Source organism: Hyla sarda, unplaced genomic scaffold (genome assembly GCF_029499605.1).
Source record: "Hyla sarda isolate aHylSar1 unplaced genomic scaffold, aHylSar1.hap1 scaffold_211, whole genome shotgun sequence".
In the NCBI taxonomy this organism is placed as follows: domain Eukaryota; kingdom Metazoa; phylum Chordata; class Amphibia; order Anura; family Hylidae; genus Hyla; species Hyla sarda.
The window spans coordinates 37,186-181,364 of record NW_026608774.1 but is presented as its reverse complement, the minus strand read 5'-3'; the positions used below and the strand labels follow the sequence as shown (position 1 = coordinate 181,364).

At 46.7% G+C, this 144,179-nt stretch overlaps 3 protein-coding genes across 3 annotated transcripts; 1 reads left to right on the top strand and 2 right to left on the bottom strand.

Annotated features, from left to right (window-relative positions):
* Positions 1-15,220: 15,220 nt before the first annotated feature.
* Positions 15,221-16,153, bottom strand: LOC130319341 (olfactory receptor 2D3-like). Its single transcript, XM_056552923.1, has one exon. It carries the CDS (start codon positions 16,151-16,153, stop codon positions 15,221-15,223), a length of 933 nt encoding a protein of 310 aa, XP_056408898.1.
* Positions 16,154-40,235: 24,082 nt separating this feature from the next.
* LOC130319340 (olfactory receptor 2D3-like) lies at positions 40,236-41,216 on the top strand. The gene has a single exon (XM_056552922.1). The coding sequence runs from the start codon at positions 40,236-40,238 to the stop codon at positions 41,214-41,216; it is 981 nt and encodes a 326-aa protein (XP_056408897.1).
* A 6,446-nt stretch (positions 41,217-47,662) lies between these two features.
* On the bottom strand, positions 47,663-140,950 carry ASXL2 (ASXL transcriptional regulator 2). Its single transcript, XM_056552921.1, has 10 exons — positions 140,873-140,950; positions 133,992-134,100; positions 108,816-108,972; positions 89,682-89,797; positions 89,186-89,324; positions 64,378-64,541; positions 57,907-58,003; positions 56,715-56,820; positions 55,795-56,383; positions 47,663-50,854 (listed from the first exon to the last, which is right to left on the bottom strand). The coding sequence occupies exons 1-10, from the start codon at positions 140,926-140,928 to the stop codon at positions 48,710-48,712; spliced, it is 3,678 nt and encodes a 1,225-aa protein (XP_056408896.1). The 5' UTR covers positions 140,929-140,950; the 3' UTR covers positions 47,663-48,709.
* Positions 140,951-144,179: the final 3,229 nt, after the last annotated feature.

Here is a 144,179-nt window from a genome sequence, read left to right as displayed (position 1 = left end):
ATTCATTTATACATTTATAAATTGACTAATTCATTTATTTACTTTTCTATTTTTTTTATTTGCTATTTTTAATTGAATTATTTATTTAGTTTTTTATTAATGTTTTTGCTCTATATTACTGTGGTAGTTGCTCTGTATTATTGTGGTGTTATTAATGTGTTTTTCATGCAGTTTTTTTTGTTTACTGTATTAATTTATTACTTTATTAATTCATTTATTTATTTATTTTATTCATGTTTATTCATGTTTTTGCTCTGTCCTGTGGTGGAGCCACTTTATAATGCTTAAATCTTAGACATTTTTTGGCTGATTATTATATTATATAATATTATTGTGGCTGTTGCTCTGTATTATTGTGGTGTAATTAATGCGTTTTTCATGCAGTTTTTAATTTATTTATTAATTTGTTTATAATTTTTTTTATTTATTCATGTTTTTGCTCTATTTTATTGTGGTAGTTGCACTTTATAATGCTTAAATCTAAAAAAAATGTTGCCTGATTATTTTGCATTATTTATATGCAGTTAGAAGTGTTTAGTAGTATGGGATAGAAGGTGTCCCAGGGGATCATTTCTGATTTACGGCTGATCGGTGTCTGTTACACTTTGACCTTTCCTATTTTCTTCCTAAATCAGTGGTCTCAAACTGTGGCCCTCCAATTGTTGCAAAACTTCAACAAGTTGAAGTTTTGCAACTACTGGAGGGTCACAGTTTGAGACCACTGCACAAAGGGATGACGTGAGAGGGAAGCCTTGATTTACCTTTCAGGGACAGTGTGGATCCTTTGGAGAAGGCAGACAGGCTTTTGGCTGTCCAGGCATGCTGGGAGTTGAAGTTTTGCAACATCTGGAGGGCCACAGTTTGAGACCACTGCACAAAGGGATGACGTGAGAGGGAAGCCTTGATTTACCTTTCAGGTACAGTGTGGATACTTTGGAGAAGGCAGACAGACTTTTGGCTTTCCGGGCATGCTGGGAGTTGAAGTTTTGCAACATCTGAAAGGACCACTGTCCTAAATGTTACGATTTGTTCCTATATGGAATACACTCACTTTAAAATGATCAGAAAAATAACATTTGGCTCCTTTCCTTGTCGTCATCTCCCCCCGGGCCTTACCTGAGCGCGGCCCCCCACACTGTAGATCAGCCTGAGCTATAAAAGATGGTCCCATCTTTTATAGACATTATCTCTACTCCCATTATTATGTCTCAACCCCCCCCCCCCCCCCAGAGACCGATCTTCTACCCCAGAGACGTTACACAGGAAAACACATCCAGAAAAGCTCCGACAATTCAATTCCTGCTGGAATCAAAGTCTATTGCTGTCAAGTGTAACAAAAATGTATTATAAATGATCCTTGTATACAGAGAGGTTTAATAAGCAGGATGTGCCAAATTATGGTAGAGATTGCACCAAAAAAGTGGAGTGTAGGCACCATGGCCGGCATTTATCATTGTAGGTGTGTCAGGATCCGGGTTGGCGGAGGGTGTGGACACTGGAAGTGGATCCTCTGTACCAGAGAGGTGATGGCGTGGGCCGTACCAGGGGAACGGAGTGTAAGGGGTTACTGGTATTCACCAGAGCCCGCCGCAAAGCAGGATGGACTTGCTGCGGCAGGTAACCCCCAGGTCGTTCCTCCCAGTAGCGACTCAACCTCTCTGGCGGCTGAGATGGCGCGGTACAAAAGGACAAGGCAAGGCAAGGTCAGACATAGCAGAAAGGTCAGGGCAGGCGGCAAGGTTCGTAGTCAGGGGCAACAGCAGAGATTCTGGAAACACAGGCAAGGACACACTGGAACGCTTTCACTAGGCACTAGGCAACAAGATCCGGCAGGGACAGGAAGGGGAATTGATGTTTTATAGGGGAAACAGTGATTGGACTAGATTGGGCCAGGCACTAATTAGTGGTGCACTGGCCCTTTAAATTTCAGAGAGCCGGCGCGCATGCGCCCTAGAGAGTGGGGCCGCGCGCGCCGGGCAGGGACAGAGGAAGGACGGAGCGGGTGAGAAGGGACATGGGATGCGATCCGTGAACGGGCACGTCCCGTCCCACGGATCGCATCCCCTCCGGTGACAGGGTAGCAGCGCTCTCGGTCAGCAGCGCCAACCGGAGCGCTGCAAGCAGAGTAACACCGCGAGCGCTCCGGGGAAGCAGCGGGACCCGGAGCGCTCGGCGTTACAGTACCCCCCCCCTTGGGTCTCCCCTTCTTTTTGGAACCCAGAAATCTACGAATGAGTTCCTTGTCAAGGATATTGATCTCGGGTTCCCAGGACCTCTCTTCGGGGCCACAATTCTCCCAATCAACGAGAAAAAATCTTTTACCTCGGACAACCCTGGAGGCGAGGATCTCTTTCACAGAGAAGATATCAGAGGATCCAGAGACAGGAGCAGGAAGAATGACTTTGGGAGAATAGCGGTTAAGAACAGGTTTGAGTAGAGAGACATGGAAGGAGTTAGGAATACGGAGAGAGGGGGGCAGATGAAGTTGGTAAGAGACAGGGTTGATTTGTTTTTTGACTTTGAAAGGCCCTAAAAATCGGGGGCCCAACTTGTAACTGGGTACACGGAATCGAATATACTTAGCAGAAAGCCATACCTTGTCACCAGGGGGAAATACCGGAGGAACCCTTCTCTTTTTATCAGCATGCGCCTTCATTCGAGATGAGGCCAGTAGAAGCGACTTTTGAGTCTCACGCCAAATGGAAGAAAAATCTTGCGTCAATTCATCAACGGCAGGAACCCCAGAGGAAGTGGGGATAGGGAGGGGGAGAAGCGGGTGACGGCCGTACACCACAAAAAATGGGGATTTGGAAGAAGACTCAGAGTTTTTAAAATTGTACGAAAATTCAGCCCAGGGCAAGAGGTCCACCCAATCGTCTTGGCGAGAGGAGACAAAATGTCGCAGGTAGTCACCAAGTATCTGATTTACTCTTTCCACTTGACCGTTGGATTGAGGGTGGTAAGCAGAAGAAACATTTAGTTTGATTTTTAATTGAGTGCAGAGTGTCCTCCAAAATTTAGAAACAAACTGGACGCCTCTGTCTGAGACGATATGCGTGGGAAGCCTGTGGAATCGAAAAATATGAAGAAAAAATTGTTCCGCCAATTGAGGCGCAGAAGGAAGACCCGGCAGAGGAACAAAATGAGCCATTTTAGAAAAACGATCAACGACCACCCAGATGACTGTATTATTGCGGGAAGGTGGCAGATCGGTGATGAAGTCCATACCAATATGGGACCATGACTGTTCAGGTACAGGTAAAGGAAGGAGGAGACCTGCCGGCTTCTGGCGTGGAGTCTTGTCACGGGCACAGGTAGTACAAGCCTGAACAAAATCAGTCACATCCTTCTGCAAGGTGGGCCACCAATAGTGTCTGGAAATCAACTGCTCCGACTTCTTGACACCAGCATGTCCGGCCAAATGAGAAAAATGACCCCATTTAAGAATTTTGTGGCAAAGGCGTGGAGGTACAAAGGTCTTTCCTGGAGGAACTTGCACAAGAGTGGTAGGAGCGGAGGAGATGAGACACTCAGGAGGTATGATGTGCTGTGGAGGGGCTTCAGATTCGGAAACATCGGTGGAAGGTGATAGTGCGTCAGCTCTAACGTTCTTGTCGGCTGGCCGAAAATGAATTTCAAAATTGAAGCGGGCAAAAAACAATGTCCATCTAGCTTGGCGAGGATTTAATCGCTGGGCAGTCTGGAGACACGATAAATTTTTATGGTCCGTGTAAATGATGATGGGATGCAGGGACCCTTCTAAAAGATGTCTCCACTCCTCGAGTTCCAATTTAATAGCTAAAAGCTCACGATCTCCAATCGAATAATTTTTTTCTGCTGGAGAGAAGGTCTTGGAGAAAAAGCCACACGTGCGATTTTTCCCAGTAGTGGTCTTTTGAGTTAAAACGGCACCGGCACCAACAGAAGAAGCATCTACTTCAAGGATAAAAGGCTTCGAGGGGTCAGGCCTGGACAGGACAGGTGCAGAAGCGAAGGCAGCCTTGAGCAGATTAAAGGACTCCTCCGCCCTAGATGGCCAGGACCTCGGGTTCGCGTCTTTTTTGGTCAAGGCTACAATAGGTGCAACGATGGTGGAGAAGTGGGGAATAAATTGACGATAGTAATTAGCGAACCCGAGGAAGCGTTGGATAGCTCGCAATCCAGAGGGGCGTGGCCAATCCAGAACCGCAGAGAGTTTGACAGGATCCATTTGAAGGCCTTGGCTGGACACAATGTAACCCAAGAAAGGTAGACTACTGCGTTCAAAGAGACACTTTTCAATCTTAGCGTAAAGGTGATTTTTGCGTAGGCGCTGTAACACCTGACGGACATGGAGGCGATGTTCCTCAGGGTTAGAAGAAAAAATAAGAATGTCATCCAGGTAGACCACTACACAAGTATATAGCAAGTCACAAAAAATCTCATTGACAAAGTCCTGGAAAACTGCTGGGGCGTTGCAAAGGCCGAAAGGCATGACAAGATACTCAAAATGTCCGTCACGGGTGTTGAATGCAGTTTTCCACTCGTCTCCTTCACGTATACGGATAAGATTATAAGCCCCTCTTAGATCGAGTTTGGTAAAAATTTTCGCTCCCCGCAGACGGTCAAACAATTCAGAGATAAGGGGGAGTGGGTAACGGTTCTTAACGGTAATTTTATTTAAACCGCGGTAATCGATGCATGGGCGTAGGGTTCCATCTTTCTTAGCAACGAAGAAGAATCCTGCTCCAGCAGGAGACGAAGATTTTCTGATAAATCCTTTTTTTAGATTTTCTTGAATATACTCGGACATGGCTTGGGTCTCTTGGGCAGAGAGCGGATAAATCCTGCCACGTGGTGGAGAAGTACCAGGAAGCAAGTCAATAGGGCAGTCAAAGGGTCTGTGTGGAGGTAAGACCTCTGCTTGCTTTTTACAAAAAACATAGGAAAAGTCCTGGTAGGCCTTAGGCAGGCCTGGCAGAGAAGAAGCGATGGTTACTTGACTGATGGGTAAGGTCTAAAGGCATCGCTGGTGACAGGTAGGACCCCAACTTCTAATGTCCCCAGAAGACCAGTCGAGAGTAGGAGAGTGGAGCTGGAGCCAAGGCAAGCCTAGTAAAACTTGAGAAGTACAGTTGGGAAGCACAAAAAATTCAATCTCCTCATGATGGAGGACACCTACGTTCATGCGCAAGGGCACAGTGCGATAGCACACGGTACAGTCCAGATTCTCCGGTCGGCGCTGCAAGCAGAGTAACGCCGCGAGCGCTCCGGGGAAGCAGCGGGACCCGGAGCGCTCGGAGTTACAAGGTGTAAGAGAAGCATTTTTCTACACCTTTTTTTTGTGTGCTGGTAATGTGTAGGAGCGCTAAATTTATTAAAGGGATACTCCGCTTCTCAGCGTTTGGAACAAACGTCATAGCCCCGCCCCCTCATAATGTCACGCCCCACCCCCTCAATGCAAGTCTATGGGAGGGGGTGTCGGCCGCAGCTTCGTGCAGTGGTCAACACACCCCAGGAGGAGTTCTCTTTTAAAGGACATCTGCAGTGTGATTAACACAGGATAGGGGATAAGTGTTTGATCGCGGGGGGTCCAACCACTGGGACCCCCTGTGATCTCCTGTACGGGGCCACGGCTGTCCCGTGCAGGGGGCGTGCCGGCTGCAGCATGACGTTGCAGCCAGCACGCCTCCTCCATACATCTCTATGGGAGAGGCGGGGAGGCAGCGTTCGTGCCTCCCCCATAGAACTGTATGGGGGACAGGGAGGAGACGGGGCCTCACCGTCGACCTCTAGGTGGACGCTATGCGCCTTAGCGCTCACCATGAGCGCTAATGGCGGCGCCCCGTACAAGAGATCACAGGGGGTCCCAGCGGTCGGACCCCCCCGCAATCAAACACTTATCCCCTATCCTGTGGATAGGGGATAAGTGTCATACTGCTGCAGTTGTCCTTTAAGTTTTGACCATGCATCCAAAAAGTTGAGATCAGTCGGGGTTTTAGTGCTAAGAACTCCTTCATTGATAAGAGATAACCAGGAGAGTGTGCTTCACTCCCCGGCTCTCCATTTGCTGTCTGACTTATTTCCAGTAAATAGCTCAATTATAGTCTATGGAGCCTGTCTCCTGCATTGAGTGTTGAGCCGGGGAGTGAAGCGTATATCCATGCCAAAAGTTATCATCAGGTGGGGTTGCTGAGACCCCCTCAGATCATTGGGTATAGCGGAGTTCTTCACCCAGCTGGGTTCTTTATCTGAAAGAAATCTCAGCACTATGGCCCCCGACTGATCTTGACTTTAGGCATGGCAGTCATATTTACTCCCCGACTCAACACTCAATGCAGGAGACGGCTCCATAGACTGTAATGGAGTTAATTTCCTGTAATTAGGGTGGGTTCACACTACGTTTTCTCCCATACGGGAGCGCATACGGCAGGGGGGAGCTAAAACCTCGCGCTCCCGTATGCCTTCGTATGCGCTCCCGTGTGTCATTCATTTCAATGAGCCGGCCGGAGTGAAATGTTCGGTCCGGTCGGCTCATTTTTGCGCCGTTTGCGCTTTTTTTTACGACCGGACCTCAAACCGTGGTTGACCACAGTTTTAGGTCCGGCTGTAAAAGCGCATACGGCGCAAAAATGAGCCGACCGGACCGAACGTTTCACTCCGGCCGGCTCATTGAAATGAATGACACACGGGAGCGCATACGAAGGCATACGGGAGCGCGAGGTTTTAGCTCCCCCCTGCCGTATGCGCTCCCGTATGGGAGAAAACGTAGTGTGAACTCAGCCTTAGTCAGACTGCGTGAAGAGCTGAGGAGTCAAGGGCGCTGCCTCATGCTTCACACAGCTATAAACGGAGGGGGTCTTAGCACAGAGACCCATACCGATCTTAGCCTTTGGCATGTCTATGCAACTTTTCAAAGCCTATTTTAAATAATAGTAACACGATGATGGACGTATAGCAGATGTCCAGGAAGGACGGACTGGACGGGAAATAATACATGTGGAGGCGAGCGTCTGTTCTCACCGCAACTAGAACGTTACCCACCAAAGTGGACATGGAAATTATCAGGAAGATCTGGAAAAGTGAGACTTGTGTTGAGGGGTCGGTGGAGAGGCCGAAAAGGACTGAGCTGTAGTCCCTAGTAGACATGGTGGATATCACCAAATTCCCTTTCTTACTCTGTATATATTCCTGCAATATTCACGGAGTTTGAGAGTTACTTAGCAGCTAATACCTTATATCTAAGGTGGTCTAAGGTGATAAAGGGGTTAATACTGAGGGGAGGGGTTAATCTATTTTTACTCTAGTATTTAAAACCTCTCAGAAAATGGTCCAATTCCCAATATTCCCATTACCGGAGGAGCAGCGCAGCATCTTCACGTCTGGGACATAATTACCGGAGGTCCCAACCTCAGGGTCATTACGTCTTTTAGGGCCTGAGAGGATTTATTTGTTTATTATTAATGATTAATTTTAAGTGAGGTGGGAAATATGGGATGTGAGGACGTCATAGACCAAAGCTTCTGCTCATCAGCCAAAATATCAGGTCATATCTGGGCCTCACTATTGGACAAGTTTTTTTTTTTTATTACTTAATTTTATAATAAAGGGGTACTCTGCCAATAGACATCTTATCCCCTCTACAAAGGATAGGGGGGATAAGATGTCTGATCACGGGGGTCCCGCCGATGGGGACCCACGCAATCTCAGCTGCGGCACCCCAGACATCCGATGCACAGAACGAACTTCACTCTGTGCCGGATGGCTGGCGATGTGGGGCGGAGGGTTGTGACGTCACAGTCACGCCCCGCTTGTGATGTCACGGACATGCCCCCTCAATGCAAGTCTATGGGACTATGGGCCATCATGCCCCCTTCCATAGACTTGCATTGAGGGGGCGTGGCCGTGACGTCACAAGCCTCTGGCGCTGAACCCGGTGCTCTAAACGGACCCCCCATGATCAGATGGGGGGGGGGGGATAAGATGTCTAGGGGATAGGGGATAAGCTGACAGGAGTCGTGGTAGATAGTCCAAGATCATACATTGGAGATGCGGGTCAAAGGGATGAGGCAAAGTCCAGAATACAGGTAGGGATCAGCAACACAGGATCAGCAGACAGAGAGGCTTCAGAGACCTAGCAATGCAGAGTACACAACCTTCCTGAGGCCATGCAGGGGTGGCAGACTTATGTAGGCAGTGCCTGGCTGAGATTGGAAGAGGATCCATTAGGGAGCGCATGCTGGCTTTATTAAACTCAGCCAGAGCTCGTGTACGGCCCCTAGTGTACAGAGCGGAAACTGCAGAAAGAGACACATCAAAGCAGGAAGCCCAGGGAATACAGCAGACACGTGACACAGAGAATGTCGCCCGAGGCTGGTAAGAACCAGGGGGGAGATTTATCAGATAGCTTCTTTCATTTTTCAGAGGGCTTTTCAAAAATGAAAGAAGTAATCGGATTGGTTGCTATGGGCAACTGAGCAACTTTTTCTCTGGGCCCGTTTATGATAACATGGTACGCTGGTGGTATACATTGGAGGTCTTACTGCTATTGGTCCTCGTGGTTACACGTTGTCCTGTTACTTAAGTCCTAGCAGTTGCTATGGGTCATGGAGGTGCATGGACTCCCAAATGTATGTTAGAGAACAGTCAGCTGGTTCCACCAATTTTTAACACATTAAGGACCAAGGGCGTACCTGTTTCGCTCCCGTGCTATAATGAGGGGTCACTGGCTGACCCCACATCATAGCCGGGTGGTCCAGGCGGCTATCAGTGGCCAGAACCCGTGTCTCATGCCGGACATCACCGATCGCGGTGATGCCTGGCATTAACCTCTTAGTTGATCATCGCATCTAAAACTAAAGTAAACCGTTCCCGGCAGCTCAGTCGGACTATTTGGGACTACCGCAGTAAAATTGTGGCATTCCCAACAGCTGAGAGGTACCCCACCTATAACACATGTAGGGGGTATTCTAGGGACATCTTATACATGTGTAAGATTACAATATTCCCTTAAAGACATTATTTGGCACAAAACATTGGTGTAAATATATATAAAGTGAATTTGGAAAGTCTTCAGACCAGGTGATTTTTTCCCATCCTGTTCTGTTGCTCCTTGTGTCCTGATCCTTCTCTCCTCAATCCCCCATAATTATAAAGTGATCACAGAACGTCTACATATCTATAAACCTGCCGTGACATAAGTATTCATACCCTTTACTATGACATGTAACATAAGTATTCAGACCCTTTACTATAATTGCAAACACAGGTAGCACTGTCCGCTCTCACCAATAACCTCTTGTGCACACCTGTTCTGTCTGACCCACCGGTCCCTCCCCGGCTTCACCAAAGTAATCCAAGAAAGAAGGAATGTCCGGCGCTGGAAATGCACTTAAAACTTATTTTTATTGCTTGACAGGAGTCACCGTACAGGTAGGAACATCTGACACGTTTCGCACTCGCAGGTGCTTAATCGTAGGCCACAATTTAAGGTCCACGATTAAGCACCTGCGAGTGCGAAAAGCGTCAGACATTCCTACCCATGCTGTGACTCCTGTCAAGCAATAAAAGCAAGTTTTAAGTGAATTTCCAGTGCCGGACATTCCTTCTTCCTTTACTATAATGTGTGACATAAGTATTCATACCCTTTACTATAACATGCACATCCACACATGCGCTCACTTGCTCCACCATGTTACTCCTCTCTGCGTCTTCCGGTATACTGTACAGCTCTGGCAACGTGGTCCCATTTATATTGGGCTCCAAGAAAATGGCCGCCGGCCGGAAGGACGTCAGTGGTGCAGCGCTGACTTCCGCTCCCCTGGCAACAAGGGGCAGATCTTCACAGTTCCACTTCGGCATGGAGACAGCGACATGATTTCCACGCCCAGGGGTGGGATGTTGACCAGCGCAGGACATTTTCGCGCACTTCTCCGGGGCATCTTTAACCCATTCAGGTACATACAATGCTGGATAACGTAACATAGCTTCTGTTCTAATTTTGCACATAGTTTTTGCGACTTTAGCAGTTTTCCAAATAACAGGCAGCAAACAGGCACCTCCCCCTCTATTTCACAAGCGCCACGGTTAAAACACATATCTATGACAAAGTCCCGTACACTTTCTGGCGCAAACTTCTGTTGCATCGGCCTGCGATTTTTGCAAATAGTATTGGGCAAGTTCAGACTTGTGGCAAATGGTGGACATCCGTATCCTGTTCGTGATGCCAAAAAGGTGTGGTGTCGGGGTGTGAGGTGCAGGGTAGATGTTATAACCCAAGGGGCAGATGTTATTAACCTATTCTTGTTGTGACGTCAGGGTTTGGTTTAGCCTTAACCACCCAAAGGTAATACCGCTGGTCCTGGGCTAGGCCCGGGGCAATGAAGAAACCGATGCCAAGTTATGGACAAGCGGTAGCCATGCCATACTGGGCCACCGCATGTATACAGCGTGGGCCATTTATATGGATACACCTTAATAAAATGGGAATGGTTGGTGATATTAACTTCCTGTTTGTGACACATTAGTATATGTCAGGGGGGAAACTTTTCAAGATGGGTGGTGACCATGGCGGCCATTTTGAAGTCAGCCATTTTAAATCCAACTTTTGTTTTTTCAATAGGAAGAGGGTCATGTAACCTTATTCTTTCATGAGTTATTTACAAGTTTCTGACCACTCATAAAATGTGTTCAATGTGCTAGCTTCAATACATAAAGAGGGAAACACATCATCATGTAGGCCACTGGATATGCGAAATTGCTACATGATGATGTGTTTCCCTCTTTATGCACTGAAGCTGCACGTTCCCTGAGTTTTTCCAGCAAGATGGTGACCACCACATTATGGTGTCAGGTCCGAGCATTCCTAGATGAACAGTTTTCTGGAAAGTGGATTGGTCATCGTGGGCCAGTTGAATGGCCCCAAAGGTCTCCCGATCTGACCCCCTTAGACTTTTATCTCTGGGGTCATCTGAAGGCAATTGTCTATGCTCTGAAGATACGAGATGTGCAGCACCTGAAACTATGGATACTGGAAGCCTGTGCTAGCATTTCTCCTGCGGTGTATATAGTAGTATATAGCAGTGTATACGGATACTGGAAGCCTGTGCTAGCATTTCTCCTGCGGTGTATATAGTAGTATATAGCAGTGTATACGGATACTGGAAGCCTGTGCTAGCATTTCTCCTGTGGTGTATATAGTAGTGTATAGCAGTGTATACGGATACTGGAAGCCTGTGGTAGCATTTCTCCTGCGGTGTATATAGTAGTATATAGCAGTGTATACAGATACTAGAAGCCTGTGCAAGCATTTCTCCTGTGGTGTCTATAGTAGTATATAGCAGTGTATACGGATACTGGAAGCCTGTGCTAGCATTTCTCCTGCGGTGTATATAGTAGTATATAGTAGTATATAGAGAAGAGGGTTGCATTGACAATCCAACACAATGGGCAGCACATTGAACACATTTTATAAGTGGTCAGAAACTTGTAAATAACTCATAAAAGAATAAAGTTACATTAAAACCAAGCACATCATTGTTTTTCTTGTGAAATTCCCAATAAGTTTATTGTGTCACATGAGCCTCTTCCTATTGAAAAAACAAAAGTTGGATTCAAAATGGCCGACTTCAAAATGGCCGCCATGGTCACCACCCATCTTGAAAAGTTTCCCCCCTCACATATACTAATGTGCCACAAACTTAATAGTTAATATCACCAACCATTCCCATTTTATTAAGGTGTATCCATATATATGGCCCACCCTGTATATTAGCACAATGAGCAACATAACAAAATGGAAACAAAGTGAAAGGGTCTGAAAACTTTCCGGATATATTGTTTATGGCTATATGTATATTTCATTGCCCCAAACAATATATGTAACGTAAATAGCAGCAAACCAAAATAATATGACTTAGAATACTTTTTTTTTTTGTTGGATCACAACCAAATGCATGATAAGAAAAGCAATTTTTTCACATACGCTTGGATAATGAAGTCAATAGATACGTTGGCACATTGGTTGGAAAGAATTCCCAGTTTATAGCGGTCTGGATTGTAAAAAGAGGGGAGACCCTCAACTCCTGTCGCTTTAGCCAACCAGAAGTAGCAAAGTCTACCAGAGAAGGGCCAAGACCACCAATGGCTCCAGACTGGTCTCTACGGTTCTCAGCTAAAGAGTGAAGTTCTTGTGCACAGAAAACAAAAGAGCAGACAGGATCCAACCCCCCCATTTGGATTGGGGTGTCAAATTTTACAGGATTAAAGGGGTACTCGGCCTCTAGACATCTTATCCCCTATCGAAAGGATAGGGTATAAGATGTTTGATCGCTGGGGTCCTGTGAGGACGATTGGAGCGGGCGGCAGGGGTTGTGAAATCATGGCCATGACCCTTGTGACATCACACCACACCCCCTAAATGCAAGTCTATGGGAGGGGGCACGGCTGAGGCCACACCCCATCCCATATACTTGCATTGAGGAGGCGTGGTGTCACGAGGGGCGTGGCCGTGATGTCACAACCCCCAGGACATTTTCGCGCACTTCTCCGGGGCATCTTTAACCCATTCAGGTACATACAATGCTGGATAACGTAACATAGCTTCTGTTCTAATTTTGCACATAGTTTTTGCGACTTTAGCAGTTTTCCAAATAACAGGCAGCAAACAGGCACCTCCCCCTCTATTTCACAAGCGCCACGGTTAAAACACATATCTATGACAAAGTCCCGTACACTTTCTGGCGCAAACTTCTGTTGCATCGGCCTGCGATTTTTGCAAATAGTATTGGGCAAGTTCAGACTTGTGGCAAATGGTGGACATCCGTATCCTGTTCGTGATGCCAAAAAGGTGTGGTGTCGGGGTGTGAGGTGCAGGGTAGATGTTATAACCCAAGGGGCAGATGTTATTAACCTATTCTTGTTGTGACGTCAGGGTTTGGTTTAGCCTTAACCACCCAAAGGTAATACCGCTGGTCCTGGGCTAGGCCCGGGGCAATGAAGAAACCGATGCCAAGTTATGGACAAGCGGTAGCCATGCCATACTGGGCCACCGCATGTATACAGCGTGGGCCATTTATATGGATACACCTTAATAAAATGGGAATGGTTGGTGATATTAACTTCCTGTTTGTGACACATTAGTATATGTCAGGGGGGAAACTTTTCAAGATGGGTGGTGACCATGGCGGCCATTTTGAAGTCAGCCATTTTAAATCCAACTTTTGTTTTTTCAATAGGAAGAGGGTCATGTAACCTTATTCTTTCATGAGTTATTTACAAGTTTCTGACCACTCATAAAATGTGTTCAATGTGCTAGCTTCAATACATAAAGAGGGAAACACATCATCATGTAGGCCACTGGATATGCGAAATTGCTACATGATGATGTGTTTCCCTCTTTATGCACTGAAGCTGCACGTTCCCTGAGTTTTTCCAGCAAGATGGTGACCACCACATTATGGTGTCAGGTCCGAGCATTCCTAGATGAACAGTTTTCTGGAAAGTGGATTGGTCATCGTGGGCCAGTTGAATGGCCCCAAAGGTCTCCCGATCTGACCCCCTTAGACTTTTATCTCTGGGGTCATCTGAAGGCAATTGTCTATGCTCTGAAGATACGAGATGTGCAGCACCTGAAACTATGGATACTGGAAGCCTGTGCTAGCATTTCTCCTGCGGTGTATATAGTAGTATATAGCAGTGTATACGGATACTGGAAGCCTGTGCTAGCATTTCTCCTGCGGTGTATATAGTAGTATATAGCAGTGTATACGGATACTGGAAGCCTGTGCTAGCATTTCTCCTGTGGTGTATATAGTAGTGTATAGCAGTGTATACGGATACTGGAAGCCTGTGGTAGCATTTCTCCTGCGGTGTATATAGTAGTATATAGCAGTGTATACAGATACTAGAAGCCTGTGCAAGCATTTCTCCTGTGGTGTCTATAGTAGTATATAGCAGTGTATACGGATACTGGAAGCCTGTGCTAGCATTTCTCCTGCGGTGTATATAGTAGTATATAGTAGTATATAGAGAAGAGGGTTGCATTGACAATCCAACACAATGGGCAGCACATTGAACACATTTTATAAGTGGTCAGAAACTTGTAAATAACTCATAAAAGAATAAAGTTACATTAAAACCAAGCACATCATTGTTTTTCTTGTGAAATTCCCAATAAGTTTATTGTGTCACATGAGCCTCTTCCTATTGAAAAAACAAAAGTTGGATTCAAAATGGCCGACTTCAAAATGGCCGCCATGGTCACCACCCATCTTGAAAAGTTTCCCCCCTCACATATACTAATGTGCCACAAACTTAATAGTTAATATCACCAACCATTCCCATTTTATTAAGGTGTATCCATATATATGGCCCACCCTGTATATTAGCACAATGAGCAACATAACAAAATGGAAACAAAGTGAAAGGGTCTGAAAACTTTCCGGATATATTGTTTATGGCTATATGTATATTTCATTGCCCCAAACAATATATGTAACGTAAATAGCAGCAAACCAAAATAATATGACTTAGAATACTTTTTTTTTTTGTTGGATCACAACCAAATGCATGATAAGAAAAGCAATTTTTTCACATACGCTTGGATAATGAAGTCAATAGATACGTTGGCACATTGGTTGGAAAGAATTCCCAGTTTATAGCGGTCTGGATTGTAAAAAGAGGGGAGACCCTCAACTCCTGTCGCTTTAGCCAACCAGAAGTAGCAAAGTCTACCAGAGAAGGGCCAAGACCACCAATGGCTCCAGACTGGTCTCTACGGTTCTCAGCTAAAGAGTGAAGTTCTTGTGCACAGAAAACAAAAGAGCAGACAGGATCCAACCCCCCCATTTGGATTGGGGTGTCAAATTTTACAGGATTAAAGGGGTACTCGGCCTCTAGACATCTTATCCCCTATCGAAAGGATAGGGTATAAGATGTTTGATCGCTGGGGTCCTGTGAGGACGATTGGAGCGGGCGGCAGGGGTTGTGAAATCATGGCCATGACCCTTGTGACATCACACCACACCCCCTAAATGCAAGTCTATGGGAGGGGGCACACCCCATCCCATATACTTGCATTGAGGAGGCGTGGTGTCACGAGGGGCGTGGCCGTGATGTCACAACCCCCGCCGCCCGCTCCAAGCGTTCGGAACAAAATGTTCTGAACGCTGGGGCAGCAGAGTACCCCTTTAACATGAGTAATGCACCAGTAACATTGAGTAGAAGACTGTAACTCATGAAGTTACGATGTAGAAGTGATGCATCTCTTCACCCGTCTTAGGGCCCGCCGTACATCCTTATTTCTCAGGCTGTAGATCATAGGGTTTAACATGGGGGTAATGACTGTGTAAAATACAGACACCATCTTGTCGGTGACCTCCGTAGATGAGGACCTTGGCTTCATATACATGAATGTAGCTGTCCCATAGAAGATGATGACCACAATGAGATGTGACATACACGTAGAGAAGGCCTTGTATCTACCGGAGCCGATTTTAACAATAATTAAAAATATCTGAAAGTAAGAAAAAAGAATGAGACATACGGGAATAATGAGTAAAATAGAGCTCCCGACTACTGTCAGAATGTTATTGGCCGAGATATCACTGCAGGCCAGTTGTATCAATGACGGGGCTTCACAGAAGAAGTGGTCGATGGTGGTGGCTCCACAGAACCTCAGCTGGTACGTGAAGTATATGTCAACAGAGGAGATGATACAACCGGTGACCCAGGAGACGCCGATCATCCCGACACAAGACGCCGAGTTCATGATGACATTATAATGTAAGGGCTTACAGATGGCCACGTATCGGTCGTAAGCCATGAAAGCCAACAGGATACATTCTGTCTCCCCCATGAAAAGGTAGAAATAAACCTGAAGAAGACAACCGGAGAAGGATATGGTCCTGGAAGATACGGCAATATTCACCAACATCTTGGGTATAATGATTGAGGTGTAACAGATGTCCAGGATGGAGAGGTTGGAGAGGAAAAAGTACATAGAGTGGTGCAGACGATTGTCTATCCTCACGGCAACAATGAGCAAGAAATTCCCAAAAACTGCCAACATGTAGAATAACAAAAATATCTGGAATAAAATGACTTGTATCTGTGGATTCTCCGAGAGGCCAAGGAGGATGAATTCATTGATTTTGGTCTCATTGACGAGTTTCATGTCCATTATGACCAGTAAGAGTCTCTGTGGCAAAACATTGAAGAAAAAATCTCGAGGCTGCAATTATTTTTTTAAAGAACATCCATTTTTATTGCTTTAATAGTTCATGATCCACAGTAGAACAACAAATGCAGTGGTCTTCCAAGTCTAATTGGGTTTATGTCAATCAAGTCAATATAGTTATTTTTCCTCCTAAAACTCAATTCCAGACATTTCCACCAAGACATTTTTGCACATATTTTTGAACCATCGAACTACGAAGACAAGATAACACAATATAGAGTATACGGGAGTATATGGATGCACATTGTACACTGCAATTTAAAAATAAAGAGAGTTTTTTGTTGTTACTTTTTTAATTATTTTTGATCAGTCAAGAAGTGTTGTTTTTGGCTTTTTTCCATTTGTTATTTCCATTTTTACACCTTTTTGGGTCAATGTGTTAAAGGGGTATTCTGGGCAAAAATATTTTATCCCCTTTCCAAAGAATAGGGGATAAGATGTCTGATCGCAGGAGGCCCGCTGCTGAAACCCCCCGCGATCTCCCTGCAGCACCCGCATTCTATGCGGGTGCTGCAGGGAGATCGCGGGGGGTCTCAGCAGTGGGCCCCCCGCGATCAGACATCTTATCCCCTATCCTTTGGATAGGGGATAAAATGTTTTTTCCCGGAATACCCCTTTAAGGGGAATGTATTGTTTAAATTAAGCTTTTATCTTAAACCATTTTTTTTTTTTGATGTTTTTTTTTGTTTGTTTTGTTTATTTCATTTTCCATTTTACTATCTTCAATTATAAAATAATTTCAAATTAAAATCCTGTAATCTTGCAGTTTCCATTATGGCCTCTAGGGCTAAGACTACAGGTGCAGGTCCCTTCCCAGCTGTCTCCTCCTTATCATCAACGGCGGGAGTACAGTGAGAGGTGACATTAATAGATGGTGCTCACAGATCAGCCTCCCCTCCCTGTACAATGACCTCTGGAAAAGGTCATAGAGCATGCTTACTGACAGGGGGAATTCCATTTTCTTTTATTATTACTATTATTATAAATCCTACTACTACTTCTAATAATAATAATAAAATGATATTTTATTTTTTTCTCCTGTTTACTAAGATTTAATTTCAGAATAGGTTTTTTTTTTTAAATGAATTAACTGATACAATACGAGACAATATTTCTGTATGAATTCCCCCATTCCCTCAAAAATTATTTTGGCTAAAATAAATGTAATTGTTTTTTAATAAAAAAAAAAAAAAAAGACATACATATATTTTTGAGAAAGTAAGATAAACTGTTATGTTATAAAGTAAACAAATAGAAAACAATGTAATCTCCTTGTTAATTAAGTTTGCAATAAAATGTTTACACTTTATACTTTTATTGAACAACCTTTTATTATTTTATTTTTAACTTTTTACAGGTTGTACTATGCTGCCTCTGGCTGGATCTTAACCCCTTAAGGACCGGAGGTTTTTCCGTTTTTGCATTTTCGTTTTTTGCTCCTTGCCTTTAAAAAATCATAAGTCTTTCAAATTTACACCTAAAAATCCATATGATGGCTTATTTTTTGCGCCACCAATTCTACTTTGTAATGACATCAGTCATTTTGCCCAAAAATCTATGGTGAAGCGGGAAAAAAAATCATTGTGCGACAAAATTGAAAAAAAAACGCTGTTTTGTAACTTTTGGGGGCTTCCGTTTCTACGTAGTACATTTTTCGGTAAAAATGACACCTGATATGTATTCTGTAGGTCCATACGATTAAAATGATACCCTACTTATATAGGTTTGATTTTGTCGGACTTCTGGAAAAAATCATAACTACATGCAGGAAAATTAATACGTTTAAAATTGTCATCTTCTGACCCCTATAACTTTTTTATTTTTCCGTGTATGGGGCGGTATGAGGGCTCATTTTTTGCGCCGTGATCTGAAGTTTTTAACGGTACCATTTTTGCATTGATAGGACTTATTGGAATTTTTTTGCGCGCACGCCATTGACCGAGCGGTTTAATTAATGATATATTTTTATAATTCGGACATTTCCGCACGCGGTGATACCACATGTTTATTTTTTATTTTTATTTACACTGTGTTTTTTTTTTATTGGAAAATGGGGGTGATTCAAACTTTTAATAGGGGAGGAGTTAAATGATCTTTATTCACTTTTTTTTTTCACTTTTTTTTTGCAGTGTTATAGGTCCCATAGGGACCTATAACACTGCACACACTGATCTCTTATACTGATCATTGTTATTCCCATAGGGACCTATAATACTGCACACACTGATCTCTTGTACTGATCATTGTTATCCCATAGGGAGCTATAACACTGCACACACTGATCTCTTATACTGATCATTGTTATTCCCATAGGGACCTATAATACTGCACACACTGATCTCTTGTACTGATCATTGTTATCCCATAGGGAGCTATAACACTGCACACACTGATCTCTTATACTGATCATTGTTATTCCCATAGGGACCTATAATACTGCACACACTGATCTCTTGTACTGATCATTGTTATCCCATAGGGAGCTATAACACTGCACACACTGATCTCTCCCATAGGGACCTATAACTGCACACACTAATCTCTTATACTGATCATTATTATCCCATAGGGACCTATAACACTGCACACACTGATCTCTTATACTGATCTTGTTATCCCATAGGGACCTATAACACTGCACACACTGATCTTCTATGTTGATCACTGGTTTCTCATAAGAAACTAGTGATCAACGATTCTGCCGCATGACTGCTCATGCTTGGATCTCAGGCACTGAGCAGTCATTCGGCGATCGGACAGCGAGGAGGCAGGAAGGGGCCCTCCCGCTGTCCTGTCAGCTGTTCGGGATGCCGCGATTAGCCGCGGCTATCCCGAACAGCCCGACTGAGCTAGCCGGGAACTTTCACTTTCACTTTTAGCCGCGCGGCTCAGCTTTGAGCGCGCGGCTAAAGGGTTAATAGCGCGCGGCGCCGCGATCGGCGCTGCGCGCTATTAGAGGCGGGTCCCGGCTTCACTATGACGCCGGGCCCGCCATGATATGACGTGGGGTTACTGTGTAACCCCGCGTTATATCAGAAGAGCAGGACCAAGGACGTACCGGTACGTCCTTGGTCCTTAAGGGGTTAAAGGCTTCCGCAGCTATCAGACGGGAAGCCATCATCCGACCTCCTGCTGCCATAGAAACCAACAGCGACCCGCAATGGTATTGTGGAGCCGCCATTGGTGAACAGGGGGAGCACGCGCCCCCTGTCAACAACGTATTTTGTCATTTTTTTTTAAATGAATGGCTTTTTCTTTTCTTGTACAGTGTTCAACTTGCGGGATAATTAATAAAATAAATATTTGATTGTTCGGGTTGTTATGGACGCTACGTGTGTTTTTTATGTTTCATGTATAATATGTGTTTTTTTATGTTTCATGTATAAGAAGGGATTTAAATGGAAAATTTCTTCTTTTTTTTTTTTTTTGAAGGGGGGATTTTTTATAACATTTAATTTTTCTGTAAATCTTTATTTACTTTTTTTTTTTTTTTAGTAGTTACAAGGGGACTGACAGCGATCACGGCTGGGTACACAGACAGCAATGGCTAACTTGGGGCCCCTGACAAGACCCCCAGCTTTCATGGAAACAGAAGCTGAAAATAGCACTGATCACATGACGCAGTCATGAAGGTTAAGCTACCCAAAGCAGAGGTTTCTTAGCTCCTGATATTTACAGCAGGAGCCCGGCGATCATACTGACGCCCAAGATCGCGCCATCCCTGCACAGGAGAGCCGCTAAAGCTTATTCTAGCCCCACTGCAAAAATGTTTGGCTAGAAAAAGTACCTTAAATGACCGGAATAAAAAGACATATAATATCTACATAATTGGTCTCGAACTGTGGCCCTCCAGATGTTGCAAAACTTTAACTCCCAGCATTTCCGGACAGCCAACAGAGTTGAATTTTTGCAACAAATGGAAGGCCACAGTTTGAGACCACTGTGGCACTGCATCTGTACAATGAGCTTGGTTATGGTACTGCATCTGTACACTGAGATTATTTATGGTATTGTATCTGTACACTGAGATTATTTATGGTATTGTATCTGTACACTGAGATTATTTATGGTACTGCATCTGTACACAGAGATTAGTTATGGTACTGCATCTGTACACTGAGATTGGTTCTGGTACTGCATCTGTACACTGAGATTGGTTCTGGTACTGCATCTGTACACTGAGATTAGTTCTGGTACTGCATCTGTAGACTGAGATTAGTTATGGTACTGAATCTGTACACTGAGATTGGTTCTGGTACTGCATCTGTACACTGAGGTTGGTTCTAGTACTGCATCTGTACGCTGAGATTAGTTCTGGTATTGCGTCTGTATACTGAGCTTGGTTCTAATACTGCATTTGTACACTGAGCTTGGTTCTAATACTGCATCTGTACTGTAAAATTGGTTCTGGTACTGCATCTGTACACTGAGATTGGTTCAAATACTGCATCTGTACACTGAGATTAGTTACTGTACTGCATCTGTACACTGAGCTTGGTTCTAATACTGCATCTGTATACTGAGCTTGGTTCTGTTACTGCATCTGTACACTGAGCTTGGTTCTGGTACTGCATCTGTACACTGAGCTTGGTTCTGATACTGCATCTGTACACTGAAATTGGTTCTGGTACTGCATCTGTACACTGAGCTTGGTTCTGGTACTGCATCTATACGGTGATATTGGTTCTGGTACTGCATCTGTACACTGAGATAAGTTATGGTACTGCATCCGTACACTGAGCTTGGTTCTGGTACTGCAACTGTACACTGAGCTTGGTTCTGGTACTGCATCTGTACACTGACCTTGGTTCTAATACTGCATCTGTACACTGAAATTGGTTCTGGTACTGCATCTGTACACTGAGCTTGGTTCTGGTACTGCATCTGTACACTGAGCTTGGTTCTGATACTGCATCTGTACACTGAAATTGGTTCTGGTACTGCATCTGTACACTGAGCTTGGTTCTGGTACTGCATCTATACGGTGATATTGGTTCTGGTACTGCATCTGTACACTGAGATAAGTTATGGTACTGCATCCGTACACTGAGCTTGGTTCTGGTACTGCAACTGTACACTGAGCTTGGTTCTGGTACTGCATCTGTACACTGACCTTGGTTCTAATACTGCATCTGTACACTGAAATTGGTTCTGGTACTGCATCTGTACACTGAGATTGGTTCTGGTACTGCATCTGTACACTGAAATTGGTTCTGGTACTTCATCTGTACACTGAGCTTAGTTCTGGTACTGCATCTATACTGTGATATTGGTTCTGGTACTGCATCTGTACACTGAGCTTGGTTCTGGTACTGCATCTGTACACTGAAATTGGTTCTGGTACTGCATCTGTACACTGAGATTGGTTCTGGTACTGCATCTGTACACTGAAATTGGTTCTGGTACTTCATCTGTACACTGAGCTTAGTTCTGGTACTGCATCTATACTGTGATATTGGTCCTGGTACTGCATCTGTACACTGAGCTTGGTTCTGGTACTGCATCTGTACACTGAGATTGGTTCTGGTACTGCATCTGTACACTGAGCTTGGTTCTGGTACTGCATCTGTACACTGAGATTGGTTCTGGTACTGCATCTGTACACTAAGATTGGGTCTGGTACTGCATCTGTACACTAAGATTGGCTCTGGTACTTCATATGTATACTGAGCTTGGTTCTGGTACTGCATCTGTACACTGAGCTTGGTTCTGGTACTGCATCTGTATACTGAGCTTGGTTCTGGTACTGCATCTGTACACAAAGCTTGGTTCTGGTACTGCAGCGGTTTCAAACTATGGCCCTCTAGATGTTGCAAAACTTCTACTCCAAGCAAGCCCGGACAGCCATTTTATACAAAATACTTCTATAGATTACCTCAGATATATTTAAGGTTAATGGAGGGGAGTCTGGTTACATATTGGCCGATTCCATACAGAGGATGACGGAGAATTTGCTGCAACCTTTCAAAATGCAAATGTCTTTATTTAAAAGATGCAACTTATATTGTCTTTACCTGTAGATACAAACATCCAGGTTATTACCGCTATTCCCTGTGCAGAATAAAATGAGTTTCCAGAGATTTCTATTTCCAATATAAGAAATAATCAGCAATAAACAAGATCCTTGGAGGATTCTTACGTTTTTTTTTTTGTAAAGACAAAAGATCTGGGCCGTAACTCCTTATTGTTACCAAATGTTGCTTAAAGGGGTACTCCGCTGCTAGACATCTTATCCCCTATCCAAAGATTAAGGGACAAGATGTCTGATTGTGGGGGTCCCACCGCTGTGGACTCCCATGATCTCCCTGCTACATCCGGCATTTGTTTAGAATGTCGGGTGCAGCACCGGAGGCTCGTGATGTCACGGCCACGCCCCTCAATGCAAGTCTATGGGAGGGGGCATGACAAGGCTCGCCAGTCATCTGGCACGGAGTAAAGTTTGCTCCATGCACCGGATGTCTGGGGTGCTGCAGCTGAGATCGCGGGGTTCCCCAGTGGCAGGACTTCCGTAATCAGACATCTTACCCCCTATCCTTTGGATAGGAGATAAGATGTCAAGGGGCGGAGTACCCCTTTAATGTCTGAAGGGTCTTCAAAGGCGTTTTTGAATTTTTTGCCATTTAAAAAACTGTCAGGATGTCCTTAGCTATGATAATTAACATTGTCCTGATATCCCTTTCTATTTTCGTCCCTTCAGTGCACCCAACGGCTTGGAATTGGCTCCCTAATGATTCTTTAATTCAAGACCGACCTGCATCTTGCGAAGAAACTCACTTGTGATCTTTCCAAATTCTTCTCTCACAACTTCACTCCTGGCAGTAATTCCTTCATGTTATGGAAATCCCATGAATATTCAATGAAAGAACCTCTAATGTAATTGGCTACTGGATAGTTACCTATAGGTGTCACTAAAAACTCTGTTCCCATAACCATTGTCTATGAGTTGAGTATCTTTAAAAGGGGTACTCTGACCCTAGACATCTTATCCCATATCCAAAGGATCTCCCTGCTGCCCCCGGTGTTCGTTGGGTGCAGCGCTGGAGGCTCGTGACATCACGGCCGTGCCCCGCAATGCAAGTCTATGGGATTCCACCTTCCATAGACTTGCATTGAAGGAGCATGGGCGTGATGTCACGAGAGGGGCGTGACCGTGACATCACGAGCTTCCGCATCGCCAGTCATCCGGCTTAGAGCGAAGTTCACTTTCATATTCAGTTGAAGGCACATGCGTGTCTGTAGGGGGCACCATGGAGCAAACACGGTTCTGCTGTCATCTAATGAAATGGGTCATTTTAAAACACTACCACTGCCAGGCTGGAACTACACCCAGGAGTGTCAGCAGGGGCAAGGTTTTTTAGGGTATGGACAGTTGCCTAGAGGTTCTCCTTACCCGCTTGTACACATTTATAGTGGTAATTTTACTTTCCTATAGTAAATTAAGGTCACAACAAATGTTTACAGAACCAAGCAAGTTATAAGAACTTCTAAAGCACAGGCAGAAGAAAAACTAGCTCAGTCTGTGAAAAAAGGGAATAAGACATTCTTCAGATATATAAATGAAAAAAGGAAATTAAAACAAGGAATAACTAAATTAAAAACAAAGGAAGGAAGGTATGTAGAAGAGAATGAAGGGCTTGCAATCCATGGGATTTTAGATGTTCCACAATCCTATCCTTTAGTAGGTGTTCCCATAGGGAGAGGTATAAGCAGTAGAAAGAGAGAAGTGCTCATGGGTGTATAGGGAGAGGTATAAGCAGTAGAGAGAAGTGCTCATGGGTGTATAGGGAGAGGTATAAACAGTAGAGAGAAGTGCTCATGGGTGTATAGGGAGAGGTATAAGCAGTAGAAAGAGAGAAGTGCCCATTGGTGTATAGGGAGAGGTATAAGCAGTCGAGAGAAGTGCTCATGGGTGTATAGGGAGAGGTATAAGCAGTAGAAAGAGAGAAGTGCTCATGGGTGTATAGGGAGAATACTTCTGTTCAGTTTTTACAGAAGAAAAAGAAGGAAAAGGACCTCAATTAGGGAGGAAGACTTATGAATCCTTTGATGCATGTGTCTTTACAGAGGAAGAGGTTCTACATTTGCTGCCTAAAGTGAAGACAAATAAGTAACAGGGGCCTGATGGGATACACCCAAAATTATTAAAAGAGCTTAGTGGTGAGCTAGCAAAACCGTTAGCAGATTTATTTAACCAATCAATGGTAACAGGAGCCGTCCAGGAAGAATGGAAATTAGCAAATGTCTTGCCCATTCACAAGAAAGGTAGTAAGGAGGAATCAAGCAACTATAGGCCAGTAAGTCTGACATCAATAGTGGGGAAAATAATGGAAACCCTACTAAAGAATAGGATTGTGGAACATCTAAAATCCCATGGATTGCAAGATAAAAAACAACATGGGTTTACTTCAGGGAGATCTTGTCAAACAAATATTATTGCTTTTTTTGACTGGGTGAGAAAAATAATAGATGGCGGAGGGGCAGTAGACATTGCATATCTAGATTTTAGTAAGGCTTTTGACACTGTCCCACATAGAAGACTTATCAGTAAACTGCAGTCATTGAGCTTGGACTCCATATTGTTGAGTGGATTAGGCAGTGGCTGAGTGACAGACAACAGAGGGTTGTAGTCAATGGAGAATATTGAGAGCAAGGTCTTGTTACCAGTGGGATACCTCAGGGATCTGTACTGGGACCAATATTGTTTAATATCTTCATTAGTGATATTACAGAAGGTCTCGATGGTTTTGGTATTTTTGCTGATGACACAAAAATATGTAACAGGGTTGATGTTCCTGGAGGATCCGCCAAATGGAAAAGGATTTAGGAAAACTAGAAGAATGGTCAGAACTCTGGACACTGAAATTTAATGTGGATAAGTGCAAGATAATGGACCTGGGGGGTAAAAACCCTCGGGCAGAATATAGAATATGTGACACAGTCCTGACCTCAGTATCTGAGGAGAGGGATTTAGGAGAAATTATTTCAGAAGACTTAAAGGTAGGAAGACAATGTAATAGAGCAGAAGGAAACACTAGCAGAATGCAGAGGGAGAGGTATAAGCAGTAGAAAAAGAGAAGTGCTCATGGGTGTATAGGGAGAGGTATAAGCAGTAGAAAGAGATAAGTATTCATGGGTGTATAGGGAGAGGTATAAGCAGTAGAAAGAGAGAAGTGCTCATGGGTGTATAGGGAGAGGTGTAAGCAGTAGAAAGAGAGAAGTGCTCATGGGTGTATAGCGAGAGGTATAAGCAGTAGAAAGAAAGAAGTGCTCATGGGTGTATAGGGAGAGGTATAAGCAGTAGAAAGAGATAAGTGCTCATGGGTGTATAGGGAGAGGTGTAAGCAGTAGAAAGAGAGAAGTGCTCATGGGTGTATAGGGAGAGGTATAAGCAGTAGAAAGAGAGAAGTGCTCATGGGTGTATAGGGAGAGGTATAAGCAGTAGAAAGAGAGAAGTGCTCATGGATGCATAGGGAGAGGTATAAGCAGTGGAGGGAAGTGCTCATGCCGCTGTACAGAACACTGGTGAGACCTCACTTGGAGAATTGTGCGCAGTACTGGAGGCCGTATCTCCTGAAGGATATAGATACTCTAGAGAGAGTTCAGAGAAGATACTAAACTAGTACATGGATTGCAGGATAAAACTTACCAGGAAAGGTTAAAGGACCTGAACATGTATAGAAGAAAGAAGAGACAGAGGAGATATGATAGAGACTTTTATATACATAAAGGGAATCAACACGGTAAAGGAGGAGAAGATATATAAGAGAAGAAAAACTACCACAAGAGGACATAGTTATAAATTAGAGGGGGAAGGTTTCTGCAGTAATATCGGGAAGTATTACTTTACTGAGAGAGTAGTGGATGCACGGGATAGCCTTCCTGCAGAAGTGGGAGTTTAAGCATGCATGGGATAGGCATAAGGCTATCCTCCATATAAGATAGGGACAGGGACTATTGATAGGATTCAGATATATTGGACAGACTATATGGGAGCCAGCATGCGGCCTGTGGGCTGAATGCTTTTTATTTGATAATGTTGGATTCTGCATGTCCTCTGCCATTGTATTTTGTCATGTAATTGCAAAGTCTACATATTTGTACGTCAAACTAATGGATGACATTTGTAAGATTTTTTCTTTTGGACCAGTATACACTGTGTGTTTGTAGGTTTAAATATGCATTCAAATGGATATATTTATTTATTTATCTAATGGGTTCACTTTGCCTATACATTGACTGGATATTTTATTAGAAACTCCCATCTAGAAGAATGCTGGACTTCCTTATGGTAGAGATTCCACTAGGTGACTGCATTATTGAACAGGATTATAGGCCCATGAGGACATGATAGCTTCTCACAATTCATGATGAACATTAGATAGAGGTCCTGACCTGCTCAGAACAGCCCGTTCTATCTGGTCCTAGAGATGTCTACAGGATTAAGATCTTGCTGTCATGTTTCTGGAGCCAATCCTTGTGAATGTTAGATTGTCCATCTGACAGTCTCCTTCTGCCATAGGGGAAACAGCTGCCAGGAAGGGAGGGATCTGGTCTACCACAATGCAAAGATAGACCATACGGACTAAAGGTCCATTCACAGGTATCAGGGAAGCCAGGGTGTGCCAATAAAACCTTCCCCCCACCATTACACTCCCTCCACCAACATGAACTTTTCAAACCTGACAGGAAGAAATCAGATCGATTCATGCTGCTTGTGCTAAATTGTGACCCCTCCCATCAGCATGGTGCCAAAGAGATCTAGATCCATCTGACCAGGCCATGTTTCACTATAGAGATCTGGATCCATCTGACCAGGCCATGTTTCACTATAGTGATCTGGATCCATCTGACCAGGACATGTTTCTCTATAGAGATCCGGATCCATCTGATCAGGCCATGTTTCACTATAGAGATCTGGATCCATCTGACCAGGACATGTTTCTCTATAGAGATCTGGATCCATCTGACCAGGCCATGTTTCTCTATAGAGATCTGGATCCATCTGATCAGGCCATGTTTCTCTATAGAGATCTGGATCCATCTGACCAGGCCATCTTTCTCTATAGTGATCTGGATCCATCTGACCAGGACATGTTTCTCTATAGAGATCTGGATCCATCTGACCAGGCCATGTTTCTCTATAGAGATCTGGATCCATCTGATCAGGCCATGTTTCTCTATAGAGATCTGGATCCATCTGACCAGGCCATCTTTCTCTATAGTGATCTGGATCCATCTGACCAGGTCATGTTTCTCTATAGAGATCTGGATTCATCTGACCAGGACATGTTTCTCCACAGATCTGGATCCATCTGACCAGGCCACATTGCTTTACAGAGATCTGGATCCATCTGACTAGGTCATTTTTCTCCACAGAGATTTGAATCCATTTGGCTAGGCCATGGTTCTCCATAGATTTGCACCCATTTGAGCTGAACATATTTCTCCACAGAGATCTGGATTCACCTGACCAGGCCATGTTTCTTCACAAAGATCTGGATCGATCTGACCAGGCAAAGTTTCTTCACAAAGATCTGGATCGATCTGACCAGGCAAAGTTTCTACACAGAGATCTGGATTATGCCATGTTTCTCCACTGCTCAACAATACAATGTTTTCTCTTCTTTTCCATGAAGTCTTGCCTGTTTCCCTTAGGCACATGGGCGCTGGAGTTGGTGGTCTGCTGTTATAGCCCATCCATGCCAAGGAGCGATGGTGAGTTGTAGGTTCAAACATGTTAGTTTGACCTCAGCATTGTAGTCAGCTGTAGTTTCCAGACTGTTCTCCGCTGATCCTGACATCCTCCTCTGACCCCTTTTGGTGTCGAGTGGATCACGTCCCCAGGATCCCCTTTTGCTGAATGTTTTACCTCATTCCCACCATTTTCCATATACTCTCCACACCGTTATACAGAAAAACACCACATGGTTGGCAGTGAAATCCTGGCCCCCGCATAGTCTAGTTCCGATGACCAGGCCTCCCTCCAAGCCACCCAGATCACATTTTTCCCATCAATGTGGAATCACACTAAGGACTCTATCACACTGCCATTGTGCTCCGGTGAATGGAGTTTGGTCAGCCAGTCCATCAGAACGAGGGGAGTTGGGCAGAGAAAACAATTGTGCATGCCTGTTTTTTCTTTTCTCAACTCCGGTTAAATACTGGATCCCCAATGGATTCTATTTAAGTCAGTTGGATCCATCAGGACCCGGTGGTGTCAGTTGTGCCTAGACCTGTTCTGGGTCTGTTCGGCACAAAAATAAAAAGCCAAATGGTCCCAAAACGGGTCAATGCACATGGACAGTATAAACTTGGCCTTAAAGTGATCCACAGAAAACTGATCATTGGATGTTATGCCGTGTTTTATCAATTGTGGCATCTGGATACATAAGATTTGTAGTGATTGTTCGATATCTGCACAATATAGAAAACATGTTTGTGTAGAATCCTTTTGGGAGTCTGTATGTTCTCCGGTGTAGACATCTCATTACTTGGATTCTGTGATGGGAATAAAGGAAAGGATTTATAAAAAGGTAGACATTGGAACGTTACAAGATCTGGCAGTCTCAACACTGCAGCCACAATTATACGACCTCTCCCTTCAAGAAGCCAAAAACTCTGTATTCCTAAAATACGTCATCTAAGACACAAATCTGGCCAGACTGAGGTGAGTTCTTCATTGTGCTCCAGCAATCATACAGGTAGGACAAGTCCAGACAAAGGATAACCTGGCGCCGTTATCCGGATGTCTGGGAAAAAATTCTGACTTGTGACTGAAATGGCGCGTTTTTGATAAACCTTAGTATTTGGACACCTTTAACATAAAAAAAAAAATCCCCATTGAAACCAATAGGCTGTGTGTAGCCTATGGTAAGATTGCTGTCATGAGTGTTTGCTGAGGAGGGAGCGTGGCTGGTGGGTTGTGTATGGGGGACAGGTGGCATGAATCAAGTTTGGTGACATTATTTGGGGTGGGCATATGTGGGTCAGAGGGTTAACTCCCCCACAGTGGACCCCAGGGCCAGGTGACATCACTCCTGACCTTGTCACCCGCTCTCCCGCCAATTTTTGAATCTTCTAATGTATATAATAATGGAACTGTGCACTATTTGTTTTGAACCCGATGAAGAAAGTTGAACCTTCGAAACGCGTTGTTCCACACTCAATAAACCCGTTTTTCTTCACTACCTCCGTTGTCACTACTCGGTTGTGCGCCACTACAGTCACAAGTCGGAATTTTTCCAAGACATCCTGCCAGGTTATCCTTTGTCTGCACCAGCACATCCACAACTCCACCGCTCGCACAGCAGGACAGACGGCCTGCTGCCTCCTGACTCTGCTACATATCTCAAGCGCTATCCAGTGTTGTGCCTGCCCGCACAACACTAAATGGTGAGCATAATACAGTTCATTTTCATACAACTCCAGCTCAACCCTCGGTATAATTGCACGATCGGAGCGCCGTCTCTGCCTCTTTTCTTCCTCTCTCATTTCTTATTTCTGTTCTTGTCCTACCTGTATGAGGATCCATTAATAAAGTAAGACGTTTTACCCAACACATTGGTCTGGACAATTGTGCTTTCCTTAATAAAGTGAAACCTATATAAGAATATACATACTGTACACATGCACACGAGCAAATGCATATACATACAAACTTAAAGGGGAACTCCGATGGAAGCCAGAGGAAAACAAATATTTTCAAATCAACTGGATCCAGAAAGTTAAACAGATTTGTAAATTACCGTATTTATCGGCGTATAACGCACTTTTTAGGCAAAATTTTTTAGCCTAAAGTCTACCTGCGTGTTATACGCCGATAAGCCGCTGCAGTTCAATGATTTAAAGTGGGCGCTATAAATCAATGAACTGCAGCGGCTTTGCAGGTGCAGAGACCGCCAGCGCTGCCCGCTTCTCTGCCCCTGCCTGTCCTGGGGTCTAGAGCCCCGCTGCCGGCCCTTCTCTCCCCCTGGCTATCGGCGCCGCTGCCCCTTCTCTCCCCCTGACTATCGGTGCCGGCGCCTCATTGCCGGCGCCGATAGCCAGGGGGAGAGAAGTGGCGCCGGCAATGGGGCAGCGGCGCCGACAGACAGGGGGAGAGAAGGGGCAGCGGCACCCATTGCCGGCGCCGCTGCCCCGTTGCCTCCCCCATCCCCGGTTGCATAATTACCTGTTGCCGGGGTCGGGTCCTCGCTGCTTCAGGCCTCCAGTGTGCGTCCCCTCCATCGTTGCTATGCGCTGCACGGCGCGGGGCAATGACGTCACTCGTCATTGCCCCGCGCCGTGCAGTGCATAGCAACGACGCATGGGACGCACACCAGAGGCCTGAAGCAGCGCGGACCCGACCCCGGCAACAGGTAATTATGCAACCGGGGATGGGGGAGGCAACAGGGCAGTGGCGCCGGCAATCGGCGTCGCTGCCCCATCTCTGACCCTGGCTATCGGCGCCGCTGCCCCATTGCCGGCGCCACTTCTCTTCCCCTGGCGATCGGCGCCGGCAATGGGACGCCGGCACCGATAGTCAGGGTGAGAGAACGGGCAGCGGCGCAGATAGCCAGCGGGAGAGAAGCGGCAGCAGCAGGGCTCTAGACCCCAGGAAAGGCAGGGGGAGAGAAGCGGGCAGCGACGGCCTCTCTCCCACTGCCTTTCCTGGGGGTGTATCGGGGTATGCGCATGCACACAGACGCACCCTCATTTTACCAAGGATATTTGGGTAAAAAACTTTTTTTACCCAAATATCCTTGGTAAAATGAGGGTGCGTGTTATAGGCCGGTGCTTGGTATACCCCAATAAATCCGGTACTTCTATTTAAAAATCTTAATCCTTCCAGTACTTATCAGATGCTGTATACTACAGAGAACATTGTGCAGTTCTTTTCTTTCTGACCACAGTGCTCTCTGCTGACACCTCTGTCTGCGTCAGGAACTGTCCAGATTAGAAGCGTTTCCCCATAGAAAACCTCTTCTCCTCTGGAAAGTTCTTGACACGGACAGAGGTGTCAGCAGAGAGCACTCTGGTCAGATTGGAAAGAACTACACAAATTTCTCTGTAGTATATCTGTAGCATACAACAACTGATAAGTACCGGAAGGAATAAGATTTTTAAATAGAAGTAACTTACGAGTCTGTTCAACTTTCTGGCACCAGTTGGTTTGAACATTTTTTTTTCCCACCGGAGTACCCCTTAGGGAATTAAGGCAGCGCATGTCAGATACTTATGTTGCAAAAATGGGGAAAAGATACATTTCGGAATTCTCCTTAACTTAGGTTTTGTGATACAGTTGTAATAGAAGAACCAGATCAGAAACTGAGTTATTGGTCCGATCCTACATCTCATCCTACTGGGCAGCCAGCATAGGAAATACTGTACTATAACTGTACCATAACGGCCTGAGCCGGCACTGCCTCTATGGATAGCGCAGAAACCACACTGGCATAAATAGATAAGAGAAGGAGAATCGAGTGGCAGAGGACATTTTGCAGATTAAATCCAATAGTAGACAGGGGTGACCGGTTTGAGTCGCATATAGAAACCAAAGTAACGGGCATCAATTGCAGCCAAGTAGGAGCCCATCACAGGCAATGGCTACAGTAGTGTCGGAGTCTATCACAGGCAATGAAAGATAGGGTTTCAAATAGGACGCCGGCTCCACGAGGCGCAGGAGAAACTCAACAGGAGACCAGTTAAAAGGAAGGTGGTTTAATCCCAAGATTCAACGTGTTTCAGTGCAATCGCGCAGCTTCATCAGTCATGACATAGACAGGTAAGGTGCTCATTTATAAGGGCAACAATTAACCCTGAATAATGAATAATATAATAATATAAAAGTGACTTAAAGATGTATATAAAAAAACGAGAAATATATAAAAAAACATCTGCACATATAGAAATATGTACATACATGCGTGTACCCATACAGTAAATGGATTGGGGCCTCCGATGCGGCAGGACTGTAATTATCGCATCCGATGTCTCAGACCTCAGGGAACGTTTTCTATGGTCTCATTCAGACCGTGCGGCACCAATGTGGACAACTGAAATATCCAGAACGACTCACGATTAATGAGTCGTTAGAGACGATTGGGAATATCTTCCGGTATTGTTTCAAGAATGATTAGACGCAAAGATGAAACATCATCGTTATGGATACAAGAAAAATATCTGGAAAGACTATGTAAAGCATAACTATGTATGTAATATTAGATCTGCGGTTACACATCCGCGCACACACGGTCTGAATCGTGCGTCCAACATATTGGAGACGGCAGCTACAAAATAATAAATAAACTGCCGTATTTTTCGCCATATAAGACGCACTTTTTCTTCCCCAAAACTGGGGGGAAAAAGTCAGTGCGTCTTATACAGCGAATGCACCCCTATCGCGGCGGTCCCTGTGGCCATCAACGGCCGGGACCCACGCCTAATACAAGACATCACCGATCGAGGTGATGCTCTGAATTAACCCTTCAGACGCGGCGATCAAAGCTGACCGCCGCGTCTGAAGGGAAAGTGACACTAACCCGGCTGTTCAGCAATTTCACCGCGGCGTCCCGAACAGCCCGACTGAATAGTTGGGTTAGTGCTTACAGGACACCGGGAGGGACCTTACCTGCCTCCTCAGTGTCTTCTCCGTTCAGGGATCCCCTGTATGGCCGGCGCTCTCCTTCCTCGTCATCAAGCGTACGTGCGTCGGCATGCGTAACGACGTGATGGCGGCGACAGAGAGCGAGGATACCCGGCCGGCAGCAGAGACGTTCCGGAGCGACGGGGACACGGCGACAGCGATGGAGCGACATCCAGGGCAGCGGTGACGGGTCCGGAGCGGCGGGGACACGTGAGTATTACCTCCTATGCAGTGGTCTTCAATCTGCGGACCTCCAGATGTTGGAAAACTACAACTCCCAGCATGCCCGGACAGCCAACGGCTGTCCGGGCATGCTGGGAGTTGTAGTTTTGCAACATCTGGAGGTCCGCAGGTTGAAGACCACTATTGGGTTCAAAATCTTTCTTTTTTTTAGATTTTGCACCTATAAATTGGGTGCGTCTTATACGCCGGTGCGTCCTATAGGGCGAAAAATACGGTAGATATCACAATTTACCGAATATGTAATAGAAAACCTTTTCCCTGTCTGGTAGGATTCAAATATGTGACTGTGACTGCCGATCAGGATGCAACATAAACAGCGACTTTTATTGAAAGGAAAACAACCTTTTATTATAGGGGATAAAACTGTAGAATTAGTCTTTTTTTTAATCTATTAGGTGCTAAAATATTTTGAAGATTTTTAGATCTCCTAAAAGTAACTCTCGGAGTATATGGTATTACTGTATATCTTTTAATATTGGATCACTGCGAATAATGCGCCAGTTCCGATTTTAATAAATTTTTATTTATTTTGCTCCAGTTATAATTCCTAATAAAATTATATTTGTACCCGTTCTCATCAACATTCATTATATTTATTTATATTTTTATTCTTATTTCCATTGTGTTTCAATTCTTTGTTTATTTCTTCATCTTTTTTTTTTTTTTTCTAGATTAACTAAATTCTCCTCTTTCGTATTTTTTACCATTTTGATAGGCTTTAGTGAAAAGTCCTGCTGGGTATCCCTTATCAGAGAACCGTCCTCTCAAAATGGCTGCTTGGGTAGAAAAATCGGAATCTAAAGTGCAATTTTTACGTATTCTAAGGTATTGCCCATATGGGACGCCCCTGAGCCCGTTGGGGGTAATGGCCGCTATTAAAGTCCAAGAAACTATTGACATCCACAGATTTAAAGTGAGTTTTGGTGATAATAGAACCTGCTGTATTCCAAATTTCCTGACGTAAAAATTGTATATTTGTTGTAGAGAAATGTAATGTAAATTGGAGACCCCATGTGTTGGAATTCAAATAATCAACAAATTTCTTAGCCCGTAATTCGGTTCCTGTCCAAATAAAAAACAAATCATCAATGAAGCAGCGGAAAAATAAAATATAGGGAGAGAAGTTCAGAGACTGTGCTATGTGGAGGACCTCCAAAGACCCCATAAAAAGGTTTGCATAACTTGGGGGCGAAGCGCGTCCCCATAACACAGCCTCTGATTAGAGATGTCGCGGATTGTTCGCCGGAAAACAGTTCCCGGCGAACTTAGTGTGTTCACCTTCGCATCGCCGGGCGAACATATGTGAAGTTCGATTTGCCCCCTATACTTTAACATTGCGGTAAACTTTGACCCTGTGAGTCAGAGTCAGCAGACACATTACAGCCAATCAGCAGCAGTCCCTCACTTCCAGACCCTCCTACCTCTTGCACGGATGCCATTTTAGCCTCATTCAGCATGCTGCAGGCTTAGGAAGTGGAGGGTCAGAGAAGCTGCTCCTGCTGTATAGGGAAAGTGATAGCTAGGTTGCTGCTAGGTGGTGTATTCAGGGTCCAGTTTACTCCTAAAGCACTAGTGTAACATCTGCTTTAAGGACAGCACCCAAAAAAGCCCTTTTTAGGGCTCAAATATCAGTCCGTGTGTCTTGCAACAGCTGGAGGCACCCTGGTTGGGAGGGAACCACTGGTTAAAAGGGGTACTCCAGTATAAAACTTAAGTTCCTTCAAGCTACTAACTACAGTATTAAAAGGGCTATAAGTTCAGTCCGTGTGTCTTGCAACTGCTGGAGGCACCCTGGTTGGGGACCTCTGCTTAAAAGGGGAACTCCGCTGGCAACCTTTTTTGCTCATTGTCACACTAGTGCAAATCACATTTGGTGTGACAGTTGTTCAAATAAAAATAAAAAAAAATACCTTTTTTTGGCTGTGAAATAAAACCAGTGCTGCCTAAAGGGGGGCTCTAACTATGTGCTGCCTAATATGGGGGAATCTATGTGCTGCCTAAAGGGGAGAATCTAAATATGTGCTGCCTAAAGGGGGCTCTATGTTCTGCCTAAAGGGAGGCTCTAACTATTTGCTGCCCAATATGGGGGAATCTATGTGCTGCCTAAAGGGGGGCTCTAACTATGTGCTGCCTAACATCGGGGAATCTATGTGCTGCCTAAAGGGGGGATCTAACTATGTGCTGCCTAAAAGGGGGCTTTATGTGCTGCCTAAAGGGGGCTAAAGCACGTTATTCCAAAGAATTTAGGAATGTTAGGTGATTTATGCCCTTTATGGATTAAAACCAGACTCTGCATCAACTATGTAATTTTCCATGGGAGTTTTGCCATGGATCCCGCTCCGGCACGCCACAGTCCAGGTGTTAGTCCCCTTGAAACAACTTTTAAATCACTATTGTGGCCAGAAAGAGTCCCTGTGGGTTTTAAAATTCGCCTGCCCATTGAAGTCAATGGCGGTTTACCCGGTTCGCCGGTTCGCTAACATTTGTGGAAGCTCGCAAACCGAAAATTTTATGTTCGCGACATCACTACCTCTGATCTGTTGATATACAGTGTCTGAAAAGGAAAATATATAAGATATATATATATATATAAAATAAATGCAATGGATTGTAAAAGAGAACGAGCCTGGTCCGAATGAAGAGTGAGATCTTTCAGAAAATATTCCCGGATAATTGATAATCCTAGGTCTGTGTTAATATTACAATATAAAGAACAAACATTTAGGGTAAGAAAAGAAAAATAAGGGGGTAAATCAATGGTTTTAAGTTCAGAAATTAATTGGGTAGAATCTTTCAAATAAGAGTGTAACTGTAAGACATATGGTTGTAAAAATAAATCAACGTAATGAGATAAATTAGCTGTGACTTAAAAACATTTAATTTACCCTCTTATTTTTCTTTTCTAACCCTAGATGTTTGTTCTTTATATTCTTTGCGCTTTGTTTTTCCTGCAATAAAAGTCACTGTTTATGTTGCATCATGATCGACAGTAGCTGCCGTCTCCAATATGTTGGACGCACGATTCAGACCGTGTGTGCGCGGATGTGTAACCGCAGATCTAATATTACAAATAGTTATGCTTTACATAGTCTTTCCAGATATTTTTCTTGTATCCATAACGATGATGTTTCATCTTTGCGTCTAATCATTCTTGAAACAATACCGGAAGATATTCCCAATCGTCTCTAACGACTCATTAATCGTGAGTCGTTCTGGATATTTCAGTTGTCCACATTGGTGCCGCACGGTCTGAATGAGACCATAGAAAACGTTCCCTGAGGTCTGAGACATCGGATGCGATAATTACAGTCCTGCCGCATCGGAGGCCCCAATCCATTTACTGTATGGGTACACGCATGTATGTACATATTTCTATATGTGCATATACAGTACGTTGTTTTTTTTAAATATATTTGTCATTTTTATATATATTTTTCTAAATATCTTTATGTCACTTTTATATTATTTATATATCTGATAATTATATTTGCATGTGTTGAAAGTCGTCATTTTTCATTTGTTGAATGTCTAGCTATTTCTATTTATTATTGGATAATACAATTTTATGTGTCTATATGTTTTACTTGCTTTGTTCCCTTCTCGGCGAATGCAGTGTGAGGGTTAATTGTTGCCCTTATAAATGAGCACCTTACCTGTCTATGTCATGACTGATGAAGCTGCGCGATTGCACTGAAACACGTTGCATCTTGGGATTAAACCACCTTCCTTTTACCTGGTCTCCTGTTGAGTTTATCCTACACCTCGTGGAGCCGGCGTCCTATTTGAAGTCCTATCTTTCCTTGGAACTATACCAGCCGGAGGGCAGCGGATCACTCACTTTCTTCACGTGCCTCCCATTGTTGTGAATGTTGTTACACAACATTTTGGTGTGAGCGGCTTTCATGCCTAGCCTATTCATTTATATATATCTCTTTTAATGCACCATGGAGGGCTCTTTTATCTCCCTTTAGAATTTTATCCCAGGCAATGGCTGCTGCCAAGTAGGAGTCCATCACAGGCATCGGCTGCTGCAGAGGAGTCTATCAAAGGATTCAGCTGTATCCAAAGAGAAGTCCATGACGGGCATCACATGCAGCAGAGTAGGAGTCTATCACAAGCATCAATTGCAGCCAAGTAGAAGTCAGTCACAGGCATTAGCTGCAGCTGAGTAGGAGCCTATCAAAGGATTTAGCTGTAGCCAATAAGGAGTCCATCACAGGCATCGGCTGCAGCCCCAGAGTAGTCCATCATAGGCATTGCTGGAGCCAGGTAGGAGTCCATCACAGACATTGGTTGTAGCCAAGTAGGAGTCCATCACAGACATTGGTTGTACCCAAGTAGGAGTCCATCACAGGCATCGGCTGCAGCCAAGTAGAAGTCCATCACAAGCACAGGCTGCGGCCACAGAAAGGTCCATCATAGGCATTGCTGGAGCCAGGTAGGAGTCCATCACAGACATTGGTTGTAGCCAAGTAGGAGTCCATCACAGACATTGGTTGTACCCAAGTAGGAGTCCATCACAGGCATCGGCTGCAGCCAAGTAGAAGTCCATCACAAGCACAGGCTGCGGCCACAGAAAGGTCCATCATAGGCATCGGCTGGAGCCAGGTAGGAGTCCATCACAGACATTGGTTGTAGCCAAGTAGGAGTCCATCACAGACATTGGTTGTACCCAAGTAGGAGTCCATCACAGGCATCGGCTGCAGCCAAGTAGAGTCCATCATGGGGCATTGGCTGTAGTCAAGAGTCCATCACAGACATTAGCATTAGCCAAGTAGTAGTCCATGACAGGCATTGGCTGCAGTCAAGTAAGGAGTCCATCACAGGCTTCACCTAACCTGTAGTTACATAGCCATCTACAGTGTTTTCTAAACTGACAACATCCTTTGTTGGATGTAATACAAGCATAATGGTTCACAAGTTACTTTCCTACCTCCTCCTTCTTGGACTGCCGTAACCAGTATGTTCAGATAACTGTAAAACTGGAATTGATTGGTTTCATAGTAATGGTCCAGTTAAGAGGAACACTAGGAATAACATATATAAGATGGGATGTCTACCCTTGGCTGGAACAATGGTTCTGGTTGGTTTACAAGTAACACTTTAGACAGAATTGATACATTGTATTGACTTTACTGAAAGACTATAGGCGGTACCTTACACAGAGATTCAAAGGACTGCAAAGAGAATCCATGTCAGGCTTCGCTTTCTCAGGGTCCCCATTGTTATACTTGGGGTGCTCACCTCTAATTTGAAGGCATCTACACTCAATTTCTCTTAGTGGCAGAAATAATAGTGGAACTATTGTGAAATTGTTTTGTTTAATTATATATTTTGTTTCCAATGTTCTCAGGAAGCCCCTGGATTACCAGAGAAGATAGAAAGAAGAGTCTGATGTGTTGTATGGGACTTTGTGTAGGACAACATGACAGTAAAAACATCAAACAACAACATTCCTAAAAACCATTCTCAAATCTTTAGTCCTTTGCAGTTCTTATTATAATCTTATATTGACTTTGTATAGTCCTATTTAGTCCTTCTCAAATTACTCTCTTATTACTCTTCAGTCCTTCTTCCAACACATCTTCAGTCCTCATCATAGCTTTTCTATAAAACATTCTTGTAGTGAAACTTTTAGTCCATCCTCAGTCCCCATTATAGTGTATGCAATACAGATATTTAGGTGCACTACTGTGGTAGATGTATACAGTGACATTGGTTAATCCCTCAACACTGATGTTAAAATTGAGACATCCGCCAGTATATCCTTATATGAAGGACACACCAGAGCCCGCACACCAACGCCAAGGTTTCTCAAATGGCGCAGGACCTAACGCTAAACCTACCTGTGTGTAATAAGCAAAAACCAGGGGCCAGTGGGCAATTACAGCAGCACTAGGCCGACATGCAGCCTCCTCCCAGTTTCCCTCCAGCGTGACTGAGCACACATACAATGGAAGGGGGGAGAGAGGCTACAAGCCCCACCCAAGTTGGCTGATATAGGTGCAGGGCCTCACAGGTGCACCCTAATGCTGCCTAGAAAAGGTTCAAGGCGCATTACATATGGAGTTTACACACCTCCACGTATACATTTTTAAACAACAAAAAAACGTGGTCTCAAATGGCTGGAGGTGCTCAACCCCAAATGCGGTTGTGCATTTATAGTGTAATTCCTTTCTAGTCTTTCTCCGTGTATGTTTTAGTGGTCTCGGAGCCCTTCTTATATCCCATTTTATAGTATGCTCTTATTTATTAATTTCAAGTCCTGTTAGTTATAGTTTAGTTTTTTTGTATTCCCTCTCATTGTCCTTCTTCTCATAGCCTTTCAAAGTTAATGTTAAATCAATCTTTCTCATAATCCTTCTTTTAGTCCTTCATACTTAATAGTCCAATTTTTATTCCTTTTTTTAAGTCTTTCTTATAGTCTCATACTTTTCTAGTCCATGTTAGTCCTTTTACATTCAAATTACTGATGCAGACACCATTTTAATAAGCCTGAATAACACAAGAGGTTGTGTCACTGTCAGAGCACATACCGCATTGCATGCGTTTCATGGGTAGCAGTATTGTAGTCTGAAGTCCAAAGATGCCATAAGACTCTTAAGAATTAACTCTTTAGCTATTTATAGTGGTTTCAATATACCTTAGCCAACTCGATATACAGACGAATTAGTTAATATATGAGGTGGTATGACGTAATATAGAAAGATATATTGGGTTAAAAGTTTTTACTATTCTGAATTGTTTTTATAGATTTTTAACCTTTCAAATAACTTAACCCGATTGTATCTCCATGTGGTGGGAACCAAGCATTTTGTAAGACCCTTCCCCTAAGTCTTGGCTAATGGATATATGTAATTTATAGCTTGTGAGCTCAAACCTTGCACCATCCTTTAGCCCTTATTACTTTCTCTTCATACATCTCTTCATGGTTCAATCACTGATGTTAATCTCTTTCGTCTTAACTATTAAAACCAATTAAAGTATCTTCAAGTCATCTCCTCTAACTGTATTTTAGGCTAGTTGAGTTATTTCAGTTTCTAAAACTCTTGCAAGACTTTGGATTCGAAATCCCTGCACACGCCTTTGCTGTCCAGACATTGTCCAGTGTCCTCAGTTGAGAAGAAGTCTTAAAATTAGAGGGTTACTGGAATGGAATTTGAGAACCAGACCTCTATAAACGCATTTATTCTTCTTGGTCTGTCTGACAACTCAGATCTGCAGATTATTTTGTTCCTGTTGTTCTTTATTGTGTACATGGCGACCGTGGCTGGGAACGTCCTGCTCATATTAGCCGTGAGAGTTAACAGTCGTCTGCATGTCTCCATGTACTTCTTTCTCGCGAATCTCTCTTTTCTGGACATCTGCTACACGTCAATAATCCTACCAAAGATGTTGGTGAACATTGCTGCTTCCTCCAAGTGTATTTCATTTTCTGGATGTTTTCTCCAGCTTTACTTCTATCTCTTAATGGGGGAAACGGAGTGTGTTCTATTGGCTTTCATGGCCTATGACCGATTTGTAGCCATATGTAACCCCTTACGTTACAATGTGATCATGAATGCAATGTCCTGTCTTGGGATGATCAGTGTCTCCTGGGTCACTGGTTGTATCATCTCCTCCATTGATCTATATTTTACCTATCAGTTGCAGTTCTGTGGACCGGCCACCATCAACCATTTCTTCTGTGAAGGTCCATCATTGCTACAACTAGCCTGCAGTGATATCTCCGAGAATAACATTGTCATGTTGGTTGGCAGCACCATCCTGCTTCTTGTACCTTTATCTCTCATTTTATATTCTTATGTACACATTTTCCTGGTCATCTTGAAAATCCAGTCTGGAAGATACAAGGCCTTCTCCACCTGTACATCCCACCTCATTGTAGTCATCATCTTCTACGGTACAGGTATATTCATGTACATGCAACCAAGGCACAGATCTTCTGATGTGTCTGGTAAAATTATAGCCATTTTCTATACAATCATCACGCCGATGTTAAACCCTTTAATCTACAGTCTACGAAATAAAGATGTCCACCAAGCTCTAAGACAAGTAGGAAAGTCCATGGTCATTTTACAAGGTTTAACAAGTAAACAGGATGCGATGAATAAAGTATTCCCAAAAAAATAAAAGGAAAAGGGAATCTACGTGTATTAATCATCACTCACGTCTGTCTCTGTTCACAAAAAAAAAAAAAAATGTGCACAAGGATGCGGCCCATTGCAAGCCCTTCTCTCAAGGGAGTGAAGCCCCCCCAACAAACCAAACCCTTCGCCTCCAGGTCAGAAGGCACGTACCAGGTTCCATGTACAATGTCCCCTTTCACCGAAGCTACTCAGGGACCAATAAGCGCTCCTGGGGAACAACTAGGAGTAAAACCACCTAGGAACCAGTTAAACCGGTTTGGCAATCCTGCTGAAGCAGGGATGCCACAGGGTATGGCAGGGATGTGAGAAACTTGATGACCAAACACATCTCCTCTAGACTGGTGTAGTGAAGAATTGTGTGTCTTGAAGCGTTCTGTGTCCCGAACACAGAAGAGTGTAGGGTTTGCAGATATCCGTGTCCAGGCTGAATACATAAGAGTGTAGGGTTTGCAGAAATCTGGAAAAGCTGAGTACACGAGAGTGTAGGGTTTGCAGAAATCGGGAAAAGCTGAGTACACGAGAGTGTAGGTTTTGCAGAAATCTGGAAAAGCTGAGTACATGAGAGTGTAGGGTTTTCAGAAATCTGTGTCCAGGCAGTAAGGATGCAAAACAGTGAGCAGCGCAGTGAGCAGAGCGAGACTGCACCCCCCCCCCCCCCATCAACCAATCACAGCACTTTAATCTGCTGTTTGGGAATCAGAACTCTTCAAGACACACAATTCTTCACTACACCGGCAGGAGGGACACCCCAAAGGGCTACCGCACCCTGACCAAATCCTAGTGAACATAAAAACACAAATGTGAGCACAGTGAAAAAACATAGAAAATAAATAAGTGGATGTGCCCAGTGTAATACTACCCAGACATCCAGCCGGATCTATAAAAATTCCTCTGCTGATCGTTAGGCTCACAAACTCAATTCCCAAATGAACCAGTGTTTTTGGAGTATGAGTGGAGACTGAAATACTCCAAGAAAACCCACACAAACATGGGGAGAACACGCAAACTTCATTGAGATATTTAACCTATTGCAAAAAGGTTTCAGTGCTAAAAATGTGTGTGAGTCCCATATCCTAATATTGTGATCCTTGGATGATAAACTGATCAATCAGTTTCTGTTCTGGTTCATACAGGTGGTTGGGGCCCCCATATGTGCGACAAGGGCAAATGGAAAAGGGCTGTCTTTAATAAAGGGTGTTAAAGGGACTACCAATCAAGATTATCCCTTTCAGCAGTGGGAAATGGAACAGCAGAGGTGAGCAGAGAGCACTGTGGTCATGACAGAAGAGAAATCCAAAAAGAAAAGCATTTCTTCTGTAGTATACAGCTGCTAATAAGTACTGGAAGGTTTACAATTTTTTTAATAGAAGTAATTTACAAATCTGTTTCACTTTCTGGCACCAGTTGATTTAAAAAAAATAAAAAATAAAGTTTTCCACCAGAGTACCCCTTTAATGCTTTGGAGCTAGTCTAAATAAAAATATATTTTTTTAAAAACTTGTAAGAATAAATCACCACAACATGCAGCTCACGACAAGTTAAAACTTTTTATTTTGTAATTCCTTACAAATATCTTCTAAAATAAAGAATATGCCGAGTGTATAAATTTCCATACACATCTATGTACAGAACTCTCCAAAGCCTTACAATGTTTTTTTTTTTTCATTTTTCTTTTTTTACATAAATGATTTTTCTTCTTACAGTCTGAAAAAATAGGATTTCATTTTCAAAAAGGATTTCCTCCCTTCTCCTGCGCTGTACATACCCTATGGTCCGATTATAACAGTCCCTTTATTCAGAAAACGGCGCTTTAAAAAAAAAAAAACATTCACAAAAAGTAAAATAAAATACAATAAAAATCACAGCGGGCTGGATCTTCCCTGATAAATCCAAGTCTTACTGAATTTGAGTAAAATAAAATGTAAATTTTTAAAAAATCTTTATCGTCTTCACTTTGCTAGTGGCGTACACAATACCCTGTATATAAACTCTAGACTCTCTGATATATATATGTATATATACATATATATTATTACTTCATTATATATTATGCTTAATTCATTTTTGTATCCATATACATAGTGCGAATATAAAACAAGTTGGATTACTAAGAGTAATTAAAGAATTTGGGGTTTAACCCATCTGCTTCCATAATAAGCAGAACCGATTCCCCCTCTCCCCGAGCCTACATAGTAATGGGTGGTCTATTCCATAGATGAACGCTAACCCTGAGTATCATCTCCACAGATACAAGGCCCAGTAGTCGCAACTGTGTAAGTTGATGTTAGTCAGTGTCTACATGATATTAAGGACATATTTCTGATTGTTCCCAAAGACATTAACCATCCCATCGGAGGGGTTTCTGACTTTTGATTGATGGAAATTTCTTAATTTTTGTGCGGGATCCCTACGGATGGGAAATATGGTCATGCCATGCATCCTAAAGTGATGGAGGTCAATACCTCACCACCTGTACTTGACTGCTATTTCTTTGCCGTACAAGATAGCCATTACGGACCACCGCAAGGTTTCTGTATGCAATTTAAGAAAACACACTTGGATGAAATGTCTAGTGGTGGCAGCATCAACGAGACAGGATTGTTTTTTATTGTTAAAGGGGTACTCCGCCCCTAGACATCTTATCCCCTATCCAAAGTATAAGGGATGAGATGTCTGATCGCGGTGGGGGGTAACGCGATCGTTTAGAGCACCCGGCGTTCGTTTAGAGCATCGGGTGCAGCTCCGGAGGCTCGTAACGTCACGGTCACGCCCCGCTCGTGACGTCACAGGGCTCCCATAGACTTGCATAGAGGGGACGTGGCCATGACGTCACAAGCGGGACGTGATCGTGACGTCACGAGCCTCTGCATCGCCAGTCACCCGCACCTGTTTCTAAATAAAGCTCACCGTGTATATTGACCCTAACGCATCATTTCAGAGCAGCAATGAAATGGGAAACGGTGGTGTCTACAGATGTCTCATATTTCAATAATCATGCCGGGTGAGCATCCTACAGGTGGCACCTTCTCATTGTCCTGGATGAGCACCGGTTTGAATACTTTTACCCCAAGAAGCACTGCCTGTAGGATTCTCTACACCAGCTCGATCATTAGAACTGGTATCTTCCAAGTGTTGGCATGCCAACGTTGGTCATCCTTCTATACAGTAATCGTAAACGTTCCTGTGTAGTATTTGGTCTGATTTCGTCTATCTCCATTAAGAGACATGATGTACATTGTACTTTTAGAGCTACAGTCTTGCACGTTAATCATTGAGTGCCTCCTACAGTCATCTATGTGTGAAGAACAATCCACCCTCGGAGAGATCTAAAACAAAGCCTCTAGAGCAGCATTGGCAGCATTACTTATACAGAAATGTTTTAGGTCTTTACTTCATCCTGGTTCATGTATCGTTCTAAACGCTGCTAACAATAGGTGAACTATACCAAAATAAAACATAGATAATCTTGACTAAAAATCTAAAGTGCAAAAAGTTTTTTTTTCCCCCAACATGATTGTTTTCAGGATTGTGTAAATTATCTCTGGAAATGTTTTTGTAACATTCGACAGCGATGCGTTGGGCATGTTGGTTATGACCCCATGTTTTTTTTGTAACATTCAACAGCGATGCGTTGGGCATGTTCAAGTTATGACCCCAAGGCAAGGCGACCTTTAGGAAAGCAAAAAATCTCTGAAAAACCAAAGGCTGATAAATTCCCCACCATGTGCCCTCAGCAGCGTTTACGGCCAACAAAATCAATAACTTGAGAATCAATAAACCCTAGAAGTCCAAGACTTCATCTCAGATCCCACAATTCCTTGCACAAATCTCAACCACAAAAGGGTGAAGAATTTTCCTTGTACTTGACCTGACACGCAGCACCTTGGATCACATGACACTTAGTGGATTACAAAGTACCCCCCCCCCCCCCAAATAGGGCCAGGGACTATTGATAGGATTCAGATTATTGGGCAGACTAGATGGGCCAAATGGTTCTTATCTGCTGACACATTCTATGTTTCTGTTATAAGAAAGGTGGTAACACTGGGCCAGAGATTAAGGGGTGAGGTGGAACCCCATTGCGGTTCCTAAATCAAAGCACGGCTTTGCCTAAGTCCTGCAACTGTGCTGGTAGACACATCCCTTGCAGCCTATGTCGAGCCTATGTGCTACAGTGTATTATGGGTTACATAGGAAACATTTTTACAGTGCTCTATACTGACAAGAGGAATGCAAATATTATACTAGCAGTACTTATGGAGTTGGATAATATAGGGTGGCCCAGGTCAAGGTAGTATGAACCTGCAAAGGATATCCTCCTCTTAAAGGACCCACAAAACAGGCTCAGTAGTTACACTTAGATCACAAAGTTGGTTAGTAGAAAGTGGTCCATAACAGCAGACTGGGCCAGATATTAAGCGGTGCGGTAGAACCCTATTACCATTTCTAAAATTCACAAGACATATGTAGAAATCTTTATTCCAGTGGTGAAAAAACACCCATGCAGCAGTAGGGCAAACAAATGGATATTGGAAGCAATAATAAGCGGCTACAGCAGTTTCTTGCGTCAGCGTGCTGACGCAAGAAACAGCTGTGGCCGCTTGGTATCACTCCCGCTGTCCATTTGTTTGTCCTACCGCTGCACATATGTTTTTGCACAATTGAGATAAAGAATTGAAGCTTCCCACATATGGGTGAGTGCCACTATTTCTACTTTATGAACTATAGTTTCTAAATTACACCACTACTTGGGCATATAATGCTAAGGGCCTTCGCAGTCTATACGGAGAATTGTGGTGGATTGTCGTGTGGGAGATGTAGGTTACATTTCTACAATGCTCTTTACTGACAAGGATGTACATACTATAGAAGAGCCCCTATGGAGCTCAGTAAGAGGAGGTCCAGGTTGGGGTAATAGGAAACTGTACAGGGTATCTGGGTCAAGTCCTATGAAAAAAGTGTGGGGACCCACCCAAGTTTTCCACTCAAGAGCTGGTCCTGCAGGACTCCTGCTAATGGGAACGGTGTTCCCGTTTTGGAAAAAGTGTCCATGCATTCCTGCAGGACAGGAGCCCTGGTAGTATGGTTAAAAAAGACACGTCCATCAAGTTCAACCAAGAAGGAGAATGGATAAAGGAGAGGGGATGTGATATTCTATTTCTACAAAATACTCACAGGGCCAACAATGGAGGAAGGAACACACAAAGAGGTTTCCCTGCCCAATGTACCTCAAGGAAACATACTTTCTGGCTGTAGGAGTGAATTGGTTTGCACATGGACCCATTTTTACTACGGGCGCCCACGGGTGCATGTATGGGACTGACAGATGCTCAACAAGAAGCACTATGGAGATGTAGGACCATGCAGCCTGAGCGTTAAAGGGGTACTTCGGTGGAAATTTTTTTTTTTTTTTAAATCAACTGGTGCCAGAAAGTTAAACAGATTTGTAAATGACCTCTATTAAAAAATGTTTACCCTTCCAGCACTTTTTAGCAGCTGTATGCTACATAGGAAAGTCTTTGCTTTTTGAATTTCTTTTTTGTCTTGTCCATAGTGCTCTCTGATGACACCTGATGCCCGTATCAGGAGCTGTCCAGAGCAGGAGAAAATCTCCATTGCAAACCTATGCGGCTCTGGACAGTTCCTGACACGGACAGAGGTGTCAGCAGAGAGCACTGTGGACAAAGACAAAAGAAATTCAAAAAGCAAAGAATTTCCTCGGTAGCATACAGCTGCTAATAAGTACTGGAAGGATAAAGATTTTTTTTAATAGAAGTAATATACAAATCTGTTTAACTTTCTGGCACCAGTTCATTTAAAAAAAAAGTTTTCCACTGGAGTACCCCTTTAAGAGGAACACAGCACAATAAAATAGGATACAAATGTCATCTATGTCATAGTCATGGGGATATCAAACTGAAAGAAGATCATGATCATGTATGTATTGTTAGGGTTTTTTAAGCATTTAGTGTTATTGGTACCTGAAATCTGCTATATCCCCCCTGTGAAGACTACATTAGGTACAGTACATGACAATAGGGATAAAGGTCAAGGGGCGCACATAGAAAACAGCTGGTTACAGCACACACCTCCATCAGATGCCGTAAAAAGACTCACTTAAGGCTCTCTAGGAATTGCCCCTTCACCTCCTGTACATAAGGCCTCGGTCAGTAGGCAGAAGCCCTTGAGGCCTCTAGGATGAGCTGAAAGGGATTATGGCTTTTTATCACATACAAAGCTTAAACGGGAACTCCGCTGCTCAGCATTTGCAACAAACTGTTCCGAACGCTGGAGCCGGGAGCTTGTGACGTCCTAGCCCCGCCCCCTCATGACGTCACCCCACGCCCCCTCAATGCAAGTCTATGGGAGGGGGCGTGGTGGCTGCCACGCCCCCTCCCATAGACTTGCATTGAGAGGGCGTGGCGTGACGTCATGATGGAGCGGGGCTATGACGTCACGAGCTCCCGGTTCCTGGCCCCAGCGTAAGTTTGCTCCAAATGCTAAGCGGCGGAGTACCCCTTTAAGGAAAACAAAACAATCACAGTGTTGTCCATGGACATCTATCGAAGGCTTCACAAAACTTTACCCGCAAGTCGTAAGTGCTTATTCCTTAACCAAAAGTGCTATTTGGACCAAGACTAAAAGACGCACAAGCATCAGTAATGTTTTTTGGATGGTCTGGTCAGCTCCCCCCCACATTGTGCACTTAGTATGGTCAAGCCTTTCCTGATCGTCCTACGTACAGCAGACGCCATCATATGGAGAATGGGGGTCCGGCCGGTCTTGATCACCTTATACACGTGATGCACCTCTATATGGTGACAGTCCTGTTAACCGAAAGCTTTTCTCTCACCGACAATATCTGAACAAACCCACCGAGGTTCCATACGGGGCAGCGATTTTAGGTAGTTTGAAATTATTGCTTAGGTTTGGGATCTCCCATAGTGCATACACTAAAACAAGGGAGTGGACAACGAGTGACCTGGGACATATTGCTTCAGTCTTTGGAAATCGGATCTTACAATTTGTAACAAAAAAATAAAAAAGTATCAACACTCGTGTATTATTTACAATTTTAAGTGCAAACTTATGTCATGATTATTAATGGGGTACTCCACTACCCCAGAGTTTGGAAGATTTTGTTCCAAACTCTGGGTGCGGGCTGCGGACATCCCTCCCATAGACTTGCATTGAGGAGGCGTGGGCGTGACGTCACAAGCGGGGCGTGACCGTGACGTCACGAGCCTCCACCCCGCATTGCCCGTCATCCGGCACGGAGCGAAGTTGTTCCAAACGATGGGGCCGTAGAGTACCCCTTCAAGGGTTGGCATGTACCCTACAACGTACCCGGTAGGATCTTCATCAATAAAACTATCTAAAAAAAAAGGGCTACGCAAGCCATAGAATGACCCACCAGAAGGGTTTACCCTACATCATAAGGTAAAACTTCCATCCATGGATATGACGGAGGGGGGGTCACCGTACCACGAGGCAGGACACGCACAGTTTAGAAGGACCAATGCAATTGTCGTGGCAGAATGCGCCACAGCCCTTACACATGATCATGGCTTTCAGCCGGCAGTAGCATTTGGAAGGAGACATTTCCATAGTGCCGTCATCGGTGTAAGTCTGGACCGAGATGGGTTGTTCACAACCACCGGAGCTTACGATGGAAGGGATTGTTGTCACCGTCACAGAGAAGGACACAACATTGTCTGTATTCGCTGGATTAAAATTCCCCCCTGTGGGGATGGCAGACCTGTTGAGGCCCTCCGGTAGTGTGGAGATGTTGATCGTGCCACTGTAGCCGGCAGGATTCCCACAAGTCCTTGATGCCTGCAGTAACTCTGGATGGGGTGACCCGGATGAAGCATGGATTCCGAACATGTCGGAGGTATTATGTTTCAACCTGACCCCCAATACATTGGCCACTTTGGCCTGGGCAGCTTGTATGAAATCCCGGGCAATATCCGATTCGTTGTAGATGTTGCCCTTCGTGACAATCTGCACAGTCTCCTTCATGTCAAATGTCGATAGAAATTCACTGTTTGCCGTCTTCTGAGGTTCAGATTTTGGAGAAGTTCTCATTCGAGATGTAAGCGATGGAGATGGAGACTCCTCAGACTCAGTGTCCTCCTCTCCACTCTCTGTAATAGACTCTGTTCTACTCTTCTTATTATCCACAACCTCGGGATCAGTCACAGAAGTATCCACTGTGCTGTCTGTAGGAGCTTGTCTACACACTTCTGGAACCCTACCGTAGGTCGAGATGTTGAGCAGATAATGGCCAGACATGGCCGGCTTGGATGTCCTTCTTCCCAGAAAACCGAGCATGAACCTCTGGGAAATGTTTTCCCTTTGGGCAGGACACGGGGCTGCACCGAACTCTGATGGATTCGCATTTTCTTGCCAAACCTTCTTGATGAGAGTCTGTAGCTCCTGCTCCTGGCTCGCGGCACGCTCCTCCGGACCTTGTATCGGAGTCTTACCAGAACCTTTCAAGTCTTTACCTGAAAACAGTTGCCATATCCTTTGACCTGAAGGATGCTGCCGATTGTGGCACAAGAATCTCTCCAGCTGCTGAGCAGCTGTATTGGGAGGTCGCTCTACCTCGTCCCTACCACAAGGTTCCGGCACTTGTGGTCTTTCGGCAGATGCCATCAGCACGGTCTTCATTTCCCCTTTGGTTAGAGGCCGGGGCATGATTTGCTCTAATGGGACGTTCTTTCCTTGAAGGAGCTGTGTAACAAGTGGATTATTGGCGGGTATGCTGAAGCTTGACTTGCTGAGCTGCCCACTACCCAACCGTATAGGCTTAACACTTGGGTTGGGGGTAGACGGTACCTTGTTGATCACATGGGTTGTGGTAGCTGTCCTTGTCTTCACTAAATAAGTTTCTGGTTGTGGTTGACTTGGGGCTATCCTTGCAGCAGAAACAGGCGGTGAGGCAATTCTTAGTTGGCTTGTATTATCAGCTTGTGCTCTCTTTGTGCTTTGTATTGATGGGACACTTGTGCCTTCGTGAGATAAGACCCTGTCGATCTTCTGGAAGCTTCCGCTGGTCGTGGTCTTCACAGTCCCAGATGGTTGTATGGACTTATCTGGTGTCCCTGGTTCCGGAGTCAGCTTCCTTCTACACTCATCTCTTTCTGAGCTTTGGGTGACACTTCTTGGCGTTTCGGCGGGGTTGGGTTGATGGGAAGTAACCGTGAATCGGGGTTGTACACTGGGTTTTTGCAGTAGCTGTGTTCTTGCTGGACTGTCAGCTGGTGCCTGCACTGGTTTCTTGACCTCCCTTTGATTTTGGTGATCTGGTATTGAGGGTGAATTTCCCCTTTCACTTCTCCCGCTTCCAGTATTTCCCATGTCCAGTACTCGGTTCCCAATCTCCCCCTTGGGTCCACCTCCTGGGCCTCCTCCAGGTCCAGGTCCGGGGACGGAGCTTCCATGGGCTGCAACAGCCGCCGCTCTCTGGGCACGGGCCAAGCGAGCCTTCGCCTTGATGTCAGCAAGTGTTCGGGCTCCTGTCCTCCCGGGACTGGTACCAGTGGCTGGAAATGCGGGCCTGGGAGAGACCTGACTGGGGAGAAATGGCTTTGGAGAGAGCCACGCCGCCGGAATCTGGAGCAAAAAAGACAGGACAAGCAATGTATTAGTCATGTGATCCAGGACAAGCAATGTATTAGTCATGTGATGCAGGACAAGCAATGTACTAGTCATGTGATGCAGGACAAGCAATGTATTAGTCATGTGATGCAGGACAAGCAATGTATTAGTCACGTGATGCAGGACAAGCAATGTATTAGTCATGTGATGCAGGACAAGCAATGTATTAGTCATGTGATGCAGGACAAGCAATGTATTAGTCATGTGATGCAGGACAAGCAATGTACTAGTCATGTGATGCAGGACAAGCAATGTATTAGTCATGTGATGCAGGACAAGCAATGTATTAGTCACGTGATGCAGGACAAGCAATGTATTAGTCATGTGATGCAGGACAAGCAATGTATTAGTCACGTGATGCAGGACAAGCAATGTATTAGTCATGTGATCCAGGACAAGCAATGTATTAGTCATGTGATACAGGACAGGCAATGTATTAGTCATGTGATACAGGACAGGCAATGTATTAGTCATGTGATGCAGGACAAGCAATGTATTAGTCATGTGATCCAGGACAAGCAATGTATTAGTCATGTGATGCAGGACAAGCAATGTATTAGTCATGTGATGCAGGACAAGCAATGTATTAGTCATATGATGCAGGACAAGCAATGTATTAGTCATGTGATGCAGGACAAGCAATGTATTAGTCATGTGATACAGGACAAGCAATGTATTAGTCATGTGATAGAGGACAAGCAATGTATTAGTCATGTGATACAGGACAAGCAATGTATTAGTCATGTGATGCAGGACAAGCAATGTATTAGTCATGTGATCCAGGACAAGCAATGTATTAGTCATGTGATACAGGACAAGCAATGTATTAGTCATGTGATCCAGGACAAGCAATGTATTAGTCATGTGATGCAGGACAAGCAATGTATTAGTTATGTGATACAGGACAAGCAATGTATTAGTCATGTGATACAGGACAAGCAATGTATTAGTCATGTGATGCAGGACAAGCAATGTATTAGTCACGTGATACAGGACAAGCAATGTATTAGTCACGTGATGCAGGACAAGCAATGTATTAGTCATGTGATACAGGACAAGCAATGTATTAGTCACGTGATGCAGGACAAGCAATGTATTAGTCATGTGATGCAGGACAAGCAATGTATTAGTCATGTGATGCAGGACAAGCAATGTATTAGTCATGTGATACCGGACAAGCAATGTATTAGTCATGTGATGCAGGACAGGCAATGTATTAGTCATGTGATACAGGACAAGCAATGTATTAGTCATGTGATGCAGGACAAGCAATGTATTAGTCATGTGATACAGGACAAGCAATGTATTAGTCACGTGATGCAGGACAAGCAATGTATTAGTCATGTGATACAGGACAAGCAATGTATTAGTCACGTGATGCAGGACAAGCAATGTATTAGTCATGTGATGCAGGACAAGCAATGTATTATTCATGTGATGCAGGACAAGCAATGTATTAGTCATGTGATACCGGACAAGCAATGTATTAGTCACGTGATGCAGGACAAGCAATGTATTAGTCATGTGATACCGGACAAGCAATGTATTAGTCATGTGATGCAGGACAAGCAATTTATTAGTCACGTGATGCAGGACAAGCAATGTATTAGTCACGTGATGCAGGACAAGCAATGTATTAGTCATGTGATAGAGGACAAGCAATGTATTAGTCATGTGATAGAGGACAAGCAATTTATTAGTCACGTGATGCAGGACAAGCAATGTATTAGTCACGTGATGCAGGACAAGCAATGTATTAGTCATGTGATAGAGGACAAGCAATGTATTAGTCATGTGATAGAGGACAAGCAATGTATTAGTCATGTGATGCAGGACAAGCAATGTATTAGTCATGTGATGCAGGACAAGCAATGTATTAGTCATGTGATGCAGGACAAGCAATGTATTAGTCATGTGATACAGGACAAGCAATGTATTAGTCATGTGATGCAGGACAAGCAATGTATTAGTCATGTGATGCAGGACAAGCAATGTATTAGTCATGTGATACAGGACAAGCAATGTATAAGTCATGTGATAGAGGACAAGCAATGTATTAGTTATGTGATACAGGACAAGCAATGTATTAGTCATGTGATACAGGACAAGCAATGTATTAGTCATGTGATAGAGGACAAGCAATGTATTAGTCATGTGATACAGGACAAGCAATGTATTAGTCATGTGATGCAGGACAAGCAATGTATTAGTAATGTGATGCAGGACAAGCAATGTATTAGTCATGTGATGCAGGACAAGCAATGTATTAGTCACGTGATGCAGGACAAGCAATGTATTAGTCATGTGATGCAGGACAAGCAATGTATTAGTCACGTGATGCAGGACAAGCAATGTATTAGTCATGTGATCCAGGACAAGCAATGTATTAGTCATGTGATACAGGACAGGCAATGTATTAGTCATGTGATACAGGACAGGCAATGTATTAGTCATGTGATGCAGGACAAGCAATGTATTAGTCATGTGATCCAGGACAAGCAATGTATTAGTCATGTGATGCAGGACAAGCAATGTATTAGTCATGTGATGCAGGACAAGCAATGTATTAGTCATATGATGCAGGACAAGCAATGTATTAGTCATGTGATGCAGGACAAGCAATGTATTAGTCATGTGATACAGGACAAGCAATGTATTAGTCATGTGATACAGGACAAGCAATGTATTAGTCATGTGATACAGGACAAGCAATGTATTAGTCACGTGATGCAGGACAAGCAATGTATTAGTCACGTGATACAGGACAAGCAATGTATTAGTCACGTGATGCAGGACAAGCAATGTATTAGTCACGTGATACAGGACAAGCAATGTATTAGTCACGTGATGCAGGACAAGCAATGTATTAGTCATGTGATGCAGGACAAGCAATGTATTAGTCATGTGATGCAGGACAAGCAATGTATTAGTCATGTGATACCGGACAAGCAATGTATTAGTCATGTGATGCAGGACAGGCAATGTATTAGTCATGTGATACAGGACAAGCAATGTATTAGTCATGTGATGCAGGACAAGCAATGTATTAGTCACGTGATACAGGACAAGCAATGTATTAGTCACGTGATGCAGGACAAGCAATGTATTAGTCATGTGATGCAGGACAAGCAATGTATTAGTCATGTGATGCAGGACAAGCAATGTATTAGTCATGTGATACCGGACAAGCAATGTATTAGTCACGTGATGCAGGACAAGCAATGTATTAGTCATGTGATACCGGACAAGCAATGTATTAGTCATGTGATGCAGGACAAGCAATTTATTAGTCACGTGATGCAGGACAAGCAATGTATTAGTCACGTGATGCAGGACAAGCAATGTATTAGTCATGTGATACAGGACAAGCAATGTATTAGTCATGTGATGCAGGACAAGCAATGTATTAGTCATGTGATGCAGGACAAGCAATGTATTCGTCATGTGATGCAGGACAAGCAATGTATTAGTCATGTGATACAGGACAAGCAATGTATTAGTCATGTGATACAGGACAAGCAATGTATTAGTCATGTGATGCAGGACAAGCAATGTATTAGTCATGTGATGCAGGACAAGCAATGTATTAGTCATGTGATGCAGGACAAGCAATGTATTAGTCATGTGATGCAGGACAAGCAATGTATTAGTCATGTGATGCAGGACAAGCAATGTATTAGTCATGTGATACAGGACAAGCAATGTATTAGTCATGTGATGCAGGACAAGCAATGTATTAGTCATGTGATGCAGGACAAGCAATGTATTAGTCATGTGATACAGGACAAGCAATGTATTAGTCATGTGATGCAGGACAAGCAATGTATTAGTCATGTGATACAGGACAAGCAATGTATTAGTCATGTGATGCAGGACAAGCAATGTATTAGTCATGTGATAGAGGACAAGCAATGTATTAGTCATGTGATACAGGACAAGCAATGTATTAGTCATGTGATAGAGGACAAGCAATGTATTAGTCATGTGATAGAGGACAAGCAATGTATTAGTAATGTGATAGAGGACAAGCAATGTATTAGTCATGTGATGGAGGACAAGCAATGTATTAGTCATGTGATCCAGGACAAGCAATGTATTAGTCATGTGATAGAGGACAAGCAATGTATTAGTCATGTGATGGAGGACAAGCAATGTATTAGTCATGTGATCCAGGACAAGCAATGTATTAGTCATGTGATAGAGGACAAGCAATGTATTAGTTATGTGATACAGGACAAGCAATGTATTAGTCATGTGATACAGGACAAGCAATGTATAAGTCATGTGATACCAGTCTTAGGATACATTCCGATTATAAAGGGGTACTCTGCTCCTATAATCTTATCCCCTATCCAAAGAATAGGGGATAAGATGTCTGATAACGGGGTCCCGCCGCTGGGGACCCCCGTTACCTTCCTGCTGCACCTGGCGTTCGTTTAGAGTGTCAGATGCAGCGTCTGAGGCTCGTGACGTCACGGCCGTGCCCCCTCAATGCAAGTCTATGGGAAGGGGCGTGGCCGTGACGTCACGAGCCTCAGACGCTGCATTTCTTTTTGAATTCCCTTTCTGTCTGACCACAGTGCTCTCTGCTGACACCTCTGTCCAGAGCAGGAGAGGTTTGCGGTGGGGATTTGTTCCTGCTCTGGACAGTTCCTGATATAGACAGAGGTGTCAGCAGAGAGCACTGTGGTCAGACAGAAAGGAATTTCAAAAAGAAAAGAACTTCCTGTGGAGCATACAGCAGCTGATAAGTACTGGAAGGATTAAGATTTTTAAATAGAAGTAATTTACAAATCTGTTTAACTTTCTGGAGCCAGTTGATTTACAAGAAAATGTTTTCCAGCGGAGTGCCCCTTTAAGATCACCGTAATGTCGTCCCATCTACAGGTCCTTACCTTGAGCGGTGGCACTTTCTGCTCGGGCCTGTTCTGCGGCGTGTCGGTCGGAGGCTTACATAAGGCACGAAATGACTGCTGGGACTGGTTGAGATCCATCATACGTGGACTCTTCTCCGGAGCAGCCGGATGATCCTCCCCGACCTCCAGGCGCCTCTTGGCCCCGATGCTGGGGCCCTCGGCCTTCTCTGGTGACTCCGACTCACTTGAGCTCTGTGGACGGTGGTGGTCTTTACCGCCTGATGGTGATTCTAGGTGGGTGGGGCTCTTTGGTGTGATGGGGGTGGTACAGGTATGGTCCTCCGGCTCCTCCTCTTTGGACTCGGGGGTGGGCGGAGCCTCTGTAGTGGTTTCTGCCTCCTCCGTGACGTCTTGGTTTCCATCACTGACGTCCACGTTCCTCTCCTCTGGCTCTTTTATGGCTTCTGTAACCTCTTGGTTGTCTTCAGTCTTCAGGGGCGGTTGCTCTTCTGCTGGAGGGCTCCTTGAGACGTCTCCAGCGGGATCCATTGTAATGTGTAGGATGGGGGGAGAGAGCGCGGGGTCTTCTGCCGTCATCCGGTACAGCTCCTCCTCACTCAGACCGCAACTTCAAGGAGAAAAAAACATGGTGGACGGAGGGTTAGTTAGTAAGTAAGAGCGCCAAAGCAGAAGATCATGTCTTACACCAGTGTTTCCTGACCAGGGGGCCTCCAGCTGTTGCAAAACTACAACTCCCAGCATGCTCGGACAGCCTTCGGCTGTCCGAGCATGCTGGGAGTTGTAGTTTTGCAACAGCTGGAGGCTCATTGGTTGGGAAACACTGCCTTACACAACCTGTCCTCACTGCCACAGATCCAATTGTTCTTGTTATCCTTTTCAAGATCTCTGCTTGCTGTGAGTAGAAGGAATCAATGTAAACTACAACCCTCAGCATTCACCTCTCCCCATAGTAACTCTCATAGAACTGCTCCTTCCAGGTCTCCACCTTCTTCTCCTTCTCCATCTCCTGACGGATCCGCAGCTGCATCTCTGGTGTGAACTCACCTGTAAGACAAGACATATAGAGAGAGTGCGGGGGATAGAGAGAGTGCGGGGGATAGAGAGAGATTGCTGGGGATAAAGAGAGTGCAGGAGAGTGCTGGGGATAGAGAGAGATTGCTGGGGATAAAGAGAGTGCAGGAGAGTGCGGGAGATAGAGAGAGTGCAGGAGAGTGCGGGGGATAGAGAGAGAGTGCTGGGGATAGAGAGAGTGCAGGAGAGTGCTGGGGATAGAGAGAGATTGCTGGGGATAGAGAGAGTGCGGGGGATAGAGAGAGTGCGGGGGATAGAGAGAGTGCAGGAGAGTGCGGGGGATAAAGAGAGTGCAGGAGAGTGCTGGGGATAGAGAGAGAGTGCTGGGGATAGATAGAGAGAGTGCAGGAGAGTGCGGGGGATAGAGAGAGAGTGCTGGGGATAGATAGAGAGAGTGCAGGAGAGTGCGGGGGATAGAGAGAGATTGCTGGGGATAAAGAGAGTGCAGGAGAGTGCTGGGGATAGAGAGAGATTGCTGGGGATAAAGAGAGTGCAGGAGAGTGCGGGAGATAGAGAGAGTGCAGGAGAGTGCGGGGGATAGAGAGAGAGTGCTGGGGATAGAGAGAGTGCAGGAGAGTGCTGGGGATAGAGAGAGAGTGCTGGGGATAGATAGAGAGAGTGCAGGAGAGTGCGGGGGATAGAGAGAGATTGCTGGGGATAAAGAGAGTGCAGGAGAGTGCGGGAGATAGAGAGAGTGCAGGAGAGTGCGGGGGATAGAGAGAGAGTGCTGGGGATAGAGAGAGTGCAGGAGAGTGCTGGGGATAGAGAGAGATTGCTGGGGATAAAGAGAGTGCAGGAGAGTGCGGGAGATAGAGAGAGTGCAGGAGAGTGATGGGGAAATAGAGAGAGTGCAGGAGAGAGCTTGGGATAGAGAGTGCAGAAGGGAGCTGGGGGTAGAGAGAAAGAGTGCAGGAGAGAGCTGGGACTATACAGAGAGACTATGCAGGAGAGAGCTGGGGATATAGAGAGATGTGCAGGAGAGTGCTGGGACTATACAGAGAGACTATACAGGAGAGTGCTGTGAGAGCTCACAGATGGTACATTAGACCGCTCTCTCACCTTCAGACAGTCGCTCCTTCCAGCTCTGAGACGCTGAGGTGAAGAACTCGTTGTTGAGGGCAGAAGTGTTCAGTCTGAGGAGACCGTCAGCACCGGCCTGTGAGGAGAGAGCGGCAGCATGAGGACCCCCGGCTATAGGACCACTGATACAGGGAGGTGACCCCAGCATGTGATACATCTGCAAATCCGCTCCTCAAAGAGCTTCTGAAGCAGCTGGGGCAATGCCACATAAAAGCCGCTGTAGGGACAATGTAGTTTGTGTATCTATAGTTTGTAAACAATGAGACAGCGCCATCTAGTGTAATGATGTCATATCACCATATCATGTATTCAATGAGACAGCGCCATCTAGTGTAATGTTGTCATATCACCATATCATGTATATAATGAGACAGCGCCATCTAGTGTAATGATGTCATATCACCATATCATGTATACAATGAGACAGCGCCATCTAGTGTAATGACGTCATATCACCATATCATGTATACAATGAGACAGCGCCATCTAGTGTAATGATGTCATATCACCATATCATGTATACAATGAGACAGCGCCATCTAGTGTAATGATGTCATATCACCATATCATGTATACAATGAGACAGCGCCATCTAGTGTAATGATGTCATATCACCATATCATGTATATAATGAGACAGCGCCATCTAGTGTAATGATGTCATATCACCATATCATGTATACAATGAGACAGCGCCATCTAGTGTAATGATGTCATATCACCATATCATGTATACAATGAGACAGCGCCATCTAGTGTAATGATGTCATATCACCATATCATGTATATAATGAGACAGCACCATCTAGTGTAATGATGTCATATCCCATATCATGTATACAATGAGACAGCGCCATCTAGTGTAATGATGTCATATCACCATATCATGTATACAATGAGACAGCGCCATCTAGTGTAATGATGTCATATCACCATATCATGTATATAATGAGACAGCGCCATCTAGTGTAATGATGTCATATCACCATATCATGTATATGAGACAGCGCCATCTAGTGTAATGATGTCATATCACCATATCATGTATACAATGAGACAGCGCCATCTAGTGTAATGATGTCATATCACCATATCATGTATACAATGAGACAGCGCCATCTAGTGTAATGATGTCATATCACCATATCATGTATACAATGAGACAGCGCCATCTAGTGTAATGATGTCATATCACCATATCATGTATATAATGAGACAGCGCCATCTAGTGTAAAGATGTCATATCACCATATCATGTATACAATGAGACAGCGCCATCTAGTGTAATGATGTCATATCACCATATCATGTATACAATGAGACAGCGCCATCTAGTGTACTGTTGTCATATCACCATATCATGTATACAATGAGACAGCGCCATCTAGTGTAATGATGTCATATCACCATATCATGTATACAATGAGACAGCGCCCTCTAGTGTACTGTTGTCATATCACCATATCATGTACACAATGAGACAGCGCCATCTAGTGTAATGACGTCATATCACCATATCATGTATACAATGAGACAGCGCCATCTAGTGTAATGATGTCATATCACCATATCATGTATACAATGAGACAGCGCCATCTAGTGTAATGTTGTCATATCACCATATCATGTATACAATGAGACAGCGCCCTCTAGTGTACTGTTGTCATATCACCATATCATGTATACAATGAGACAGCGCCATCTAGTGTAATGTTGTCATATCACCATATCATGTATACAATGAGACAGCGCCATCTAGTGTAATGATGTCATATCACCATATCATGTATACAATGAGACAGCACCATCTAGTGTAATGATGTCATATCACCATATCATGTATACAATGAGACAGCACCATCTAGTGTAATGATGTCATATCACCATATCATGTATACAATGAGACAGCGCCATCTAGTGTAATGATGTCATATCACCATATCATGTATATAATGAGACAGCGCCATCTAGTGTAATGATGTCATATCCCATATCATGTATACAATGAGACAGCGCCATCTAGTGTAATGATGTCATATCACCATATCATGTATACAATGAGACAGCACCATCTAGTGTAATGATGTCATATCACCATATCATGTATACAATGAGACAGCGCCATCTAGTGTAATGATGTCATATCACCATATCATGTATACAATGAGACAGCGCCATCTAGTGTAATGATGTCATATCACCATATCATGTATACAATGAGACAGCGCCATCTAGTGTAATGATGTCATATCACCATATCATGTATATAATGAGACAGCGCCATCTAGTGTAAAGATGTCATATCACCATATCATGTATACAATGAGACAGCGCCATCTAGTGTAATGATGTCATATCACCATATCATGTATACAATGAGACAGCGCCATCTAGTGTACTGTTGTCATATCACCATATCATGTATACAATGAGACAGCGCCATCTAGTGTAATGATGTCATATCACCATATCATGTATACAATGAGACAGCGCCCTCTAGTGTACTGTTGTCATATCACCATATCATGTACACAATGAGACAGCGCCATCTAGTGTAATGACGTCATATCACCATATCATGTATACAATGAGACAGCGCCATCTAGTGTAATGATGTCATATCACCATATCATGTATACAATGAGACAGCGCCATCTAGTGTAATGTTGTCATATCACCATATCATGTATACAATGAGACAGCGCCCTCTAGTGTACTGTTGTCATATCACCATATCATGTATACAATGAGACAGCGCCATCTAGTGTAATGTTGTCATATCACCATATCATGTATACAATGAGACAGCGCCATCTAGTGTAATGATGTCATATCACCATATCATGTATACAATGAGACAGCACCATCTAGTGTAATGATGTCATATCACCATATCATGTATACAATGAGACAGCACCATCTAGTGTAATGATGTCATATCACCATATCATGTATACAATGAGACAGCGCCATCTAGTGTAATGATGTCATATCACCATATCATGTATATAATGAGACAGCGCCATCTAGTGTAATGATGTCATATCCCATATCATGTATACAATGAGACAGCGCCATCTAGTGTAATGATGTCATATCACCATATCATGTATATAATGAGACAGCGCCATCTAGTGTAATGATGTCATATCACCATATCATGTATACAATGAGACAGCGCCATCTAGTGTAATGATGTCATATCACCATATCATGTATACAATGAGACAGCGCCATCTAGTGTAATGATGTCATATCACCATATCATGTATACAATGAGACAGCGCCATCTAGTGTAATGATGTCATATCCCATATCATGTATACAATGAGACAGCGCCATCTAGTGTAATGATGTCATATCACCATATCATGTATACAATGAGACAGCACCATCTAGTGTAATGATGTCATATCACCATATCATGTATACAATGAGACAGCGCCATCTAGTGTAATGATGTCATATCACCATATCATGTATACAATGAGACAGCGCCATCTAGTGTAATGATGTCATATCACCATATCATGTATACAATGAGACAGCGCCATCTAGTGTAATGATGTCAAATCACCATATCATGTATACAATGAGACAGCGCCATCTAGTGTAATGATGTCATATCCCATATCATGTATACAATGAGACAGCGCCATCTAGTGTAATGATGTCATATCACCATATCATGTATACAATGAGACAGCGCCATCTAGTGTAATGATGTCATATCACCATATCATGTATATAATGAGACAGCGCCATCTAGTGTAATGATGTCATATCACCATATCATGTATATGAGACAGCGCCATCTAGTGTAATGATGTCATATCACCATATCATGTATACAATGAGACAGCGCCATCTAGTGTAATGATGTCATATCACCATATCATGTATACAATGAGACAGCGCCATCTAGTGTAATGATGTCATATCACCATATCATGTATACAATGAGACAGCGCCATCTAGTGTAATGATGTCATATCACCATATCATGTATATAATGAGACAGCGCCATCTAGTGTAAAGATGTCATATCACCATATCATGTATACAATGAGACAGCGCCATCTAGTGTAATGATGTCATATCACCATATCATGTATACAATGAGACAGCGCCATCTAGTGTACTGTTGTCATATCACCATATCATGTATACAATGAGACAGCGCCATCTAGTGTAATGATGTCATATCACCATATCATGTATACAATGAGACAGCGCCCTCTAGTGTACTGTTGTCATATCACCATATCATGTACACAATGAGACAGCGCCATCTAGTGTAATGACGTCATATCACCATATCATGTATACAATGAGACAGCGCCATCTAGTGTAATGATGTCATATCACCATATCATGTATACAATGAGACAGCGCCATCTAGTGTAATGTTGTCATATCACCATATCATGTATACAATGAGACAGCGCCCTCTAGTGTACTGTTGTCATATCACCATATCATGTATACAATGAGACAGCGCCATCTAGTGTAATGTTGTCATATCACCATATCATGTATACAATGAGACAGCGCCATCTAGTGTAATGATGTCATATCACCATATCATGTATACAATGAGACAGCACCATCTAGTGTAATGATGTCATATCACCATATCATGTATACAATGAGACAGCACCATCTAGTGTAATGATGTCATATCACCATATCATGTATACAATGAGACAGCGCCATCTAGTGTAATGATGTCATATCACCATATCATGTATATAATGAGACAGCGCCATCTAGTGTAATGATGTCATATCCCATATCATGTATACAATGAGACAGCGCCATCTAGTGTAATGATGTCATATCACCATATCATGTATACAATGAGACAGCACCATCTAGTGTAATGATGTCATATCACCATATCATGTATACAATGAGACAGCGCCATCTAGTGTAATGATGTCATATCACCATATCATGTATACAATGAGACAGCGCCATCTAGTGTAATGATGTCATATCACCATATCATGTATACAATGAGACAGCGCCATCTAGTGTAATGATGTCATATCACCATATCATGTATATAATGAGACAGCGCCATCTAGTGTAAAGATGTCATATCACCATATCATGTATACAATGAGACAGCGCCATCTAGTGTAATGATGTCATATCACCATATCATGTATACAATGAGACAGCGCCATCTAGTGTACTGTTGTCATATCACCATATCATGTATACAATGAGACAGCGCCATCTAGTGTAATGATGTCATATCACCATATCATGTATACAATGAGACAGCGCCCTCTAGTGTACTGTTGTCATATCACCATATCATGTACACAATGAGACAGCGCCATCTAGTGTAATGACGTCATATCACCATATCATGTATACAATGAGACAGCGCCATCTAGTGTAATGATGTCATATCACCATATCATGTATACAATGAGACAGCGCCATCTAGTGTAATGTTGTCATATCACCATATCATGTATACAATGAGACAGCGCCCTCTAGTGTACTGTTGTCATATCACCATATCATGTATACAATGAGACAGCGCCATCTAGTGTAATGTTGTCATATCACCATATCATGTATACAATGAGACAGCGCCATCTAGTGTAATGATGTCATATCACCATATCATGTATACAATGAGACAGCACCATCTAGTGTAATGATGTCATATCACCATATCATGTATACAATGAGACAGCACCATCTAGTGTAATGATGTCATATCACCATATCATGTATACAATGAGACAGCGCCATCTAGTGTAATGATGTCATATCACCATATCATGTATATAATGAGACAGCGCCATCTAGTGTAATGATGTCATATCCCATATCATGTATACAATGAGACAGCGCCATCTAGTGTAATGATGTCATATCACCATATCATGTATATAATGAGACAGCGCCATCTAGTGTAATGATGTCATATCACCATATCATGTATACAATGAGACAGCGCCATCTAGTGTAATGATGTCATATCACCATATCATGTATACAATGAGACAGCGCCATCTAGTGTAATGATGTCATATCACCATATCATGTATACAATGAGACAGCGCCATCTAGTGTAATGATGTCATATCCCATATCATGTATACAATGAGACAGCGCCATCTAGTGTAATGATGTCATATCACCATATCATGTATACAATGAGACAGCACCATCTAGTGTAATGATGTCATATCACCATATCATGTATACAATGAGACAGCGCCATCTAGTGTAATGATGTCATATCACCATATCATGTATACAATGAGACAGCGCCATCTAGTGTAATGATGTCATATCACCATATCATGTATACAATGAGACAGCGCCATCTAGTGTAATGATGTCATATCACCATATCATGTATATAATGAGACAGCGCCCCCTATTGTGACAGTCTCTGCCCCCCCACCCCTATGGGGCTCACCGGACGGTCCACCTCAGGCAGGAGTCGGAGCAGGCGTTGCTGGCCATCCCCCGGGAGCAGGGAGAAGGTGTGTTTATTGATTAGCGCCCGCAGGTTGGTGTTCACCAGGATGGAGTCCGGCGTCTCCACATCGATCTCCGCCCCTTTGGTCCTCTTCAAGTGTCCTGAGAATAATAATAAGAGACGTCTGAGACCCCGCAGACCCCTCTGTGTGTGTCAGTCTACACCGCAGACCCCTCTGTGTGTGTCAGTCTACACCGCAGACCCCTCTGTGTGTGTCAGTCTACACCGCAGACCCCCCCTCTGTGTGTCAGTCTACACTGCAGACCCCTCTGTGTGTGTCAGTCTACACCGCAGACCCCTCTGTGTGTGTCAGTCTACACCGCAGACCCCTCTGTGTGTCAGTCTACACCGCAGACCCCTCTGTGTGTGTCAGTCTACACCGCAGACCCCTCTGTGTGTGTCAGTCTACACCGCAGACCCCTCTGTGTGTGTCAGTCTACACTGCAGACCCCTCTGTGTGTCAGTCTACACTGCAGACCCCTCTGTGTGTCAGTCTACACCGCAGACCCCTCTGTGTGTCAGTCTACACCGCAGACCCCTCTGTGTGTGTCAGTCTACACCGCAGACCCCTCTGTGTGTGTCAGTCTACACTGCAGACCTCTCTGTGTGTCAGTCTACACCGCAGACCCCTCTGTGTGTCAGTCTACACTGCAGACCCCTCTGTGTGTATCAGTCTACACCGCAGACCCCTCTGTGTGTGTCAGTCTACACCGCAGACCCCTCTGTGTGTGTCAGTCTACACCGCAGACCCCTCTGTGTGTCAGTCTACACCGCAGACCCCTCTGTGTGTATCAGTCTACACCGCAGACCCCTCTGTGTGTGTCAGTCTACACCGCAGACCCCTCTGTGTGTGTCAGTCTACACCGCAGACCCCTCTGTGTGTCAGTCTACACTGCAGACCCCTCTGTGTGTCAGTCTACACTGCAGACCCCTCTGTGTGTGTCAGTCTACACTGCAGACCCCTCTGTGTGTGTCAGTCTACACTGCAGACCCCTCTGTGTGTCAGTCTACACCGCAGACCCCTCTGTGTGTCAGTCTACACTGCAGACCCCTCTGTGTGTGTCAGTCTACACCGCAGACACCTCTGTGTGTGTCAGTCTACACCGCAGACCCCTCTGTGTGTGTCAGTCTACACCGCAGACCCCTCTGTGTGTCAGTCTACACCGCAGACCCCTGTGTGTCAGTCTACACCGCAGACCCCTCTGTGTGTCAGTCTACACTGCAGACCCCTCTGTGTGTCAGTCTACACTGCAGACCCCTCTGTGTGTCAGTCTACACTGCAGACCCCTCTGTGTGTGTCAGTCTACACTGCAGACCCCTCTGTGTGTGTCAGTTTACACCGCAGACCCCTCTGTGTGTGTCAGTCTACACCGCAGACCCCTTTGTGTGTGTCAGTCTACACTGCAGACCCCTCTGTGTGTGTCAGTCTACACTGCAGACCCCTCTGTGTGTGTCAGTCTACACTGCAGACCCCTCTGTGTGTCAGTCTACACCACAGACCCCTCTGTGTGTGTCAGTCTACACCGCAGACCCCTCTGTGTGTCAGTCTACACTGCAGACCCCTCTGTGTGTCAGTCTACACTGCAGACCTCTCTGTGTGTCAGTCTACACTGCAGACCTCTCTGTGTGTCAGTCTACACTGCAGACCCCTCTGTGTGTCAGTCTACACTGCAGACCCCTCTGTGTGTGTCAGTCTACACTGCAGACCCCTCTGTGTGTGTCAGTTTACACCGCAGACCCCTCTGTGTGTGTCAGTCTACACCGCAGACCCCTTTGTGTGTGTCAGTCTACACTGCAGACCCCTCTGTGTGTGTCAGTCTACACTGCAGACCCCTCTGTGTGTCAGTCTACACTGCAGACCTCTCTGTGTGTCAGTCTACACGGCAGACTCCTCTGTGTGTGTCAGTCTACACTGCAGACCCCTCTGTGTGTGTCAGTCTACACCGCAGACCCCTCTGTGTGTGTCAGTCTACACCGCAGACCCCTCTGTGTGTCAGTCTACACTGAAGACCCCTCTGTGTGTGTCAGTCTACACCGCAGACCCCTCTGTGTGTGTCAGTCTACACCGCAGACCCCTCTGTGTGTGTCAGTCTACACCGCAGACCCCTCTGTGTGTGTCAGTCTACACTGTAGTCCCCTCTGTGTGTGTCAGTCTACACCGCAGACCCCTCTGTGTGTCAGTCTACACTGCAGACCCCTCTGTGTGTCAGTCTACACTGCAGACCCCTCTGTGTGTGTCAGTCTACACCGCAGACCCCTCTGTGTGTGTCAGTCTACACTGCAGACCCCTCTGTGTGTGTCAGTCTACACCGCATACCCCTCTGTCTACACCGCAGACCCCTCTGTGTGTCAGTCTACACTACAGACCCCTCTGTGTGTGTCAGTCTACACTGCAGACCCCTCTGTGTGTGTCAGTCTACACTGCAGACCCCTCTGTGTGTGTCAGTCTACACCGCAGACCCCTTTGTGTGTCAGTCTACACTGCAGACCCCTCTGTGTGTCAGTCTACACTGCAGACCCCTCTGTGTGTGTCAGTCTACACCGCAGACCCCTCTGTGTGTGTCAGTCTACACCGCATACCCCTCTGTCTACACCGCAGACCCCTCTGTGTGTCAGTCTACACTACAGACCCCTCTGTGTGTGTCAGTCTACACTGCAGACCCCTCTGTGTGTGTCAGTCTACACTGCAGACCCCTCGGTGTGTGTCAGTCTACACCGCAGACCCCTTTGTGTGTCAGTCTACACTGCAGACCCCTCTGTGTGTCAGTCTACACTGCAGACCCCTCTGTGTGTGTCAGTCTACACCGCAGACCCCTCTGTGTGTGTCAGTCTACACCGCAGTCCCCTCTGTGTGTCAGTCTACACTGCAGACCCCTCTGTGTGTCAGTCTACACCGCAGACCCCTCTGTGTGTGTCAGTCTACACTGCAGACCCCTCTGTGTGTGTCAGTCTACACCGCAGACCCCTCTGTGTGTCAGTCTACACTGCAGACCCCTCTGTGTGTGTCAGTCTACACTACAGACCCCTCTGTGTGTGTCAGTCTACACTGCAGACCCCTCTGTGTGTGTCAGTCTACACTGCAGACCCCTCTGTGTGTGTCAGTCTACACCGCAGACCCCTCTGTGTGTCAGTCTACACTGCAGACCCCTCTGTGTGTGTCAGTCTACACTGCAGACCCCTCTGTGTGTGTCAGTCTACACCGCAGACCCCTTTGTGTGTCAGTCTACACTGCAGACCCCTCTGTGTGTCAGTCTACACTGCAGACCCCTCTGTGTGTGTCAGTCTACACCGCAGACCACTCTGTGAGTGTCAGTCTACACTGCAGTCTCCTCTGTGTGTGTCAGTCTACACTGCAGACCCCTCTGTGTGTCAGTCTACACTGCAGTCTCCTCTGTGTGTCAGTCTACACTGCAGACCCCTCTGTGTGTGTCAGTCTACACTGCAGACCCCTCTGTGTGTGTCAGTCTACACTGCAGACCCCTCTGTATGTTAGTCTACACCGCAGACCCCTCTGTGTGTGTCAGTCTACACTACAGACCCCTCTGTGTGTGTCAGTCTACACCGCAGACCCCTCTGTGTGTGTCAGTCTACACTGCAGACCCCTCTGTGTGTGTCAGTCTACACCGCAGACCCCTCTGTGTGTGTCAGTCTACACCGCATACCCCTCTGTCTACACCGCAGACCCCTCTGTGTGTCAGTCTACACTGCAGACCCCTCTGTGTGTGTCAGTCTACACTGCAGACCCCTCTGTGTGTGTCAGTCTACACTGCAGACCCCTCTGTGTGTGTCAGTCTACACTGCAGACCCCTCTGTATGTTAGTCTACACTGCAGACCCCTCTGTGTGTCAGTCTACACCGCAGACCCCTCTGTGTGTCAGTCTACACCGCAGACCCCTCTGTGTGTGTCAGTCTACACTGCAGACCCCTCTGTGTGTGTCAGTCTACACCGCAGACCCCTCTGTGTGTGTCAGTCTACACCGCAGACCCCTCTGTGTGTGTCAGTCTACACCGCATACCCCTCTGTCTACACCGCAGACCCCTCTGTGTGTCAGTCTACACTACAGACCCCTCTGTGTGTGTCAGTCTACACTGCAGACCCCTCTGTGTGTGTCAGTCTACACTGCAGACCCCTCTGTGTGTGTCAGTCTACACTGCAGACCCCTCTGTATGTTAGTCTACACTGCAGACCCCTCTGTGTGTCAGTCTACACTGCAGACCCCTCTGTGTGTCAGTCTACACTGCAGACCCCTCTGTATGTTAGTCTACACTGCAGACCCCTCTGTGTGTCAGTCTACACCGCAGACCCCTCTGTGTGTCAGTCTACACCGCAGACCCCTCTGTGTGTGTCAGTCTACACTGCAGACCCCTCTGTGTGTGTCAGTCTACACCGCAGACCCCTCTGTGTGTGTCAGTCTACACTGCAGACCCCTCTGTGTGTCAGTCTACACCGCAGACCCCTTTGTGTGTGTCAGTCTACACTGCAGACCCCTCTGTGTGTGTCAGTCTACACTGCAGACCCCTCTGTGAGTGTCATTCTACACTGCAGACCCCTCTGTGTGTCAGTCTACACTGCAGACCCCTCTGTGTGTCAGTCTACACTGCAGACCCCTCTGTGTGTGTCAGTCTACACTGCAGACCCCTCTGTGTGTCAGTCTACACCGCAGACCCCTCTGTGTGTCAGTCTACACTGCAGACCCCTCTGTGTGTCAGTCTACACCGCAGACCCCTCTGTGTGTCAGTCTACACCGCAGACCCCTCTGTGTGTCAGTCTACACTGCAGACCCCTCTGTGTGTGTCAGTCTACACTGCAGACCCCTCTGTGTGTCAGTCTACACCGCAGACCCCTCTGTGTGTGTCAGTCTACACTGCAGACCCCTCTGTGTGTCAGTCTACACCGCAGACCCCTCTGTGTGTGTCAGTCTACACTGCAGACCCCTCTGTGTGTCAGTCTACACTGCAGACCCCTCTGTGTGTGTCAGTCTACACTGCAGACCCCTCTGTGTGTGTCAGTCTACACTGCAGACCCCTCTGTGTGTCAGTCTACACCGCAGACCCCTCTGTGTGTGTCAGTCTACACTGCAGACCCCTCTGTGTGTCAGTCTACACTGCAGACCCCTCTGTGTGTGTCAGTCTACACTGCAGACCCCTCTGTGTGTCAGTCTACACTGCAGACCCCTCTGTGTGTCAGTCTACACTGCAGACCCCTCTGTGTGTCAGTCTACACTGCAGACCCCTCTGTGTGTGTCAGTCTACACCGCAGACCCCTCTGTGTGTCAGTCTACACCGCAGACCCCTCTGTGTGTCAGTCTACACTGCAGTCCCCTCTGTGTGTGTCAGTCTACACCGCAGACCCCTCTGTGTGTCAGTGTGCACTGCAGACCCCTCTGTGTGTCAGTCTACACTGCAGACCCCTCTGTGTGTCAGTCTACACCGCAGACCCCTCTGTGTGTCAGTCTACACCGCAGACCCCTCTGTGTGTCAGTCTACACTGCAGTCCCCTCTGTGTGTGTCAGTCTACACTGCAGACCCCTCTGTGTGTGTCAGTCTACACTGCAGACCCCTCTGTGTGTCAGTCTACACCGCAGACCCCTCTGTGTGTCAGTCTACACCGCAGACCCCTCTGTGTGTCAGTCTACACTGCAGACCCCTCTGTGTGTGTCAGTCTACACTGCAGTCCCCTCTGTGTGTGTCAGTCTACACTGCAGACCCCTCTGTGTGTGTCAGTCTACACTGCAGACCCCTCTGTGTGTGTCAGTCTACACTGCAGACCCCTCTGTGTGTCAGTCTACACCGCAGACCCCTCTGTGTGTCAGTCTACACTGCAGTCCCCTCTGTGTGTGTCAGTCTACACTGCAGACCCCTCTGTGTGTGTCAGTCTACACCGCAGACCCCTCTGTGTGTCAGTCTACACTGCAGACCCCTCTGTGTGTCAGTCTACACTGCAGACCCCTCTGTGTGTGTCAGTCTACACTGCAGACCCCTGTGTGTGTCAGTCTACACTGCAGTCTCCTCTGTGTGTGTCAGTCTACACCGCAGACCCCTCTGTGTGTGTCAGTCTACACCGCAGACCCCTCTGTGTGTGTCAGTCTACACCGCAGACCCCTCTGTGTGTGTCAGTCTACACTGCAGACCCCTCTGTGTGTGTCAGTCTACACTGCAGACCCCTCTGTGTGTCAGTCTACACTGCAGACCCCTGTGTGTCAGTCTACACTGCAGACCCCTCTGTGTGTGTCAGTCTACATTGCAGTCCCCTCTGTGTGTCAGTCTACACTGCAGACCCCTCTGTGTGTGTCAGTCTACACTGCAGACCCCTCTGTGTGTGTCAGTCTACACTGCAGACCCCTCTGTGTGTGTCAGTCTACACCGCAGACCCCTCTGTGTGTCAGTCTACACCGCAGACCCCTCTGTGTGTGTCAGTCTACACCGCAGACCCCTCTGTGTGTCAGTCTACACCGCAGACCCCTCTGTGTGTGTCAGTCTACACTGCAGACCCCTCTGTGTGTGTCAGTCTACACTGCAGACCCCTCTGTGTGTGTCAGTCTACACCGCAGACCCCTCTGTGTGTGTCAGTCTACACCGCAGACCCCTCTGTGTGTCAGTCTACACTGCAGACCCCTCTGTGTGTGTCAGTCTACACCGCAGACCCCTCTGTGTGTGTCAGTCTACACCGCAGACCCCTCTGTGTGTCAGTCTACACTGCAGACCCCTCTGTGTGTCAGTCTACACTGCAGACCCCTCTGTGTGTGTCAGTCTACACTGCAGACCCCTCTGTGTGTCAGTCTACACTGCAGACCCCTCTGTGTGTCAGTCTACACCGCAGACCCCTCTGTGTGTCAGTCTACACTGCAGACCCCTCTGTGTGTGTCAGTCTACACCGCAGACCCCTCTGTGTGTGTCAGTCTACACCGCAGACCCCTCTGTGTGTGTCAGTCTACACCGCAGACCCCTCTGTGTGTCAGTCTACACCGCAGACCCCTCTGTGTGTCAGTCTACACTGCAGACCCCTGTGTGTCAGTCTACACCGCAGACCCCTCTGTGTGTCAGTCTACACTGCAGACCCCTCTGTGTGTCAGTCTACACCGCAGACCCCTTTGTGTGTGTCAGTCTACACTGCAGACCCCTCTGTGTGTGTCAGTCTACACTGCAGACCCCTCTGTGTGTGTCAGTCTACACTGCAGACCCCTCTGTGTGTCAGTCTACACCGCAGACCCCTCTGTGTGTGTCAGTCTACACCGCAGACCCCTTTGTGTGTGTCAGTCTACACCGCAGACCCCTCTGTGTGTGTCAGTCTACACCGCAGACCCCTTTGTGTGTGTCAGTCTACACCGCAGACCCCTCTGTGTGTGTCAGTCTACACCGCAGACCCCTCTGTGTGTGTCAGTCTACACCGCAGACCCCTTTGTGTGTGTCAGTCTACACTGCAGACCCCTCTGTGTGTCAGTCTACACCGCAGACCCCTCTGTGTGTGTCAGTCTACACTGCAGACCCCTCTGTGTGTCAGTCTACACCGCAGACCCCTCTGTGTGTCAGTCTACACTGCAGACCCCTCTGTGTGTGTCAGTCTACACCGCAGACCCCTCTGTGTGTCAGTCTACACTGCAGACCCCTCTGTGTGTCAGTCTACACTGCAGACCCCTCTGTGTGTCAGTCTACACTGAAGACCTCTCTGTGTGTCAGTCTACACCGCAGACCCCTCTGTGTGTCAGTCTACACTGCAGACCCCTCTGTGTGTCAGTCTACACTGCAGACCCCTCTGTGTGTGTCAGTCTACACCGCAGACCCCTCTGTGTGTGTCAGTCTACACTGCAGTCTCCTCTGTGTGTCAGTCTACACTGCAGACCCCTCTGTGTGTCAGTCTACACTGCAGTCTCCTCTGTGTGTCAGTCTACACTGCAGACCCCTCTGTGTGTGTCAGTCTACACTGCAGACCCCTCTGTATGTTAGTCTACACCGCAGACCCCTCTGTGTGTGTCAGTCTACACCGCAGACCCCTCTGTGTGTCAGTCTAGACCGCAGACCCCTCTGTGTGTTAGTCTACACCGCAGACCCCTCTGTGTGTCAGTCTACACTGCAGACCCCTCTGTGTGTCAGTCTACACTGCAGACCCCTCTGTGTGTGTCAGTCTACACTGCAGACCCCTCTGTGTGTCAGTCTACACTACAGACCCCTCTGTGTGTGTCAGTCTACACTACAGACCCATCTGTGTGTGTCAGTCTACACCGCAGACCCCTCTGTGTGTCAGTCTACACTGCAGACCCCTCTGTGTGTCAGTCTACACCGCAGACCCCTCTGTGTGTGTCAGTCTACACCGCAGACTCCTCTGTGTGTGTCAGTCTACACTGCAGACCCCTCTGTGTGTCAGTCTACACTGCAGACCCCTCTGTGTGTCAGTCTACACCGCAGACCCCTCTGTGTGTCAGTCTACACCGCAGACCCCTCTGTGTGTGTCAGTCTAAACTGCAGACCCCTCTGTGTGTGTCAGTCTACACTGCAGACCCCTCTGTGTGTGTCAGTCTACACTGCAGACCCCTCTGTGTGTGTCAGTCTACACTGCAGACCCCTGTGTGTCAGTCTACACTGCACACCCCTCTGTGTGTGTCAGTCTACACCGCAGACCCCTCTGTGTGTCAGTCTACACTGCAGACCCCTCTGTGTGTGTCAGTCTACACTGCAGACCCCTCTGTGTGTCAGTCTACACCGCAGACCCCTCTGTGTGTGTCAGTCTACACTGCAGACCCCTCTGTGTGTCAGTCTACACTGCAGACCCCTCTGTGTGTGTCAGTCTACACTGCAGACCCCTCTGTGTGTCAGTCTACACTGCAGACCCCTCTGTGTGTCAGTCTACACTGCAGACCCCTCTGTGTGTCAGTCTACACTGCAGACCCCTCTGTGTGTGTCAGTCTACACAGCAGACCCCTCTGTGTGTCAGTCTACACCGCAGACCCCTCTGTGTGTCAGTCTACACTGCAGTCCCCTCTGTGTGTGTCAGTCTACACCGCAGACCCCTCTGTGTGTCAGTGTACACTGCAGACCCCTCTGTGTGTCAGTCTACACTGCAGACCCCTCTGTGTGTGTCAGTCTACACCGCAGACCCCTCTGTGTGTGTCAGTCTACACTGCAGACCCCTCTGTGTGTCAGTCTACACTGCAGACCCCTCTGTGTGTCAGTCTACACTGCAGTCCCCTCTGTGTGTGTCAGTCTACACCGCAGACCCCTCTGTGTGTGTCAGTCTACACCGCAGACCCCTCTGTGTGTCAGTCTACACTGCAGACCCCTTTGTGTGTCAGTCTACACTGCAGACCCCTCTGTGTGTCAGTCTACACTGCAGACTCCTCTGTGTGTGTCAGTCTACACTGCAGACCCCTCTGTGTGTGTCAGTCTACACTGCAGACCCCTCTGTGTGTCAGTCTACACTGCAGACCCCTCTGTGTGTCAGTCTACACTACAGACCCCTCTGTGTGTGTCAGTCTACACTGCAGTCTCCTCTGTGTGTGTCAGTCTACACTGCAGACCCCTCTGTGTGTGTCAGTCTACACTGCAGACCCCTCTGTGTGTGTCAGTCTACACCGCAGACCCCTCTGTGTGTGTCAGTCTACACTGCAGACCCCTCTGTGTGTCAGTCTACACTGCAGACCCCTCTGTGTGTCAGTCTACACTGCAGACCCCTCTGTGTGTGTCAGTCTACACCGCAGACCCCTCTGTGTGTGTCAGTCTACACTGCAGACCCCTCTGTGTGTCAGTCTACACCGCAGACCCCTCTGTGTGTGTCAGTCTACACCGCAGACCCCTCTGTGTGTGTCAGTCTACACTGCAGACCCCTCTGTGTGTGTCAGTCTACACCGCAGACCCCTCTGTGTGTGTCAGTCTACACTGCAGACCCCTCTGTGTGTCAGTCTACACTGCAGACCCCTCTGTGTGTCAGTCTACACTGCAGACCCCTCTGTGTGTGTCAGTCTACACTGCAGACCCCTCTGTGTGTGTCAGTCTACACTGCAGTCTCCTCTGTGTGTGTCAGTCTACACCGCAGACCCCTCTGTGTGTGTCAGTCTACACCGCAGACCCCTCTGTGTGTGTCAGTCTACACTGCAGACCCCTCTGTGTGTGTCAGTCTACACTGCAGACCCCTCTGTGTGTCAGTCTACACTGCAGACCCCTCTGTGTGTGTCAGTCTACACTGCAGTCCCCTCTGTGTGTCAGTCTACACTGCAGACCCCTCTGTGTGTGTCAGTCTACACTGCAGACCCCTCTGTGTGTGTCAGTCTACACCGCAGACCCCTCTGTGTGTGTCAGTCTACACCGCAGACCCCTCTGTGTGTGTCAGTCTACACTGCAGACCCCTCTGTGTGTCAGTCTACACTGCAGACCCCTCTGTGTGTCAGTCTACACTGCAGACCCCTCTGTGTGTGTCAGTCTACACTGCAGTCCCCTCTGTGTGTCAGTCTACACTGCAGACCCCTCTGTGTGTGTCAGTCTACACTGCAGACCCCTCTGTGTGTGTCAGTCTACACCGCAGACCCCTCTGTGTGTGTCAGTCTACACTGCAGACCCCTCTGTGTGTGTCAGTCTACACCGCAGACCCCTCTGTGTGTGTCAGTCTACACCGCAGACCCCTCTGTGTGTCAGTCTACACTGCAGACCCCTCTGTGTGTCAGTCTACACTGCAGACCCCTCTGTGTGTGTCAGTCTACACTGCAGACCCCTCTGTGTGTCAGTCTACACTGCAGACCCCTCTGTGTGTCAGTCTACACTGAAGACCCCTCTGTGTGTGTCAGTCTACACTGCAGACCCCTCTGTGTGTGTCAGTCTACACTGCAGACCCCTCTGTGTGTCAGTCTACACTGCAGACCCCTCTGTGTGTCAGTCTACACTGCAGACCCCTCTGTGTGTCAGTCTACACTGCAGACCCCTCTGTGTGTGTCAGTCTACACTGCAGACCCCTCTGTGTGTGTCAGTCTACACTGCAGACCCCTCTGTGTGTCAGTCTACACTGCAGACCCCTCTGTGTGTCAGTCTACACTGCAGACCCCTCTGTGTGTCAGTCTACACTGCAGACCCCTCTGTGTGTCAGTCTACACTGCAGACCCCTCTGTGTGTCAGTCTACACTGCAGACCCCTCTGTGTGTGTCAGTCTACACTGCAGACCCCTCTGTGTGTGTCAGTCTACACTACAGACCCCTCTGTGTGTCAGTCTACACTGCAGACCCCTCTGTGTGTCAGTCTACACTGCAGACCCCTCTGTGTCAGTCTACACTGCAGACCCCTCTGTGTGTGTCAGTCTACACTGCAGACCCCTCTGTGTGTGTCAGTCTACACCGCAGACCCCTCTGTGTGTGTGTCAGTCTACACAGCAGTCCCCTCTGTGTGTCAGTCTACACTGCAGACCCCTCTGTGTGTCAGTCTACACTGCAGACCCCTCTGTGTGTGTCAGTCTACACTGCAGACCCCTCTGTGTGTGTCAGTCTACACTGCAGACCCCTCTGTGTGTGTCAGTCTACACTGCAGACCCCTCTGTCAGTCTACACTGCAGACCCCTCTGTGTGTGTCAGTCTACACTGCAGACCCCTCTGTGTGTGTCAGTCTACACTGCAGACCCCTCTGTGTGTGTCAGTCTACACTGCAGACCCCTCTGTGTGTGTCAGTCTACACTGCAGACCCCTCTGTGTGTGTCAGTCTACACTGCAGACCCCTCTGTGTGTGTCAGTCTACACTGCAGACCCCTCTGTGTGTGTCAGTCTACACCGCAGACCCCTCTGTGTGTGTCAGTCTACACTGCAGACCCCTCTGTGTGTCAGTCTACACTGCAGACCCCTCTGTGTGTCAGTCTACACTGCAGACCCCTCTGTGTGTCAGTCTACACTGCAGACCCCTCTGTGTGTGTCAGTCTACACCGCAGACCCCTCTGTGTGTCAGTCTACACCGCAGACCCCTCTGTGTGTCAGTCTACACCGCAGACCCCTCTGTGTGTGTCAGTCTACACCGCAGACCCCTCTGTGTGTCAGTCTACACTGCAGACCCCTCTGTGTGTGTCAGTCTACACTGCAGACCCCTCTGTGTGTCAGTCTACACCGCAGACCCCTCTGTGTGTCAGTCTACACTGCAGACCCCTCTGTGTGTCAGTCTACACTGCAGACCCCTCTGTGTGTCAGTCTACACTGCAGACCCCTCTGTGTGTGTCAGTCTACACTGCAGACCCCTCTGTGTGTCAGTCTACACTGCAGACCCCTCTGTGTGTGTCAGTCTACACTGCAGACCCCTCTGTGTGTGTCAGTCTACACTGCAGACCCCTCTGTGTGTCAGTCTACACTGCAGACCCCTCTGTGTGTCAGTCTACACCGCAGACCCCTCTGTGTGTTAGTCTACACTGCAGACCCCTCTGTGTGTCAGTCTACACTGCAGACCCCTCTGTGTGTCAGTCTACACTGCAGACCCCTCTGTGTGTGTCAGTCTACACTGCAGACCCCTCTGTGTGTGTCAGTCTACACTGCAGACCCCTCTGTGTGTCAGTCTACACTGCAGACCCCTCTGTGTGTCAGTCTACACTGCAGACCCCTCTGTGTCAGTCTACACTGCAGACCCCTCTGTGTGTGTCAGTCTACACCGCAGACCCCTCTGTGTGTGTCAGTCTACACCGCAGTCCCCTCTGTGTGTCAGTCTACACTGCAGACCCCTCTGTGTGTCAGTCTACACTGCAGACCCCTCTGTGTGTGTCAGTCTACACTGCAGACCCCTCTGTGTGTCAGTCTACACTGCAGACCCCTCTGTGTGTGTCAGTCTACACTGCAGACCCCTCTGTGTGTCAGTCTACACCGCAGACCCCTTTGTGTGTGTCAGTCTACACTGCAGACCCCTCTCTGTGTGTCAGTCTACACTGCAGACCTCTCTGTGTGTCAGTCTACACCGCAGACCCCTCTGTGTGTCAGTCTACACTGCAGACCCCTCTGTGTGTCAGTCTACACGGCAGACTCCTCTGTGTGTGTCAGTCTACACGGCAGACTCCTCTGTGTGTGTCAGTCTACACTGCAGACCCCTCTGTGTGTGTCAGTCTACACCGCAGACCCCTCTGTGTGTGTCAGTCTACACCGCAGACCCCTCTGTGTGTGTCAGTCTACACCGCAGACCCCTCTGTGTGTGTCAGTCTACACCGCAGACCCCTCTGTGTGTGTCAGTCTACACTGTAGTCCCCTCTGTGTGTCAGTCTACACCGCAGACCCCTCTGTGTGTGTCAGTCTACACCGCAGACCCCTCTGTGTGTCAGTCTACACTGCAGACCCCTCTGTGTGTGTCAGTCTACACCGCAGACCCCTCTGTGTGTGTCAGTCTACACTGCAGACCCCTCTGTGTGTGTCAGTCTACACCGCATACCCCTCTGTCTACACCGCAGACCCCTCTGTGTGTGTCAGTCTACACCGCAGACCCCTCTGTGTGTCAGTCTACACCGCAGACCCCTCTGTGTGTCAGTCTACACTACAGACCCCTCTGTGTGTGTCAGTCTACACTGCAGACCCCTCTGTGTGTGTCAGTCTACACCGCAGACCCCTTTGTGTGTCAGTCTACACTGCAGACCCCTCTGTGTGTCAGTCTACACTGCAGACCCCTCTGTGTGTGTCAGTCTACACCGCAGACCCCTCTGTGTGTGTCAGTCTACACTGCAGTCTCCTCTGTGTGTGTCAGTCTACACTGCAGACCCCTCTGTGTGTCAGTCTACACTGCAGTCTCCTCTGTGTGTCAGTCTACACTGCAGACCCCTCTGTGTGTGTCAGTCTACACTGCAGACCCCTCTATATGTTAGTCTACACCGCAGACCCCTCTGTGTGTGTCAGTCTACACTACAGACCCCTCTGTGTGTGTCAGTCTACACCGCAGACCCCTCTGTGTGTGTCAGTCTACACTGCAGACCCCTCTGTGTGTGTCAGTCTACACCGCAGACCCCTCTGTGTATGTCAGTCTACACCGCAGACCCCTTTGTGTGTGTCAGTCTACACTGCAGACCCCTCTGTCTGTGTCAGTCTACACTGCAGACCCCTCTGTGTGTGTCATTCTACACTGCAGACCCCTCTGTGTGTCAGTCTACACTGCAGACTCCTCTGTGTGTGTCAGTCTACACTGCAGACCCCTCTGTGTGTCAGTCTACACTGCAGACCCCTCTGTGTGTGTCAGTCTACACTGCAGACCCCTCTGTGTGTGTCAGTCTACACTGCAGACCCCTCTGTGTGTGTCAGTCTACACTGCAGACCCCTCTGTGTGTCAGTCTACACTGCAGACCCCTCTGTGTGTGTCAGTCTACACTGCAGACCCCTCTGTGTGTGTCAGTCTACACTGCAGACCCCTCTGTGTGTCAGTCTACACCGCAGACCCCTCTGTATGTGTCGGTCTACACCGCAGACCCCTCTGTGTGTCAGTCTACACCGCAGACCCCTCTGTGTGTCAGTCTACACTGCAGACCCCTCTGTGTGTCAGTCTACACCGCAGACCCCTCTGTGTGTCAGTCTACACCGCAGACCCCTCTGTGTGTGTCAGTCTACACTGCAGACCCCTCTGTGTGTGTCAGTCTACACTGCAGACCCCTGTGTGTCAGTCTACACTGCAGACCCCTCTGTGTGTGTCAGTCTACACTGCAGACCCCTCTGTGTGTGTCAGTCTACACTGCAGACCCCTCTGTGTGTCAGTCTACACTGCAGACCCCTCTGTGTGTGTCAGTCTACACTGCAGACCCCTCTGTGTGTCAGTCTACACCGCAGACCCCTCTGTGTGTGTCAGTCTACACTGCAGACCCCTCTGTGTGTCAGTCTACACCGCAGACCCCTCTGTGTGTGTCAGTCTACACTGCAGACCCCTCTGTGTGTCAGTCTACACTGCAGACCCCTCTGTGTGTGTCAGTCTACACTGCAGACCCCTCTGTGTGTGTCAGTCTACACTGCAGACCCCTCTGTGTGTCAGTCTACACCGCAGACCCCTCTGTGTGTGTCAGTCTACACTGCAGACCCCTCTGTGTGTCAGTCTACACTGCAGACCCCTCTGTGTGTGTCAGTCTACACTGCAGACCCCTCTGTGTGTCAGTCTACACTGCAGACCCCTCTGTGTGTCAGTCTACACTGCAGACCCCTCTGTGTGTCAGTCTACACTGCAGACCCCTCTGTGTGTGTCAGTCTACACCGCAGACCCCTCTGTGTGTCAGTCTACACCGCAGACCCCTCTGTGTGTCAGTCTACACTGCAGTCCCCTCTGTGTGTGTCAGTCTACACCGCAGACCCCTCTGTGTGTCAGTGTGCACTGCAGACCCCTCTGTGTGTCAGTCTACACTGCAGACCCCTCTGTGTGTCAGTCTACACCGCAGACCCCTCTGTGTGTCAGTCTACACCGCAGACCCCTCTGTGTGTCAGTCTACACTGCAGTCCCCTCTGTGTGTCAGTCTACACTGCAGTCCCCTCTGTGTGTGTCAGTCTACACTGCAGACCCCTCTGTGTGTCAGTCTACACTGCAGACCCCTCTGTGTGTCAGTCTACACCGCAGACCCCTCTGTGTGTCAGTCTACACTGCAGTCCCCTCTGTGTGTGTCAGTCTACACTGCAGACCCCTCTGTGTGTGTCAGTCTACACCGCAGACCCCTCTGTGTGTCAGTCTACACTGCAGACCCCTCTGTGTGTCAGTCTACACTGCAGACCCCTCTGTGTGTGTCAGTCTACACTGCAGACCCCTCTGTGTGTGTCAGTCTACACCGCAGACCCCTCTGTGTGTGTCAGTCTACACCGCAGACCCCTCTGTGTGTGTCAGTCTACACTGCAGACCCCTCTGTGTGTCAGTCTACACTGCAGACCCCTCTGTGTGTCAGTCTACACTGCAGACCCCTCTGTGTGTGTCAGTCTACACTGCAGACCCCTCTGTGTGTGTCAGTCTACACTGCAGTCTCCTCTGTGTGTGTCAGTCTACACCGCAGACCCCTCTGTGTGTGTCAGTCTACACCGCAGACCCCTCTGTGTGTGTCAGTCTACACCGCAGACCCCTCTGTGTGTCAGTCTACACTGCAGACCCCTCTGTGTGTCAGTCTACACTGCAGACCCCTCTGTGTGTCAGTCTACACCGCAGACCCCTGTGTGTCAGTCTACACTGCAGTCCCCTCTGTGTGTGTCAGTCTACACTGCAGACCCCTCTGTGTGTGTCAGTCTACACTGCAGACCCCTCTGTGTGTGTCAGTCTACACTGCAGACCCCTCTGTGTGTGTCAGTCTACACCGCAGACCCCTCTGTGTGTGTCAGTCTACACTGCAGACCCCTCTGTGTGTCAGTCTACACCGCAGACCCCTCTGTGTGTCAGTCTACACTGCAGACCCCTCTGTGTGTGTCAGTCTACACTGCAGACCCCTCTGTGTGTGTCAGTCTACACTGCAGACCCCTCTGTGTGTGTCAGTCTACACTGCAGACCCCTCTGTGTGTGTCAGTCTACACCGCAGACCCCTCTGTGTGTGTCAGTCTACACCGCAGACCCCTCTGTGTGTCAGTCTACACTGCAGACCCCTCTGTGTGTCAGTGTACACTGCAGACCCCTCTGTGTGTGTCAGTCTACACTGCAGACCCCTCTGTGTGTCAGTCTACACCGCAGACCCCTCTGTGTGTGTCAGTCTACACTGCAGACCCCTCTGTGTGTCAGTCTACACCGCAGACCCCTCTGTGTGTCAGTCTACACTGCAGACCCCTCTGTGTGTGTCAGTCTACACCGCAGACCCCTCTGTGTGTCAGTCTACACCGCAGACCCCTCTGTGTGTGTCAGTCTACACTGCAGACCCCTCTGTGTGTGTCAGTCTACACTGCAGACCCCTCTGTGTGTCAGTCTACACTGCAGACCCCTCTGTGTGTGTCAGTCTACACCGCAGACCCCTCTGTGTGTGTCAGTCTACACCGCAGACCCCTCTGTGTGTGTCAGTCTACACCGCAGACCCCTCTGTGTGTGTCAGTCTACACTGCAGACCCCTCTGTGTGTCAGTCTACACCGCAGACCCCTCTGTGTGTCAGTCTACACTGCAGACCCCTCTGTGTGTCAGTCTACACCGCAGACCCCTCTGTGTGTCAGTCTACACTGCAGACCCCTCTGTGTGTGTCAGTTTACACCGCAGACCCCTCTGTGTGTGTCAGTCTACACCGCAGACCCCTCTGTGTGTGTCAGTCTACACCGCAGACCCCTCTGTGTGTCAGTCTACACCGCAGACCCCTCTGTGTGTCAGTCTACACCGCAGACCCCTCTGTGTGTGTCAGTCTACACCGCAGACCCCTCTGTGTGTGTCAGTCTACACTGCAGACCCCTCTGTGTGTGTCAGTCTACACTGCAGACCCCTCTGTGTGTGTCAGTCTACACCGCAGACCCCTCTGTGTGTGTCAGTCTACACCGCAGACCCCTTTGTGTGTGTCAGTCTACACCGCAGACCCCTCTGTGTGTGTCAGTCTACACCGCAGACCCCTTTGTGTGTGTCAGTCTACACTGCAGACCCCTCTGTGTGTGTCAGTCTACACCGCAGACCCCTCTGTGTGTCAGTCTACACTGCAGACCCCTCTGTGTGTCAGTCTACACTGCAGACCTCTCTGTGTGTCAGTCTACACTGCAGACCTCTCTGTGTGTCAGTCTACACCGCAGACCCCTCTGTGTGTCAGTCTACACTGCAGACCCCTCTGTGTGTCAGTCTACACTGCAGACCCCTCTGTGTGTGTCAGTCTACACGGCAGACTCCTCTGTGTGTGTCAGTCTACACTGCAGACCCCTCTGTGTGTGTCAGTCTACACCGCAGACCCCTCTGTGTGTGTCAGTCTACACGGCAGACTCCTCTGTGTGTGTCAGTCTACACTGCAGACCCCTCTGTGTGTGTCAGTCTACACTGCAGACCCCTCTGTGTGTGTCAGTCTACACTGCAGACCCCTCTGTGTGTGTCAGTCTACACTGCAGACCCCTCTGTGTGTCAGTCTACACTGCAGACCCCTCTGTGTGTCAGTCTACACCGCAGACCCCTCTGTGTGTGTCAGTCTACACCGCAGACCCCTCTGTGTGTGTCAGTCTACACCGCAGACCCCTCTGTGTGTGTCAGTCTACACTGTAGTCCCCTCTGTGTGTCAGTCTACACCGCAGACCCCTCTGTGTGTGTCAGTCTACACCGCAGACCCCTCTGTGTGTCAGTCTACACTGCAGACCCCTCTGTGTGTGTCAGTCTACACCGCAGACCCCTCTGTGTGTGTCAGTCTACACCGCAGACCCCTCTGTGTGTGTCAGTCTACACTGCAGACCCCTCTGTGTGTCAGTCTACACCGCAGAACCCTCTGTGTGTGTCAGTCTACACTGCAGACCCCTCTGTGTGTGTCAGTCTACACCGCATACCCCTCTGTCTACACCGCAGACCTCTCTGTGTGTCAGTCTACACTGCAGACCCCTCTGTGTGTGTCAGTCTACACTGCAGACCCCTCTGTGTGTGTCAGTCTACACCGCAGACCCCTTTGTGTGTCAGTCTACACTGCAGACCCCTCTGTGTGTCAGTCTACACTGCAGACCCCTCTGTGTGTGTCAGTCTACACCGCAGACCCCTCTGTGTGTGTCAGTCTACACTGCAGTCTCCTCTGTGTGTCAGTCTACACTGCAGACCCCTCTGTGTGTCAGTCTACACTGCAGTCTCCTCTGTGTGTCAGTCTACACTGCAGACCCCTCTGTGTGTGTCAGTCTACACTGCAGACCCCTCTGTATGTTAGTCTACACCGCAGACCCCTCTGTGTGTGTCAGTCTACACCGCAGACCCCTCTGTGTGTCAGTCTAGACCGCAGACCCCTCTGTGTGTTAGTCTACACCGCAGACCCCTCTGTGTGTCAGTCTACACTGCAGACCCCTCTGTGTGTCAGTCTACACTACAGACCCCTCTGTGTGTGTCAGTCTACACTACAGACCCCTCTGTGTGTGTCAGTCTACACCGCAGACCCCTCTGTGTGTCAGTCTACACCGCAGACCCCTCTGTGTGTGTCAGTCTACACCGCAGACCCCTTTGTGTGTGTCAGTCTACACTGCAGACCCCTCTGTGTGTGTCAGTCTACACTGCAGACCCCTCTGTGTGTCAGTCTACACTGCAGACCCCTCTGTGTGTGTCATTCTACACTGCAGACCCCTCTGTGTGTCAGTATACACTGCAGACTCCTCTGTGTGTGTCAGTCTACACTGCAGACCCCTCTGTGTGTCAGTCTACACTGCAGACCCCTCTGTGTGTGTCAGTCTACACTGCAGACCCCTCTGTGTGTCAGTCTACACCGCAGACCCCTCTGTGTGTGTCAGTCTACACCGCAGACCCCTCTGTGTGTCAGTCTACACCGCAGACCCCTCTGTATGTGTCGGTCTACACCGCAGACCCCTCTGTGTGTCAGTCTACACCGCAGACCCCTCTGTGTGTCAGTCTACACTGCAGACCCCTCTGTGTGTCAGTCTACACCGCAGACCCCTCTGTGTGTCAGTCTACACCGCAGACCCCTCTGTGTGTGTCAGTCTACACTGCAGACCCCTCTGTGTGTGTCAGTCTACACTGCAGACCCCTCTGTGTGTCAGTCTACACTACAGACCCCTCTGTGTGTGTCAGTCTACACTACAGACCCCTCTGTGTGTGTCAGTCTACACCGCAGACCCCTCTGTGTGTCAGTCTACACCGCAGACCCCTCTGTGTGTGTCAGTCTACACCGCAGACCCCTTTGTGTGTGTCAGTCTACACTGCAGACCCCTCTGTGTGTGTCAGTCTACACTGCAGACCCCTCTGTGTGTCAGTCTACACTGCAGACCCCTCTGTGTGTGTCATTCTACACTGCAGACCCCTCTGTGTGTCAGTATACACTGCAGACTCCTCTGTGTGTGTCAGTCTACACTGCAGACCCCTCTGTGTGTCAGTCTACACTGCAGACCCCTCTGTGTGTGTCAGTCTACACTGCAGACCCCTCTGTGTGTCAGTCTACACCGCAGACCCCTCTGTGTGTGTCAGTCTACACCGCAGACCCCTCTGTATGTGTCGGTCTACACCGCAGACCCCTCTGTGTGTCAGTCTACACCGCAGACCCCTCTGTGTGTCAGTCTACACTGCAGACCCCTCTGTGTGTCAGTCTACACCGCAGACCCCTCTGTGTGTCAGTCTACACCGCAGACCCCTCTGTGTGTCAGTCTACACCGCAGACCCCTCTGTGTGTGTCAGTCTACACTGCAGACCCCTCTGTGTGTGTCAGTCTACACTGCAGACCCCTGTGTGTCAGTCTACACTGCAGACCCCTCTGTGTGTGTCAGTCTACACTGCAGACCCCTCTGTGTGTCAGTCTACACTGCAGACCCCTCTGTGTGTGTCAGTCTACACTGCAGACCCCTCTGTGTGTCAGTCTACACCGCAGACCCCTCTGTGTGTGTCAGTCTACACCGCAGACCCCTCTGTGTGTCAGTCTACACCGCAGACCCCTCTGTGTGTGTCAGTCTACACTGCAGACCCCTCTGTGTGTCAGTCTACACTGCAGACCCCTCTGTGTGTGTCAGTCTACACTGCAGACCCCTCTGTGTGTGTCAGTCTACACTGCAGACCCCTCTGTGTGTCAGTCTACACCGCAGACCCCTCTGTGTGTGTCAGTCTACACCGCAGACCCCTCTGTGTGTGTCAGTCTACACCGCAGACCCCTCTGTGTGTCAGTCTACACTGCAGTCCCCTCTGTGTGTCAGTCTACACTGCAGTCCCCTCTGTGTGTGTCAGTCTACACTGCAGACCCCTCTGTGTGTCAGTCTACACTGCAGACCCCTCTGTGTGTCAGTCTACACTGCAGTCCCCTCTGTGTGTCAGTCTACACTGCAGACCCCTCTGTGTGTGTCAGTCTACACCGCAGACCCCTCTGTGTGTCAGTCTACACTGCAGACCCCTTTGTGTGTGTCAGTCTACACTGCAGACCCCTCTGTGTGTCAGTCTACACTGCAGACTCCTCTGTGTGTGTCAGTCTACACTGCAGACCCCTCTGTGTGTGTCAGTCTACACTGCAGACCCCTCTGTGTGTGTCAGTCTACACTGCAGACCCCTCTGTGTGTCAGTCTACACTGCAGACCCCTCTGTGTGTCAGTCTACACTGCAGACCCCTCTGTGTGTGTCAGTCTACACTGCAGACCCCTCTGTGTGTGTCAGTCTACACTGCAGTCTCCTCTGTGTGTGTCAGTCTACACCGCAGACCCCTCTGTGTGTGTCAGTCTACACCGCAGACCCCTCTGTGTGTGTCAGTCTACACTGCAGACCCCTCTGTGTGTCAGTCTACACTGCAGACCCCTCTGTGTGTCAGTCTACACTGCAGACCCCTCTGTGTGTGTCAGTCTACACTGCAGTCCCCTCTGTGTGTCAGTCTACACTGCAGACCCCTCTGTGTGTGTCAGTCTACACTGCAGTCCCCTCTGTGTGTCAGTCTACACTGCAGACCCCTCTGTGTGTGTCAGTCTACACTGCAGACCCCTCTGTGTGTCAGTCTACACTGCAGACCCCTCTGTGTGTCAGTCTACACTGCAGACCCCTCTGTGTGTGTCAGTCTACACTGCAGACCCCTCTGTGTGTGTCAGTCTACACTGCAGACCCCTCTGTGTGTGTCAGTCTACACCGCAGACCCCTCTGTGTGTGTCAGTCTACACTGCAGACCCCTCTGTGTGTCAGTCTACACTGCAGTCCCCTCTGTGTGTCAGTCTACACTGCAGACCCCTCTGTGTGTGTCAGTCTACACTGCAGACCCCTCTGTGTGTGTCAGTCTACACTGCAGACCCCTCTGTGTGTGTCAGTCTACACTGCAGACCCCTCTGTGTGTGTCAGTCTACACCGCAGACCCCTCTGTGTGTGTCAGTCTACACTGCAGACCCCTCTGTGTGTCAGTCTACACCGCAGACCCCTCTGTGTGTCAGTCTACACTGCAGACCCCTCTGTGTGTCAGTCTACACTGCAGACCCCTCTGTGTGTCAGTCTACACTGCAGACCCCTCTGTGTGTCAGTCTACACTGAAGACCCCTCTGTGTGTGTCAGTCTACACTGCAGACCCCTCTGTGTGTGTCAGTCTACACTGCAGACCCCTCTGTGTGTCAGTCTACACTGCAGACCCCTCTGTGTGTCAGTCTACACTGCAGACCCCTCTGTGTGTCAGTCTACACTGCAGACCCCTCTGTGTGTGTCAGTCTACACTGCAGACCCCTCTGTGTGTGTCAGTCTACACTGCAGACCCCTCTGTGTGTCAGTCTACACTGCAGACCCCTCTGTGTGTCAGTCTACACTGCAGACCCCTCTGTGTCAGTCTACACTGCAGACCCCTCTGTGTGTGTCAGTCTACACTGCAGACCACTCTGTGTGTCAGTCTACACTGCAGACCCCTCTGTGTGTGTCAGTCTACACCGCAGTCCCCTCTGTGTGTCAGTCTACACTGCAGACCCCTCTGTGTGTCAGTCTACACTGCAGACCCCTCTGTGTGTGTCAGTCTACACTGCAGACCCCTCTGTGTGTGTCAGTCTACACTGCAGACCCCTCTGTGTGTCAGTCTACACTGCAGACCCCTCTGTGTGTCAGTCTACACTGCAGACCCCTCTGTGTGTGTCAGTCTACACTGCAGACCCCTCTGTGTGTGTCAGTCTACACTGCAGACCCCTCTGTGTGTGTCAGTCTACACTGCAGACCCCTCTGTGTGTGTCAGTCTACACCGCAGACCCCTCTGTGTGTGTCAGTCTACACCGCAGTCCCCTCTGTGTGTCAGTCTACACTGCAGACCCCTCTGTGTGTCAGTCTACACTGCAGACCCCTCTGTGTGTGTCAGTCTACACTGCAGACCCCTCTGTGTGTGTCAGTCTACACTGCAGACCCCTCTGTGTGTGTCAGTCTACACTGCAGACCCCTCTGTGTGTGTCAGTCTACACTGCAGACCCCTCTGTGTGTGTCAGTCTACACTGCAGACCCCTCTGTGTGTGTCAGTCTACACCGCAGACCCCTCTGTGTGTGTCAGTCTACACCGCAGACCCCTCTGTGTGTCAGTCTACACTGCAGACCCCTCTGTGTGTCAGTCTACACTGCAGACCCCTCTGTGTGTCAGTCTACACTGCAGACCCCTCTGTGTGTGTCAGTCTACACCGCAGACCCCTCTGTGTGTCAGTCTACACCGCAGACCCCTCTGTGTGTCAGTCTACACCGCAGACCCCTCTGTGTGTGTCAGTCTACACCGCAGACCCCTCTGTGTGTCAGTCTACACCGCAGACCCCTCTGTGTGTCAGTCTACACTGCAGACCCCTCTGTGTGTGTCAGTCTACACTGCAGACCCCTCTGTGTGTCAGTCTACACCGCAGACCCCTCTGTGTGTCAGTCTACACTGCAGACCCCTCTGTGTGTCAGTCTACACTGCAGACCCCTCTGTGTGTGTCAGTCTACACCGCAGACCCCTCTGTGTGTCAGTCTACACTGCAGACCCCTCTGTGTGTCAGTCTACACTGCAGACCCCTCTGTGTGTGTCAGTCTACACCGCAGACCCCTCTGTGTGTGTCAGTCTACACCGCAGACCCCTCTGTGTGTGTCAGTCTACACTGCAGACCCCTCTGTGTGTTAGTCTACACCGCAGACCCCTCTGTGTGTCAGTCTACACTGCAGACCCCTCTGTGTGTGTCAGTCTACACCGCAGACCCCTCTGTGTGTCAGTCTACACCGCAGACCCCTCTGTGTGTGTCAGTCTACACTGCAGACCCCTCTGTGTGTGTCAGTCTACACTGCAGACCCCTCTGTGTGTCAGTCTACACTGCAGACCCCTCTGTGTGTGTCAGTCTACACCGCAGACCCCTCTGTGTGTGTCAGTCTACACTGCAGACCCCTCTGTGTGTCAGTCTACACCGCAGACCCCTCTGTGTGTCAGTCTACACTGCAGACCCCTCTGTGTGTGTCAGTCTACACCGCAGACCCCTCTGTGTGTCAGTCTACACCGCAGACCCCTCTGTGTGTGTCAGTCTACACTGCAGACCCCTCTGTGTGTGTCAGTCTACACTGCAGACCCCTCTGTGTGTCAGTCTACACTGCAGCTCTCGGATTATATTCAGGAAACACATAAGATATCACACAGAATTAACTCTTAATGGAATATACTGTAGGAACCTGCATCAACTTATACTGAGCAGAGCATCTCACCGCTACAGAAGCAGAGCATCTCACCCCTCCTGACACTGAGCAGAGCATCTCACCGCTACAGAAGCAGAGCATCTCACCCCTCCTGACACTGAGCAGAGCATCTCACCCCTCCTGACACTGTGCAGAGCATTGCACCTCTCCTGAAACAGGTCAGAGCATCTCACCTCTCCTGACACTGAGCAGAGCATCTCACCCCTCCTGACACTAAGCATAGCATTGCACCTCTCCTGACACAGGGCAGAGCATCTCACCCCTCCTGACACTGCAGAACATCTCCCCTCTCCTGACACTGAGCAGAGCATTGCACCTCTACTGAAACAGGGCAGAGTATTTCACCTCTCCTGACACTGAGCAGAGCATTGCACTTCTACTGAAACAGGGCAGAGCATCTCACCCCTCCTGACACTAAGCAGAGCATCGCACCTCTCCTGACACTGAACAGAGCATCTCACCCCTCCTGACACTAAGCAGAGCATCGCACCTCTCCTGACACTAAGCAGAGCATTACACCCCTCCTGACACTAAGCAGAGCATTGCACCTCTCCTGACACTAAGCAGAGCATTACACCCCTCCTGACACAGGGCAGACATACGTACTGTGAGGTGCTGGCGCTGGTTTGGCCGGGGTGATATTCGTTGCAGCTTTCACAGTTTTCAGCAGGAGGTGCTGGCTGGACGGAACCGCTATCCCAGATCTCCGCCGCTGCTGCTTCTTCTGCTGCTGCTGCTTCAGAGCCTGCGGGGACAGACACCATATAATGTACAGCCCTGGCTGATAACAGAGGACAATAGATTGTATTCACACAGATCAGTGTTTCCCAACCAGGGTGCCTCCAGCTGTTGCAAAACTACGACTCAAAGCATGCCTGGACAGCCGAAGGCTGTCCAGGCATGCTGGGAGTTGTAGTTTTGCAACAGCTGGAGGCACCCTGGTTGGGAAGCACTGACCCAGATGATGTCATGGAGACCAGAGACAGCAGAATGGAAATCTCTGGGTTCTTTGATAATCCTGTGTGACACATGAACATGGCTGATGAGAGTGATAGATGAGGAAGTGAGACCCCAGACCTGAACAGGCGGACCCCATGATTACCTGCTTCAGGGCCTTCTTGCTGAGCTTCTGAGATGGAGAGATGACTTTACCCGCAGGGATGGGGGGAGATGGACAGCTCGACTGGGGGGATGATGGCTGGGAAAGTCTAGATGACACTACAAAACAATGAAAAACACAACAATGGTTATGTCTGCAGAGAGCGATGGGAAAGAGGAATACAACCGTATGATAGAATAATGAGACTGAAGATAGTGAAGAACTACAGATCCCAGCATCATCACATACGTACAAGAATATAACTACTATAATACTGCTCCTATATATACAAGAATATAACTACTATAATACTGCTCCTATATACAAGAATATAACTACTATAATACTGTTCATATATACAAGAATATAACTACTATAATACTGCTCCTATATATACAAGAATATAACTACTATAATACTGCTCCTATATACAAGAATATAACTACTATAATACTGTTCATATATACAAGAATATAACTACTATAATACTGCTCCTATATATACAAGAATATAACTACTATAATACTGCTCCTATATACAAGAATATATCTACTATAATACTACTCCTATATACAAGAATATAACTACTATAATACTGCTCCTATATACAAGAATATAACTACTATAATACTTCTCCTATATACAAGAATATAACTACTATAATACTTCTCCTATATGCAAGAATATAACTACTATAATACAGCCTCCTATATACAAGAATATAACTACTATAATACTTCTCCTATATGCAAGAATATAACTACTATAATACTGCCTCCTATATACAAGAATATAACTACTATAATACTGCTCCTATATACAAGAATATAACTACTATAATACTGCTCCTATATACAAGAATATAACTACTATAATACTGCTCCTATATACAAGAATATAACTACTATAATACTGCCTCCTATATACAAGAATATAACTACTATAATACTGCTCCTATATACAAGAATATAACTACTATAATACTGCTCCTATATACAAGAATATAACTACTATAATACTGCTCCTATATACAAGAATATAACTACTATAATACTGCTCCTATATACAAGAATATAACTACTATAATACTGCTCCTATATACAGGAATATAACTACTATAATACTGCTCCTATATACAAGAATATACCTACTATAATACTGCTCCTATATACAAGAATATAACTACTATAATACTGCTCCTATATACAAGAATATAACTACTATAATACTGCTCCTATATACAAGAATATAACTACTATAATACTGCTCCTATATACAAGAATATAACTACTATAATACTGCTCCTATATACAAGAATATAACTACTATAATACTGCCTCCTATATACAAGAATATAACTACTATAATACTGCTCCTATATACAAGAATATAACTACTATAATACTGCTCCTATATACAAGAATATAACTACTATAATACTGCTCCTATATACAAGAATATATCTACTATAATACTGCTCCTATATACAAGAATATAACTACTATAATACTGCTCCTATATACAAGAATATATCTACTATAATACTGCCCTATATACAAGAATATAACTACTATAATACTGCTCCTATATACAAGAATATAACTACTATAATACTGCTCCTATATACAAGAACATAACTACTATAATACTGCTCCTATATACAAGAATATAACTATTATAATACTGCTCCTATATATACAAGAATATAACTACTATAATACTGCTCCTATATACAAGAATATAACTACTATAATACTGCTCCTATATACATGAATATAACTACTATAATACTGCTCCTATATACAAGAATATAACTACTATAATACTGCTCCTATATACAAGAATATAACTACTATAATACTGCTCCTATATACAAGAATATAACTACTATAATACTGCTCCTATATACAAGAATATAACTGTTACGCCGAGCGCTCCGGGTCCCCGTTCCTCCCCGGAGCGCTCGCCTCATCCCCGTTGCTGCAGCGCCCCGGTCAGATCCACTGACCGGGTGCGCTGCGGTCCCGCCTCCTGCCGGGGTGCGATTCGCGATGCGGGTGGCGCCCGCTCGCGATGCGCACCCCGGTCCCCGTACCTGACTCGCTCTCCGTCGGTCCTGTCCCGGCGCGCGCGGCCCCGCTCCCTAGGGCGCGCGCGCGCCGGGTCTCTGCAATTTAAAGGGCCAGTGCACCAATGTTGGTGCCTGGCCCAATCTTCCAATTACCTATTAGTGTGATCACCTGTGCACTTCCCTATATTACCTCACTTCCCTTGCACTCCCTTGCCGGATCTTGTTGCCTCAGTGCCTAGTGAAAGCGTTCCCTAGTCTGTTCCCAGTCCGTGTTCCTGACCTCCTGCCGTTGCCCCTGACTACGATCCTTGCCGCCTGCCCCCGACCTTCTGCTACGTCCGACCTTGCTTCTGCCTACTCCATTGTACCGCGCCTATCTTCAGCATCTTCAGCAGCCAGAGAGGTGAGCCGTTGCTAGTGGTTACGACCTGGTCACTACCGCCGCAGCAAGACCATCCCGCTTTGCGGCGGGCTCTGGTGAAAACCAGTAGTGTCTTAGAACCGGTCCACTAGCACGGTCCTCGCTATCCCTCTCTGGCACAGAGGATCCACCTCCTGCCAGCCGGCATCGTGACAGTAGATCCGGCCATGGATCCCGCTGAAGATCCTACACTGGTCGCCCAGCTAGCCCTAAAGATCGCCCAACGAGATCAACAGCTGGCATACTTGACCTCCGAGGCACTGCGTATTCAGTCACAGATACAGCAGCTGCAGCCGCAGATACAGCAACAGCTACAGCTGCAACTACCATCTCCTCCGCCGGCTCCTGCAACTCCTCCTCAGCAACCGGCCGTTCCTAACCCCTGCTTGTCCCTGCCGGACAAATTTGGCGGAAAGATCGCCCAACGAGATCAACAGCTGGCATACTTGATCTCCGAGACACAGCGTCTTCACTCACAGTTACAGCAGCTGCTGCCGCAGATACAGCAACTTCAGTCACAGCAGCTGCTGCCGCAGGTACAGCAACTTCAGTCACAGCTACAGCTGCAACAACCATCTCCTCCGCCGGCTCCTGCAATTCCTCCGCAGCAACCGGCCGTTCCTAACCCCTGCTTGTCCCTGCCGGACAAGTTTGATGGGGACCGCAATGATTCTGCCACAGCCACAGTCCAGTCCTTCTTCGCTGAGGTCCGTGGTGTCTTCGAGGAGCCTGCCCGAGCTTCTTCTGCCGAGATTGCCCTGCTGAACCTGGAACAGGGTGTTTCTTCCATTGGCGAGTACGCCATTCAGTTCCGGGCTCTTGCCTACGAGTTGTCCTGGAATAATGAGGTTCTCTGCGCGACCTTTAAAAAAGGCCTATCCAGCAACATTAAAGATGTTCTGGCCGCACGAGAGACTCCTGCTGACCTACATGAACTCATTCATCTTGCCACTCGCATTGACATGCGTTCTTCCGGATGGCGTCTGGAGCTCCGCCTGGATATGGACTTTGTTCGCACGAAGCGTTTTTTTCTCCCCGGCTCCTCTCTCCTCTGGTCCTCTGCAATCCGTTCCTGTGCTTCCCGCCGCGGAGGCTATGCAAGTTGACCGGTCTCGCTTGACACCTCAAGAGAGGACACGACGCCGCATGGAGAATCTTTGCCTGTACTATGCCAGTACCGAACACTTCCTGAAGGATTGTCCTATCCGTCCTCCCCGCCTGGAAAGACGTACGCTGACTCCGCACAAAGGTGACACAGTTCTTCATGTCAACTCTGCTTCTCCACGCCTTACTGTGTCTGTACGGATATCTGCCTCTACCTTCTCCTTCTCTACTATGGTTCCCTTGGATTCCGGATCTGCAGGAAAATTTTTTTTGGCCTCTCTTTTCAACAGGTTCTACGTCCCTGTGACCAGTCTCGCCAGACCCCTCTACATCTATTGTATTTACAATAAAAGATTGGACGGTCTCATGCCTTTCCGCACAGAACCCCTCCTAATGTGCATCGGACCTCTTCACGGAAAAATTGATTTTTTTTTTTTCCTCAGGTTCTTTGGCCCCAAGAAGAGGGGGAGACCCAAGGGGGGGGGTACTGTTACGCCGAGCGCTCCGGGTCCCCGTTCCTCCCCGGAGCGCTCGCCTCATCCCCGTTGCTGCAGCGCCCCGGTCAGATCCACTGACCGGGTGCGCTGCGGTCCCGCCTCCTGCCGGGGTGCGATTCGCGATGCGGGTGGCGCCCGCTCGCGATGCGCACCCCGGTCCCCGTACCTGACTCGCTCTCCGTCGGTCCTGTCCCGGCGCGCGCGGCCCCGCTCCCTAGGGCGCGCGCGCGCCGGGTCTCTGCAATTTAAAGGGCCAGTGCACCAATGTTGGTGCCTGGCCCAATCTTCCAATTACCTATTAGTGTGATCACCTGTGCACTTCCCTATATTACCTCACTTCCCTTGCACTCCCTTGCCGGATCTTGTTGCCTCAGTGCCTAGTGAAAGCGTTCCCTAGTCTGTTCCCAGTCCGTGTTCCTGACCTCCTGCCGTTGCCCCTGACTACGATCCTTGCCGCCTGCCCCCGACCTTCTGCTACGTCCGACCTTGCTTCTGCCTACTCCATTGTACCGCGCCTATCTTCAGCATCTTCAGCAGCCAGAGAGGTGAGCCGTTGCTAGTGGTTACGACCTGGTCACTACCGCCGCAGCAAGACCATCCCGCTTTGCGGCGGGCTCTGGTGAAAACCAGTAGTGTCTTAGAACCGGTCCACTAGCACGGTCCTCGCTATCCCTCTCTGGCACAGAGGATCCACCTCCTGCCAGCCGGCATCGTGACAATAACTACTATAATACTGCTCCTATATACAAGAATATAACTACTATAATACTGCTCCTATATACAAGAATATAACTACTATAATACTGCTCCTATATACAAGAATATAATTACTATAATGCTGCTCCTATATACAAGAATATAACTACTATAATACTTCTCCTATATACAAGAATATATCTACTATAATACTGCTCTTATATACAAGAATATAACTACTATAATACTGCTTCTATATACAAGAATATAACTACTATAATACTGCCCCTATATACAAGAATATAACTACTATAATACTGCTCCTATATACAAGAATATAACTACTATAATACTGCTCCTATATACAAGAATATAACTACTATAATACTGCTCCTATATACAAGAATATAACTACTATAATACTGCCCCTATACAAGAATATAACTACTATAATACTGCCCCTATACAAAAATATAACTACTATAATACTGCCCCTATACAAGAATATAACTACTATAATACTGCCTCCTATATACAAGAATATAACTACTATAATACTGCTCCTATATACAAGAATATATGTACTATAATACTGCCCCTATATACAAGAATATAACCACTATAATACTGCTCCTATATACAAGAATATAACTACTATAATACTGCTCATATATACAAGAATATAACTACTATAATACTGCTCCTATATACAGGAATATAACTATTATAATACTGCTCCTATATACAAGAATATAACTACTATAATACTGCTCCTATATACAGGAATATAACTATTATAATACTGCCCCTATATACAAGAATATAACTACTATAATACTGCTCCTATATACAAGAATATAACTACTATAATACTGCTCCTATATACAAGAATATAACTACTATAATACTGCCCCCTATATACAATAATATAACTACTATAATACTGCTCCTATATACAAGAATATAACTACTATAATACTGCTCCTATATACAAGAATATAACTACTATAATACTGCTCCTATATACAAGAATATAACTACTATAATACTGCCCCTATATACAAGAATATAACCACTATAATACTGCTCCTATATACAAGAATATAACTACTATAATACTGCTCCTATATACAAGAATATAACTACTATAATACTGCTCCTATATACAGGAATATAACTATTATAATACTGCTCCTATATACAAGAATATAACTACTATAATACTGCTCCTATATACAGGAATATAACTATTATAATACTGCCCCTATATACAAGAATATAACTACTATAATACTGCTCCTATATACAAGAATATAACTACTATAATACTGCTCCTATATACAAGAATATAACTACTATAATACTGCTCCTATATACAAGAATATAACTACTATAATACTGCTCCTATACACAAGAATATAACTACTATAATACTGCTCCTATATACAAGAATATAACTACTATAATACTGCCTCCTATATACAAGAATGTAACTACTATAATACTGCTCCTATATACAAGAATATATCTACTATAATACTGCTCCTATATACAAGAATATAGCTACTATAATACTGCCTCCTATATACAAGAATATAACTACTATAATACTGCTCTTATATACAAGAATATAACTACTATAATACTGCCTCCTATATACAAGAATGTAACTACTATAATACTGCTCTTATATACAAGAATATAACTACTATAATACTGCTCCTATATACAAGAATATAGCTACTATAATACTGCCCCTATATACAAGAATATAACTACTATAATACTGCTCCTATATACAAGAATATAACTACTATAATACTGCTCCTATATACAAGAATATAACTACTATAATACTGCCTCCTATATACAAGAATATAACTACTATAATACTGCTCCTATATACAATAATATAACTACTATAATACTGCTCCTATATACAAGAATATAACTACTATAATACTGCTCCTATATACAAGAATATAACTACTATAATACTGCTCTTATATACAAGAATATAACTACTATAATACTGCCTCCTATATACAAGAATGTAACTACTATAATACTGCTCTTATATACAATATAACTACTATAATACTGCTCCTATATACAAGAATATAGCTACTATAATACTGCCCCTATATACAAGAATATAACTACTATAATACTGCTCCTATATACAAGAATATAACTACTATAATACTGCTCCTATATACAAGAATATAACTACTATAATACTGCCTCCTATATACAAGAATATAACTACTATAATACTGCTCCTATATACAATAATATAACTACTATAATACTGCTCCTATATACAAGAATATAACTACTATAATACTGCTCCTATATACAAGAATATAACTACTATAATACTGCTCCTATATACAAGAATATAACTACTATAATACTGCTCCTATATACAAGAATATAACTACTATAATACTGCCTCCTATATACAAGAATATAATTACTATAATACTGCTCCTATATACAAGAATATAACTACTATAATACTGCCTCCTATATACAAGAATATAACTACTATAATACTGCCTCCTAGCTGAGAGGTTGTGTCTGTGTAGCTCTCCTGATGTCTGGAGAAAGCCCAGGGAGGGGCCACCCTGGGTGGGGAAGCTCCCCAAGCAAGGCCCAGGCTTCTCGGCCTATTCTGGGAATTAATCCCCAGACACCACAAACCATGGATGAAAATCCTAAAGTTTCTCTGGATGTGAGAAATGTTCAGAATGTTGTCAGTTCTGGTGCAGTAAGAAGCACAGATGAGAAGAAAGCTGTGGAAGTGAGGAAAGAAACTTCATCAAGTAAGGTAATGGCTGCAGGTACAATCCACCCCTCCTGCAGTCAGACAGAGGAGAACATCCCTGGAGAAGCAGACCATGCAGGAGAATCTGCAGCAGCCTGTCCTGATACGTTCTGACCGCACACGATACGGGAGCGGGAGCAGCGCAAAAGTTACAAGCACGCCAGATGAGCCCAGAGTGAATACACCAGGAAGGCTTCAGGGGGCCACAAGTGCGGTCACTGGGAAGAACCAGGGGCCCAGTCCCCAGTCTGGAGATTGTGACCCTGCAGCAGTGACTACAGCACCGAGACAGATCCCACCTCAGAAGCAGAGTCCTGTGAGTACCCCACCAGCGCGGCCCCCCAATACTCAGCGGGCGCCTGAACTGTGTTTGGCCGAGCAGATCCCAGCTCTGGTAAAGAGACTTGAGGAACTAAAAAGGACAAAGTTACAGCTGCAGAAACAAACAGATAGACTGTGTATACAAGCTAAAGGCTGAAGCTGAGCTCCCTCGCTGTGCAGCTCGCTGACACTGTGCAGGACATGGAGGACGTATTGGACCAGATGGGACCAGTCGCTGAAACCTTCAGGAATCAGCAGCGATTTGAGGGATATAAGGAAAGACCAAAGTCATCTACATCTACTGCTGAACCCAAGTCTACAGCCTCACCAGGGGACACCCAGCAGTCCTGTACAAGACAAGAGGACATCCAGCAGTCCTGTGCAAGACAAGAGGACATCCAGCATTTTTCATTTGCCGATACAGAATCGATTCAAAATATTTTTGAATCGATTCTTTTAGGGATGTGGAATTTTTTATAAAACGCACTTTATCTTACCTGCCAACGAGCCCGCGGAGCTCCGGTACAGTCCGGTACAGGTGTTCGGTCCCCGGGCTGTATTCTTCTTACTTCCTGTTAGTCCGGCACGTCACATGGAGCTTCAGCCTATCACTGGCCGCAGCGATGTCCCGCCTCCGCTGGTGATAGGCTGAAGCTCCATGTGACGTGCCGGACTAACAGGAAGTAAGAAGAATACAGCCCGGGGACCGAACACCTGTACCGGACTGTACCGGAGCTCCGCGGGCTCGTTGGCAGGTAAGATAAAGTGCGTTTTATTTTATTTTGCAGCCCGGACGGGATAACATGAGAAAAGTGCGCGCCGGAGTACTAGATCGCCGCTGTCAAAGCTGACAGCGGCGTCTATTGGGATCTATGAATGCTCCCAGGTGGGTGATATATCGCGATGTATCGTCACCTAGACGGTATCGCGATATATCGCGATATATCGAATCGCCACACTGGTATCGCGATTCGAATCGAATCGCCAAATTCTTGGCGATTCACACCCCTATGCAAGACCACTCCTCAGACCAGCCAGCTTCCCTTTTCAGAAAGGGGATTTGTACAGACAAGGGGGAGCAAGTGTCCAGCAACAACAGAGACCTGCAGAGACTCCTCCAGAGGTACCACAAGTCCCAGCAGTCAGCACGGTGAAGCAGGACTATGGACACATACCTGAAGGTAACTCTGTAACAGTAGTGCAGTCACCACAAGCCCCTGGGGGCAGTAGAGAGCAGCAGAACTGTGGACTCTTACCTGAAGGCAGCAGTGCAGCAGAGAGTTCACAGGACATGGCTCTGCAGGGCTTGCTGGGCTCTGTAGTGCAGGATCATACTGCCAGTGACTGCAATGATATGAATGTATGTGATATTACTGATAATGTGTCTGCAGAGGGGGGCGCTTCACAGTCTGTGTGGGATCTGGGGTCATCTCTGGGGTCAGGTTCACCATTAGTTCAGCCTTCAGAGGCTTGTGACCCCCAGAGTATAGAGGTTGATGGTGGGGAGGGGGCTGTACAGTCTGATGCACAACACTTCCCCCCTTTAGTCACACAAGTGTCAGACCCCCCTAGTACGGCTGGTCAGCAGCCACCACAGCGCCCCCAAGTACAGCAGGAGGGTAGAAGTAGTGGCGCCTCCTCTGGTAATGCCTGGAGCCGCGGGTCACCATTCATGTCCAATGTAAACTATACGGGTCAGGCTTTCAAGAGGAGGAACGTGGTCAGGTTCAGACATAGAGGGGCCAAGGAGGAGCTGCCTGACAGGAGGTTTGTGGTCCGTGAACTTCTGTGCCACCAAATGGGCTTCCTGCCATCTAACATCCTGGCAGTGATAAACCTTCCTGACAGGCAGGGCTATGACGTCAGCTTCAAACTCATGTCTGACCTAGATCGCTTCTGGGCCCATGTCACCCGGGTGAGAGATGCTGATGGCTGGAATAAGTTCAGCTTTGTCCCCATCTCCAGACCGGACACAGCGAATGTCACCATTATATTCTGGAACGAGTCTGTCCCCCCCCAGGATATTGTCGTATGGTTAAAGAGACACTGTGACCTAATGTCAGACCTGACTAAGACCAGGGATGAGGACGGCATATGGACGGGCGGGTGGAAGGTTTTGGTGAAGTTACGGCAGATTAATAACATAACCCAACATCTGCCCAATTCTTTCTTCATTGGTCGGGAGAAAGGGGTTTGTTTCTATGCAGGTCAGCCCAGAAAATGCTTCAAGTGTGGGAAGACCGGTCATATCGCGAGTGTGTGCACCCTAGTGAAGTGTAATTTATGTGGGGAGATCGGCCATGTCAGCGCCACCTGCAAGAATATCCGCTGCAACCTCTGTGGTAAGACCGGTCACTCCCACAGGGACTGTCCTGACGCCTGGCATAACATCTGTAAGGACTTCCCTGATGAGGACCTGCTGGAGGGGGCAGAGGACCTGGAGGAGGAGACGTTGGTGTCAGGGTCAGCAGTGACACAGCCCGAGCCTCAGCATAACACTAGGGGTGACAATATGGGTGACACTGTAGGTGACACTAGGGGTGACAATATGGGTGACAATATTGGTGACACAGTGCCCGACCAGTCCCAGCCAGGAGCCACTGAGGGGAACAGGGAGGTCACTGAGCAGGTTGTGGCCATGTCTTCTTCTGCCCCAGCATCAATAAATCCGCAGAAGAGACGGAAGAAAGACAAAGCCAGCCGTAAGCCTGAGGAGGGATGGACCACTGTCCAAAAACCCTCCAAAAAGAAAGTAGACCCCGGGTCAGGTGTCATGACCATCACAAAAAGGTACAGTGTCCTATCAGAGTCAGACGCTGAGGAAGAGATGGAGAGAGAGTTAAAGCGAGTGGTAGATGAATTTAATGAAGACCAAGAGGGTGATCCCCCCACAAAAAGGAGACTCCCACGAGCAAAACGTCTGTCCGCATCGGACATGGAAACAGGTGGTCAGCAGGAGGGCTCAGACTCTGATCTATGATGATGGGGGTGACATCTCTGCACTTTCTTCTTTCCTTTGTTATGATGGCCGACTTTACCCTTAAAGTGTTCTCCAGTAATGTGAACAGTGTCAGAGTGAGGAGGACCAGACATGTCGTATATGACCATCTAAAGTCTATTGATGCTGACATCTTCTTCTTACAGGAGACACGTTTAAATACTCAAGGACTGTTACGTGAAGCAGAGCGTGAATGGCGGTCTGGTCCATCCTTTTGGTCACTGGCTGTGGAACCAAGTGCCGGGGTCTCTATCCTGTTTACCACCAATGATGTAACTATACATAGGCTGACAGAGGTATTGATGGGAAGGTGCCTAATGCTAGAAGTTACTATTCGGGGTAGAAGGCTCCGACTCATTAATATCTATGGTTCACAGACAGTGACTGAAAGGGTTAACCTTTATAATGAAGTAAAGCCATATCTCTTCACGTCTGTCCCTGTCATCTTGGCTGGAGATTTTAATGCCTCCAGAACATCTAGTGACAGATCCTCTAATAGACCTCTGACACGAGACTCCAAGGTCTTAAACAACATCATTCTACAGGCCGGGTTGTCAGATGTGTTTGTGCAGGGTGGTCGGAAGGCAAAGTTTACCTATTTCTGTGGTGGAAGAAGTAGTCGTATAGATTTAGCTCTGGTTAGTCCCACAGAGACCATTGGTGAGAAGGATGAGAAGATCGTCCCTTATTCTGACCATCTGGCCTTATATTTCTGTTTGGGTGTCACACGGTGTCCTGAGACAGGTAGAGGGTTGTGGAGACTGAATTCCAGCCTATTAGAGGATCCTTCTGTGCAGAGACAGGTTCACTCTCTTATACAGAGTCTGCTAGAGAGGGTGGACTTCTATGATGATATGGCCGCCTGGTGGGAGGATGTCAAGGATGAGATCAGAACCCTCTTAAAGAGACTGTCAGTTATAAAGGGGAAGAGTAAGTATGGCCAGTATCTCAAGCTGCGCAAAGAATTGGAGTCACTGTATTCGGCAGGTGGGGACCAACAAAGGATAGACCGGCTGAAATCTGAGATAAGGCAGTATCAGTACAGCAGGTATACCTCCCTGGTTCTTGAACGGGATTATGGGTCCTTAGGGTCTCCTGATCCCTTTGAGAATTGCCGGGAGCGGGTGGCAAATAAATCTGTCACCGGTCTCACTGACTCCCAGGGTGTTTTGCAGGAATCTCGGGAGGGTATCCTGGGGGTGGTGAGATCGTACTATGCTGACTTGTTTCAGAGGAAGGTTTTGGATAGAGACAAGATGACCCAATTCTTGGAGGCGACTCCGCTCCCTGATACTAATGATTTGGACTTTTCTCCTTTGACAGCAGAATTGACGGTGGCGGAGGTCAAAGAGGCCATTGATAAGTTACATCTGAAGAAGGCACCAGGTCCAGATGGGATAACAGCAGAATTCTATAAGACATTCAGAGACCTCTTGGCCCCAATCCTCGTGGATGTTTATACAAATTGTCTAGAAAGTCACCTGATGCCTCCATCCATGAGAGTGTCCTCGCTGATTCTGCTGTCTAAAGGTAAAGAGCCGAGTGACATCAAGAACTGGAGGCCAATTGCCCTCTTGAATGTCGACAGGAAGATTCTGGCAAAAATCCTGTTTTCTAGGTTAGTTTGTCTGTCCCCGGCACTGTTGGCAGGCTGTCAGTATGGCACAGTAAAAGGGCGGAACATCTCTGGGGCAGTGATCTCCATAAGGGAGATGTTTGAGAGATGTAAAGCCCTGAGGTGTGGGAGATATGTTGTGAGTCTTGACCAGGCTAAAGCCTTTGACAGAGTAGATCACGAGTATCTATGGGCCACTTTGTCAAAGTACGGTATTCCGGGACAATTCATCGATTGGCTGAAGACTTTGTATTGTGAGGCCGAGAGCTTTCCTCTGACCAATGGTTGGCAGGGTGACACGTTCAGGGTTGAGGCGGGGGTGAGACAAGGTTGCCCACTGAGTCCGCTGCTGTATGTATTTGCCTTAGACCCGTTTCTGAGGTCACTGCAGGAGTGTGGTTTTCAGGGGGTGCCGGTCCCCCACTGCCTGCCCCTGAGTGTTGTTGCCTACGCGGATGATGTGACTGTAGTGATATCTGAGCCTCGTGAGGTGGAGATGTTGTCTGCGGCCATCAGAAGTTACTCGGAGGCCTCAGGGTCTCTGGTCAACCTTGAGAAGAGTCAAGCTTTCTGGATATCAGATACTGATCCAGACTTTGATCTGCCCCAATTTGTGAGAGCCTCCACCTATATTAAAATCCTAGGGGTCAAATTCGGGAGGGACGATAACGCCAAAATAAATTGGGAAGAGAAGTTGGAAACCGGAAATGCAAAGGTTCAGCGATGGAAGAACTGGAGGCTGACCTATAGAGAAAGGGTTAAAATGTTGAAGACTTACCTGGTCCCTGTCTTTTTGTATGTCTCTGTTGTGTTTCCTTTGCCAGAATCTTTCTCTGCTCGGCTCTTTAGCCTGTTCTTCCAAATGTTCTGGGGGAACAGGTTGAACCCAATAAAAAGAGGGATCACCTACCTACAGAGGAGAGAGGGTGGGTTGGATATGCTGAATCCAAGGGTGTTCTTTGACTCCATGTTTCTAAAAGTTAATTTTGGTTGCCTGGACTCAAACAACAGCTCCCGGTGGGCGAATAGTATCAGGGACTGGATATTGCCTTTTACAGAGTCTTGGGTGCGAGGCGGCAGTCTCAAGAGGGGGAGATGGACGCGTGACTACCTCCCCCCGTACCTGGAATACGGGCTCAGATGTCTGAAGAGATGGCGCATTGAGAAGTCTTATATAGAGAGTAAGCCAAGGAAGGACCTATATGTGAGGATCTGTAGGGCTTTCTTCTGTTCTCCACTTGCCTTGAGGGATTGTGTGACCAGCACTTTACAGGAAAGTCTTAGGTTCCTCAATGGGAAACGACTCCCCGCTAAATTCTTTGACATAGCTTGGTTGTCACTCCATGGGAGGCTCTTTGTCAGGGGTAACCTGAAATATTTAAGTGTCTCAGATAGGAACTGTCCTCTGGGTTGTCAGCAGGAGGAGACGATGGAGCATTTCATATCTAACTGCAGGGGCGGGAGGAGGATATGGGAAGAAATGTCCAGTAAGCTAAACATCCCATTACTGCAGTCCCTGACTTACCCTGACATCATATACGCTGTACCGTCCAGTAACAGGACTGTAGACAGGGGGACTATGTACATAATAATTACTGTCATTAAATATTACCCTTGGCACATGAGAACTAGAGTGTCCATACACAATGAGCCATTCCACCACATCACAGCAGTAAGACAGATCATGTCCGAGCTCCAGTGGGTAAAGTCATTAGAGATACGGGGGAACCAAAATAATAAGAAATTATGAAGGAATGTTTCTTTGGTTTAACACAGATGATGTCATGTTGTTTTTTTTTTGTTTTTTTCTGTTTTTTTCTTTCCCAGCAAATGTGAACTTTTTAAGTTTATTATGACTCTATATATACTCTAGTTGAGTAGTCATTGTGTGTACAATGCTTGTTATTTTTGTTTTGTGTTGTAAGAATATATTCTTTTTTGTATTTTTTATGTTTGTTTTCACAATAAAAATTGCCTCCTACAGTGGGGATCAAAAGTTTGGGCACCCCAGGTAAAAATGTGCCTTAATGTGCATAAAGAAGCCAAGGAAAGCTGGAAAAATCTCCAAAAGGCATCAAATTACAGATTAGACATTCTTATAATATGTCACCAAAAGTTACATTTTATTTCCATCATTTACACTTTCAAAATAACAGAAAACAAAAAAATGGCGTCTGCAAAAGTTCGGGCACCCTGCAGAATTTATCGCATGCACTGCCCCCTTTACAAAGCTGAGACCTGCCAGTGTCATGGATTGTTCTCAATCATCATCTGGGAAGACAAAGTGATGTCAATCTCAAAGGTTTTAAATGCCCAGACTCATCTGACCTTGCCCCAACAATCAGCACCACGGGTTCTTCTAAGCAGTTGTCTAGAAATCTGAAACTGAAAATAGTTGACGCTCACAAAGCTGGAGAAGGCTATAAGAAGATAGCAAAACGTTTTCAGATGTCAATATCCTCTGTTCGGAATGTAATTAAGAAATGGCAGTCATCAGGAAAAGCGGAAGTTGAAGCAAGATCTGGAAGACCAAGAAAAATATCAGACAGAACAGCTCGCAGGATTATGAGAAAAACTATTCAAAACCCACGTTTGACTGCACAATCCCTCCAGAAAGATCCGGCAGACGCTGGAGTTGTGGTACACTATTCCACTATAAAGAGATACTTGTACAAATATGGTCTTCATGGAAGAGTCATCAGAAGAAAACCTCTTCTACGTCCTCACCACAAAAATCAGCGTTTGAACTTTGCAAATGAACATATAGACAAGCTTGATGCATTTTGGAAACAAGTAGTGTGGACCGATGAGGTTAAAATTGAACTTTTGGGCTGGAATGAGCAAAGGTACGTTTGGAGAAGAAGAGGAACAGAATTTAATGAAAAGAACCTCTGTCCAACTGTTAAGCATGGGGGTGGAGCAATCATGCTTTGGGGTTGTATTGCAGCCAGTGGCACAGGGAACATCTCACGAGTAGAAGGAAAAATGCATTCAATAACATTTCAGCAAATTTTGGATGCTAACTTGAAGCCATCTGTGAAAAAGCTGAAGTTAAAGAGAGGATGGCTTCTACAAATGGATAATGATCCTAAACACACCTCAAAATCCACGGGGGATTACATCAAGAGGCGTAAACTGAAGGTTTTGCCATGGCCTTCACAATCTCCTGACCTCAACATAATTGAAAATCTATGGATAGACCTTAAAAGAGCAGTGTGTGCCAGACAGCCCAGAAATCTCAAAGAACTGGAAGACTTTTGTAAGGAAGAATGGGCAAAGATACCTCAAACAAGAATTGAAAGACTCTTGGCTGGCTACAAAAAGTGTTTACAAGCTGTGATACTTACCAAAGGGGGCAGTGCAAGATATTAACTCTGCAGGGTGCACAAACTTTTGCAGACGCCATTTTTTGTTTTCTGTTATTTTGAAAGTGTAAATGATGGAAATAAAATGTAACTTTTGTTGACATATTATAAGAATGTCTAATATGCAATTTGATGCCTTTTGGAGATTTTTCCATCTTTCCTTGGCTTCTTTATGCACATTAATACAAATTTTTACCTGGGGGGCCCAAACTTATGATCCCAACTATTCACAAACAGTATACAACATATAATACACACATCTACACATACATCATACACAAACAGTATACTACATACAATACACATCTACACATACACACTACACATAATACACACTGCACTACACATATAATAAACACATAACTGTAATACACACTACACTAATAAAACCCCCACTACACATACACGTCATACCTCCACTACACATACACATCATACCCCCACTACACATACACATCATACCTCCACTACACATACACATCATACCCCCACTACACATACACATCATACCCCCACTACACATACACGTCATACCTCCACTACACATACACGTCATACCCCCACTACACATACACGTCACACCCCCACCACACATACACGTCACACCCCCACCAGACATACACGTCATACCCTCACTACACATACACGACATACCTCCACTAGACATACACGTCATACCTCCACTACACCTACACGTCATACCTCCACTACACCTACACGTCATACCTCCACCACACATACACATCATACCCTCACTAGACATACACGTCATATCCCCACTACACATACACGTCATACCCCCACTACACCTACACGTCATACCCCCACTACACATGCATGTCACACCTCCACTACACATACACGTCACACCCCCACTACACATACACGTCACACCCCCACTACACATACACGTCACACCCTCACTACACATACACGTCATACCCTCACTACACATACACGTCACACCCCCACTACACATACACGTCACACCCCCACTACACATACACGTCACACCTCCACTACACATACACGTCATACCTTCACTACACATACAAGTCATACCCTCACTACACATACACGTCATACCCCCACTACACATACATGTCACCCCCCCCCCACTACACATACACGTCATACCCTCACTACACATACACGTCATACCCTCACTACACATACACGTCATATCCCCACCACACATACACGTCACCCCCCCCACTACACATACACGTCATACCCCCACTACACATACAAGTCATAACCTCACTACACATACACGTCATACCCCCACCACACATACACGTCATACCTCCACTACACATACACGTCATACCCCCACTACACATACACGTCATACCCTCACTACACATACACGTCATACCCTCACTACACATACACGTCATACCCCCACTACACATACACGTCATACTCCCACTACACATACACGTCATACCCCCACTACACATACAAGTCATAACCTCACTACACATACACGTCATACCCTCACTACACATACACGTCATACCCCCACTACACATACACGTCATACCCCCACTACACATACACGTCATACCCCCACTACACATACAAGTCATAACCTCACTACACATACACGTCATACCCCCACTACACATACACGTCATACCCTCACTACACATACACGTCATACCCTCACTACACATACACGTCATATCCCCACCACACATACACGTCACACCCCCCACCACACATACACGTCATACCCCCACTACACATACAAGTCATAACCTCACTACACATACACGTCATACCCCCACTACACATACACGTCATACCTCCACTACACATACACGTCATACCCTCACTACACATACACGTCATACCTCCACTACACATACACGTCACACCCCCACCACACATACACGTCATACCTCCACCACACATACACGTCATACCCTCACTACACATACACGTCATACCCTCACTACACATACACGTCATACCCCCACCACACATACACGTCACCCCCCCCACTACACATACACGTCATACCCCCACTACACATACACGTCACACCCCCCACTACACATACACGTCATACCCCCACCACACATACACGTCATACCCCCACTACACATACACGTCATACCCTCACTACACATACACGTCATACCCTCACTACACATACACGTCATACCCCCACTACACATACACGTCATACCCTCACTACACAAACACGTCATACCCCCACCACACATACACGTCACACCCCCCACTACACACACACGTCATAACCCCACTACACATACACGTCATACCCCCACTACACATACACGTCATACCCCCACTACACACACACGTCATACCCCCACTACACATACACGTCATACCCCCACTACACATACACGTCATACCCCCACTACACATACACGTCACCCCCCCCCACTACACATACACATCACAGGACTCCAGACACATACATGGAGACTCTGCACAGTGATGACCTCATACTCCCCATAGCGGTGCAGATGATGTAGCAGAGCTGAGGATGCTGCGGGGTTCAGATAACCATTTCTCCTACCTCGTGTCTGCTGACCTCTGTCCATCCTGTGGCACCGGCAGATTTGTGACAGTAATAAGGGGGGGACCCGCTCTCCTGCTCCGGGGTTCTTGTTTTTTTGAATATACGTTGAACCTCTTGGCTCTTATAAGGAAGTGGTGGTTTCTACAGATACAGTTTCCTGTTTCACGCACGTATGTACATCGCACGTTCACGTCCTCCACAGAGACGCTGCTGCCGCCACCACAGGGGTGAGGGGGTAAACGATGGTAACGCCCCTTCCAAAGCAGAGGACCCCGATAACCATCACTATTGCTTTGTTACAATGTATCAGTGCAGGCAATCCTGTGCAATCAGAGTTCAGATCTATTACCGGGCAACTTCATCCTGCACTGACACACTGTAACGAGCACAGCAGCTGAGATCCGGGAAATAGTAATACTATAGGGCAGTGTATCCCAACCAGTGTGCCTCCAGCTGTTGCAAAATTACAACTCCCAGCATGCCCAGACAGCCAACGGCTGTCTGGGCATGCTGGGAGTTATAATTTTGCAACAGCTGGAGGCACTCTGGTTGGGAAACAAGGTCATAGAGACTAAACTGTATTGGCATCAGTCCATATAATGCAGAGGCGCCTCCGTTATGGGGGTCACCCAATTAGAGAAGTTGTGGGGACTCCTTACCTTTCCTCTTCCAGCAGCTCCTCCCCCGATCCTTGTTACTGGTCGCACTGGTGCTGCTGGTGGAGCAACTACTCTCTGAAAAGGGAGAATCCGACTGCGCCTCACTGCTGTCCTCCGAGCAGTCCGACAGATCCTTCACTACATCCGCCACGTCCTTCTGTAAGAGGAAGTCCAGCAGAATAGTGAGTGCAGCTCTGGAGTATAATACAGGATATAACTCAGGATCAGTACAGGATAAGTAATGTAATGTATGTACACAGTGACCTCACCAGCAGAATAGTGAGTACAGCTCTGGAGTATAATACAGGATATAACTCAGGATCAGTACAGGATAAGTAATGTAATGTATGTACACAGTGACCTCACCAGCAGAATAGTGAGTGCAGCTCTGGGGTATAATACAGGATATAACTCAGGATCAGTACAGGATAAGTAATGTAATGTATGTACACAGTGATCTCACCAGCAGAATAGTGAGTACAGCTCTGGAGTATAATACAGGATATAACTCAGGATCAGTACAGGATAAGTAATGTAATGTATATACACAGTGACCCCTCCAGCAGAATAGTGATTACTCTCTGGAGTATAATACAGGATATAACTCAGGATCAGTACAGGATAAGTAATGTAATGTATGTATACAGTGATCTCACCAGCAGAATAGTGAGTACAGCTCTGGAGTATAATACAGGATATAACTCAGGATCAGTACAGGATCAGTAATGTAATGTATGTACACAGTGACCTCACCAGCAGAATAGTGAGTACAGCTCTGGAGTATAATACAGGATATAACTCAGGATCAGTACAGGATAAGTAATGTAATGTATGTACACAGTGACCTCACCAGCAGAATAGTGAGTACAGCTCTGGAGTATAATACAGGATATAACTCAGGATCAGTACAGGATAAGTAATGTAATGTATGTACACAGTGACCTCACCAGCAGAATAGTGAGTGCAGCTCTGGGGTATAATACAGGATATAACTCAGGATCAGTACAGGATAAGTAATGTAATGTATGTACACAGTGATCTCACCAGCAGAATAGTGAGTACAGCTCTGGAGTATAATACAGGATATAACTCAGGATCAGTACAGGATAAGTAATGTAATGTATATACACAGTGACCCCTCCAGCAGAATAGTGATTACTCTCTGGAGTATAATACAGGATATAACTCAGGATCAGTACAGGATAAGTAATGTAATGTATGTATACAGTGATCTCACCAGCAGAATAGTGAGTACAGCTCTGGAGTATAATACAGGATATAACTCAGGATCAGTACAGGATCAGTAATGTAATGTATGTACACAGTGATCTCACCAGCAGAATAGTGAGTACAGCTCTGGAGTATAATACAGGATATAACTCAGGATCAGTACAGGATAAGTAATGTAATGTATGTACGCAGTGATCTCACCAGCAGAATAGTGAGTACAGCTCTGGAGTATAATACAGGATATAACTCAGGATCAGTACAGGATAAGTAATGTAATGTATGTACACAGTGACCTCTTCAGCAGAATAGTGAGTACAGCTCTGGGTATAATACAGGATATAACTCAGGATCAGTATAGGATAAGTAATGTAATGTATGTACACAGTGACCTCACCAGCAGAATAGTGAGTACAGCTCTAGAGTATAATACAGGATATAACTCAGGATCAGTACAGGATAAGTAATGTAATGTATGTACACAGTGACCTCACCAGCAGAATAGTGAGTACAGCTCTAGAGTATAATACAGGATATAACTCAGGATCAGTACAGGATAAGTAATGTAATGTATGTACACAGTGACCTCACAGCAGAATAGTGAGTACAGCTCTAGAGTATAATACAGGATATAACTCAGGATCAGTACAGGATAAGTAATGTAATGTATGTACACAGTGATCTCACCAGCAGAATAGTGAGTACAGCTCTAGAGTATAATACAGGATATAACTCAGGATCAGTACAGGATAAGTAATGTAATGTATGTACACAGTGAACTCACCAGCAGAATAGTGAGTACAGCTCTAGAGTATAATACAGGATATAACTCAGGATCAGTACAGGATAAGTAATGTAATGTATGTACACAGTGACCTCACCAGCAGAATAGTGAGTACAGCTCTGGAGTATAATACAGAATATAACTCAGGATCAGTACAGGATAAGTAATGTAATGTATGTACACAGTGAACTCACCAGCAGAATAGTGAGTACAGCTCTAGAGTATAATACAGGATATAACTCAGGATCAGTACAGGATAAGTAATGTAATGTATGTACACAGTGACCTCACCAGCAGAATAGTGAGTACAGCTCTAGAGTATAATACAGGATATAACTCAGGATCAGTACAGGATAAGTAATGTAATGTATGTACACAGTGAATTCACCAGCAGAATAGTGAGTACAGCTCTAGAGTATAATGCAGGATATAACTCAGGATCAGTACAGGATAAGTAATGTAATGTATGTACACAGTGACCTCACCAGCAGAATAGTGAGTACAGCTCTGGCGTATAATACAGGATATAATCCAGGATCAGTACAGGATAAGTTATGTAATGTATGTACACAGTGACCTCACCAGCAGAATAGTGAGTACAGCTCTGGAGTATAATACAGGATATAACTCAGGATCAGTACAGGATAAGTAATGTAATGTATGTACACAGTGACCTCACCAGCAGAATAGTGAGTACAGCTCTGGAGTATAATACAGGATATAACTCAGGATCAGTACAGGATAAGTAATGTAATGTATGTATACAGTGATCTCACCAGCAGAATAGTGAGTACAGCTCTGGAGTGCTGACCAATTAGTTGCGGGTGTGGTCGTGCTTCAGCTGTGCTGTGTGTCTGCTGTGTCTCCTGAGCTCCAGGGATTTCCACCTGTTCCACCTGGGGCCTGCTTCCTCCTCCCCAGGGAGGGAGTGGGTTTCCAGGCATGAGTGAGGGAGGCGAGGCCCAGGCTTCTGCTCCTCGGAATAGGCCGCAGGGGAGCAGTAGAAGCCAGCAAGCGGCCGGAACATCGGAGGATTTGGGGGTGAGGCGTTCCACCAGGAGTCGCAGCAATGCTGCTCCAACTCCCCCCACAGAGGTGAGGAGCTCCAAGGCTGGATCCACCTCGGGAAAGCTGGGTGTTTCCAGCAGAAAGCTGGGTTCATCAGGAAGGAGGCAGAGTACTCACGGAGGTGAAGCCGACCTCAGTGAGGAAGGCTGGGGAGTGCTGAGGACCCGGGAGTCTATTTCCACCTATATGTCCCGGGTAAAAAGTCACCTCCGTGAGTATGAAGACGCCTGTAAGGCCATCAGGAGGCTCGGAGAGGGACTTCGCTGTGCCCGTGCCAGAGCCAAGGTATCTCCTAAGAGGAAAAAGGCAGAGATCCAGGCAGAGATAAAAAGACTTATGGCTGAAATACAAGCTTTGGAGGAGAGGAGAGCAGCATTACTGGAGAAGAGTGGTCCATTTAAAGAAAAATTGGAAAATGGAGAAAGATTCAAGGTAATGGAGGAAAAGGAAAATAAAAGGTTGATGGGGCTGCAACCTGAGAGCCAGGTGGATGATGCGGAGGAGATGGAGGAAGAACAACAGCCAGATCCACCTGGTGGCCTGCGGCAACAGCAGCAGGCCCCGTACAGTGGGCCCCCTGCACAGCAACCAGCAGTATCACCTGCCGACTCAGGGGAGGACAGTGACAGCAGCTACCAGGGAGGGGCGCTAATGGCCCAGATACGTATGCTGGAATCCCCAGTGTGTCCTCAGAATCTGGTGTTTGGAGATGAGCTCCCAAATGAGGCACCTGGGGGTAAGAAGAAAAAGACCAAGCCTAAGCAGCAAGAAGTGGTGAGTTACATCTACACCCCCCTCCCTGTAAACCCTGAGTCGGCCGCAGGGTCAGCTCATTGTGCAAGCCCCGTTACCCAGCCCAGCCCGTGTTCTGTGGTGGACTCGGTGCAAAGGTGCGGGGAGAGTACAGATACTAAAAGGGCGCAGAGCTCCGTGCCTGTTTGCAGTAGCAGGGATGGAGCAGAGAAGGCATCGGCCACAAGGCCGTACAGTGAGGGCGGCCCAGCGGTGGGCAGAGAGGCAGATTCCGGTGCTGTAGTTCGCTCCCCTGTGGGAGAGGGGGGTGACTCAGTGCCGGAGGTAGTCGTGGTGGCTAAGGGAAAAATAGATTCTCCCAAAAGTAGAAAAAAACTTTTGTTTTGCATTGGCGCCGCTGATCCAGATCAGCGGCGCCCAGGAGCTGGACATTCTAGTACGGATGAGGCGGAGGGTACCGGTAAAAACAGGGCTGGGGCCGCTAATAAACAGGCTAGGCAGGCTTCCCGGTCCTTGTATAAGGGACCGGTGACCTGTCCTGTGGTGATGGCTCCAGCCCTGGTACCCAGTGATGCTGACAGTACAAAATCTGCGCCAGAACGCACCGGTCCAGCCAGTATGAATGTGGAGGTTAATGTTGGAGTGACTGAGGGTGTGAATGAGGGGAATAATTCATCTGTTACTAAAAATCTGTCTGGGGCTTTGAATAGTGGTTTGGGCTGTAGCACGGGTGGAGGTATGGGGGGCACATCAGCTAAAATAGGGGTCAATGGTTTGGGTATGGATTATGTGGAGGAGGGTGGTGAAGGGGCACAGATTAGTGGTGGGAATGTAGGGCCTGGTCCAGTTGCACCCCCAGCGGTGGCAGCACCCATCCGCAGCTACGCGAATGTCACCGCTGGGTTAAGGGGGGCAGCTTCCTCGTCCTCTGGCTCTGGGGAGAACAGTTTGCAGCAGCGTCTCCTGGGGGCCTTAAGGAGAGGGGAGAGATCGATCAATGTAGAGGGTAGGGAGGTTGATCTATCCTTCTGGATAGAGAGACATGGTCTTTCAGCCTTCCGAGAGGAAAGAGGGGGGGATAATGTGTGGTCCCTCCCTACAGCCGGGCCAGGTGGTCTCCGTAGGAATGTGGTCCGGCTGAGGTGGAGAGGCAGTGATACATGTCCTCCAAGATCTAAAGTTGTTGAGCTTCTGCTGAAGTTGGGCTTTAAGGCAGCTGACATCTATGCCTTGATACATCCTTATGGTACCCCTGAGTTCGATATCAGCTTTGTTCGGCCGGAGGGGCTTGAGCTCTTCTGGTCGAATTATGAGTTGGTAAAGAATGAGCCCGGCTGGCGAGACTTTGCCATTCAGGCAGTGTCTCGCCAAAATAATGTCAAGAAGGTGACCGTTTTAACCCGTAATGAATCGCTTTCTTGTATTGACATCATGACGTGGCTAGGTCGGTATGGTGAGGTGGTGGAGGTCCCAAAAAAGAACAGGGATGAATATGGCATCTGGTCAGGGGCCTGGACGTTTATGGTCAAGCTTAGGCGTTCAGGAAACACCGTTACCCATATACCATCTGCGACCTTCCTCGGAAGGGATCGTATCCAGATCTTCTACCAGGGTCAGCCGAAGCTCTGTCACAGATGTGGTGACCCCACACATTTTAGTGCCAATTGCACTGTGCAGAAGTGCACTCTGTGTGGGGAAATAGGCCATCTCGCTACATCTTGTGCAGAGATTAGGTGTCACCTGTGTGGTGACTTAGGTCACCCATTCAGTCGCTGCCCTCGTTCCTTTGTCAACGCGGTTGTTGCCCCGGTGGGAGTAAGCCGTGAGGTGGATTCTGCTGGGGGGATGGCTGTCGGGGATGAAGGGGTGCAGGGGCCAGGGAAGAAAAGTAAGCAGAAGACGCCTGCCCAACTGAGGCGTCTCGAGAAGCGTCAAAGGGACAGGGAGATTCAGGACTCACAGGAGCATCAACCAACTGGGGTGACTCCTGATCCTGTCCCTGCGGCCAGTCTTACTGCTGAGGCCCTGGGGGATAGTGAACTGGATGAGGAGACTGGAAGGATCCACAAAGAGGGGGATGCCGTCTCCTCACTGTCCTCCCATGGTGGGAGCGCGGATGAGGACAGTGGGGGATGGGCAGAAACAAAGCGGGGTACTCGGAAGAATAAGAAAAGGAGAGATGTAAGATCTTCTCCCACCTGCCAGATGCCAAAGGAAGGTACAACTGATCTCCCTCTGATTGGTCTCTCCAACCGGTTCCGAGCCCTTCGCGACATTTCCTCTTCGGAGGAGGGGGTGGCTGGGGGTGAGGTTCCGGATGTTGCGGTGGGGCTCACAGGAGACGCTGAGTCCTCTCTCCCTGGGGAATCTATGTCTTCAGGGGGGGAGACAGGCCCAGAGTCAGGGGACGAGGAAAATGTATATAAAGGGAAAATGGACACATCTATTTCACTTAAAAGGGGTAAACCATCATCTGATGAGGAGGGTGGTGGGGTGGATGGGAAGGATGGTGGGAAAAAGAAAGCTGTCTAACTCAATCACCCTTGATGGCGGCACCCTCTCCGTTGACCCTGGCATCCATTAATGTTGCCAGCATAAAGTCAGATACGGCTCGATTTGCGGCCTATGATTTTTTTGCCCATATTAATGCTGATATTTTATTTTTGCAGGAGACCAGGCTAACAGATATGTCATCTATCTACAAGGCTAAAAGAGAGTGGAGGAATGGGCCCTCCTACTGGTCTCTTGGGGCCGAGCCGTATAGCGGAGTGGCGGTCCTTTTTACCGCAGCGGTAGAATGCCGACGGGTTATCGAGTTAGAAATGGGGAGGTGCCTGATCTTAGATGTCCTCATGAAGGGACAAGAACTTCGCCTTATTAACATCTACGGCCCACAGTCTAAGTGGGACCGGAAGTGTCTCTTTATGAGGATCAAGCCCTATCTTTTTACAAGTCGGCAGGTGGTCTTTGGAGGGGACTTTAATGCTGTCACGAGGCCCCAAGACAGGGGAGGTGCCAGAGACAAGCTGACTTATGATAGCGCCGCCCTTAATAGCATAGCAAGTGAGGCTCGCCTGGTGGATGTCCACATCCGGTACACCCCAGGCCACGCGGGATTCACCTATCATAGGGGTAGTTGTAGGTCTAGGATAGACAGGTTTTATTTAAAGGAGGAGGCCGTCTCTTCAGCAGTATCTGTTGTTGAGGTGGAGTTCTCCGATCACTGTTTAATTTTGTTTTCTCTGAATGTCGCAGAGACCCCCCGGATGGGCAGAGGCTATTGGAAGCTGAATTCGTCTCTCTTGGAAGAAGCGGAGATAAGACAGTCCTTTGAGGATTTTCTTCAGAGCCAGGTACCATTGCTGGGCCTTTGTAGCAGTAAGTCAGAGTGGTGGGAGATCTTCAAGGAAAGGGTTGCGAGATTCTTCCGCCAGCTCTCGGGCCTCAGAAGCCTAAACAGGTACCGTTTGTACCAGGGCCTGAGGAAGAAACTTGAGAACCTTGTCTCGACTGGAGGTAGCCAAGAGGATATCTCCAGAGTGAAATCCTTGCTGATGAGGTGTCAGTACGATAGGCACGCATCTTTGGTTTTTGAGAGGGATTACGGGAAGTACCGCTCGCCTGACCCTTACAGAAACTGCAAGATGTCAGTGAATAGTAAAATAGTCTCAGGACTGATTGATAGTACGGGATCCTTGAAAAGGTCCAGATCAGGGATCTTGGAGGTCGTCAGATCCTTCTACTCGCACCTCTTGGGGAGGAAGGACCTAGATCGAGATAAGGTATCAGCTTTCTTGGCTGAAACCGTCCCTGAACCAGGAGTAGACCCCTCTCTTGACGTTTTGACAGAGATGATCCGGGAAGAGGAAGTCAGGATGGCTATTGATGGGCTTGCCCTCAAGAAGTCACCCGGTCCGGATGGCTTAACATCTGAGTTCTATAAGACCTTTAAGGACACTTTGGTTCCCCTCTTGACTGCGGTTTTTAATGAGTGTCTATCCTCGGGCACTCTGCCAAAGTCAATGAGGAGGTCAGCGCTGATCATCCTGTCAAAGGGTAAAGACCCGTTCCACATTGAGAATTGGCGTCCCATAGCGCTTCTCAATGTGGACCGAAAGATTCTGGCAAAAGTGCTGTTTAACCGGCTGGTGGAGTTTGCACCCCGGCTCCTTTCGGGGGCTCAGAATTGCTCTGTTCCGGGCCGCAGTACATTTAGTGCTGTGCTCAGTGTCCGAGAGGCTGTGGAGCAGGGTAGGGCTGGCCACTGGAAGGGGTACTTGCTCTCCTTGGATCAGGCAAAAGCGTTTGATCGGGTTAACCAGGAGTACCTCTGGTCTGTTCTTCTGAGATATGGCCTGCCGGGGGGGTTTGTTGATTGGCTTAAGATCTTGTACGCAGGGGCAGAGAGTTTCCCGCTTGTGAATGGTTGGATTGGCCGCTCTTTTGAGGTTGGGTCTGGCGTCCGTCAGGGTTGTCCTTTGAGCCCGTTGCTGTACGTGTTTGCAATTGATCCTTTCCTTAGGAGGATTGATTGTGGACCGTTGGCGGGGGTGAGAATGGACCTGGCGGTGCCGGATTTGGCTCTGAGGGCGGTAGCGTATGCTGATGATGTCACCGTGTTTGTCTCCTCACAAGAGGAAGGCCAATGGGTGATGTCAGAGGTGGACCGCTACTCGGAGGCATCCGGGTCCAAGATCAACCGGGATAAGTGCGAGAGTCTCTGGCTGGGAGGGGGAGATCCTAGTTTTGATCTCCCGGACGCCCTTCCAGGGCCCCAGGAATCTGCAAAAGTTCTCGGCATCGAATTTGGCCAAGGGGATTACCCCAAACAAAACTGGGACAGCAGGCTTAAGATCGCCGCTCAGAAGGTGGATCAGTGGAAGGGTTGGTCTTTGACCCTCCGGGAAAGGGTTAACCTGATCAAAACATTCCTGCTCCCTTTACTGATATACCTGGGCAGTGTATGCATGTTGCCAGAACCTCTTTGGACCCGGGTCTACAGTGTGTTCTTCCAGATGTTATGGGGGAACAGACTGAACCTAGTGAAGAGGGAGGTTACTTACCGTACGAGGAGACTAGGGGGGTTGTGTATGGTCAACCCTGTGGTGTTCCTAGTGAATACCTTTCTTAAGACCAATATAGCAAACCTCTGGTCAGAGAGGGCTCCTCCGTGGGTATCCTCCTGTAGGGGATGGTTTCAGCCTTTCTTCCAGGAATGGGAGACAGGAGGGCAAGTGAAGGATCTTCGCACACCACACGGGCATCTCCCGGCTTATGCTACCCCGGTTCTGAAGGTTATTCGTCGGTGGGGTCTGGGGATGTGGGAGATTAGGACTCTGTCGAGGAAATTTCTTGACAAGAGGGTCCTGTCTTCTCATTTCCAGAGGCCATTGGCGCTCAAGGACTGCCCAAGTCGGGATCTGGAGGTGGGTTTAGAGCTTTTGAATTCTATCAGGATCCCCTTGAAGTTTTGGGACTTGACTTGGCGCTGCTTCCATGGGAAACTGTGTGTGAGGGACAATCTGAAGTGCAGGAGCTCTGATGACCGGGGATGTCCCCGCGAAGAGTGTGGAGGCATGCTGGAAAGCATGGAGCATTTTCTGCTTCATTGTCCCTTTAACACAGAGGTTTACACCAGGGTGGGCGCTTCCATTGGTTGGCCTCGGCTGGCCAGTCTATCCTATGCGGAATGGGCCTATGGGGCATTCAGAAACCTTGGAGGCTGGGACCGGTGCACTTTATTCCTAGTCAGCTCAGTGGTTAGGTACTACACGTGGAACGCACGGTGTTTAGTGTCGACGCAGCGTAAAATCCTCCCTGTGGATGTGGTGGTTAGGAACATTCTCGGTGACCTGGTGAAGGTGCGTTCTCTGGAGTACGAGAGGCTGGGTGCTGGCAGGGCCTCTCGTCTATGGAGGGGCTCTGCCTTTAAAGTGCCTTAGCCTGTTGTCCCCCCCTGGTGGTGGGATGATGCTGGCACATTAGTCTTTTTGTTTTGAGCAGTTGGTTTATGGTAATATAGGGCTTGCAGGCGCTGAACTTGAGCTTTAGGGGTTTGTTGTTTGGCTTATAGTGTTATATGTATTTGTTATTGTATTTATTGTTGTAGTCTATTTGTATACTTATGTATTGTATATATTGTTAGTCTGTGTATATTTTATGTAATGTATATATTGTATATATTGTGTGATGCCACCTGGGGTTTGGGTTTAGTTTAGGTTGGGTGGTGGGTTAAAAAGGGGGGAGGGGGTTTGTATGGGACTTTTATATATACAGAAAATCCTGGACTGGTTCATGGACGTCTGGTAACATGTACTGGGGGCATGGGATGCGGGACCAGCTCAGGGCCAAAAAAAAAAAAAAAAAAAAAAAGTGGTGTTATTTTGTTTGTGTTGGGTTTTATTATTTTGTATATATTATTATTATTGTTGTTGTTGTTATTCTTTTTGGTATATTACTGGTATTGGGTTTTTGGTTTTGCAACTGGGCCAGGAAATTCACATTTAGTATTAGTGTATATAGTTTATTAGTATGGTATGGGTATTATGGGTATTATAGGAATATGTCTTTTGTAAATATTGTATATATTTGTTTGTGTGCAGGAATGAGTGTGGGGTGGACCGGTGTTGTATTTTATGCTATTGTGTTGGTTTTATGATCATTATATTGAAATGTTCTGTCGGATATGATATGTTTATGTTTTGTAATTTTTTTATTGTTATGTTTGAAATTTTAATAAAAGATCTACAGGATATAACTCAGGATCAGTACAGGATAAGTAATGTAATGTATGTACACAGTGACCTCACCAGCAGAATAGTGAGTGCAGCTCTGGAGTATAATACAGGATATAACTCAGGATCAGTACAGGATAAGTAATGTAATGTATGTACACAGTGACCTCACCAGCAGAATAGTGAGTACAGCTCTAGGGTATAATACAGGATATAACTCAGGATCAGTACAGGATAAGTAATGTAATGTATGTACACAGTGAACTCACCAGCAGAATAGTGAGTACAGCTCTGGAGTATAATACAGGATATAACTCAGGATCAGTACAGGATAAGTAATGTAATGTATGTACACAGTGACCTCACCAGCAGAATAGTGAGTACAGCTCTGGAGTATAATACAGGATATAACTCAGGATCAGTACAGGATAAGTAATGTAATGTATGTACACAGTGACCTCACCAGCAGAATAGTGAGTACAGCTCTGGATTATAATACAGGATATAACTCAGGATCAGTACAGGATAAGTAATGTAATGTATGTACACAGTGACCTCACCAGCAGAATAGTGAGTACAGCTCTGGAGTGCTGACCAATTAGTTGCGGGTGTGGTCGTGCTTCAGCTGTGCTGTGTGTCTGCTGTGTCTCCTGAGCTCCAGGGAATTACCATCTGTTCCACCTGGGGCCTGCTTCCTCCTCCCCAGGGAGGGAGTGGGTTTCCAGGCATGAGTGAGGGAGGCGAGGCCCAGGCTTCTGCTCCTCGGACTAGGCCGCAGGGGAGCAGTAGAAGCCAGCAAGCGGCCGGAACATCGGAGGATTTGGGGGTGAGGCGTTCCACCAGGAGTCGCAGCAATGCTGCTCCAACTCCCCCCACAGAGGATAGAAGCTCCAAGGCTGGATCCACCTCGGGAAAGCTGGGTGTTTCCAGCGGAAAGCTGGGTTCATCAGGAAGAAGGCAGAGTACTCACGGAGGTGAGGAAGGCTGGGGAGTGCTGAGGACCCGGGAGTCTATTTCCACCTATAGCTCCCGGGTAAAAAGTCACCTCCGTGAGTATGAAGACGCCTGTAAGGCCATCAGGAGGCTCCGAGAGGAACTGCGCTGTGCCCGTGCCAGGGCTAAGGTAACTCCAAAAAAGAAAAAGACAGCGATCCAGGGGCAGATAAAGAGACTTATGGCTGAAATACAAGCTTTGGAGGAGAGGAGAGCAGAATTACTGGCAAAGAGTGGGCCATTTAAAGAGAAATTGGAAAATGGAGAAAGATTCAAGGTAATGGAGGAAAAGGAAAATAAAAGGTTGATGGGGCTGCAACCTGAGAGCCAGGTGGATGATGCGGAGGAGATGGAGGAAGAACTACAGCCAGATCCACCTGGTGGCCTGCGGCAACAGCAGCAGGTCCCGTACAGTGGGCCCCCTGCACAGCAACCAGCATTATCACCTGTCGACTCGGGGGAGGACAGTGACAGCAGCTACCAGGGAGGGGCGCTAATGGCCCAGATCCGCATGCTGGAATCCCCAGTGTGTCCTCAGAATCTGGTGTTTGGAGATGAGCTCCCAAATGAGGCACCTGGGGGTAAGAAGAAAAAGAAGACCAAGCCAAAGCAGCAAGAAGTGGCGAGTTACATCTACACCCCCCTCCCTGTGTACCCTGAGTCGGCCGCAGGGTCAGTTCATTGTGCAAGCCCCGTTACCCAGCCCAGCCCGTGTTCTGTGGTGGACTCGGTGCAAAGGTGCGGGGAGAGTACAGATACTAAAAGGGCGCAGAGCTCCATGCCTGTTTGCAGTAGCAGGGATGGAGCAGAGAAGGCATCGGCCGCAAGGCCGTACAGTGAGGGCGGCCCAGCGGTGGGAAGAGAGGCAGATTCCGGTGGTAGTTCTCTCCCCTGTGGGAGAGGGGGGTGACTCAGTGCCAGAGGTAGTGGTGGTGGCTAAGGGAAAAATAGATTTTCCCAAAATAGAAAAAAACTTTTGTTTTGCATTGGCGCCGCTGATCCAGATCAGCGGCGCCCAGGAGCTGGACATTCTAGTACGGATGAGGCGGAGGGTACCGGTAAAAACAGGCCTGGGGCCGCTAATAAACAGGCCAGGCAGGCTTCCCGGTCCTTGTATAAGGGACCGGTGACCTGTCCTGTGGTGATGGCTCCAGCCCTGGTACCCAGTGATGCTGACAGTACAAAATCTGCGCCAGAACGCACCGGTCCAGCCAGTATGAATGTGGAGGTTAATGTTGGAGTGACTGAGGGTGTGAATGAGGGGAATAATTCATCTGTTACTAAAAATCTGTCTGGGGCTTTGAATGGTGGTTTGGGCTGTAGCACGGGTGGAGGTATGGGGGGCACATCAGCTAAAATAGGGGTCAATGGTTTGGGTATGGATTATGTGGAGGAGGGTGGTGAAGGGGCACAGATTAGTGGTGGGAATGTAGGGCCTGGTCCAGTTGCACCCCCAGCGGTGGCAGCACCCGTCCGCAGCTACGCGAATGTCACCGCTGGGGGAAGGGGGCAGCTTCCTCGTCCTCTGGCTCTGGGGAGAGCAGTTTGCAGCAGCGTCTCCTGGGGGTCTTAAGGAGAGGGGAGAGATCAATCAATGTAGAGGGTAGGGAGGTTGATCTATCCTTTTGGATAGAAAGACATGGTCGTTCAGCCTTCCAAGAGGAAAGAGGGGGGGATACTGTGTGGTCCCTCCCTACAGCCAGGCCAGGTGGTCTCCGTAGGAATGTGGTCCGGCTGAGGTGGATAGGCAGTGATACATGTCCTCCAAGATCTAAAGTTGTTGAGCTTCTGCTGAAGTTGGGCTTTAAGGCAGCTGACATCTATGCCTTAATACATCCTTATGGTACCCCTGAGTTCGATATCAGCTTTGTTCGGCCGGAGGGGCTTGAGCTCTTCTGGTCGAATTATGAGTTGGTAAAGAATAAGCCCGGCTGGCGAGACTTTGCCATTCAGGCGGTGTCTCGCCAAAATAATGTCAAGAAGGTGACCGTTTTAACCCGTAACAAATCACTTTCTTGTATTGACATCATGACGTGGCTAGGTCAGTATGGTGAGGTGGTGGAGGTCCCAAAAAAGAACAGGGATGAATATGGCATCTGGTCAGGGACCTGGACGTTTATGGTCAAGCTTAGGCGTTCAGGAAACACCGTTAACCATATACCATCTGCGACCTTCCTCGGAAGGGATCGTATCCAGATCTTCTACCAGGGTCAGCCGAAGCTCTGTCACAGATGTGGTGACCCCACACATTTTAGTGCCAATTGCACTGTGCAGAAGTGCACTCTGTGTGGGGAAATAGGTCATCTCGCTACATCTTGTGCAGAGATTAGGTGTCACCTGTGTGGTGACTTAGGTCACCCATTCAGTCGCTGCACTCGTTCCTTTGTCATCGCGGTTGTTGCCCTGGTGGGAGTAAGCCGTGAGGTGAACTCTGCTGGGGGGATGGCTGGCGGGGATGAAGGGGTGCAGGGGCCAGGGAAGAAAAGTAAGCAGAAGACGCCTGCCCAACTGAGGTGTCTCGAGAAGCGTCAAAGGGAGGGAGATTCAGGACTCACAGGAGCATCAACCAACTGGGGTGACTCCTGATCCTGTCCCTGCGGCCAGTCTTACTGCTGAGGCCCTGGGGGATAGTGAACTGGATGAGGAGATTGGGAAGATCCACAAAGAGGGGGATGCCGTCTCCTCACTGTCCTCCCATGGTGGGAGTGCGGATGAGGACAGTGGGGGATGGGCAGAAACAAAGCGGGGTACTCAGAAGAATAAGAAAAGGAGAGATATAAGATCTTCTCCCACCCGCCAGATGCCAAAGGAAGGTACAACTGATCTCCCTCTGATTGGTCTCTCCAACCGGTTCCGAGCCCTCCGCGACATTTCCTCTTCGGAGGAGGGGGGAGCTGGGGGTGAGGTTCCGGATGTTGCGGTGGGGCTCACAGGAGACGCTGAGTCCTCTCTCCCTGGGGAATCTATGTCTTCAGGGGGGGAGACTGGCCCAGAGTCAGGGGACGAGGAAAATGTATATAAAGGGAAAATGGACACATCTATTTCACTTAAAAGGGGTAAACCATCATCTGATGAGGAGGGTGGTGGGGTGGATGGGAAGGATGGTGGGAAAAAGAAAGCTGTCTAACTCAATCACCCTCGATGGCGGCACCCTCTCCGTTGACTCTGGCATCCATTAATGTTGCCAGCATGAAGTCAGATACGGCTCGATTTGCGGCCTATGATTTTTTTGCCCATATTAATGCTGATATTTTATTTTTGCAAGAGACCAGGCTAACAGATATGTCATCTATCTACAAGGCTAAAAGAGAGTGGAGGAATGGGCCCTCCTACTGGTCTCTTGGGGCCGAGCCGTATAGCGGAGTGGCGGTCCTTTTTACCGCAGCGGTAGAATGCCGACGGGTTATCGAGTTAGAAATGGGGAGGTGCCTGATCTTAGATGTCCTCATGAAGGGACAAGAACTTCGCCTTATTAACATCTACGGCCCACAGTCTAAGTGGGACCGGAAGTGTCTCTTTATGAGGATCAAGCCCTATCTTTTTACAAGTCGGCAGGTGGTCTTTGGAGGGGACTTTAATGCTGTCACGAGGCCCCAAGACAGGGGAGGTGCCAGAGACAAGCTGACTTATGATAGCGTCGCCCTTAATAGCATAGCGAGTGAGGCTCGCCTGGTGGATGTCCACATCCGGCACACCCCAGGCCACGCGGGATTCACCTATCATAGGGGTAGTTGTAGGTCTAGGATAGATAGGTTTTATTTAAAGGAGGAGGCCGTCTCTTCAGCAGTGTCTGTTGTTGAGGTGGAGTTCTCCGATCACTGTTTAATTTTGTTTTCTCTGAATGTCACAGAGACCCCCCGGATGGGCAGAGGCTATTGGAAGCTGAATTCGTCTCTCTTGGAAGAAGCGGAGATAAGACAGTCCTTTGAGGATTTTCTTCAGAGCCAGGTACCATTGCTGGGCCTTTGTAGCAGTAAGTCAGAGTGGTGGGAGATCTTCAAAGAAAGGGTTGCGAGATTCTTCCGCCAGCTCTCGGGCCTCAGAAGCCTAAACAGGTACCGTTTGTACCAGGGCCTGAGGAAGAAACTTGAACAACTTGTCTCGACTGGAGGTAGTCGTGATGATATCTCCAGAGTGAAGTCCTTGTTGATGAAGTGCCAGTACGACAGACACGCATCTTTGGTTTTTGAGAGGGATTACGGGAAGTACCGCTCGCCCGACCCTTACAGAAACTGCAAGATGTCAGTGAATAGTAAAATAGTCTCAGGACTGATTGATAGTACGGGATCCTTGAAAAGGTCCAGATCAGGGATCTTGGAGGTCGTCAGATCCTTCTACTCGCACCTCTTGGGAAGGAAGGATCTAGATCGGGATAAGGTGTCAGCTTTCTTGGCTGAAACCATCCCTGAACTAGGAGTAGACCCCTCTCTTGACGTTTTGACAGAGATGTTCCGGGAAGAGGAAGTCAGGATGGCTATTGATGGGCTTGCCCTCAAGAAGTCACCCGGTCCAGATGGCTTAACATCTGAGTTCTATAAGACCTTTAAGGACACTTTGGTTCCCCTCTTGACTGCGGTTTTTAATGAGTGTCTATCCTCGGGCACTCTGCCAAAGTCAATGAGGAGGTCAGCGCTGATCATCCTGTCAAAGGGTAAAGACCCGTTCCACATTGAGAATTGGCGTCCCATAGCGCTTCTCAATGTGGACCGAAAGATTCTGGCAAAAGTGCTGTTTAACCGGCCGGTGGAGTTTGCACCCCGGCTCCTTTCGGGGGATCAGCATTGCTCTGTTCCGGGCCGCAGTACATTACATGCTGTGCTCAGTGTCCGAGAGGCTGTGGAGCAGGGTAGGGCTGGCCACTGGAAGGGGTACTTGCTGTCCTTGGATCAGGCAAAAGCGTTTGATCGGGTTAACCATGAGTACCTCTGGTCTGTTCTTCTGAGATATGGCCTGCCGGGGGGGTTTGTTGATTGGCTTAAGACCTTTTACGCAGGGGCAGAGAGTTTCCCGCTTGTGAATGGTTGGATTGGCCGCTCTTTTGAGGTTGGGTCTGGCGTCCGTCAGGGTTGTCCTTTGAGCCCGTTGCTGTACGTGTTTGCAATCGATCCTTTCCTTAGGAGGATTGATTGTGGACCGTTGGCGGGGGTGAGAATGGACCTGGCGGTGCCGGGTTTGGCTCTGAGGGCGGTAACGTATGCTGATGATGTCACCGTGTTTGTCTCCTCACAAGAGGAAGGCCAATGGGTGATGTCAGAGGTGGACCGCTACTCGGAGGCATCCGGTTCCAAGATCAACCGGGATAAGTGCGAGAGTTTCTGGCTGGGAGGGGGAGATCCTAGTTTTGATCTCCCGGACGCCCTTCCAGAGCCCAAGGAATCTGCAAAAGTTCTCGGCATCGAATTTGGCCAAGGGGATTTCCCCAAACAAAACTGGGACAGCAGGCTTAAGATCGCCGCTCAGAAGGTGGATCAGTGGAAGGGTTGGTCTTTGACCCTCCGGGAAAGGGTTAACCTGATCAAAACATTCCTGCTCCCTTTACTGATATACCTGGGCAGTGTATGCATGTTGCCAGAACCTCTTTGGACCCGGATCTACAGTGTGTTTTTCCAGATGTTATGGGGGAACAGACTGAACCTAGTGAAGAGGGAGGTTACTTACCGTACAAGGAGACTAGGGGGGTTGTGTATGGTCAACCCTGTGGTATTCCTAGTGAATACCTTTCTTAAGACCAATATAGCAAACCTCTGGTCAGAGAGGGCTCCTCCGTGGGTATCCTCCTGTAGGGGATGGTTTTGGCCTTTCTTCCAGGAATGGGAGACAGGAGGGCAAGTGAAGGATCTTCGCACACCACAAGGGCATCTCCCGGCTTACGCTACCCCGGCTCTGAAGGTTATTCGTCGGTGGGGTCTGGGGATGTGGGAGATTAGGACTCTGTCGAGGAAATTCCTTGACAAGAGGGTCCTGTCTTCTTATTTCCAGAGGCCATTGGCGCTCAAGGACTGCCCAAGTCGGGATCTGGAGGTGGGTTTAGAGCTTTTGAATTCTATCAGGATCCCCTTGAAGTTTTGGGACTTGACTTGGCGCTGCTTCCACGGGAAACTGTGTGTGAGGGACAATCTGAAGTGCAGGAGCTCTGATGACCGGGGATGTCCCCGCGAAGAGTGTGGAGGCATGCTGGAAAGCATGGAGCATTTTCTGCTTCATTGTCCCTTTAACACAGAGGTTTACACCAGGGTGGGCGCTTCCATTGGTTGGCCTCGGCTGGCCAGTCTCTCCTATGCGGAATGGGCTTATGGGGCATTCAGAAACCTTGGAGGCTGGGACCGGTGCACTTTATTCCTAGTCAGCTCAGTGGTTAGGTACTACACGTGGAACACACGGTGTTTAGTGTCGACCCAGCGTAAAATCCTCCCTGTGGGTGAGGTGGTTAGGAACATTCTCGGTGACCTGGTGAAGGTGCGTTCTCTGGAGTACGAGAGGCTGGGTGCTGGCAGGGCCTCTCATCTATGGAGGGGCTCTGCCTTTAAAGTGCCTTAGCCTGTTGTCTCCCCCTGGTGGTGGGCTGATGCTGGCACATTAGTCTTTTTGTTTTGAGCAGTTGGTTTATGGTAATATAGGGCTTGCAGGCACTGAACTTGAGCTTTAGGGGTTTGTTGTTTGGCTTATAGTGTTATATGTATTTGTTATTGTATTTATTGTTGTAGTCTATGTGTATACTTATGTATTGTATATATTATTAGTCTGTGTATATTTTATGTAATGTATATATTGTACATATTGTGTGATGCCACCTGGGGTTTGGGTTTAGTTTAGGTTGGGTGGTGGGTTAAAAAGGGGGGAGGGGGTTTGTATGGGACTTTTATATATACAGAAAATCCTGGACTGGTTCATGGACGTCTGGTAACATGTACTGGGGGCATGAGATGCGAGACCAGCTCAGGGCCAAAAAAAAAAAGTGGTGTTATTTTGTTTGTGTTGGTTTTTATTATTTTGTATATAATATTATTGTTGTTGTTATTCTTTTTGGTATAATACTGGTATTGGGTTTTTGGTATTGCAACTGGGCCAGGAAATTCACATTTAGTATTAGTGTATATTAGTGTATATAGTTTATTAGTATGGTATGGGTATTATGGGTATTATAGGAATATGTCTTTTGTAAATATTGTATATATTTGTTTGTGTGCAGGAATGAGTGTGGGGTGGACCGATGTTGTATTTTATGCTATTGTGTTGGTTTTATGATTCGTTATATTGATATGTTCTGTCGGATATGATATGTTTATGTTTTGTAAATTTTTTTTATTGTTAGGTTTGAAATTTTAATAAAAGATCTACAGGATATAACTCAGGATCAGTACAGTTTCAGGTGACAGCATAGCCTATTATTAGAGAATAATGTAGAGGTTCTTGTGTATGCCATGTGCTTACCTGTTTTAGCTGATGTGGCATGCATGGGGTTTTCAGTTTCACAATTGACACCATGTGATCCAAAGCATAGGGGATAAGATATCAGATCGCTGGGGTCCTCCGACTGGGACCCCCGCGATCGACCCCCGCGATCGACCCCCGCGATCTCCGTGCGGCACCCGGCATTCTAAACAATATGTTTGGAATGCTGGGTTTCCACATCTAGAGACGTGATGTCACACCACGCCACCTTCTTTCATGTCTATGGAAGGGGGGGGCGTGACGCCTGTTTAACAGTGATTTGCAGAACTTTGGAAAAATACAAAATGGTGAAATCAGAAAAAACACAACGTGTGAACATAGCATCAAGGAAGATGTAAAGATAGAGCTGGGGGAAGGTGTATAACTACTATATATACTGATCCTATAGAGATAGCAGTAGTATACAGATAGTGCTGGAGGGGAGGTGTATAACTACTAAATATACTGATCCTATAGAGATAGCAGTAGTATACAGATAGAGCTGGAGGGGAGGTGTATAACTACTATATATACTGATCCTATAGAGATAGCAGTAGTATACAGATAGAGCTGGAGGGGAGGTGTATAACTACTATATATACTGGTCCTATAGAGATAGCAGTAGTATACAGATAGAGCTGGAGGGGAGGTGTATAACTACTATATATACTGGTCCTATAGAGATAGCAGTAGTATACAGATAGTGCTGGAGGGGAGGTGTATAACTACTATATATACTGGTCCTATAGAGATAGCAGTAGTATACAGATAGAGCTGGAGGGGAGGTGTATAACTACTATATATACTGATCCTATAGAGATAGCAGTAGTATACAGATAGAGCTGGAGGGGAGGTGTATAACTACTATATATACTGGTCCTATAGAGATAGCAGTAGTATACAGATAGAGCTGGAGGGGAGGTGTATAACTACTATATATACTGATCCTATAGAGATAGCAGTAGTATACAGATAGAGCTGGAGGGGAGGTGTATAACTACTATATATACTGGTCCTATAGAGATAGCAGTAGTATACAGATAGAGCTGGAGGGGAGGTGTATAACTACTATATATACTGGTCCTATAGAGATAGCAGTAGTATACAGATAGTGCTGGAGGGGAGGTGTATAACTACTATATATACTGGTCCTATAGAGATAGCAGTAGTATACAGATAGAGCTGGAGGGGAGGTGTATAACTACTATATATACTGATCCTATAGAGATAGCAGTAGTATACAGATAGAGCTGGAGGGGAGGTGTATAACTACTATATATACTGGTCCTATAGAGATAGCAGTAGTATACAGATAGAGCTGGAGGGGAGGTGTATAACTACTATATATACTGATCCCATAGAGATAGCAGTAGTATACAGATAGAGCTGGGGGGGAGGTGTATAATTACTACAGTCATGGCCGTAAATGTTGTCCCCCCTGACATTTTTCTATAAAATGAAGTATTCCTCACAGGAAAGGATTGCAGTAACACAGGTTTTGCTATACACATGTTTATTCCCTTTGTGTGTATTGGAACTAAACCAAAAAAGGAGGAAAAAAAGCAAATTGGACATAATGTCACCAAACTCCAAAAATGGGCTGAATTATTGGCACCTTTCAAAATTGTGGATAAATAAGATTGTTTCAGGCATGTGATGCTCCTTTATACTCACCTGGGGCAAGTAACTGGTGTGGGCAATATAAAAATCACACCTGACAGCAGATAAAAAGGAGAGAAGTTCACTTAGTCTTTGCATTGTGTGTCTGTGTGTGCCACACTAAGCATGGACAACAGAAAGAGGAGAAAAGAACTGTCTGAGGACTTGGGAACCAAAATTGTGGAAAAATATCAACAATCTCCAGGTTACAAGTCCATCTCCAGAGATCTAGATTTGCCTTTGTCCACAGTGCGAAACATTATCAAGAAGTTTACACCCCATGGCCCTGTAGATAATCTCCCTGGGCGTGGACGGAAGAGAAAAATTGACGAAAGGTGTCAACGCAGGATAGCCCGGATGGTGGATAAGCAGCCCCAAACAAGTTCCAAAGATATTCAAGCTGTCCTGCAGGCTCAGGGAGCATCAGTGTCAGCGCAAACTATCCGTCGACATTTAACCTGTTAAGGACCCAGGGCGTACCTGTACGTCCTGAGTCCGCTCCAAATCTTTAACGCGAGGCCACGGCGTCATAGCGTGGCTAATAGCGCGCGGCATTGATCGCGGTGTCGCGTGCTATTATCCCTTTAGACGCGGCGTTCAACTTTGAATGAATGTGAAACCATGCCGGTTAGCTCAGGGAGCTGTTCAGGATCCCCGCGGCGAAATCGCGGCATCCCGAACAGCTTACATGACAGCGGGAGGGCCCCTACCTGCCTCCTCGCTGTCCGATCGCCGAATGACTGCTCAGTGCCTGAGATCCAGACATAAGCAGTCAAGTGGCAGAATCATCGATCACTGGTTTCTTATGAGAAACCAATGATCAATGTAAAAGATCAGTGTGTGCAGTGTTATAGGTCCCTATGGGATAACAATGATCAGTGTAAAAGATCAGTGTGTGCAGTGTTATAGCCTCCTATGGGATAACAATGATCAGTGTAAAAGATCAGTGTGCGCAGTGTTATAGCCCCCTATGGGATAACAATGATCAATGATAAAGATCAGTGTGTGCAGTGTTATAGGTCCCTATGGGATAACAATGATCAATGTAAAAGATCAGTGTGTGCAGTTTTATAGGTTCCTATGGGATAACAATGATCAGTGTAAATATCAGTGTGTGCAGTGTTATAGTCTCCTATGGGATAACAATGATCAATTTAAAAGATCAGTGTGTGCAGTGTTCTAGGTCCCTATGGGATAATAATGATCAGTATAAGAGATCAGTGTGTGCAGTGTTATAGGTCCCTATGGGATAATAATGATCAGTATAAGAGATCAGTGTGTGCAGTGTTATAGGTCCCTATGGGATAACAATGATCAGTATAAGAGATCAGTGTGTGCAGTGTTATAGGTCCCTATGGGATAACAATGATCAGTATAAGAGATCAGTGTGTGCAGTGTTATTGGTCCCTATGGGATAATAATGATCAGTATAAGAGATCAGTGTGTGCAGTGTTATAGGTCCCTATGGGATAACAATGATCAGTGTAAGAGATCAGTGTGTGCAGTGTTATAGGTCCCTATGGGATAACAATGATCAGTATAAGAGATCAGTGTGTGCAGTGTTATAGGTCCCTATGGGAGCTATAACATTGCAAAAAAAAAAAAAGTGAATAAAGATAATTTAATCCCTCCCCTAATAAAAGTTTGAATCACCCCCTTTTCCCTTAAAAAAAAAAAAAAAGTGTAAATAAAAAATAAACATATGTGGTATCGCCGCGTGCAAAAATGTCTGAATTATAAAAATATAAACCGCACGGTCAATGGCGTACGCGCAAAAAAATTCCAAAGTCCAAAATAGTGCATTTTTGGTCACTTTTTATAAAATGAATAAAAAGTGATCAATAAGTCCTATCAATGCAAAAATGGTACCGATAAAAAATTCAGATCATGGCGCAAAAAATGAGCCCTCATACCGCCCATACGCGGAAAAATAAAAAAGTTATAGGGGTCAGAAGATGACAATATTAAACGTATACATTTTCCTGCATGTAGTTATGATTTTTTCCAGAAGTGCGACAAAATCACCTATATAAGTAGGGGATCATTTTAATCGTATGAACCTACAGAATAAAGAGAAGGTGTCATTTTTACTGAAAAATGTACTACGTAGAAACGGAAGCCCCCAAAAGTTACAAAATGGCTTTTTTTTCAATATTTTGTCTCACAATGATTTTTTTTTCCGTTTCGCCGTAGATTTTTAGGTAAAATGACTGAGAGGTGTAAGAAGCTTATTGATGGTTATAGGAAGACACTGATTTCAGTAATTTTTTCCTAAGGGTGTGCAACCAAATATTAAGTAAAGGGGCCAATAATTTTGTCCAGACCATTTTTGGAGTTTGGTGACATTATGTCCAATTTGCTTTTTTTCCTCCTTTTTTGGTTTAGTTCCAATACACACAAAGGTAATAAACATGTGTATAGGAAAACATGTGTTACTGCAATATATATATATATATATATATATATATATATATATATATATACACACAGAGGAGAGGAGATCTATATATATATATACACACAAAGGTAATAAACATGTGTATAGGAAAACATGTGTTACTGCAATATATATATATATATATATATATATATATATATATATATATATACACACAGAGGAGAGGAGATCTATATATATATATACACACAAAGGTAATAAACATGTGTATAGGAAAACATGTGTTACTGCAATCCTTTCCTGTGAGGAATACTTCATTTTATGGAAAAATGTCAGGGGGGACAACATTTACGGCCATGACTGTATATATCCTGATCCTATAGAGATAGCAGCAGTATACAGATAGAACTGGAGGGGAGGTGTAGAACTACTATATATCCCGATCCCATAGAGATAGCAGCAGTATACAGATAGAGATGGAGGGGAGGTGTATAACTATTATATATCCTGATCCCATAGAGATAGCAGCAGTATACAGATAGAGCTGGAGGGGAGGTGTATAACTACTATATATCCTGATCCCATAGAGATAGCAGCAGTATACAGATAGAGCTGGAGGGGAGGTGTATAACTACTATATATCCTGATCCCATAGAGATAGCAGCAGTATACAGATAGAGATGGAGGGGAGGTGTATAACTATTATATATCCTGATCCCATAGAGATAGCAGCAGTATACAGATAGAGCTGGAGGGGAGGTGTATAACTACTATAAATCCTGATCCCATAGAAATAGCAGCAGTATACAGTGGTCCCTCAACATTCGTAGGTAATTCGTTCCAAATGAACGATCGTTAGTTGAAACCATCGTATGTTGAGGGATCCGTGCAATGTAAAGTATAGGACAGTGGTCTCCAACCTGCGGACCTCCAGATGTTGCAAAACTACAACTCCCAGCATGCCCGGACAACCAACGGCTGGTTGAAGACCACTGTTATATAGGAGGTTATACAGTACTCACCTGTCCCCGCCGCTCGCCGCTGCCCAGGATGTCGCCCTCCATCGCTGTCGCCGCGTCCCCGGACCGTCTCTGCTGCGTCTCTTCATCGTCGTCATCACATTGCTGCGCACGTCGCTCCTATTGGATGACGGGACGGCGTGCGCAGCGACGTGATGACGATGATGGAGAGCGCCGGCGATGCAGGGGATCCCGAAGAGGATGGTCCGGAGCGCCGGTACAGGTGTGTGACCCTCACCGGACCACACGGGAGACCTTAAACAGCTATCCGGTGGTAGCTGAAGCAGTCTGCGCCGCCGTATAGCAGTTTATGCGACGGCCCCGACATACAAAAGCATCGCATGTTGAAATTATCGTATGTCTGGGTCATCGTAGGTCAGGGGGTCACTGAACAGATAAAGCTGGAAGGGAGGTGTATAACTACTATATATCCTGATCCCATAGAGACAGCAGCAGTATACAGATCCAGAGATAGTAGCAGCAGTATACACATAGAGCTGGGAGGGGTCTGGGATGTGGCAGAAGGGATCTGATTGGTGATGATGTCCTCCTGTAGTTTAGAGGAAGTCAGCCGACCCAGTACTGATCATTTCCTCTCAAACATTAAGCACTGTAGTTTTCTGTGAGTCAGAAGACAGGTGATCACATGACCCAGTTACATTAATGAAACACATCGATGCAGTTGTGCTGGAATTAAACAGATTTTGCATGAAATGGGCAAAACAACTAAATTTAGAGTGTGAGTGCATATAATAAACCATCTCCCCGTGATTACACCCCCCATATACAGCGATCCTGTAAACCACCCATGTGATCCTTATACGATTCCGATGATCCATGAGCCAGCGCCGAACAGTCATGGAAAAAGCAGGATGTCCAGCACAGCAGCTTCTTCTGATCTATGCTTCTTTATTATATATACACGGTACATCAAGCAAGGTACATAGTGACGCGTTTCGGCCTAACGGCCGAAACGCGTCACTATGTACCTTGCTTGATGTACTGTGTATATATAATGAAGAAGCATCGTTCAGAAGACGTTGCCATGCTGGACATCCTCGTGGTGGGTTCACAGCACTACTTGTAATTGCTTGTCCAGGGGGTCCTTACCTTCAGCGTGTAGACCCCCATCCTGCCCGGGACCTTGTAGAACATGCCCTCCTCACCGCGGGAGTTAGTGTGCAGCATGGCATTCAGGCACGCCAGGGGGGAGGTGCCGCTGCAAGACACAAAGTCACAAACATGAGCGAGAATACGTGACAGCAAAATAATCTGTACAAACTGTAACAAGGGGTAAAGAGAGGATGATGGGGGCAACAGGGACAGGAGCTGGGTCTATAGTGCAGTGGTGTTTGGTGACAGATAAGCACAGTGTATACTGATAGTGACCATAGAGTACGGTGTATACTGATAGTGACCACGGAGGACGGTGTATACCGATAGGGACCACGGAGGACAGTGTATACCGATAGTGACCATGGAGGACAGTGTATACTGATAGTGACCATGGAGGACAGTGTATACTGATAGTGACCATAGAGGACGGTGTATACTGATAGTGACCATAGAGGACAGTGTATACTGATAGTGACCATAGAGGACAGTGTATACTGATAGTGACCATAGAGGACGGTGTATACTGATAGTGACCATGGAGGACAGTGTATACTGATAGTGACCATAGAGGATGGTGTATACTGATAGTGACCATGGAGGACGGTGTATACTGATAGTGACCATGGAGGATGGTGTATACTGATAGTGACCATGGAGGATGGTGTATACTGATAGTGACCATAGAGGATGGTGTATACTGATAGTGACCATGGAGGACGGTGTATATCGATAGTGACCACGGAGGACAGTGTATACTGATAGTGACCATAGAGGACAGTGTATACTGATAGTGACCATGGAGGACAGTGTATACTGATAGTGACCATAGAGGACGGTGTATACTGATAGTGACCATAGAGGATGGTGTATACTGATAGTGACCACAGAGGACAGTGTATACTGATAGTGACCATAGAGGACGGTGTATACTGATAGTGACCATGGAGGACGGTGTATACTGATAGTGACCATAGAGGACGGTGTATACTGATAGTGACTATGGAGGACAGTGTATACTGATAGTGACCATGGAGGACAGTGTATACTGATAGTGACCATGGAGGACAGTGTATACCGATAGTGACCATGGAGGACAGTGTATACTGATAGTGACCATGGAGAACAGTGTATACTGATAGTGACCATGGAGGACGGTGTATACTGATAGTGACCATGGAGGACAGTGTATACCGATAGTGACCATGGAGGACAGTGTATACTGATAGTGACCATGGAGGACAGTGTATACTGATAGTGACCATGGAGGACGGTGTATACTGATAGTGACCATGGAGGACAGTGTATACTGATAGTGACCATAGAGGACAGTGTATACTGATAGTGACCATAGAGGATGGTGTATACTGATAGTGACCATAGAGGACAGTGTATACTGATAGTGACTATGGAGGACAGTGTATACTGATAGTGACCATGGAGGACAGTGTATACCGATAGTGACCATGGAGGACAGTGTATACTGATAGTGACCACGGAGGATGGTGTATACTGATAGTGACCATGGAGGACGGTGTATACTGATAGTGACCATGGAGGACGGTGTATACTGATAGTGACCATAGAGGACAGTGTATACTGATAGTGACCATAGAGGACAGTGTATACTGATAGTGACCATAGAGGACAGTGTATACTGATAGTGACCATGGAGGACAGTGTATACTGATAGTGACCATAGAGGACAGTGTATACTGATAGTGACCATGGAGGACAGTGTATACTGATAGTGACCATAGAGGACAGTGTATACTGATAGTGACCATGGAGGACAGTGTATACTGATAGTGACCATAGAGGATGGTGTATACTGATAGTGACCACAGAGGACAGTGTATACTGATAGTGACCATAGAGGACGGTGTATACTGATAGTGACCATGGAGGACGGTGTATACTGATAGTGACCATAGAGGATGGTGTATACTGATAGTGACTATGGAGGACAGTGTATACTGATAGTGACCATGGAGGACAGTGTATACTGATAGTGACCATGGAGGACAGTGTATACCGATAGTGACCATGGAGGACAGTGTATACCGATAGTGACCATGGAGGACAGTGTATACTGATAGTGACCATGGAGGACGGTGTATACTGATAGTGACCATGGAGGACGGTGTATACTGATAGTGACCATAGAGGACAGTGTATACTGATAGTGACCATGGAGGACAGTGTATACTGATAGTGACCATAGAGGATGGTGTATACTGATAGTGACCATGGAGGACGGTGTATACTGATAGTGACCATAGAGGACAGTGTATACTGATAGTGACCATAGAGGACGGTGTATACTGATAGTGACCATAGAGGACAGTGTATACTGATAGTGACCAGAGAGGACAGTGTATACTGATAGTGACCATGGAGGACGGTGTATACTGATAGTGACCATGGAGGACAGTGTATACTGATAGTGACCATAGAGGACAGTGTATACTGATAGTGACCATGGAGGACAGTGTATACTGATAGTGACCATAGAGGACAGTGTATACTGATAGTGACCATGGAGGATGGTGTATACTGATAGTGACCATAGAGGACAGTGTATACTGATAGTGACCATGGAGGACAGTGTATACTGATAGTGACCATGGAGGACGGTGTATACTGATAGTGACCATGGAGGACAGTGTATACCGATAGTGACCATGGAGGACAGTGTATACTGATAGTGACCACGGAGGATGGTGTATACTGATAGTGACCATGGAGGACAGTGTATACTGATAGTGACCATGGAGGACGGTGTATACTGATAGTGACCATAGAGGACAGTGTATACTGATAGTGACCATAGAGGACAGTGTATACTGATAGTGACCATAGAGGACAGTGTATACTGATAGTGACCATGGAGGACAGTGTATACTGATAGTGACCATAGAGGACAGTGTATACTGATAGTGACCATGGAGGACAGTGTATACTGATAGTGACCATGGAGGACAGTGTATACTGATAGTGACCATAGAGGACAGTGTATACTGATAGTGACCATGGAGGACAGTGTATACTGATAGTGACCATAGAGGACAGTGTATACTGATAGTGACCATGGAGGACAGTGTATACTGATAGTGACCATAGAGGATAGTGTATACTGATAGTGACCATGGAGGATGGTGTATACTGATAGTGACCATAGAGGACAGTGTATACTGATAGTGACCATGGAGGACAGTGTATACTGATAGTGACCACGGAGGACGGTGTATACCGATAGGGACCACGGAGGACAGTGTATACCGATAGTGACCATAGAGGACAGTGTATACTGATAGTGACCATAGAGCACAGTGTATACTGATAGTGACCATAGAGGACAGTGTATACTGATAGTGACCATAGAGGACGGTGTATACTGATAGTGACCATAGAGGACAGTGTATACTGATAGTGACCATAGAGGACAGTGTATACTGATAGTGAACACAGAGCACGGTGTATACTGATAGTGAACACAGAGCACAGTGTATACTGATAGTGACCATGGAGGACAGTGTATACTGATAGCGACCATAGAGCACGGTGTATACTGATAGTGACCACGGAGGACGGTGTATACTGATAGTGACCACGGAGGACGGTGTATACTGATAGTGACCATAGAGGACAGTGTATACTGATAGTGACCATGGAGGACAGTGTATACTGATAGTGACCATAGAGGACAGTGTATACTGATAGTGACCATAGAGGATGGTGTATACTGATAGTGACCATAGAGGATGGTGTATACTGATAGTGACCATAGAGGACAGTGTATACTGATAGTGACCATGGAGGACAGTGTATACTGATAGTGACCATAGAGGACGGTGTATACTGATAGTGACCATGGAGGACAGTGTATACTGATAGTGACCATAGAGGATGGTGTATACTGATAGTGACCATAGAGGACGGTGTATACTGATAGTGACCATGGAGGACAGTGTATACTGATAGTGACCATAGAGGACAGTGTATACTGATAGTGACCATAGAGCACGGTGTATACCGATAGTGAACACAAAGCACAGTGTATACTGATAGTGACCATGGAGGACGGTGTATACTGATAGTGAACACAGAGCACAGTGTATACTGATAGTGACCATAGAGGATAGTGTATACTGATAGTGACCATGGAGGACAGTGTATACTGATAGCGACCATAGAGCACGGTGTATACTGATAGTGAACACAGAGCACAGTGTATACTGATAGTGAACACGGAGCACGGTGTATAATGATAGTGACCATAGAGCACGGTGTATAATGATAGTGACCATAGAGCACGGTGTATAATGATAGTGAACACGGAGCACGGTGTATACTGATAGTGAACACAGAGCACGGTGTATAATGATAGTGAACACGGAGCACGGTGTATACCGATAGTGAACACAGAGCACGGTGTATACTGATAGTGACCATAGAGCACGGTGTATACCGATAGTGAACACAGAGCACGGTGTATATTGATAGTGAACACAGAGCACGGTGTATAATGATAGTGAACACAGAGCACGGTGTATACCGATAGTGAACACGGTGTATACTGATAGTGAACACAGAGCACGGTGTATACCGATAGTGAACACAGAGCACAGTGTATACTGATAGTGACCATGGAGGACAGTGTATACTGATAGCGACCATAGAGCACGGTGTATACTGATAGTGACCACGGAGGACGGTGTATACTGATAGTGACCACGGAGGACGGTGTATACTGATAGTGACCATAGAGGACAGTGTATACTGATAGTGACCATGGAGGACAGTGTATACTGATAGTGACCATAGAGGACAGTGTATACTGATAGTGACCATAGAGGATGGTGTATACTGATAGTGACCATAGAGGATGGTGTATACTGATAGTGACCATGGAGGATGGTGTATACTGATAGTGACCATGGAGGACGGTGTATACTGATAGTGACCATGGAGGACAGTGTATACTGATAGTGACCATAGAGGACGGTGTATACTGATAGTGACCATAGAGGACAGTGTATACTGATAGTGACCATAGAGGACGGTGTATACTGATAGTGACCATAGAGGATGGTGTATACTGATAGTGACCATAGAGGACGGTGTATACTGATAGTGACCATGGAGGATGGTGTATACTGATAGTGACCATGGAGGACGGTGTATACTGATAGTGACCATGGAGGACAGTGTATACTGATAGTGACCATAGAGGATGGTGTATACTGATAGTGACCATGGAGGACAGTGTATACTGATAGTGACCATAGAGGATGGTGTATACTGATAGTGACCATAGAGGACGGTGTATACTGATAGTGACCATGGAGGACAGTGTATACTGATAGTGACCATAGAGGACGGTGTATACTGATAGTGACCATAGAGGACGGTGTATACTGATAGTGACCATAGAGGACAGTGTATACTGATAGTGACCATAGAGGACGGTGTATACTGATAGTGACCATAGAGTACGGTGTATACTGATAGTGACCATAGAGGACGGTGTATACTGATAGTGACCATGGAGGACAGTGTATACTGATAGTGACCATAGAGGACAGTGTATACTGATAGTGACCATAGAGGACAGTGTATACTGATAGTGACCATAGAGGACGGTGTATACTGATAGTGACCATAGAGGACGGTGTATACTGATAGTGACCATAGAGGACAGTGTATACTGATAGTGACCATAGAGCACGGTGTATACCGATAGTGAACACAGAGCACAGTGTATACTGATAGTGACCATGGAGGACGGTGTATACTGATAGTGAACACAGAGCACGGTGTATAATGATAGTGACCATAGAGCACGGTGTATAATGATAGTGAACACGGAGCACGGTGTATACTGATAGTGAACACGGAGCACGGTGTATAATGATAGTGACCATAGAGCACGGTGTATACCGATAGTGAACACAGAGCACGGTGTATACTGATAGTGAACACAGAGCACGGTGTATAATGATAGTGAACACGGAGCACGGTGTATACTGATAGTGAACACAGAGCACGGTGTATAATGATAGTGACCATAGAGCACGGTGTATAATGATAGTGAACACGGAGCACGGTGTATACTGATAGTGAACACAGAGCACGGTGTATAATGATAGTGAACACGGAGCACGGTGTATACCGATAGTGAACACAGAGCACGGTGTATACTGATAGTGACCATAGAGCACGGTGTATACCGATAGTGAACACAGAGCACGGTGTATACCGATAGTGAACACGGTGTATACTGATAGTGAACACAGAGCACGGTGTATACCGATAGTGAACACAGAGCACGGTGTATACTGATAGTGAACACAGAGCACGGTGTATACCGATAGTGAACACAGAGCACGGTGTATACCGATAGGAACACAGAGCACGGTGTATACCGATAGTGAACACAGAGCACGGTGTATACCGATAGCGAACACAGAGCACGGTGTAAACCGACAGTGAACACAGAGCACGGTGTATACCGACAGTGAACACAGAGCACGGTGTATACCGACAGTGAACACAGAGCACGGTGTATACCGACAGTGAACACAGAGCACGGTGTATACTGATAGTGAACACAGAGCACGGTGTATACCGACAGTGAACACAGAGCACGGTGTATACCGACAGTGAACACAGAGCACTGTGTATACCGACAGTGAACACAGAGCACGGTGTATACCGACAGTGAACACAGAGCACTGTGTATACCGACAGTGAACACAGAGCACGGTGTATACCGACAGTGAACACAGAGCACAGTGTATACCGACAGTGAACACAGAGCACGGTGTATACTGATAGTGAACACAGAGCACAATGTAATGGCCGCCATTACTCACCTGATCTCTTTCAGCCCCTCTCGCTGGATCACCTGGAGGATCTCCTTATGGCTCATCGGTGTGTTGTGATATTTCTCCAACACCTGCAGAGGAAGAAGATGTCGGCTTTATTTCATTGTCACATCCAGAGCTGCACTCACAAATCTGCTGGCTTTATCCTAGAGCAGTTTTCCCAACCAGGGTGCCTCCAGCTGCTGCAAAACTACAACTCCCAGCATGCCCGGATAACCAAAGGCTGTCCGGGCATGCTGGGAGTTGTATTTTTGAAACAGCTGGAGGCACCCTGGTTGGGAAACACTGTGTTAGAGTGTCACATCAAAAGCTGCACTCAAAAATCTGCTGGCTTTATCTTAGAGAAGTGTTTCCCAACCAGGGTGCCTCCAGCTGTGGCAAAACTGCCACTCTCAGCATGCCCGGACAGCCTTTGGCTGTCCGGGCATACTGGGAGTTGTAGTTTTGCAACAGCTGGAGGCACCCTGGTTGGGAAACACTGTCTGAGAGTGTCACATCCAGAACTGCACTCACACTTCTGCTGGTTATATGTCAGTGTCACATCCAGAGCTGCACTCACACTTCTGCTGGCTATATCTCAGTGTCACAGCCAGAGCTGCACTCACACTTCTGCTGGCTATATATCCGTGTCACATCCAGAGCTGCACTCACACTTCTGCTGGCTATATCTCAGTGGCACATCCAGAGCTGCACTCACACTTCTGCTGGCTATATCTGTGTCACATCCAGAGCTGCACTCACAAATCTGCTGGCTTTATCTCAGAGTGTCACATCCAGAGCTGCACTCACAATTCTGCTGGCATTATCTCAGTGTAACACGCCTTAGCACAACACTTTCTGAGGACCATGATAAGCACCTAGTGAGATGTCTGACAGCTCCATGTGGCACTGAGCAGAACTGTAAGCGCAGCTCTGGATGTGACTGGAAACATGAGGTGATTAAAGATCATTTCCCCGGTAAGATGACACGGATCTGGATTTGCGGCCGTCACAAGTCGCTCTCATGGTGATAATAACCCCACTTCTATATATCAGACAGATCTGCCCTTCAGGAGTCTAAGAAATCTGGGTGACCACCCACTGGGAGCTGATATGGGGGCACACTGGTTGTAACCCAGCTTTCCCAGAAACAGATAAAGTGAAGAAACACTTGAGAATAGTGTTAGACGAAATAAACGAGAAGACAGAAGGCGACATAACCGACGCGGCAGGTCCCAGGGGCAGAGAATTCCGGGATCTCGGGATGTGATTTGCTGAACCTGGGGGCGAGAATCTAGGGAATATATCACCCGGGATTAGGTCAGGAGAGCCGGGATTATCCGTCAGCCGCTATAAATAACACCGCACTATGGCCTCACGGCAACCGGTACATGACCGCCGCTGTCAGCAAGTCACTGTGCACATACATTACTGATCCTGTTATATCCTGTATTATACCCCAGAGCTGTACTCACTATTCTGCTGGTGAGGTCACTGTGTACATACATTACATTACTTATCCTGTACTGATCCTGAGTTATATCCTGTATTATACTCCAGAGCTGCACTCACTATTCTGCTGGTGAGGTCACTGTGTACATACATTACATTACTTATCCTGTACTGATCCTGAGTTATATCCTGTAGATCTTTTATTAAAAAATATAAAACATTACAAAAAGAACGAACATCACCATAACAATAATACAAACAACATACACCTGTATAATATATACAAAAATGAGTCCATATTAGTCCAAAAATGTCCAACCAAGTATCTTCTGGTCCAGCCTCATTCTCACCAAACACACCGCTATAATAACAACAACTACTAAACACTCTACAATAATAATAATACTTACAGTAATAATAATAACAACAATAATAACAAAAAACTGGTCCGGTTGCATTTCCCCACCCAAAATAATAAATATAATAAATATGTGTCAAACCACCAACAAACACCACAAACAGAAAAACAGAATATACAATTTATTATTATTTTTTTTTTTTTTTGGCCCTGAGCTGGTCCCGCATCCCATGCCCCCAGTACATGATACCAGACGTCCATGAACCAGTCCAGGATTTTTTTTTTTTTTTTTATAAAAGGTCCCACACAGAAACCCCCCTCCCCCCATCTACCCACCACCCAACCTAACACTAAACCCCAACACAACCCCTAGAAAAAAAACAATATATATACATATATACACATATACATAAATGTACAAACAGAACAAATATATACAAAATAATACAAACTATACAAAACAAACAACAATAAGGCTTTTCAATCACACAATCCCCTAAAGCTCAAGTTCAGTGCCTGCAAGCCCTATATCACCATATATCTACAGCACAAAACAAAAAGACTAATGTGCCAGCATCAGCCCACCACCAGGGGGAGACAACAGGCTAAGGCACTTTAAAGGCAGAGCCCCTCCACAGACAAGAGGCCCTGCCAGCACCCAGCCTCTCGTACTCCAGAGAACGCACCTTCACCAGGTCACCAAGAATGTTCCTAACCACCTCACCCACAGGGAGGATTTTACGCTGCGTCGACACTAAACACCGTGCGTTCCACGTGTAATACCTGACCACTGAGCTGACTAGGAATAAAGTGCACTGGTCCCAGCCTCCAAGGTTTCTGAATGCCCCATAGGCCCATTCCGCATAGGAGAGACTGGCCAGCCGAGGCCAACCAATGGAAGCGCCCACCCTGGTGTAAACCTCTGTGTTAAAGGGACAATGAAGCAGAAAATGCTCCATGCTTTCCAGCATGCCTCCACACTCTTCGCGGGGACATCCCCGGTCATCAGAGCTCCTGCACTTCAGATTGTCTCTCACACACAGTTTCCCGTGGAAGCAGCGCCAAGTCAAGTCCCAAAACTTCAAGGGGATCCTGATAGAATTCAAAAGCTCTAAACCCACCTCCAGATCCCGACTTGGGCAGTCCTTGAGCGCCAATGGCCTCTGGAAATGAGAAGACAGGACCCTCTTGTCAAGGAATTTCCTCGACAGAGTCCTAATCTCCCACATCCCCAGACCCCACCGACGAATAACCTTCAGAGCCGGGGTAGCGTAAGCCGGGAGATGCCCGTGTGGTGTGCGAAGATCCTTCACTTGCCCTCCTGTCTCCCATTCCTGGAAGAAAGGCCGAAACCATCCCATACAGGAGGATACCCACGGAGGAGCCCTCTCTGACCAGAGGTTTGCTATATTGGTCTTAAGAAAGGTATTCACTAGGAACACCACAGGGTTGACCATACACAACCCCCCTAGTCTCCTCGTACGGTAAGTAACCTCCCTCTTCACT

Coding starts and splice junctions, on each gene's coding strand:
- LOC130319341 (XM_056552923.1), bottom strand. CDS start 16,153: ATGAAACTCGTCAATGAGACCAAAATCAATGAATTCATCCTCCTTGGC.
- LOC130319340 (XM_056552922.1), top strand. CDS start 40,236: ATGGAATTTGAGAACCAGACCTCTATAAACGCATTTATTCTTCTTGGT.
- ASXL2 (XM_056552921.1), bottom strand. CDS start 140,928: ATGAGCCATAAGGAGATCCTCCAGGTGATCCAGCGAGAGGGGCTGAAA. Junction 134,101..140,872: donor GAGGGGCTGAAAGAGATCAG/GTGAGTAATGGC, acceptor TGTGTCTTGCAG/CGGCACCTCCCCCCTGGCGT. Junction 89,325..89,681: donor GCAAGAAGGCCCTGAAGCAG/GTAATCATGGGG, acceptor CTGTCCCCGCAG/GCTCTGAAGCAGCAGCAGCA.